Source organism: Sciurus vulgaris, assembly GCF_902686455.1.
Source record: "Sciurus vulgaris genome assembly, chromosome: 6".
NCBI classification, from domain to species: domain Eukaryota; kingdom Metazoa; phylum Chordata; class Mammalia; order Rodentia; family Sciuridae; genus Sciurus; species Sciurus vulgaris.
In genome coordinates, this window is record NC_136466.1 from 90,675,525 (window position 1) to 90,793,000 (window position 117,476).

Here is a 117,476-nt window from a genome sequence, read left to right on the forward strand (position 1 = left end):
GATGAAACTTTTCCTACATCCAGATCACAATATTTTAAAAGAACCCACTGTCCTAGAAGGAGAAAGAAATGTAATTCCCTAAGTCAGAGGAATTAAGCTGCTTGTCTCAACAAAGTTCCCAGATGAGCTATCCCTTTCAGAAAATTGTGTGGACTTGAACCATGATCATATAAATGAACAGGAAAGCTTCAAACTCCCTTCTGATAATCTCCATCAATGTCCTCTTAATCTTACCCCCAATAAATACACAATTTAAGTAAAAACCCAGCTTCAATTCAGGTCCTCTGGTTCCATCCATCTATATTGTACTCTATCCTAAACCCTCCTAAAGACAAATTATTGAGCCTCTAATGGATTATACTAGCAGTGATGTACATAGACCAGAAAGCCTCCCGCTATTATTCTGAGACATTTGTATGACCTATGAATATATTGTTCTATCCCTTAGTGAGTTGAGGGGGGACTCAGATCCAGATTTAGAAATAATAATAACAACAACAAATAATACAATGTGACATTTCTTATACTTACACAGTAAAAAAATATTCACACATGATACAATAATAATTATTTAGCTTGTAACTTGTATTTACATGGCAAATATTTATACTCTTCCTGTAGGTATTTCATTTTTATTCTCTATAAACAGTGAAATTCTTTTAAACCCTACTTTAAACATGTCCAAGGAAAAGAGAAGAGTTTTGCACAGTGTGAGGCAAAGACTTGAAAGAAGAGCAGTGTAATGGTACAAGTCAAACACAAAGGGGGACAGGAGGTATCAGAGAATTCCGGGGAAAGAATTTCCACCTGGAAATTCTCCATTCAGAAACTTTTTCTGCTATAATTAAAAAATTTTCTGTGTTCTCTTTGCACAATGGAAGCCACTATTAGTGACATTAGTAGGCATTAGTAGGCATTGGCTTTTTGTATGGGTGGGATTAAGAAATAACTCATAAAACTGCTAAGACAGGTACAAGACAGACTGTCTTCTGCAATGAAAATCACTAAAGTAGACAATGAAAACTAGAAATGTGTGTGCTAACTCTGGTTCAAAGACTTTCTATTGTTGTTTGTTTGTTTTTACAGTAATGAAGATTGAACCCAGGGCCTCCATCATGCTAGGAAAGTGTTTTACCTGAGCTCCATTTCCATTCCTTACCCCTTTTTAATCTTATTTTGAGACAGGGTCTCACTAAATTGCCTAGGCTGGCCTCCAACTTGTGATCCTCCTGCCTCAGCCTTCCAAGTAGCTGAGATTATAGGCATGCACCACCGTACCCAGCTCAAAGACATATTTAGTGTCCAGAAAATATATATTAACATCTTTTATTAAGATGATAAATAAAAACAAGGAGGTTCATATAAAAATCTCTGTTTTCAATCTCTTCTTGAAAAATTAGATCTAGTGCCAGACACATACATGCCTGTAATCCCAGCAGCTCTGGAGGCTAGGTCAGCAGGATCACAAACCCAAAGTCAATCTCAGCAAAAGTGAGGCACTAAGCAACTCAGTGAGACCCTGTCTCCAAATAAAATATAAAATAGGTCTGGGGATATGGCTCAGTGGTCCAGTGGCCCTGAGTTCAATTCCTGGTATCCCAAAGAAAAGAAAAGAAAAATTAGATATAGCAATGGTGAGCCCCTGCATGTTTGCTCAACAACAATCAACTGAACCAAGAAACCACTGAATTCTTTTTTTAAAATTTTATGGTAAAACATCCTGATGAAACCACTGAATTCTTTAAACACCCCCAGCTTACCACAGTCCAGCACCTTCAGTGCCTATGACATTTTATCTGTATTGTTTCACACACTTGGGACCCACTGGTCCCTAAAGGTGTCTAAATTAGTGACCTCAGCATTGAAGATGTCAGAAATGGTCATTAAATATGCAGCAGTCAGGAATATCGAGTATTCCCTTATCTGAAGACCAGAGAAGGCCTTAATGTTCAGACATCCTCTGCTTACACTGTATATTAGACGTCAGAAAGAGAGTGGGCCATGCGTCACGTTACTTCACTTTTGCCTTTGCCTACTCTTAACTATCTTATAAGGCATATTTCTTCTCAGTTAAATCCAAACAATAGCTACATGGTATATATAGGTACTAGAAGCACACTTAGGGAGTTAATTCAGATCCTGCCTCTTCTGATTATAATAGGGTAGGCAGGATACTTTTAAATTAGCAGGGTCTCTACTTTCTCATTTACAAAGTGAATTGGTTCTACTATAATGATCATAAAGATAATTTTCATTTGGCCTCTTTCCATCTATAACACCTCCACTTATTTAGAATCTACTCTGTCCTCAAGAGATATTAAAGTTTTACCACCACCACAAAACCTCTTCAGATGTTTCATGTCTTTGAATTTTTTAGCTTATTATCAATACCATCTAAATTAGCATTTATTAATTATCTAATTGGTTTGTTTTGAGTATGTTGCTTCAAAACAGAAAACTCCTTTAGAGACTATAAAGTTTACTTTTTTTTTGAAGAAAAATATTTTTCTCTATAGTATGCTCCACTTAGGAACTTAATGACTAATTATTTAAACTAAATAAAAATATAGAAAACATGCATGCAATGAAAACTTTCTCAAACAGCAACTTTCATCAGCCCTCTCAAAAGTAATTATCCTTATGAACAGCACAAGTTGATCATCTGACTCAGGCAAGCATAATGCATGCTATGCCTGTGAGATGTCAATTAAGAGACACTACTAGATTACCATATTACTTTGTACATGATCATTGCTTCCTTCTACAGTTGAAAAGCTTAAAGGGGGGAATGTAAACATTAACCAATACAATGATATATTGTCCACTGAAAGATCTGTTACCCACTAAAATAGGGCATAAGGAAAATTTTCCTACCACAATTAAGAAAAAAATAGATTACTAATGAGGCCACATTTTAGACCTTCAAAAACTACACTGAAAATTATCCTTGTTTCCTGCCCATCTTGGATGTCATCAGAAGTTCTGAGTAAGAGGAGACCAAGTTAGGATGTTACGTGGGTGGGGATTTACCCATCATCACAGAAAAAGCAAGTTTTACTTCTTCTAATCAAACCTCCCCTCACCTCAATAAATAAGGCTTTAGATACATGGCCAGTCCTTTCCTAGGAAAGTAAAACAAACAAGAGAAAAAAATAATTTTATAGCGCATGTAGATATGAACTGGTTGGGTAGGGTTTTTGTTTCTGGAAAGCTAAGAAAACCAGGTAATAAAGCCTCTACTTGCCTTCTAAAAGTAGAATTTTTAATCCATTTTTTATTGTCTTAATTTCCCTCTGATGAATTTAATGTAACTGACACTCTGTGTTAACACTAAGGTAAACTAAATTAGCAAGTGATAATCATGACTTAATAGCCAGCCAATTCTAGTGGATTTAAGTTAAGTCAGTTTACAAACTGCTCTTTTGTGATAAAACAACACCTAACACAAGCACTTGCACTTAATTCAAATCCTACAGAAAAAGAATTTGTTCTGAAATTCACATTATATTCATACAAGGCAAGGGTCTGAATCAAAAGAGAGTGTACCTGTAGGGTGGGGAAGGGATATATTCAGGTGTGTGAGTGGTGTAGGGTGTGGAATCATGGAAAATAGTAGCCCTAATCCTATTTAGCAGGAAAAGAAATACTGATTAAATATCTGTAAATTTTCCTAGGGAATTCCAGCAAAATGCATCTAAGTTTTAACAATCATAAAGATAAGCATCTCAAAAATTTTAAAAATATATTTTTAAACTGCCTCTTAATGTTTTCAATGGTTTGTTTTTATCTAGTGTTTCTGATGACCCAATTAATTCATCATCTAGGGAAGCCTATCTGTCAGTCTATCTACACACTGCCTGAAGAGGAGTCTAGATTATGTTCCCTACTTTAGCCACACCCACACACAGCATCAGCTGGAATTTCAAGTATGCCAGGCCTCTGCATCCTTATGGCCCCATTTCCTCCATATAGCCTCAATGGCCCATCTCCTAGTCTTATAGTGTGTTTTCTCAAAAGCCCTATCAAATAAGATGGACGGAACTCCAGAGAAAGAGATGTCAATGTTTCTTTTAATTTAGGTCAAGGTCAGTTCTACCCTTCCAGGGTCCTCTGAAAGGAGATAGCACTCGAACCAGGGTTGCTCCTCTCTACTCCATTAAAAGGCATTAAAAGGCATGATCCTGACTATATATGGCAAGCTCCAGATGAACATTTTCATAGGAACGACCTTGAAGTTCAATTCTCTATTATGCTAAGGCAACCAACTCGAAAGAAATTTAAATCTTCGACATGACCTTCTATTTAAGATACTTCGCACAATTTAAAACAACCCCTAAAGCCTAGGGTCAACTCACTAAACTCAAGTTTAGAGAAAAGTGACTAAGGGCGTCCTCCCTGTCACATCTGCTCAACTATAGTACTGAACTTAGTTTGGAGAAACTTTTCAACGACTGTCTTCACCTGCACAAACCATGCTCTACAAACTTCCGCAGCCGTCGAGGGACAAAGTGTTTACATGGTCACTTGTCATGCCCTCACACCTTTTGGGTGGGGATCCTCCTCTCCAAGGACTATCAGCGCAGTGAGACTCCACTACTACCATTACTTTCCACTATCACCCCCGAGGGGCGGGGCTCCGACTTAGGTAGGTAACCAAACAGCCTGGACACCCAATTAGCAGGCGATCCCCAAATTAACCCGGCCAATGGCAATCGGCAAGCCAAGACAACCAGACGTGACGTCAGGTGTGATTAAGTTGGAGCGTCACCCCGACGTCAGCCTCTCATTTCTCGGACGTCCCGTCCCGGGAACCAAACTCCAGCGACTTTGGGCCCCGCCCCCTTAAGGGTGGAGAGCGGCCAATGAGGGCAGCTCTGAAGGGAACAAGGCCAATGAGACGAGTCTGGGGCGGGGCGCGGGGCCAGAGGGTGGGGCGGGTGGCGGCGGTGGCAGCCCGAGGTCTGGCTGCGCGCAGTATATGACAGTACGTCAGCAGCGGGATGGCCGTAGCTGTGGCGGCGGCTGCAGAAGCCCGAGCAGCCGCGGCCGCAGTGGAGGCTAGAGCCCAAGCGGCGTCGGCGGTGGCACCCCGGGGAGTTTAAGATGGCGGCAGGGGGGGCGGCGGGCCTGCGGGAGGAGCAGCGATACGGACTGTCGTGCGGGCGGCTAGGGCAGGACAACATCACCGTACTGCATGTGAAGCTCACCGAGACAGCGATCCGGGCGCTCGAGACTTACCAGAGCCACAAGGTGAGCCGGCCGGCCGACCCGCTCGGGGAGGAAAAGGGCACCTCTCACCGCCCGGCCGCGCCTCCCCTTGTCCCGGCACCCCGCGCGGGTACCCCGGGAACGGTGGCTCGCCGCTGCTGCCGTCAGCGCCCGTGGCGGTAGGACGGGGCAGGGCTAGGCAGGGTCGCTGACGCCGCGGTCCCGGGCCAGCGGAGCGCCGGGGCGTGGGGAGGCGGCAGGCGGGCGGGCGGCCCCTGGCGGCGGGGCCAAGGCAGCCGCAGCCCTGACTTGGCTGCGCCGCCGCTGCGGGACTTTCCGACGGCGCCCGCGGGCTTCCTGGCTGGTTGGGTCTCAAGAAGGGAGAGAGGCCCCAGGGCAAGAAGTGAAATGACCATGCTGCCCATGGCGGGGGAGGGGGCGCATATGCAGCGTACCGGTAAAGAATCAGGGGTACCCGTGGCACAGGCTGTCCGCTTTTTCGGGATAACGCCGTGGCACCGTAGACCCGAGAGAACAGCACACAGGCGCTCCTCGTATAGGGATAGGACACAACTTGTACTCCCAGAGACTCGGGGACACAGGCGCTTTACGTATGCGGGGGTTGAGGGGTGGACACACCGTGTGCTCGAAAAGGCTAGGACACAGTCGCTCAGAGTACTGGGGAAGGGGGACACACCTTGCACTCGCAGGGACTCCGGAATACAGACATTATGTTCGCGGAGACGCACCACGTCCGGGGATCACAACCCGACACCGCGTCCCAGGGAGACTCACGAGGACTCACATATATCTAGCTCCGGGAACATGACTTTGGGTTCTGGGAAAAGAAGGGCGAGGAGGCTCAACATACCAGAAAGACGCCCAGTGCCCGGGGCTGACTCGCGGACTTAGACAAGGGGCGATCCTGACTGTGGGAGGATACACTGCATCCCGGGCAGAGATTTCTGACTCTTACCCTGCGTCCGGGAGAGAAAACCAGGGGCACAAATCTCCAGTACAGGGAGAGGCTCAGACGCACATACACCGCAATTGGGGCACAAATCCAGGAACGTTTTCTCGTTGAAAGGAGTGGAACTCTTGAGAGGGGCACCAAGAAGAGACACTGGCAACCAGGGGCCATGGGAAGTTGTTCATGGACATGCAGTAAGGAGTGTGGAATGAGGGAGGCAGGAATGGACGCATTGCTTGAGGGAAAGATAGTACCATATGTGGGACCGGTAACATTTTACTTGGCAAGGAGACAGAGGGAGATATAACTCACAGGGCATCCTGACAGATAGCTCATTTCATTCCAAGGAACACACTCTAACTGGTCTCATAAAACGCACAGAGGAACAGAGGGACACCCAGACAGACTCTCATACTTATTCAGATTAAAGTGGAAAAAAGAATTAACATCTGTTGAGCTCCCACTAGTGCCAGGCACTTTAAATACAGAGAAGACACAGAGTCCTAAGCAGAATGGCAGGGGAGGTGTGAACCTGAGCCAGTTTAGAGTCTCCTCACATTAACATGGACATAGGAGGAGCACACAGTTATGTACACCTTGGGAAGTATATGAACTCACATGATAGGATATATGACAACACAGCAGGAAAGATTCAGAGATGAACATTATCTAAGAAAGGCTCTCAATTGGGTGGACACATGGACCTACCCACCAGGATGCATATGTAACCACTAGAGAAGCATATGTTGAAAAACACAGGATGAGGAGGGGGCTGAGGGAAGAGTGACAGAGCGGAGGAGTGCACATACAGAGAAAGAGATACCTTCCTACACACCAAGAAATCCCAGGGAGAAAGAGTCTCAAGTATGGCTTCAGTGTATACTAACAATTAAGATGTAGAGAGATAAAAGAAATACAAAACTGCATGTGCCAGTAGCTACTCCCAGACAGGTGAACCTGCATGGAGAGACCAGCACCAACATGGAGTGGGAGGCCCACATGGGGAAAGTCAGCTACACAGGCAGAGGGACTAAGGCAGACAGTGGAGAGAAACAGCCCTGAAAGACGTAGAGATAAGCTTGCCTATTCCAAGAGAAGGTCGTGGGAAGGAATGACAGCGGGAAGAAGGTAGATCAGGGGATGTAAGGAGAAAAACATACAGGGGTCTGGAGAGAAGAAACCAGCAAGAGGAGACCAGCCCCCAGATAGAAACAGACCTAGGGTGCAGAGAAAGCCTGACACAGCTGATGGGGAGAGGCTCTCTAGAGACAGGAGTACAGCCAACCACCTTGGGAAATAACAGGCAAACTGTACAGTTGAACAATGAGATTGACACTGTATTTGGTGAGGAAGAGGCCCACACTAGGGGAGGGGAATGGTGAACACAGGGTGAGTGAAGTAGCAGAAATGTCCCTAGTGCCCACTAATCTGCATGACCGCTGGAAGCCCAGGAGGGGGAGTACAATTTTTTTTCTACCTTTGTGTGGCCTTTATTTCTTCTGCCTATAACCTTGTGTTTTCATGCTTGTGGCAAAGGTGAGAGTGGTCCAAAAGCCTCTACATTTATATACCAGTTTCTTCTAGAAGACAGGAGATCAAAAATTCTTTCTCTCCCACCACTTCTTGATTTTCCCCCCTAATTCTACTGTAGTCAAAATTCAGTGAAATGAACTTGATGATTGTTTGCTCTTGACTGCTTCTACTGCCTATTGATGTCATTACTATCTTTTTCAAGTAATCTTAGGATTCTTTTTCTCCTGAAAAACTGGTGATCGAAGCAGTGGCATGCTGGAGGGTGGGAGGGGAAACTGAATAAGCTGACTTGGGCTTTCCAGTTGGACACTGTCTTCTTCCTGACTTAACCAGTTCCTTCCTCAGGCCTATCACTTCAGCTCTAGAAACTCTTTTTAAGGTGGGGTGAATAAAGCAGGCAGGAGTTGGGGGAAAATGTCAAGCCATGTTGAATGAAAAGTGGGAAGAAGCTGAAGAAATGAGGGACCTTTGGGGTGACCGTATACACTGTCAGTATTTCAGGATCCTCTGGAGTGTTCACACAGGCCTCCCACAAATGTGCCCTCAGTACCTCTCCTGGCTCAGCCAGACCAGGGCTCCCCCATGGCATGGTAGCAGTTGCCAACAGAAGGCATGTGGCTGAGCTTTTTATCCTCCAGTGGAAGAATATTTATTTGGTCTTTTTTACTTTCCATGTTTATCAGAAATACGGTTCATGACTCTAAATTATAGCTTCTGTCTGGGAATATGTTGGCATGTGTCAGATAATTAGAAAAATGTTTCTGATGGTTAATCTTGTTCTCTCAGGGAGAAGAAATGATTTTTATTTCTCACATAAAATTCCTCCCACCATTGCTTATATAGAAAGGTACTTGATTCTTGAAGACAAATGGCCTCCACGTGACTGTGGCCAATGCAAAGTGATTAAGGTTACCTCTTCAAATGACTTTCTAAGGACCGTAAATTTCAACAGTTTAATTCAATAAAATTAAGCAGCAGAGAGTTCTTTTTTTGCCCACATTATGTTGTTCATTTGATTTAACTCTGCTAAATAATCCACTTGACCTAAGTCTTCAGACAGTGAATTTAGGAATTTTAGCAAACTTATTTAAGCAGAATAAACAAGTTCTTTAGATACAATTGAGTAAATATACCAGGTTATTAGGGTTCATGGAAACAGTCTTTGAAAACATCAATATCTTGGTTTTCTCAAATGACAATTCCTAACTGTTTCAAAAGATAAACCTGATTTACCACTAGTATTCAAGTACTCTATTTTTAGAGAAGAAATCTTGGAATCTTTTCATTTTAAATGGGCAGGGGGACATTGTGAGTACAGGAATAGGAGTTGGAGTTGGCATAAATATCTCCTGAAAGTTGTTTTCAACTCACTTTGAATATTTCAAAACCATTTCAAATTGATTATACATAAAGTGTTCACTAGAAAGTTACTTTCATGATTTGCATAAAAATTCAGATATACTAATACAGATATCCAGGATATCAAACTTTTTAAAATGTAGATAAAGTTGTTTGAATGGGAGGACAAGTTGCTAAATAAATAAAATCACAAATTACAACTTTATAATCATTTAAATTGGTATTTGTGATCATGTGGTCTGCATAAGCTCTACATATTTTAAATATGCATGTGTTACTGTAATTACATATTTCTCCCTAAACATCTATATTTAAAATAAAAATAATTTATTTTAGCTAATTTCTCCAGTAACATATAACTGGCTTTCTTTTAACACTTGAGTAATAGATTTGTATAACAAAAATTTTATCAAAATGGTTTTTGGATTTTGTCATTGCTGAGCCTGTCAATTTAATTTTTTAAACTGTTTGCTTAAAGTTTCAAAGGTAGTGGTTCAAATACAATCATGCTTACCCAACTATTACATAAAAAGTCTTGCATGGTTGTGTTTGGGGGTAGGGGCTACTCATTCTGCATCTCTGAAGGCCAGAAAGTAAGTCCCTTTAAGTAGAATTCTGTTAAAAATTCTCTTGTTAACTCTAATGGCTTAAAATAAATTTCCTGCCTGGATTCATGTCATTTAGGAAAAATCTTACTGTTTTGGAAAATTTGTACAGATATGCTTTCGTTTAATTTTGCATGAAGAACTCAGTCTCTGTATTAACAAATGTTATTATTTTCAATCAAAGCATTGGGTCTTATTTAAACCTTCCAAGTTATTGTTCTTTATAGTAGCACCCTTCAATGTGTTACTTGATCTTTTTATTTTTTTAGTCCCTGCTTCTATAGCTTATAGGGTAGGTAATTTCCTCTCCTTGGCCTTTCTTTCAACCAGGTGAATTTTTCAGCTTTTGATTCATTTTGGCTTAAGATCCTGAAAAGATTCATCTCCTGCTTATTCTCTTTCTGTTCTTCCTGCCCCAGTTGTGTGCATGTGTGTGTTTTCAGTAACATGCCTTATAAATACAGAAGTCTGTGTGCCCCATAAGCCTCCACTTCAGTATCCCAATCTGCTAACACATCGCTGCCATCACTGTCAGACATGTTTATTAAGTAGAACAATGAGGTTTGTTGTAGCAGATTCCATTTGTTCCACTTCAAAAATGTAGCCAGGCTTAGGTAATTTAACCTTGCTTCTTATTTATTCCCACCTTCAGTCAGCACTTGCTCTTAACACTTTTTAAGGAAAGTCAAATTTGTGCCCCATGCTGCAGTGTTTGAAAAGTTTATTCAAATGCTCAGTTAATTACTCAATGCAAAGGAAGGTGCTCCTCCCTGAGAAAAGTAGTAGCCAGATTGCCTAAAAAGATAGACAGGGAACCTTGGCACCAGAATTAGGAGGAGAGAGAAAGAACATATGTGAAGGACTGGAACATGTTCAAGAAAAGAATTTAAAAGGAAAGGAGTGTAGAATTCTTGGAATGATTTCCAGGGAAGCTTACCAAGGACAATCACCAGATTCAGCCTTTCCATTTGCCCCATTTGCACTTGTAAAAAATTACAGAAGCTTTGCTCCTAGAGCTTTTTGGTAATTGGCGATAAAGCCAGCAAAGGGAAGAAAAATGAGAATTTCAGCTGAACCAATGCTGGGTCATTTTTAACAATTTGCAGTGACCCTTTTCTCTGTCACAGAGAGGCTCAGGAGCTGGCACCAGATTCCAGCCAGTTTGGACCCAAGTATATTTGGAGCGTTTGAGAAGCTATCCCTAAATGTGATATTATAGTCATTTCTGCATTTAAAAAGAGCTAAGTTTTACATCAAAGAACAGAGGAAGTAATATACCCTACATTTGACTCTCCTGCATATCACAGCTTCATACAACATTTTCCATGACTTGTGAAAAATCTAGAAAAGTCTGGAGTAGAAGGCAATAAATTAATGGTCAGGTCTCCACAAACTAAAACTGAAAAACATGGCATAATTCAGGTCAGATGAGAATTGTTTTCTTTGTCTTTGTTTTACATTTTTTCCCCTCCCTTCCTTATTTCCTTCCTTCTCTCCCTCCCTTTTTCCTTCCTTATTTCCTAAATTTCTACCTATCTATAATTTCTGTTGTGGCACTAGGGCTCTTAAGAGTCATGTTAAATCATCAGGAAGAACTGGTTTAAGGAGCTCCACTAATACTTTGCCAGCAAAGGTCAAACCTACCTAGCATTTCCATGCCTGGCGATTTAATATAGGACATAAGAAGAGAGAATCTTGTTAAGGTATAAGCTCCTTAAAGATTCATGAGACAAATTAGTACCTTGAATTGACCTCTACAGTCAAGCAATTTAGCTTGTAGGTTCATAGTAACTACATTGTTAGACAATGGCATGAGCTTCTTTTCTTCTTGGAGTTTCTATGTGATTGGTCTAGAAAAGATCCTTGGTTCTTAAAGGATTTTAGTATTACGATTTTAGCAAATAAGACTGGATAGAGGACCACATCTCCAGCAGAGAATGTCATAGGTAAAGAACAGTAATAGAAAACTTCAGGGCAGGCTCTAAGAATTGTCAGAAACACCTTCTTCCACTTAACCTGGAGTGCAGGAGAAAGAAAAAAATTATTGTGTTTAAGAAAATCATAGCAGGTCCAAGCAGGGTGATTACCTTATGAAGTAATTTGGACTTTATTCTGTCATCACTGTGGACACACTGAGTAGAAATTTGAGTGATCTGAGCTACACTTTTAAATTATTCTGGTCTTGAGGTGCAGAATCACTATGAAGTGAATCTGGAAGGAAGTAGACAGGTTATGAAAAAGTTTATGGTCCAGGCCAGAAATTATTGGAGTCTATACTAGGATTCTGGTGGTATATATTACAGATGAATCAATCTACAGAATTTAACAGTACTTTAAGAGTTTGAGTTGAGATTTCTAGCTACTCACTGGCACTGGGAGGAGATCCTTAGGGAAGGAAAAGTCAGAAACAGATGGGAGAATGGGGTGGGGTGGGGAGAAAAAGATGATAAGTATGATCTGGTGAACATTCATTCAGTCTTTTGTATAGTCATCAAGAATCTTAAGTATATTTTATATTTAGATGATTAGATGTTGTGGATTTAGGCATATTTGGGAGTCTGAGGCAAACATAGAACAGTGCTACATGACTTATATGTCTTATATTAACTTTCCATTCAATGGAGATTTTGGAAATTGTTAATGTTTGGGGAGAGATTTAAATTGGAGAAATTTTGGTTTGAGTGGGGCTTTTTAAATTTTGCTTTTATTTTTATAGATTTGCTTGATTGAACAATCTCTATGGGTTGTACTTAAAATCATCATTGACCATAGATAATATGAAATTAAAAGAGTTAATGTTTTTCCTTCTACCAGATTATCTCCATATCTGTTTTGTGGAGTTTTTGTTGTTGTCGTTTTGCTTTTTGTTTTTTTAGTTTCGTTTTTATTTGTTTTTTGCTTTTTGTTTTGGTACTGCAGATTGAATCTAACCTTACACTCTACCACTGAGTTATACTCCCAGTCCCTGTTTGGTACCTTTTTGTTTTGTTTTTTGTACCAGGGATTGAACCCAAGGGTGCTTAATCACTGAGCCACATCCCCAACCCTTTTTTATATTTTACTTAGAGACTGGTCTCACTAAGTTGCTTAGGGCCTTGCTGAGTTGCTGAGGCTGGCTTTGAACTTGTGATCCTCCTGCCTCAGCCTCTCAAGCTGCTGGGATTACAGGCATGCAACATGGTGCCCCCGGGGGCCAATTTTTTTTTTTTTTTTTTTTCACAGTTCCTTATGGAAAACAAAGCAAAATAGTCATGAGTACATAAAATTTTTGGTATATATACACAGTGTAGTGAACTAATATGGGGCTGTATTCATGATCTATGGAGGTTATTTTGGCTAGAAGACTTTTCCACTGAACAGTGAGCTTATTCAACAGTGAAACCAGGCTTGAACTTGTGAAATTCACTGAGAGACTTAAGGATCTAAATATGCTTATTTGGAAATCTGAGTGTTAGCATATTTTATGATAACATTTATTTAATTAGTATCATTGCTTTTGACTCTATTATTGAAAACCATAATAGCTCAGAGGACCAGAAAAGGCGTCCATGTAGTAAAAATTCAGTTGAATATTTTAAGATGTTTCTTCTTTAATAAGTGATTAAGAGATAGCAGTCGAGAGTTACAAACTACCAAGTATTTGTTCTTTTAGCAAATATTTTTATTCATCTTCTGACATCTGCCAGACATAGAACTAGGCATTGGTCATATAAAGCCAAATAGGTCATAGATGGTTCCTGCCATCAAGAAAGTGCATATCATTAAGCAGAAGCCAGTAAACATGTAAAAAAAAATAAATAAATAAACACAATGAAGTTTGTATTCAAGGGGAAAATCAACAGAGAGAAAAGTTGTATTTGAGGATATATCTGTGTATTCTTCACCCGCCATCCTCCACTGAGCCCACTCTCTTCCGCCCCAGAGACTGCACCTGACCAGGTACTGTTGCCAGTCATCTTCCTAGTCCTATCCTATTGACCTGGCATCCCATCGTACTGACCATTTCTTCCTAATAGAAACGTTTTCCTGATTTTCTTCTTACCCCTCTTTGTCCTTTGCTAAGTATCCTTTGTTTGCCTGGCTCCTGAATATTAGAGATCTCAGTTCCCTTCTCTCTATCTGTTTACTTTCTCTAAGCCAATTCATCTAATTCTTTCGATTTAAGTGCCATTTATATGTTAATGGCTTCCAAATATTTTTCTCCAGATCAGAATTTTTCTTTTTAACTCCAGGCACTTATTTTCAACTAGTATCTCCTCATCAAAGTCTAATAGGCATCTCACACTTAATATATAAGAATATAACTCTTAATTTCACTTCTTAAACCTACACCCACCTGAATGTTCACCATCTCAGTCAGTGCCTAGAAATTAACCAGTTGCCTAGAAATTGACCAATAACCTTTGATTTCGCTCCTCTTTTCTTGACATGCATAGCAAGTCCGGTCAATCTTTAAAATGTGTAGAATCCAACCCCAGCTCTTAACACTGTCCCATTCCCAGCCACCGTCATTCCTCTTCAGGATCACTACCATGCATCTCCCAGCTATCCTCCAAATTTCTATTCTTCCAAAGAGCATCCAAAGTGATCTTTTAAAACACTGAGTATAATCATGTAGTTTCCCAGAGTCAAGCTCCTTAGTGATTAACTTTGTAAAAAGTGATTTAGTTGCTCCATTTTATCAATTTATGGTTTAAAAAAAAAAAAAATCTCTTTTAATCCAATCGTATTTTACTTCTTCTCTTTATACTTCTGCTCCAGAGATCAAGATCCCCAGGAGCAAAGCTTTATTTCCTTTTACAAGTTAGCTTTGACATGTAAGTTTATTATACAATTATAAGGCCAACATTAAGCTCTTGTGGGGGAAAAATGGAGGGATGTTGTGCTTCAAGCATTATTGGTTTAAAGCTAACTAATATTTGACTGGTTTTTCAGCTAGGATTTTTGCCTTTTATGTTCATTTAAAAGTTGTATGAAATCCTAAGATTTAAGACAAAAATTTTAAAAAAAAAATTTTGGTTTTTTTAATTTGACCTGCATCAGGTATCTTTTTCTCAGAGGCTATCTTTCAAAACAAGGATTATACTAAATAGATTAGTGTTTTTCCCTCTTCCTCCTACTCTTTTGGTAGTTCCTTTTGTATGTCACTCATCTGTGTTGTAATGGCTAGAAAGAAATTATTCTTTACTACATATGCTCTTTGATCTTGTTATCCAAAGTCCACAGAAAAGGAGTTTCTTCTACAGCTAAGGTTGGATTGATTCACAAGGCAAAAATATTAGATTGGTTCTGTGAACCTTAATGACTCTTCTTTTGGCATCTAATAAAAGGTTTGAGACAATGAAGATGCTGTTTATTAAAGCAGTTTTGCATTATCTCTAAACTTCATATCATATATCATTCTATGTGTATTGCTGGCGTTTGACAACTGCTGGTATATTTGATTTTTCGGAATCAACTGTCTGATTTCCTATGCTATTTCCTGCTTTAACTCCTATTTTCTTTCTTCTTCCTCTCTCTCTGCCTAAATATTTCTTTATTACAGTAGTCAAGATATAATTATGGGATAGTCTTTGGATTCTCTATCAGGTGATATTATAAAGAACAAAGACTAAAATGGCTCATAAAACTAAAAAAATCACAACCACATGTTTTTAAATGGTATAGTGCCTCTTTTAGGAAAGAAAAATGATCTATTTTATATGTTATATCTCAAGGAAAATCATATCTATTTTTTACTGTTTACTTGCACAACTGAGAACAAGTTCTTCAGCTGCCTGATACTCTCCTTAAGCCACAGTACAAAACCAAAAATGTGACTCTGTTCTGAGTCCTCTCCATTTTAGATTTTTCACATTTTAAACACCTACTTGTTGGAGAAGAGCAGGAAAAAGCTAGCTATGTAAAATGGTGGGTTAAAGCACAGTTTTTAGAGTGAGACATTAATAAAAAAACCATAGTTCTTAAAGTGTTACTAGGCTTGAGTCCCAGGTCACTCAGTTGTCTAACCTTAAATAATTCATAAGACTTACCTGAGAAATAAGAACTCAAGTATCTACCACACAAGGGCATTTGTGAGAATCCATGGAGGTAGTGGTAAAAATAATTAGCAGGCCTGATACATTTCAAGCACTCAATAAATGATAACAGGCTACCTATAATTCTTTCTTTTTTTTTCTTCTTCTTTCTTTCCTTCTTTCTCTTTCTCTCTCTCTTTTTTTTTTTTTTTTTTTTAGTATTTTATAATTATTTCTTAAAATGATCTCACTTAAATAATTTACCTGTACCATCACTATTTATAGAAAGTGACTTGTTTGGGGCAATTTTTCAAAATTATACTTGACTTTGAAATTTTCTGAAATATCTTTGTCATGACAATTTAGATACATAGGTAAATACCAGCAAGTATTTTATAAATGTTTATTTCTAACAGTTCGAGAACAATTCAGGGTAATTTTGAGTTAAGAGTTCCGTGATAGGCTCAGCTGGAAGCTAAGGATATCTCAAATACAACTCTTTAGAGACAGGTATAAACTACCCATATAGGTAAATGATCACTCTCAAGGAATTAGGAATTAATATTACATGATAAAATTAATATAACTTAGTAAAACTGCTTAGTAAATTATATATTAGATTTTTATAGCCCTCATATGTTGAGGAATAATTCGTAGAAATAAGTGAACATAGACCTCTTTGGTCATAGAGCAAGTTTTGTTGCAGTAGTACTGGTTCGTAATGGCAAAAATCAACAGTATAATAAACTTACGAGCATTTTAATACTGTCTATACTTTATTCAATACTTGAAAATACCCTGCCTATATAGTGGGTTACATGATTTTCAAAAGAGCTACTTGGTACAAATATTTATTAAAGCTAAAAAACAAAGGTTGAAGCCCTTCCAAAACTCATTTCTTATGGGATGTAATTAGTCAGTTATGGTTTATTTTTAAAGCATGCCAGATCCTATTTGGCCACCTATAATTACTTCAACTTTTAAAATTAGCTGGCTTAAAAAACATTTTTTTAAAGATACAGTGAATTGAGGTCATTGTTTTGCTGTTAAACTAGGCTAAAAACATTTGGATGAAAAACTAACATGCTTGTGACAGTAGCTTTCCTATTAATGCGGTTTTCTGATGCATCAGTGGTATAGAGTTCTGTGGAGGGGTTAGCTATGCTTTGGTAGATGGTGGGAGGACCATCTGTGGCTGTATGATGTGCTGAGAGTGGTGTCTGAGAGAGGTTATGTTGGCTACATGAAGGATTTGACTACTTTAAGGAAGGGAGGAAGGCCTTTATCTAGGTGCCAGGTGATAATGGCTTGAAATGGGCCAGGGGCTTTCAAAGTACAGACGAAGCTTACTTTGAGGAAGTCTGGGGCAGACTGGCTGGACTTAATGACTGGTAGCCCTGGAGCCACCTTGACATCATTTTTGGTGCCTGATATTCAACCTGTCAGCACATCTTATCAGTCTTCCTTGGGAATGTCTGCACTGTCCACCATGTCCTGTGGGCTCCAGATATAGTTATACTAATTTAGGCCTTTATCACTACTTCCAGAGTATTTCTAAAGCATCCCTAGAGCTGTTTTCAAAGCCATGTCCCCAGCCCTCCCTTACCTCAGTTCATCTGTTTTACACATGACTGAAAGAGTTGCCTTCCCTTAAAACACTTCTTTCAGCAACTCACTTTCTTATCCAGAAAATTGGAAAAGCCCCCAATTATTTATCCCATGGAAGGAAAGACTTAAAAATCATCAGTGAGAGGGTGTGGAGGAGATTAAGGCAGAGTTCTTTCATCGGGTGATAAATCTTTGGGGCAGATATCCTGAAATGTGAAATTTAAATTACTGTCCTATTTATTCTGTAGCAGACAGAATCTAAAAGCAAAGGCAAATTTTGAGAACAGCAAATGTTTAGGCAGGAATGCTGTGTCCAGTTCCCAGCCTTTATGTTGTATCTCAAGTGTGAAAGAATTCTGTACACACATAAACCTGCCCTCTACCTACACAGTGCCCATTTCTGTCTCCTTGCTATTTTCCTCAGGACACTCTCTCCTTCGAGTTTATTTTTTTCTAGTCTGTTACTCAAGATCTACCTTTTCCATAAATCTTTTAGCTTTTCTGATATCTATTCAAATTCATACTCTCCTTTCCTTTTTGAGAATTCTTATTGTACTTCCCAGTAGTACTTAGCCTGCTACTTAATTATCCTCAAGTATCTCCCCATTAAAATATGAACCCTGGCTTGAGGAACCGGGCACAGATATTCTCGTATCTTCCAAAGGAGATGTGTAGAATACAAGATAGTATAAGAAAAATAGCAAGATGTGGAGTGCAGTGGCACACACCTATAATCCAGCCACTCAGGTGGCTGAGGCAACCTCAGCAACATAGCGAGATCATAAGCAATTTAGAGAGACCCTGTCTCAAAATTTTAAAAAGGGCTGCCTGAGTTCAATCTCCAGGGGAGAGAAGCAGTGGGGCAGGGGTAGAAACGGAAAGAAAATTAGCAAGGCCCAGCTTAGTTGTTAATGAACCACAAGGCCTCGGAATGACCGGGGATGATAGAAGGGTGGGTATCAACTATATTATTTCCAATTCCTCTTCTGAATTTAGAATTCTGATTCTAATGGCATGTAATTGACTAATAGAATATGGGGGCCAGGAGATGAAAAGAAACTATAAATTAATTCTAAAGTTGTAAGCCTAGAAAACCAAAAATAGAGAAATGTCATTGCCAGTACAGTAGGAAAGAGGTAGGGAAGAGGTGCCAGTTTAGTTAGAGACGCTGGAGATGGATCAGTAAGAGTTTGCTGTATTGAGGGTTTCTAATGTAAACATGCGATAGGCAGTAGTAAACAGCCAACTATAGAGAAATGCCAGTTGAAGACTGGAGAAGAGATTCGGTCATCACCAAAGTATGGTGAGCCTCCAGGAAGGAGTGGTTTTAGCAAGAGGAAAAGAAGGTAACTTTTGAAATGAAATGTGCAATCAAACAGCTGGGAATATTGGTGTCTCTAAGTACAAGGAAAAGGTAATATACAGTGGAGAAGTCAGCAATTTGAAAATTGAGAAAAAAGTTCTTATTTATTTGACAAAGAAGAAATGATAAGCTTGATGGAGAATTTCAAGTTCCAGTGAGGTGAAGGCAGCATGTGAATTAAAAGGAGTCAAGTAGAGAAGTATAACCAGCCTCCAAGGAGATGGTCAGATTCAGGAGGCAAGGTTGATGGACGCATTGTAAAAGCTGGAACCTGAATCTGTGTTACCTAAATTGTAGGGCCACCTACTTCCACACAAAGAGGGGCTTCCAGCCTCCTGGGGGCAACTTTTATTACTTCAGGAAGAGTAAGTTAGCCATGGAAGGTAGTTTGGATGGGGGTTTCCCCCTAAAGAATAGTATCTGTATTTTCTATTTAAAAAAAAAAAAAACAAAACCATGAATTAGAATGATTCACTACTCAAAATTGGGTTTTAAGAATTCAAGCACTATCTTTACTTTTTCCTCACCAGAAATTAATATCACCCCCTGTAGTACTTTGATTCTGTTAATAAATCTAAAGTTAAATTATCTCTTTCTGGTGGTCAGACAGTGGCAATAGCATGCATTATAATGTTTTCCCCAAGATGTTATCCATTTTCATAAATAATAATAATATTCTGCTTTATATTTTATATTGAGGTTTTCTGTCTTTTAAAGAAGCACTATCCTCCCCCACCCAGTTTATTATAATCCTGATTAGTAAACTTTTAATTCTGCAGATAAGTTTTAGGAAGTAATTAAAAGTAGTAGGTGATGTGCTACAGCTTAGGGGAAGGACACACAGCCACATTCATATTTTTATTTGGGGTAGAGATTAAACCAGAAACCTCTGTTTCTATTTGTGTACATTGGATTTGGATATAAGGATGTGAAAAATAATTTACAGACTGCTGTCACTACTACTCAAACTTGATTTTCCTATAAATGTCTTCTAACAATTTAGAAAAATATTTCCATAGAAAACATTTTGGTAACTTTGGATGTAGAAAATCATTCACTGGGAACAATAACTGATACTTACATTTACAGCATAACTCTATGATACAATACTGAAGTTATAAAGAAGACAAAACTCATAATAATAAAACAAAAGCATTGTTCTAGGAATTATGTTCTCCTAGAAAGATCATGTGAGAAAATTGGTAATCTGTGTGACCTTCAAGTAAAAACTAATCTGTGGTAAAATGTGTGAAAATGGAAAGCTTGAGTCAATTTCTGAATATTTTAATTTTAGGTTTATTTCTATTAAGAGTTTTTCAAAATCCTTCCAATTATCTCTTCCTTTTCCTCATCCATATTAAAAGTATGTCAGGAAACTTAGCAAGAATTTTTAATGTTCAATTGAATTAGTATACTAATTATTTTTGCAAATCATGTAAGCTAATTTCAAAAACACAATTAGCTGCACTGTCAAAAAATACCTTTTAGTTTGTATGGTTTTGAGAAATGTAAACAGTTCATCAAAGCATCGTAATATAATGACATGTGAAAGTAATCCCATAGTGAAAAGACATTTTCACACACTATGGCACTGACTAAATGCATCAATTTAAAGTTTACATGTTTAGTTCTATATCACTGTAACCAAGATTTACATTTTTGTTCTTATGTTTCTTTTAATAGAATTTAATTCCTTTTCGACCTTCGATTCAGTTCCAAGGGCTTCAAGGGGTGAGTACTCTTATTGATTGAGCAAAAAAAAATTAATATTCTTCTTACATGCCACAGAAGTTTAAATTTTACTTTCACCTGGCCCTCTTAATATCATTGGTCACTCATATTTGATGAACTTTATGACTACACAAAAGTTTCTGCTATCTTTGATTAAGACACTTGAGTTAACTTCTTAATTTGTTTAAAAAATAATTCAGATATAGCTATGAGAATTTTTTCCCTAAATCATGGATTGCATATTTGAACCTTTTTGTTGAAGGTTCAAACATCAGTTTTGTGTGAATGTTTTATTTACCACAACTAAATCTCCATAAAGAATTACTTATTTCAAGCAAGTTATGATTGTGATTTTTATTACAATTAATAAAATTATGCTGTCTGTACACTTAATTTTTAAAATTATATATGCTAAGAAACTAAATGTATGAATAGAAATTAAGCTTTTTCAGTGTATTAAATAAAATTTTCTGTGTCTATTTTATTTCTATAATAAAAAGCAAAATATGCTGGGGTGTAGCTCAGTGGTAAGGGCATGCTTAGCATGTGAGAGGCCCTGGGAATCCATCCCCATCAGCAAAAAACAGCATAATATGTGATAACTTTTAATATAATTGACCAATGAGTTGTGTTTACAGTAGATGATCAATTTTACAATAGTATCAGTATTATTTTAAATTATTACTATTAGTATTTGATATTAATAAAATAAACTTATTTGCTTCCTCATTGAAGTTAATATGCTTTTCTGTCCTTATGAACTATCTATGGTATGGGTATTTGGAAGATTGTAAATGAATTTTAGAACTATGAAAAAGGCAAGCTAAGGGAGGACAATTATACTCTTGATTATTCTAAATCTATGTACTTGTGAATTTTTTTATGTCACAAAATGAAAAAATGTCCATGTAAATAAATACAATAACTTGAACACATTTTGAGAGTCAGATTAATTATATCATTCAACTAAAAGTACGCTACTTCTAAATCTGTTGCGTAATGCTAACTTCAAGGAAATGTTTGTGTGGATTTCAGAGCTTTGCTTCTAGTGACAACTTTACAATGAAGTCCTTTTTCTCCCCTCAGAAACTGAGTCTTCATGAATGGGATCCTAACTGGAACAAGCATTCTTCTGAATTTTGTTATATAGCTTTTTAGGTAGTCTTTAATGCATTTTGATTCTATATTTGAGGAGTTAGTTCAGCCCTTTATATATAAGGCTTCTTGAATTTTTCAGCAGGTTTTAATAGCATCAGTGATATTTGAAGGAATGTTCCAGAGTCAGACCTAAGTCCTTGAGTCCCAGAGGGCTCCATGAATTTTCAGAAAAGGGTTATCTGGAAAGGGAGAGCTAAGGGAGAAAGTAAAGTTGGAGCTTCGTTTCTCTCATTAGGGGTTATAAAGCCATCCTTGTGGGACTGCTGTTCTCCTCAATTCTCTTTCACCAAGTTGGAACATTGAGGTTAGGGAAATCCAAGTAAAAGCTTGTTCTTAGGAGGCACTGAATTAGACTGAAAGACTAAATGATAGTGAACAATATATATAGGTTTCCAAACTTTCCATTCTGACACTTGCAGGTTTTAGCAATTTTGGAAGGATCGTTTGTTTTCTCTGACATACTAATTGCCCCAGGACCGAAGCACCATTGCAAAACAAGTAGATTATATTTGAGACCTTGGGCCTTCTTTTCCAAATTCTCTACCTACCTTTCCCATAGTGTTCCTGTCCCTGTATGTCCAAGCTTCCCTAGCTTATTTTTGCCTACAATACTCTTCTTCCCACTCTATCCCTTGCCTGAATATAGATTGCTGATAAAAAATAATTTAGTTATAAATAGCTGGTAGGTTTAATTCCTAATGGGTGTTTGAATTTTAGCAGATAAGTTTTTTAACCCAAATGAATGGTGGCTAGATTTGGTATAGTAGAAGAGGGGTAAAGAGGCAGCAAACTGAAAGCTATAGGATGCTTGCTCCTACCTTGCTTATTCTGGGTCTGTCTCCTCAACCCCCCTCCCTTTTTATTATTCTAACTGAGAACAAAATATATGGACTCAGCATTGTTTTAGAGCCTGCAGCTGCATTCCATCTGCCCTTCCCCCCTTCTCTTTGCAGAGCTCTCCCCAGCCCTTTGGGACTTCGTAAAAACAAAGAGTCATTACAGGGAAGAGAGTGGGTTGGCACAGCCCACAGAGAATATGCAGAGCCATAAATGTGAGGGTCTTCTGTACAGTGCTCCTCTGTTTTTCTTGAGAGCCATGATAAGTTAGCTTTGCCCATGCTGATTGCTTAAAAGCCTTGAAGTGTGCTTAAAGAGTTTTCCTATGTGAAAAATGCTTAGGACTTTAAATTGCAAGGTTTAAATTTAGATTTCCTACAAATCTACATTCCCTTAGTGAGAAATTTTGTCTTCTTATATCAAACGTGATTGAAAAGTACCTTAACTATCAAGATAGTGTCATGCAGACATATTTGAAGCATAACTGAAGCACTGCTAAAATACCCTTTTAAAAGTGAGCATGGTATGTTAAAATTATCTCCTGTTTCCCTGAGGAGACTTATTCTAAGCACCACATGGTTATGCTGTTCCTTGTTACTAATTATAGGATTTTTCCCCCTCAGTAATGCCTTTAGAAGGCCAGAATTTGAGTCTTGGCAGGTTAACTTTTAAGTATATTTACTTTTCTGCTTGAACATGTTCTCCTAGGTTGAGGTTAGCTTCTAAATAAATTCAGACCAAAACACTGAAGTATAGGAATATGCTGTTTAGAGTGAAAATTCTAAGAATCATTAATAAAGTGGATTTTTACCATCACAATTGAGCAGCAGCTTTTATAGCTTAAAAAATAAAGAAAGTGTGTCTTTCACAGTTCATCACACCACTTTAGTGGAAGAGGGCATTCAGGAAATTGAATGGTCACTGAAAGCATTTTCTGGATTCAGAAAGATAAAAATATCTATGGGAGCTGTTGATTCTGATAACTAAACTCATGAATGTCAGGAACTGGATGCATCATCTAAATGCCTTGTTGATTCTGAAGGGTGGGGTCATCCAATTTTCTTAACAGTTCTAATGCATACCTAGGATACTTATGCATAACTAAAGGTTTACTAGGATTATAAATATCTATAGAGAAGCGTATTTGTACAAAAAAGAGAACTGGTAAGATCCATGTGGGCTATTGCATTGAGATGTTCAAGTTACAGATTCAGACAGATATGTTGGCATAATCTGCCCAGTTTCCAAAGGCTCTATCTTTATTGTCAAGTGAGGTTTATAAAAGTCAGGGTAGTTCTATCTCTACTTTTGAACCAGATACTAAAATTGTGGCAGGTAAACATTTTCCAAGATGTGCATTCTAGTGGATTTTTGAAAACTGAACTTCATATTTTTTAGGCTTATTAAAAGTTTTCTTGTCTAAAGACACATGCATAATTAATAGAGGCAGAGCTATAGCTAGCTACAGTGACTGTTCTTTATACTGTATAGCTTTGGAAGAATTGTTGGAAGCAGGTTTATTCAGTATTTTCTCATAATGGTAGTTGTTACTAATAAAGTTATGAGCATAATTATTCCAAACTATAAACAGGTGCCTAATCAATGAACACGCTAACAGTTTAGTTTATTATTCTGCTTATTTTTTAATTTATTGCACACCCTTATTGAAGGCTAGTGCTTTGTTAAGTGCCTTAGAATAAAAAGACACAGGATGTATAAGACATGGATTTTCTCTCAGGGAGCTCACAGTCTGACAAACACAAGAGACTAATCAGGAAAGAATTAAAAATAAAGAAGACTGGGGATATAGCTTAGTTGGTAGAATGCTTGCCTCGCAAGCACAAGGCCCAGGGTTCAATCCCCAGGACTGCAAAAAAAAAAAAAGGAAAAATAAAGGATTTAGCCAGAATCATCCACTCAACTTCTATAGGAACAGGAGACTATCAGGAACAAGTTGTAGTGTGCATTGGTGATTGGTGTGAATTAACTTTTTAAACAAAGGATGTAAAATGTTACATCCTGGCAGTAGGAATATAAAATTCCAAGCCTATTAAGAACTGTGTGTATACACAAACACACACACAAAGGTAGATCTGTGGTATAATTGAGATAAAATCTGAAATGGCAAGGTTTTCAACAGCAAACGATGGCCACATCTGCTGGCAAGGGGTGCTATTGCATAGTTGATTTGCCTGTGGCTTCAGGGACTCATGTCCAGGGATGATTGCTCAGTGCAATGAGAAATAATGTTAACTTTGTCACAGCATGAGATTCCAGGCCCCAAATTAACTCAGTATTTGTCATGAGAATGCTGCTCTACAATTCTAATTTAATTGCTTATTTCAGACTCAGCAATCTCAGAAACTTTAGAAATTGGAAGTTAATTTTATATATATAATTTTTAGAAATTGTTAAGGGTTGAAAATAGAAAATATTTTCTTATAAATACTGTGCATTTTCTACACTGAGTGAAACACTGCATTGCATACACTTTTCCAAGAATGAACAAGGAATAGCCAGCCAAACAAGTTCTAAATGTATGCCTCCCAAAAAGGCATGGTGACCTTCTGAAGATTAAATCGGCATTTAACTGGTAACTTTAAAGACTTGAATGGTGCTATAAAACTCATGGAAGAGAGTCGTTAACTCCAAAGAACATAAGGTTGAATTTTCTTTTTCTTTTTTTAGTTAAATCTTCAAATTTAGCACAGCATTCAGAAATACTTTATTAATTATTCAATTTTCTTTGTGGGGGCTGGTGAGAAGATTGAGTCTGAAAAACTAAATTACACAGTATTTGAAATTAGTAGGCAGTTTCAACCGCCCTTGAAAATGCTCTCCGCAGACTGCCCTTCCCTACCTGACTTGATACTTGGGAAGCAAAGTAACTATCAGCTTGAAACAAGCAGCAAAGACAAAAATAAATCCCCAACACTGCCATTCTTTCTTAGATGATATGCCTTCCTTCTGACTGCTTTCCCCTGCTGCTTTTGGTTTGGCTAGCACCCTGGTTTTGCCAATGGCTGTGTTTAGTAAGTCTGCTCAGAAGGTTGCTGACTAACAGTTACCTTCATAATCTTGGCCCTGAATGCAATTAATACTAGAAGGATGTTAAAATTATATCCATTTATAATGGCAGCTCTGTTTTAACTTTTTAAAATATTTTAGTGGTTGATGTGTAGGTAGCATTTATTTTAATGTTTATATTAAATGACAGCTCTAACCATGTTAATTTACTGAAATTAATAAAGTAAAGTATTGCCTAATTTTTAAAAATGTTTAAATTTGATACACACACACATACACACACACACAAACACACACACACAAACACACACTTTTTTAAAATCTAAGCTAAGGTAAGGGTCTGAACTGCCCCTGGAAATTCATTATCTCAAACAATAAAGGAATCATAGCTTGAAACTACTGTAAATTGACCATCTTCTCTATTTTATGTTAACACCTCTGCCCTCCTTCTCTTTCTGGATAAGGACCAGCCTTTGCATTTCCTACATAAGCAGAAACAGTGAACTAAATTCACCATCCTTGTCTTCATAATATGACCAGGCACCACTACAGGCCTCAAGCAAGATGAGTCCAGGCCAGCCCTGCCTTCAAAGAGTTCAGAATAGCAGAAGATGGGAGGGCAATTGACTATGCTTTGGGTGCCTGAAGAAACTATCTGAGAGTACTTACCACAGCTTTGCACAGGCTTCAGAAAGGGTTATAGCAAGACAGGCCCCCAAAACAGGAGCACAGACAAGGGTGCTCCTCTGTCTGTCCTTCACCAAACCTCATCAACTTGAAAGCAGGGATTGGAACTATGACTGACATCTGAGGATATCACAAACACCATTAAGTACTTAGCAATGAGTTGATTACTGGTTTTATTTATCAAACATTCAGGCACCGTGGTGGACAGTGTAGACAAAGTAAATACAACCTTAAAATGCTAGCTCTTATTTCTACCCAACATTATCTGTTTGTTAAACTCTGCCACTGATGACTGTGTCTTTTTTTTTTTTTCCTCCTCACTAAAAACTAAAACTTGTGAAACCAAGTCATCTCCATTGCAGACAGTATCACTTTAGTAGCACTCATTTATTTAAGCTTGGAAAATAATTTTACCCTTCTAGGTTACCCATGGTTCTTATAGTTAAAATGTCCCTTAAATTGGAAACTTAAGCAATATTTAAATACCTATTAACCTTTTACTAGGCACAGGCCCTGTTCCAGGCATACAAGACTATCTTGCAGGGGCTGGGGATGTGGCTCAGTTGGTAGAGTGCCTGCCTTGCAAGCACAAGGTCCTGGGTTCAATCCCCAGCATTGCAAAAAAAAAAAAAAAAAGACTATCTTGCAAGAGACTTACTTTTAAAAAATTCAAAATTGAAAGCCAGGGAAAAAAATCTTTGTAGAATATGTCCAAGTTCCAAATCTTATTCCAAATAATATTTAATACACACTTAAACCAAAAAAAATTCTGTGTCATTGATTCCAAGGTATCATTTCATTTTTTATTTATTTATTTTTTAACATGTAAGCTCTTTGAACTTAAAAGTAACTCATTATCAGTGACATCTTGGTATTATTTCACAATGTGTCAGTATTTTATATAGTAACACATAAAATTAAATACTTAAAAATAAATTTTCTCACAATTGCTGGTACCTTAGATTCAATGAACAACAGCAATTCAGTATAGTTCCTGTTTGCTGTAGAAAGGTTTTACCTAGAATCTTTTCAGAAGCTTTGTTTGCTGAGCCCAGCCTTGACTGACTTGCTTATTACTAAATAGCTTGATATGTTAGACAATCTGGAGAATTTAAGGGAAAGTATATATATAGTTTAAAAAAAAAAAACTTTATTTGTTTGTTTGTATGTGGTAATGAGGGTTGAACTCAGTGTCTCACATGTGCTAGGCAAGCACTCTCTACCACTGAACTACAACCACAGCCTGGGAAGATATATTTTTATAACTATTCTTGAATTGTGATTTAAACTGGGAAGCACAGACTATGAAACAAAAATGTTCTCAACTTTGTCTTTGAGTCAAAAATGTTTACTTATCAAAGTAACGTGTTTGCAAACAAGTTCAGAGGAAGAGTTTTATTGACTTGCGACTTTGAGAACCCACAGACATGCTTTGAATTTGCCATATCAGGCTAAGAATTTTCAAATTCCTCCATGGTCTTATAATTTGTTCTGTATATAAAATAAATGGAACAAGCACCCATACTATTATTTCATTTATAGATTCCAATTATTGTTCAACAATGACCTTAAAATTCCTTGAATGTTACTACCAAGAACTATGCTAAGCACTTTGCGAATATTATTCTCATTTAATCCTCACAGCAATGCTGTGAAGCAGATACTTCCATTGTGCTGATATGTAAACTATGCTTTCGAAGCTACATTACTTGCTAAAGTTTCTGCAGTATTACTTTTTGGAGTTACATTACGTGTTGAAGGAGACTGCACTCAGATCTAGGCATCTGTTCCCACTGCTGCACTAGTCTACCTTTCCACAATGAGTGTTCAATGAGCATTTTTATTCATTGTCACATTCACATAAACATTTGACTAGCACAGGAAAGAGAGATGGTCATCAAGGCCTCAGAAAAGTAACATTTGAGCTGAGGTTTGGACTACCAGGAGTTGATTGACAAGAAGCAGTATGTGCTTTTCAGGCCTGAGATTCACCATGAGCAAGTAAAGTGACAAAGTGATGTGGGAAATGCCCCTACCTTCTTAAGGAGTTAAAATTTGACCTTGGAGATCAGTGCTTCTTACCTATTTAAGTCTCTCTGGAGGTGTGATGAGATCTGGAAATCTAGAATTTAAAAATTTTCCTGGGCTGGGGAGATAGCTCAGCTGGTAGAGTGCTTGCCTCGCAAGCACAAGGCCCTGAGTTCGATTCCCCAGTACCACAAAAAAAAAAAAAAAATTTCCCCACAGGCTTCCTTATAATATCTGTACTCACTGTCATGAGAATATAAGTGTATATGTGTGTACAAACACGTATACCTCTTCTCAGGAGAAGTTTTGTGACATAAGTTTCTGAGTGAGATCTTTGACCTTTCTAATGAAATAAAACAACTTCTGTAGATGAATGTCTTTCAAACACAATTATAGACAATTTTCATTAAAACAGTTTACTTTGTGATCCTTTACACCTGTAGGTTTGCACGTTCACACTATTATGTTGTCTTTTATTTAAAAGAATCCTGATCAAAATCCACTAAATTAATGTCATGACCTTCCAATAGGTTGCAGTCTATATCTTAGGAAACACTGCAGGAGATCATCATCTATTTTAAAAGTTTTTAATCAGGGAGTGATGTGGCCAGATAGGTAATATAACATGCTTCTCCTATAGCTACCTTTACTTGGTTATTCCTTATATATGGGAAGGATGAAGAAAGAAGAGTTAAGATTAGCTCAGTATTTATTACTTGAGCATTTGGGTGGTTGGTGAGGCCATTATTCATGATTTGAAATAGATGAAAGCAGGTAGAGATAGGAGACATGGGTGTGTTTGGGACATGCTGTGCATGTTCAGGTAACATTCCAAACTTTATTATATCAATATGGAGGTATCCAGGAGGCATTAACCCTGGAGATTTGGAGCAAACGGACTTTTAAGAAGCAACGTCATAGGATATTTTCTAGGGTTTAGTTATTCCTGAATATCCAGTAGTAAGGAAAAAAAAAAAAAAAAAGGTAGATTTACAGATGGATTTTTGATATGAAGCTATATTTAAGAATTTTTTCAACTGTGAAGAATGCTGATTTATGTATAGTATTACTTTTAATTACTAAGAAGCTCCTTTGGCCAAATTTTGTTCACACTAATTAAGAACAATGTTAGGTTAACAGAGACGAACTATGGTATATTCATTCAATGGAAGAGTATACAACAGTAAAAAGCAGTAACATAATTATAGCTCTGCTACATGGCTGTGAAAACTACATATGGTATAACATCGTTTTTATAAAATTTAAGGACAGACAGAACCAAACAGCATATTGTGTAGGTGTTGTATGTGATAAAATCATTAAAATCAAAAACAAATGATAATCAAATAAGTTATAACAGTGGTTACCTCTGGTAGGGAAAGGCAGGCCGAGGAGAAGGGAGAGCAAATGGGTATATATAATGTTACTGCTGACATTCTAGTTATGGAGCCATCAGTTTACAGGTGTTCATTATGTCATCAGTCTTTGTAACTCAAACTATATTTATTTGTGGAATCAAATAATTAAAGCTTGTTCTCATTATTACTAATTTTAAATATAATTTGTCCTCTTCATGAATTAAATGAGAAAAATTTAAATGAGAACATATTTTAATAGGTGTCCAAAAGGTATTTGTTATCTGTATTTCCTAATTGTTCTGTGAACATAAAAGAAATTTTTGGAGATGCCAAATTCAAATATGATGAGAATCTAGAAGAAAGAATGAATATTAAAAGGTTTTTTAAAAAACAGGTTAAAAGAAAGAGTAAAGAAGGCAGGTCTTGAGAATTTATCTATAGCTAGACACCAGCTAAATATCTTACTAGTCAACTACTTGATAGAGGTGCTTTGTCATCTATCAGTGGAGAAAGAAGTTTTCTCCCTGTCTGTAATCTCTCTCCTCAGTGGAAAGAAGGTAAAGGCAGAGTTGCTGCTGTTATCAAGGACATAGGAGGAGAGGCCATTTTCCTGAGTTAACACTTGACAACTTTTAGGAGTGGCATTGTAAAGTGTCGTGAGGAGGAAAATATTCAGCCTGGAAAGGACAGATTAGGGGAATAGAAAAGTTACATTTTAAAAGATGAGGTTCTTAGGGGGTTTGGGGTAACAAAACTCAGAATTCAATAGAGAAACATTGAGAACCAAATTGGAGCCACACCAGTAAGAAGTTGGTAAATAAGCAGCCATAGGAAAAGGGCAGTCTTTTATAATACTTAAAAAGCTTGGAGTCTCTAATAATCACTCAATAAGTTTATGTCAAGGATTATCTTATTTTAGAATGAGACTATAAGGCAGAGCCATATTTATTAATGTAATACCCTACCAATCTAAGAACTTCTTTCTTATGACTGAACTGAATGCTTTTTAGTTTCTTCAGTCTAGTCCTGTTGGTATTCATTCAACTCAGCCTTCATAGATTAGGAAGAAGGTATTTGGGAGTGTTCCATTTCCACTGAATAGTACGATGATGCTGACTTACATTTCCGTAGCTGTCTGGTAGTTATGCACTTGGCCATAAAGGGAAACTTTGTGCTAGGAATGCTTGGTGTTTTGTGTGTGGTTTTTGTTTGTTTGTTTGTTTGTTTTTTAAGGAAGATACTGTTCTGTTCCTTACATAGAGAACTTGAAGAACAGGATAACTATGAATCCATGATTAGTTTTGGTTAAAGTATTACATGTCACAATTTCTGACTCTGTAAGAAAACAGTCTCTTAAGTTCTTTCAAAAATATTGAAGGCAATTAAGTCATGAAGGACCAGTGTCATAGTGATAACCTAAAATATAATTTTTATGCAGCCATTATTGTTTCTGATTGAAGAACAAAGTGAATGAACATTTTAGGAGTATACAAAGTACATATCCATGAATTATGGTGAATAATAGAAATGTCTCCAACAGTGAAAGACAGTTTTTGGATTTCTCCTAGTCTTTTTTTTCATGCTCTCATCTACACTTTAAAATTATAATGGTAGCCTACTGGTTTTTCATTTAGCATAAACCATGAATATTTTCCTACAGTAAAAGTTTCTTTTAAGTAGTTACCTAACATTTCATTGTGCAGATACCCTATAATAACTAAACCCTATTTAGTTTCTATATAATAATAATAGTACTAAGAACATCCTTGTGGATGAATCTTTATTTCCACCTCTAATTATTTCCTTGCAATAAATTCCTAGATGTAGAATTTACTAAATCAAAAAGTATTAATGCTTTTCAAGTTTTCAGTAACTGCCACCAAATTGCCTAGCCATCCCCAGAAAGTTACTGCTACTTTGTTTCCACAGCTCTTTGAAAGTGCTGTCTTTCACGATGCATGTTTTTTAAATTTCAAAGTTAATCATTTGATGTTTACAAACTGACAATATGATACTCTTGATAATATGTGGCATGGGTATAACATTGTGATGTTTTTCAGGATATCGTGAAGTATTGTCAAATGTTTTATTGTTTGCATCTGATATTGCCAGAAGTGGCTTTGATTTTTTTTTTTTCATTTCCTTATATAATTCATGTTTGTCCCAACATAGTGGGGAGAGTTTTTATTTTAGCAATCATAGATACTCTTTGAGATAATTACTTTTCTCTTTTTTTTTTTTTTTTTTGCGGGGGGGGTGGGCAGGTACCAGGGATTGAACTCTGAGCCATCCTCAGCCCTATTTTTTTATTTTATTTAGAGACAGGGGTCTCACTGAGTTGCTTAGCACCTCCCTTTTGCTTAGGCTGGCTTTGAACTCACCATCTTCCTGTCTCAGCCTTCCAAGCTGCTGTGTTTACTTCTCTAATTTTTAAAAATAAGTATGCTACTTATATAACATTTTACATATTTTTGCTGTTTTGACATTTCTCTGTACCAATGTTTATGGTCCTAATAATTTTGTGCTTTTGAATTTCCACCCTCATCTTTACATGCCTGTCTTCTATAAAAGAACACTGCAAACTTCTCAGGAAGCCTGCTGATGTGGATCTCTTTCTTTTTATGGGGCAATGCAGTGAGTTATTGACAAGGGGATAAACTGGTTTACTACCTAATATAGTTCTTTTGTCCTAGAGGGACCTGTGGTATGTGTGCTACCTCTTAGCAGAATTAAATAACTAAATAGAAGATAATCAAGCAGAAGTTCTATGATATGGATTTCCCAAATATAATAATTGCATTAACTGTCCATATGTAAATATTTGTCTCTTCTTCAATAGCATCTTTTTCTCTTATGTGAAGGCATAGATTTGATGGCTTTGCCAACAACCCTGCTATACCGTCCCTAGAAATCTTTTTAGTCTTATATTTCTTACACTCATAAATCAATTTTTCTAAGAGGATTAACAGGCCTTCTTATTTACATCAGACATGCCAAGTGTCTTAGAAGTCAGAGGTATAATCTCTAATTTAGTTCTTGATGTGGTGTGCATGTTGATACCTGTGAAGTCAGAAATGGTTTTACTTTATAGGCCAGAAGAAAATTAGCAAATGAATTGGACTTATAAATAGAATTTTTTTTTTTTTTTTTTTTTTTTTTTTTTTTTAGAATAGACCCTACCACAGGAATGTATTGTCAGAGCAGATATTTGGGAAAAAAAGATCTATGAAAATTAAAATACTGCAGACTTTATTCATTTTTAGGGGTACCTATAGCTTTGGCACAAGCAAAAAAACCCATAAATCTTTTAAAAATTGTTTGTATTTATGAAGATTGAATGCTTTAAAGTCACAAAGTTGTGGTTCCCATGAGAACCCTTAATTCTATTTTCTTTGTTTCTTTGTTTTGTGCCATAGCTAGTATCTGGGGTTCTCTGGAGCTCTGAAGGCAGTGTATTTTTTGTGAATAGGACACTTGGGAAGCAGTGTTTGCTGCCCTGCTAGAGTAGCAGAGCATCTGTGATTTTTGTACAATACCTATTGTTCGTGATTTGGTCTTGTACCTTTTTTCTCTGTACTTTTGAGTTCAGTATGATTAGAAATATTGCTAAATCTTTTTAATTGTTTTTCTAGATAGCTTCTTTTGCTTTCATTGACACTAATACTGAAGCTCAGACCTGGAAGGCTTGTAGCCCCTTATGTAAATGAAAAGGATTCAGAAAAAGTGAAGTCACTTATGATTATCTATAGGGTGCTTGTTACCAGTCTTTGATGATTTGAAAATTTAAAACTCAAACATCACTATGCTTAAGGAAGACATATGTGCTTGTATCAAAGAGATCAGATGGTAGCAGGAGCTCCCCAATGTTGTCCCTGAATCACCAGAGCAAACATGTTTTGGCATAACTATATGCTGAGCCTTATGCCAAGCACCTTAGATAGTTTATCTCTGAACTTCACAACAGTCATATGAGATGGGTAATATCATTATCTACATTTTACTGGGAGGACACTGAGGATTGCTAAGGTTAGTTACTTGCCCAAGTTAATGCAGATGATAGGCTCTGGAACCAGAATGGCAAATGGGGCAGTTCATTCCAGAGTCCATGATCTGGCACACTAGATGTGTTTAGTTTGGGCTGTTCCCTTTCCATCTGTGTGTAAAAGAGAATTTACACTTTTTCTTCTCAAGCCATTAAGGGAGGGTCAACTCAGAAATGAAAATGGCAGGGGATTCAGTTTTAAAGAAAGTATTCTTAAAAGAGAGAGAACAAGTCAGCAGAATGTCATTTCCTATTTTTAGTGTCAGCACTGATTCCCATTAAAAGGTTGCACATGAAGGTATGTGTTTCTGAACATAGTCTTTGGTAATTTTCATTTTAGGTGTGATTGAATATTGCATTTCTTGTTATTGATTCTCCATCTATAATGTAAACCATGGCTTTGTGCCTTTGGTCCCACGGGCTTCTGTGGTGTTACTATAGTGGCTGCCTCAGCAGTCCCAGTCCCTCATCATCCATTCCCTCAACCAGAGCAACTCTGATTCTTTGTAATCCATGGTAGGTTTCCCCATAAGATTTATTTTGAGAATAAAACCAAAATTCTGTATAGTTTAAGTGAGGGAGGGGGAAGTTGAAAATAATTGATGTTGAAAGAATTAAAAGCTAAATGTAATTTCAAATCTACGTGGGAATATTTTTCAGATTTTGTCTATTGTTTTTATAAATTTTTTTATTTGTAGATGGACACAATACCTTTATTTTATTTGTTTTTATATGATCCTAAGGATCAAACCTAGTACCCCACACATGCTACACAAACACTCCACCACTAAGCTACAACCCCAGCCCAGATTTTATCTATTGTTTTTCTTAGTGAATTCATAAGTTATCATGGTAATGTTGATGGGGTTTGGGTGAAACCATGTGTTTTGCAAAATCTGAGGCCTGGGCCACTTTTCAAAACCTCTGTTGATATTAAGAATTCTCACCTGTCAAGTTCTAGTCTCTACCCACAACTGCTACAGGCTGCAGGCACAGATTCTAGACCTGCCTGTGTTTGCTAGTATCATGCAAGACAGGTTTCCTAAAGAATTGAACTCATTATATCATCCTTACACAATTCTTTTGTTCACTATTTACAAAGTTTCTTTTTAAAAAAATAGAGCCCAAGATACCAAAAGTTGCTTCTCTGAAAGAATCTCCTTGTGACAGCTTTCCTCAGGATTCCAGGAGAACAAGAAGAGAAAACAAAATGAAAGTTGCCAGTCATATTTATTTTTTCCTGTAGAACACAGGTTTGAGCTTTATTTCTGAGAAACAAACCTTTGAAAAAATAATTCTGCTTCCTAGCTGACCAGAATTACTAAATTTAGAATTGTTTAGTGTGGTCTCCCCAAGTTCTTTAAAATACGAAGTGGCTTTAAAGAGGCTGAGTCATATTTTCAAATGGAATTTGGTAAAGCCAGAGTTTCTGTTAATATTTTAATAAAGATGAGATACACTTTAAAAAAAAAAAGCATATGATATAAATTTAAGTTCCACAAACCCAGGAATCCACTTGGCCTGGCTTTGGTGACTAAACATAGCACAAGAGAGGTCAGAAACTTTCTCATCCTGATGTTTGTGCCACACAGCAGCAGCTGTGTGGGCTTTCTTCCTCCTTTCATTTTATTTATATTTGCCTCTTCTGGGGAGTCCAGTTTTCCACGACTCTTAAGTAATCTATTTCATTCTTATATTCATTTTTATAAATTCATTTTTGTGAATCACTGGCATAAGGCACATTCTCAATGAATTTAATCTAGTTCCAAGTTTCATCAGATAAGTTCAAAGAATATTTATCAGATGTCTCTTATGCCCCAAATATATATAAAAGTAAGACCGTGGTTCTAACCTCCAAAATAAGTCTAATGGGAGAGACTCATAAATAAGTACTTAGTGTACTGTCTAGTGAAGACAGTAATAAAGGTGAGGGGACTATGGGGGCCCAGAAAAGAGACCTCTAAACCCACCTCACTGGGAAACAAAAAGTTCCCTGAAGGAGGAAAAGGATTCCTGATCAGAATTTTAAATGAAGGATGAGTTAGCAAGAGCTAAAACAAGACATAGGGACCTATACTAGTGTTTTCTGGTACTACTGGCACAGTATTCCTTCTGAAACAAAATACAAGATAGAGAATGAGACCCAGTTAAACTGGTTTAGTAGCAAGTGTGCTAGTCTATTGGGAAAGAACCTTAGATATCCTATTAAAGAACATGAATAATGAAGAGGGAACCATGAAAAAGTAAATGATATTTGGGATTCACATGGTCAAATTGGCATTTTATGAGAACAGTTTTGATCAAAATTGAGTATTAGGGTGTAACAGCTGAATGATTTAGAGGATGGGATTGAAAAGGGTCCAAAATGGAGGCTGAGGGCAAGTTGTTCAAGGCAAGAAGAGGTAATACTGAGCCTAAGCAGAAAATATGGATGAAAACATACACTTAAGGAATAACTTAGGAGGAAAAAGCATCCGGGCTTATGATGATTTAGATGTTGAAGGGGCTGGGTGGTGTGAGAGAGAGGAGTCAAAGTCAACTCCTCAGGTTGTCAGTAACCTCAGTCACTGAATGAATGGTGGTTTATTAACTAGTAGGTAGACTATGAAGGTCAGGAGTGGTTTTAAGGATCAGATGATAGTTTAGTTCATTTTTATACCAGCATTGATTCTGTGTGGGGAAGCATGGGTTTACATTTTTGGAAGTATCTGGTTAATAAAACAAAATGAAATGCAATTTTATGATAAGAGACACTTAATTCCAATGGCCACCAAAGAGACCCTTGTGCTTAGCCCAGTGATGACTACATTTTGAACAAACTACTGGCTCTCTTCTTCCAAAAGCTACTTTTGCATTTGCCTCACTTTTGCATTCATTTTTAAACAGAAGATTTCATTTTCTCCTGCTCCATGGGCCATACAATTTTTCCCCAATACAGTATCTCTAGTATCTGTTATTTGCATCTTTCCCCTGCCAAAAACTGTCATCCCCCTTTTTTCCTGGAAATACTCAACTACCAACCAACTCACACCCAGCCACCTGGTTTCTTCTAAATAATTTTTAGCCATGAAGCTATAAAATGAGTCATAACAAAACTCACTTTGAAGCTCCCTTTTAGCTGGTGAAACCAACATTGGTCAATTGTTTTTTAAAAATAAAAAGTGTGTTCAGCTAACTAATAGATTCAGTTACATTAAGGGACTCATCATCACATCCAAGATCTATTCATTCATTCTATCTCATATGTTTATGTAAAAAATGCATGTCTGTTTACACACACAAACAATTGGCAAAACACCTTGCAGTCCTCTTTTACTTCTCTCCTTTATACTTCATATTTAATATGTCTAGGAATTCTGCTGTCTCTAACTGAAAAATATATCCATTTCTGCCTATTTCTGGACCTAACCATTATCTTATGTCTGGATTTCTATTACACATGCGTGACAATGGCAGGGATTTTCATTATTTTTATTCATTTATATATCACAGAAATTTAAATGTTGCCCAGCACAGTAGCACTTGGTTAGTATTTGTAGAATAAGTAAATTAATTGAATCAATCAGTTAATCAACATCACCTCATCTGACACACCAGAAGGCTGGCTTCATGTTAATTGAGTAATTATATTCAGAGAACCAACAAGTACTCGGCAGTTTCTTCAGTTTCAGATATATAGCAATTTGGGTGTGTTTGATTTTTAAAAATGAGTACTTGACTTCCAGAGATGCTATTGCTTACTTGTAATTTCAATTAAAATTAGTTTTGAAATATTGCCACCCATGTTTTCTCCAAAAGGTTCATAAATTTCAGAGAATACATTAGAATGAGTATACTGTTCTAAGGAATCATTTTTCCAATAAGTCTGGATTCTACCAAAAACAGTAGCTCAGTATTGGGCTGTTCTACTCCCCAATCCAAAACTACTTAAGAAATTCTAATATTGGATTTTGCAGAGCTATACGAAGAACAACAAGGAAAGCTATTTTGTTTTACTTTTTTTTTTTTTCTTGCTTTATAAATCTTACTACAGGGGAAGAACGCAAAGAAATAAATGGACTTATTTTGTCCTGAATTATTTATGTTAATTGCTACATGAACTGAATTTTTTGGGATAACTGCCAATATTTCTCTTTGTGTTAGATGAAGTTGGCATTTTGGACTACTCTCATCCAAGTGTCTTTCATATGAAATTTCAGATGCCGAAACACATGCTAGGAAGTATGTGTTGGAATCTCTCTACCTCCCACCCTTCTTATCACCAGAAATACTTCGCCCTTACTGATGTCTCTAATACTTAACTTTTTCTATTGCTGGTGAAGGATGCCCTCTCCTTCCTACTCCTCCCCCAGCATTTGTTTGCACATCTGGGCTGATCTGAGAGGTTTTTATTTTCCTTCCCTAAACCTATAATGTTGGTTGGGCCTTAAATATTATAACTGCAGCTCTAGTTTAAAAAATAGGACTTGTGGCTTTCAGGTTGAGGTTTCTATTTTCTGTTCTGATTCTAGATTATCTATTCTGGACCTACCGTGTACAGTCTGAATAGTACATGCAAATATACTTTTCTAGCTAAACTGTATTTTCTATATTGTTAGGAAATTAGAATCATCAAGAATCTGGAAAGAATTTGAGTACAACAGAGAATTCTAGTGTTTAAATGTTTGTAGAAAACTATATATATATGTATGTATATATGTGTATATATATGTGTATGTATATGTATGATATGTATATATGTATGTATATATGATATGTATATAGTCAAATGATAGATAAATAAGCCAAACAATTTTAAGAGACAAGCTGACTTCCTAAGATACTGGAGGGTTGTAGGAGATGGGGTTTATACAAATTGGGAAAAACTTCTCAGTTGAAAGGACCTACAGCAAAGAAAGTCATTTTGTTTAACCTGGCATTTCCCAAATTTATTTGAGGGTAGAATTCTCTTTTTACATAGGAAACTTTTCAGCTTGCTTTGGAAATGTTGGTGGAAAGAAAGCATACACTTCAGTTCTAGTCTTGGCTTAAGACATTAATCCACATTTCATTCATTCAACAAATATGTATTGAGTGACTACTTTGTGCCATGTACTATTGGAGATGCTGGCAACATATTCAGGGAACACAATAGACAAAGGCCTCTGTCTTTGCAGAGCTTATATTCAGAGAGGGAAGAAAGACCATAAACATAATATGTGGTTATTACAGTAATGAGTGTTTTGGGCAACCATGGAGCAAGGTAAGGGGACTAAGAGAGAGTCTAGGGATTGCAATTTAAAATATGGACATAACCTCTAGCAAAGTCACTGAGCCTCTTTGTCCCCAACTTATAAAATGAAGAAGTTAAACTAGATGAATTTGGCTCTCCTGTTCCTATAGGTCTGCTTTAAGACCAGGAATTATCATATCAAACCATGAATGGTATGGCTGGTTCATGAGTATGTTATTGAAAACATTTATTTTGTTATTAAAGCTCATAGAATTGCTGCTGGAAGAACTCTGTCATTTCATTCATTTGTAATATTCACTAAATAACAAAAAAAAATGGGAGAAGAAATACTGCTGACCCTATTTTTAATCTAGAGTATACCTCCAATCCAATATTGAGTATTATTTGATTTAAGGGTAGGAAACCTCTACAGGAAAGGAACCGACTGCTTTTAAGCAGATATTAGTGTATACCTATGCAAAAGTTGCAGCAGCTTGCACATTGCACTTCTGCCCTGGATCCTTATGTAAATAGCAGGTCTGTGACTTGATGTTGAAATGACCTTTCAGACAGTATTCCATTGCCACATGCCTGAGCTTGTATCTAAGAATAATTAGAAGCTTTGACTTATACATCTTGGTATACGGTATACAGTGTTTATGTTAATTATAAATGTCTGAAAGTTTCCTGAAACTTTTTCTTTGTAGCTTTTTATCGAAGACAGACTAGTGTTTGGGAGGAAGATTGTGGATTGTGGTCCTAAGCCTTTGATTTTCAGTCTCTCATTTTTGGAACAAACATTAAAATCTGCTCTTTCAGTTACCCAGACAGGGAGATATGGTTTTATATTCTTCAGCTTGAATAAGAAACTGTTTGTAATCAGGCTATCTTTAATACTTTCTAAATAATATTTTCTTCTTAAGGTACCCATTAGATACAAAGTTTATTTATACCAAATCTAAGTATGTCTTCGAGAGCAAAATGGATATACAAAATAAAACTGTGTTTACAGCTAATAAGACTGCATAACACTTTGGCCCACTCAGGAGAGCAAGCCACTCAACCTATGGGAAAAGCAGGTGATAGGGCAGGTGAGGGAGAGGAGTCTTCAAAACTAAACTAGGGGGATGTCAGAGTAGATCAGAGCCTGTGAGACTGTTGAAGGGTACACTAGGTATCTTGAGACATCTAATCCAGAGCATTTTGGATACCTACAATGTTCAGAGGAACTTGTGGATATGCATCTGTGATGTCCTCTGAGATATATGGGAGCCTGTTCCACAGCTTGTGTAGATAGTTCTTTCTTCCAAATGATCATAAAGCACGTTCTAAAGAACTGCCCTTCGAACTTATGGACTACAGGGATGGGAAAGTGAAAATGTACTGTTAGGGTGGACCTAGGATCAGCTTTTGGGAAATGGGCTAAATACCATGGGAAATCAATTTCAAGGTCTGATTTAGAAATAGTCTTGGAAGAACATCCCTTGGTGAAATATAGGAACGTCTCAATTTTAGGTATTTTAGGCTTTTCCAATGGGTCAGTGGGAGTGTCTTTAGATTTAAGGACTCGTGATTTACTTGAAACTTTTAGGTAACTTTTAAGTCTTATAACTTCCAGTAAGAAGAAAATGAAAAATACATGAGCCATATTTAAAGAATATTTAGCCATTCTATGGCTCATGTGTGCTTCGTATTTGCTTTTCAATTTCCTCTGATTGGAAGTTATAGAACTGGAATAAATATCTCAAGTTAAACTGGCCTCTTTCATTTGAAGTAAAATGGGCATTTTCAGAAGTCAATGAAGTCAGAATTTTTACTTTTCTAAGGGACTGATGTCTAATCCTTTATGTCTAATTCAAAATCTCCTAGCCTCAGCCTTTCTGACATTCGTACTGGATAACTATGTGTTATTGGGGCTGTGCTGTGCACTGTAAGGTGTTGGGAGTACTCTGACCTCCTACTAAATGCCAATAACATCCTCTCAGACCAAATATCCAAATTGCCCCTTCTGAAGAGCTGCTGTTCGAACCTATGTATATCAAAAACTTCAGAACACTTAAATGGTTACATAGCATGGGCTGTATATATCCCCCAAAATGTTTCTTTTTAGTCTGACTTTTTCCTTTTCTGGTCATGATAACATTTTTAGATGTATGTAGCTCTTTCCTATTCAAGAGGCTTTTTAAAAATGAGAATATAAAAATTCCTTGTGTCTACCATCAGGCCAGATCTTAATATGTTGAGAAATGTACTTCATACAAGATATGTTTGTGATAGAACTCTCCACATTTACAAAAGACTCTAATTGCCTGTGTGTTAGTTAAAAACAAAAATAAAATGAAAAATGTTTAGTAAGATCATTCACCATAAAAAATATAAATGTGACTTAAGTTTGGAAGATTGGGCTGTTTGGAGGATAAAAAAGGAAAAATCTAAATTGCTTAATGTAAAGATTTGTTAAGAACTTTTCTGTAACTGGTCAATAGACATCTGAGCTAAAAGACTCTAGTAATTAAAAGTTTTCAGTGAAAGAATAATGCAAGTTTGTAGAATTTTAGCACAGATTTCAGTCATTCTTTAAAAAAATAGAAAAAAAATTAAGGTTCTACTTTTTAAATTTTTTTTCTTTTAGTTGTAAATGGACACAATACCTTTATTTTATTTTTTCTTCCTTCCTTCCTTCCTTCCTTCCTTCCTTCCTTCCTTTCTTTCTTTCTTTATTTATTTATTTATTTTTATGTGATGCTGAGGATTGAATCCACTGCCTAACACTTGCTAGGCAAGTGCTCCGCCACTGAGCTATAACCCTAGCCCCTTTAAGGTTCTACTCTTTAAAAATGCAGCTTAGAATTTCCCAAATGGGGTGACCTTCCTTACTTTGATGGATAAAGTGTTGCTGTATTCCCCCAACCTGAGCTTCACAAAAGAAAAAACCTTCCACCTAAACTGAGTCCAAAGTCTGACATGGAGATGAGACCTCAACCACTGTGAAAATTTCCCCAATTAGATTCTGCAGATTGAGGCAGATCATTGTGGGGAAGATAGATGAAGTTCAGGGAGTCAGGGTGTGTAGGGGATTTCAACTGTCCACACCTTTCCTACCTGTCTGCCCCTCTCCAGGTCTTAGGAGGCTCTAGGGATATAGAGCATATCCCTTCTTGACCAATGGTATTTCCCTGTTCTCAGGAAAACCCAAACATGTATCATTGAGAGCTGTTACGTCAGCATAGAGATGGACTTCAAGTTCTCTTTTGTTTGACACAGTATTCCTTTGGCTCCCACTTTTCCGCTGCTGTAGGATCAAGATGTTGCCAGTGTGGGTGCAGACTAGATGTGGAGTTTGCACACCCAGTAAGACAGCCAAATGAGTACCTACAGACAGTACATTAAGACTTATTCACAAAGTTACAGCGTTTTAGAACTGGGGGAAATTGGAGGAATTAAATAGTGATTGTAGGGCCCCCAAACATATTATAGACTAGATAATAAATGTAGAGACTTATTACTCAGGAATTTGGTTAATTTAAAATAGGGAGAGAAAGATAGTTTTAAGTCCTAGATAATGGAGATGCTATGGATTATTACCTTATTCTCAGCATCTTCAATAAAACTTGACCTTTTAAACTCTATGTGAGTCTTTGAATTTCCTTTGGAAAGATTGGTTTCTTGGTCTTACTTCATCCTCTTCCTCACTCATTCCTTCAACAAATATTTCTTGCCTGTCTAGTATGTGCCACATAGTACACACTGTCTCCCTTCTTACCTTTCTTTACTTTTTTCTGGAAGGTTAGAGATGGTAGCTCCATGACTTTCTTGTAGGTCAAAGTTTGTGACTTTTTAGATGGGTTAAGTCAGAGATTACAGGGAGTTCTCTATAAGGGCAGGGACCATACATGTTTGTGCTCACTAGCACATTCATAAGTTGTCATATACCTGGTAGCCAGTTGTTAGCTCTTCTTCTTTATCTTCCAATTATGGAAAGTACAGATTTTGAGATTCTTCTGAGTATTAATCTGAGTATTATAAAACACTTAAACCCTCACTACTTATCGCCTAAATTACTAAGACTCTTTGTGTTTGGGGGCTGGAGAGTGGGAAGTATACTTTACATACTTGCCAGTGAACCCTCTTTTTAAGAATCAGCTAACACCAGGGAAGCCTCTGCAGATGCTTGAAATGGGTGAAGCAGTTGAAAGATAGGAAGAATATTCTAACTTGTTCACACAGGTTTTTTTGTTTTGTTTTGTTTTGTTTTATCTCTTACCATATTACAAAAAATGTACAGGGCCTTGATGATATAGAGAAATACTGTTCCTTTGCTTATGGGTTTTCCCATCTAGTAGGAAAACCAACCTTGAGCACGACCACAGAAAACACATCTGCAGGTTCCACATAGTTGCCTGGGGCCCAGCCAGGGAGTGGCCTGCAGAATCTTCTCTGTAGACTGCTGACCCTGTTGTGTAAACATGGTGATGAATCAGGGAGTCGTGGGGCAGGGAGAAACGCCCTAGCTGCATTTTTGACTTTAAATGTAATTATGATATGAACCTTGTGCTGCTAGTTATTCTTCTTCAAGTAGCAAGTATTAAAATGAGGGGCTGGGGAGGTAGCTCAGTTGGTAGAGTGCTTGCTTTGTAAGCCCATGGCCCTGGGTTCAATCCCCAGCACCACAAAAAAAAAAAAAAAAAATGAAAAAGAAAAAAGAATTAAAATGAAGCATGTTTTTATTAAGAAAGCAAAATATCGGGTATGGACTATATGTCAGAGACTATTTAAATATCTAGAACTCATTCATGGGAGCACATAGCAAAGACAAAACTTGTGAGGCTCAAAGGAGGAAGAGCTTTTTAGCAAACTCACTAATATAGCTTCCATATGAACTATAATCATTTGCTAATTTGAAATGAAGAGTTCCTCTTATAAGCTAATTACTAAGCAGATGTGATTACAGATATGTAAGAGTAGAAAATGGAAATAAGAATGTGGTGAATTATAGCCATGCCTATCAGACTCCTTGAATTAATTATTTGATCATTTAAATGCTATAAAGATATATATCAGGGGGATTATAAATGATTCATTTGAAAAACCCAGTAAGTCAATTATACACTCTTCTCTGGCAAATTTATAATTTGAGGTGTTTTTCTCCCCCTCCTCCCCCTTTTAGCTTGTCAAAATTCCCAAAAGTGATCCCCTCAATGAAGTACATAACTTTAACTTCTATTTGTCAAATGTGGGCAAAGACAACCCTCAGGGCAGCTTTGACTGCATCCAGCAAACATTCTCCAGGTAAGTACTTTTCAAAGTATATTGATGGGAAAATTTTTATTTAAGAGAGTTTTAAAAAACTAAATATATATTAGTCTTCCATAAATATTTATAGAATTGAATTGCAGAGCTCATTTATTTAAAGTATTAAGCACCTACTATACACTTAAAATTATATTAGTCACTGGAATATAATCACAAAAATTCTTAGATTCTTGCCTTGGGGAAGGGTGGCTTTTAAGGTGAAAAAAGATGTTACCTTATAAAATAAGGGGGTTTTAAATAAAAGATAATTTTGAAGATTTTTTTTATAAAGGTTTTATTCATTACATTTAAGTAAGAGACTGTATTCAGTGTTTATACTCAGTACAACAGGCTCTTTTCCTAATTAAAAAAATAAATTAAAAATGGAGAGAGGAAGACAGGAATGCATACCCATCTCAGGATACCATGAAGCCCTTATCTGCTTAGATCTTCTGGAAACAATAAGCTACTTGTTTCACTTTGCTTTGCTTTGGTTGTTCCTGATTCAAGAATGGGTCTTTGGGCAGGGGGAAGTTTTCCTGCTCCTCCACAGAGACAAGGATGTTTGGGGTACTGTCCTTTCCTTGGGATGTGAGGCTTTAACAATGACCCACATGGCCAGTGTCAGTCCATACTTGTGGCTCATCTGTGCAGTACTTGAACGTGTGTAAGTGCTTGCTGTCCATGCAGAAATGAAGAAAAGTTGTGACTGAAGCAGGAACAGGAGGCAGAGATACAAAATAAGGCATGTTACTAAAAGAGTTCTAAATTTCTCTTCTCATTTAAGGTGACTAAATCTTTTTTTTTTTAAACTTTAATCTTCTGCTTTCCCTGAATATATATTAATTTTTTACTTTCTGAAAATTACTTCACCCTAAACATATTTTTGGTATCAATTGCATGAATTATAGATCATTTTAGCCTTTTCTGCACTGTTCAATTCAGCGGCTACATGTAGCTATTTGCATTTCAATTGGTAAAAATGAGGGTGAGGTAAAATTTACATTTTCATTGTTCATTCTTACTGAATGCATTTTACCAGCTCAAAAACCACATGTGACTATCCTAGAGGACAGCATAGATACAGAACATTTCTACCACTGCACAAAGTTCTGTGTGACAGCAAAATGACAGTATAGTATCACCAAGTACAAGGGTCCTGTCACAGTGGGATCATGTAAGTCAGCCCCTTCACTTAATAGGTAGCTATCCAAGGCACATAGCTCATTAGTAAGTGACTAGACAAAAGGGAAACGAAGTCCTAACTTCCAGTGCAGTATTCTTTAGACACCACAGGTCACACTAGATTCATTGTGGTGCCATCACCTGTGATGCTTGTATTTTATTAAAATAGGACATTTTGACATCAGATTGAACTGTGTCCCCTTAGAATTATGATTAAGGAATTTAATCCCCTCTTCAAAACCAGTCATACATAAAAAGTAATATGGTGTCACCCTTAGATCATAAATAACCCTTCATGTTTACTCCTTCTTGTTTGGAGAAGGATTTAAGGTCACTTATAACTAACCATGATGCAGCAAAAGAACAGAAACAGTTGTAAGAAAATTGGAGCATATTAGTATCCCTTCAGTGATTCAAGGTACATTATAAAATGATGTGCTATGAAAATAAATTGAAATCCCACTGTGAAAATAAATACCCAAACTCACTTCTCAGACTAGAACCAAACTTATCCATAATATGGCTCCATCCTTTCTATTTAATTTTTTCCCATGCATCTTCTCTCTCCCACAATAGTGCAAGCTCTTCATGTGTCCTTTTTCTAGTTTCTTAGTGCCAGCCAGGTTCAAAATAAATGCCCAGCAAGTTGATGTTCAACAAATATATATTAACTATTCTCTTTCCTGTACTATTTGTTAAGCCTTCCAAACCTCACTTTTCTCATACACAAAATGGAGATCTCATAGTCTAAATTACCTTTCAAAAACTCCTTAAATCTTCCTATTCACAAACTTAGTGAAAATACATAGTTTGGAGCAGGAAGCAGTGAACTAAACCAAAGAATGACGAACAGAACATTTATACACATATGTTTAAGTGTCTAAATTTTCAAGGTATCTCAGTTAAGAAGGGACCAGTGAAGAATTCTATCTAGAAGACCCCCTGGCCTGCAGGGATTGGCACCTTTTTGTTTTCACATAAAAATCTGTTTGACATTGAACGGTTTAAGCAGTAATTTAATTATGATTGTCAATAGGTTCAGCTTACTTTATGTGAATTACTTAGCATGTAACGGGGAGAGATGTTAAAATACAAATTTCCTGCCACCAGATCTTCAGTTTCCACTCTCTCTTCCCCCTCCATCCTGCTTCCCTTGAGGGTTTTACCTCCTTGTCCTCTTTCACTGGTTTTTCTGCAAACACACTCAAGTCTGTCCTACTAAAAGAGGAAATGAAAAGCAAAAACAACCTCCCTATATTTACTTCTTGACCCAAATTCTGGCTTCAGTCCCTACTATTCTGCTAAAACATCCCCCAAGAGGGCTGTGACCTCCTTGGCCCTAAAGCCAATAGATACTTCCAGGTTCCTTATTATTCTGACTTATGGCTAGCATTTCATTTCACACTGTTGACTACTGCTGTTTGAAGTACTGTGTTACAGTGGCTTCCACAATATAGTACTCTTCTGATTTCCCTCTCCATCTATGCTTTTTCAGTCTCATGTACTCTTTTTTTTCCCTTGTTGCTTAAATATTAATGTTCTTCACAGTTGGTTCTCTCCTGAAACCTCTTCTCTCATTCCTTCTAAGTCACTATCTTCAACACTGAATTCATTTCTCTTCCAGTGCTATCCCTAACCTGTCCTTCTTTTTGTAATCAGTTTCTCAGTAAAGAGAAGCTCTATATACCAAGTAATCTGGCATGATCTGTAATGTCTCCCTCTCTTGAATCGCTGACCAAGTCCTGTCCATCCTGTCTTCTCACTATCTCGGGACACTTGCTACCCTTCTGCATTTTCCCTGCCCTACTCTGATTCAGGCCATCACCTCCTACCCGTAACCAGTTCTTCAGTAGCCTCTAAATGGTCTCAGCTTTCACTCTTGCATCCTCCTTGCTCCCCATCTATTCTCCATCCACATTGATCTTCCTATAATACAAATGAGACATTTTCTGTTTTCAGCTTCTGTTGTTCTTAGGATAAGTCCAAAATCCATAAATGACCCCCAAAGCCCTAAGTGACCTATTTCTCATTCTCTCTTCAGTGTCATCTCTAATTGTCCTTTCTAGCTCTCTGTGGTCAAACTGAAAGCCTTCATGTTTGCCTTGGCACTGGTTGGTTTATTCTCCTAGAACACTTTTGTCCTTCGTCCCCCTTGTCCAGTCATCTTTGTAATCTCCCCTAGGCAGTCCAAGTGAAATGCCTACTCCCTGGAATTTTTCACACTGTGTTGTAATTTCCAGTTTGCTTATCCTTGTCATCCATTAGAGAGCTTCTTGAATGAAGGACCATATTTGTCGAGTCCTTGTCACAGACTCTGTGCCTCTAGTGTTGCCTGGCAATAAATATTTACGAGATGAATGAACTAATTTTTTTAAATAGCATTTGTAAAGAGTTGTTAGCAATTTGTAAAATTTTTATCAACCCTTATTTCTTAGCATCATAGCAAAGTTTTTTCCAATTCACTTTGGAAACAAAGGATCAGAGTTAGAGTGTTATTTTTATTACTTTTATAGTCCAATTTGTAGTATTTTCTTTTAAAACACTAGTTATAACTATTCCCAAGATTCCCCTAGTATTAGCATATTACTTTGAAACAAATCCATCTTGGTCAATGTTAATATTTGTGATTGTTCCAATAAGTATTTTTTTAATATTTCTACCAAAAATAATTTTCCCTGTATTTTCCTTAATATTTGTTATATAGAGATTTAACAAAGTGGCAAATGCAAATTCTACAAATTTGGGGGAACTTTAGACTAATAATGCAAAAGTAAGCTCTAATGTTAGCCTTAAAACTAATACTGTATTAAGAATAAAAAGAATTATAGTATGTTTCATCCAATCAACTCTAAAGCATGCGCATTATAGTTCAAATAAAAGTAAATTTTAAACCTTTCTCATGTTGGTGGTAGGTAATTTTAAAAATAGTTGATTATTAAATGAAAGTAGAACTTTAGGACTCTGGTCTTTAGTCCAAATAGTTTTTGTTTTAAAAAATTCATGGATTTGGTCTGTGAGAGCTCATTTTACTCATTCTGTATAGAACATGGGGGAAAAATGTGATATAAATGAAAAAGAGGAACGAATATTTTAAATAATTTTTACATTTAAAATCAATATTAGTTATTTTAGAATTGCAAATTTATTTGGACTGCTGTTGTTGGGATAATACAAATCTTGCTTGTCTTTATTGTGTAAAATGAGGGTCATCTCTAACAAAGCCACTGTCTTACTTGACAGCTCTGGAGCCTCCCAGCTCAATTGCCTGGGATTTATACAAGATAAAATTACAGTGTGTGCAACAAACGACTCATATCAGATGACACGAGAAAGAATGACCCAGGCAGAGGAGGAATCCCGCAACCGAAGCACAAAAGTTATCAAACCCGGTGGACCATATGTAGGTTTGTATAGATATCTTTCTTCTTCTTGCTGATTGATTGGAGTAATTCAAGATCACTGTAGGTAAATGTGGGTAATATTAACTTAATGAAAACACAAACTGGTTTTCAGAACACTTTGTATAACATGGTCCAAAAAAAGGTCATATTTTTTTTGTTTTTTTCAGACTGCTGGCAAGTTGAATAACATTTTAAAGTTTTTATGACTTTACTAAATCTGGAATCCTCTGTTGCCTATTTATTATTATTTTACAATACTGGGATCTGGTCATGAGGTTGTTACAGTGGTACCGTTGTATTTTCTTTGTCATTGGGTGATGTAATTTCTATTATGGACAGTATAGTTCTTGTTTTGCACTTTTGTAGTGTTTTGTTTTTGGTTTTGTTTTTGTTTTTACAGTAAAACTATTTTGAACTTCTGAGTTGATAACCTCACTGTTGCAGATTTTTCTTGTATTTCCAGAGGATCTTTACACAACAAGGAATTTTTATTACAAGACTATATGATGTGCTCATGGCAAAGCGTTATAGCAAAGCATTAGGGTGATGACTCTTTGGTACCACAATTATGATCCTCATCCTCATCTACCCATTAATTAAGGGACTGTCCCATGCCTATCGTCTTTATCATTAGCTCACTCAAATGTGCATCAGATTGAAGGGAAGTAAGACCAGATCAGCAAGATGAGTCTTCTTTATGAGCAGTGCCCTGAACAACTAAGGAGTCGATTCACAGTGACTATTAACAGTAATAGAATGATCAAGAGTGACAATGAGCTTTTTGAGTCCTTAGTCGGTTCATAACACAAGTCACCATAGTAAATGATGAAAGGATATTAATTTAGAAACTTAAAGGCTAACAAAAATAGACTCTTAAAGAGTCAATTTCTTAATCAACATCTTTCCAGGTTTGATATAATTCTACTTCTGTACGTTCCCATAGCTGATCCAGCTACAATATATTCAACCTTGAGAAACTCCACCAGTGATTCTAATAAGTATTTCTTTGGAACAAGGCCAATGCTCCTGGGACTTGGTACTTAGCTTAGATACATTTAGTTTGGTTTAACAACAATTCATGGCTTCCCCAGGTATCTGTACCCACGGGGCCCAGTTCCCTACCTAGTAAGTTACCAACAATGAGACTTTTTATCTTCCTTTACCTTCTGCATGAGGTAACAACTTCTAGCCTCCTTTCACTCTCCTTTCTTCTTATAAGTGACTTAATTAGCTTTCTATGCTAGTAGGCTAAATCTCAAGGTATTTTTAAAATGCACAGTCTCTCCCATTACATTTAAGTACCAACTATGATTTATATGCCTCCTTAAAAGTATTTTTTGATTCTGTCCCATACCAACATTTTATAAACAGTGAGGCAAATTGATGTGCATGACAAAAGAATAGAAGACTCAAACCATGAAAATGATTTTTCCCTTCCTAATGTAACTAGCTGAAAACTCTTATCTTGATTTATTCCAAAACTTGAAAATGAGCAATGATTACATGGATTGGGAATTATAAAACTCACAGAATTTCTTGCAAGCATTGCAAATAATTTATATACATATGGGGTAACTATAGGAAATTTGAGGTTATCAAGATATATATCTGAAGCATTCCATCTCCCCCTTCTAAGAAGGTCTGTCCTCCCCTCTGAGCCCTGCAGTGATCTCTGCCAGCCCAAGTGTCCTATTCAGCCTTATCCTGTTTTCTTTGTCCTCAGTGCCCTGGCACTGACTGTCATAGCACAGTGTTCTTCCCTGGCCTTAATATTGTCATTAACCTCTGCATCCTTTTATTCTCTAGATCATATAATCCTATATCCTTTTAACTTTTCTTAATATGACCTGTATCCCCACCCTTTAATTATTTTTAGTGTTCCCCCTCTGGGCTGCCTCAGAGTTCAAAACTGTACATACTGCTTTTAATAAAAGTCTGATCAATGAAGACTCTCGTATCCTAATTGGATTGTCTGTTGTTTGTTTTTATTTTTTTACTGTACTTTGTTATGTCTTTGATCTTTTGCATTTAACCTTATCCATTGCCAGTCCTTTGTCATACTTTTCTTTCTACTAGGCAGCTTAGTTTCTATCTTCCTGCTTTTTTCAGAATCTCAAAAGTACCCGATTAATTTTGTTCTTCAAAAAATTTTACCCAGTACTTACTGAGTGCTTGTTGTACACAAGGCATATCAGCTAGTGCTTTGCCTGTGGTTACTCATGTGAGTCTCATGATCACTCTAGGAAGTAGGTTATGATTCTCTCTCCATTTTACCCATCTAGTTGTTGGGCAAATAGCAAATGATACAAGCATGGCCTCATGAACAAGTTGTGTTCTTTTCTTAAAACAGCAGGACATGCTGCTTTAGTTCATAATTGACTGTACCATATAAAATGACACCAAAAGCTCACCTGTGCTCTCTCTGTACCTGTATAACCAGGTTTCCTTCAGCAGTGTCAGGCTGGGTGGAGGCAAATGAGAACAATGCTGGTCCCCACTGTGGTACAGTAGTAACATGATGCCACACCAGACCTCTCACAGCTGAACTAGGGCACAAACCCACCTTAAGGGAGAGAGACTGTGCTCCTAGAGGCCTGAGGTCACCTGGCCTAATCACCGGAATATGAGCTTCTGCAGCTCTTTTGTGAGCAGAACAAAGCAAAACCTATTTGCCTTGAGAGGAGCTAGAACAACTTTAACCTGGGAAACAATACTTTTGTTTGTTAAGTAATATTTCCACTTCTAGTCATGACATTTATGTCAGGGTGAACATTATTGTATTTTTATAATCCCTCCCCTTTGTTTAAGAAAAAAAAATCTCTAGTCACCATGGGTTCTGGTTTACCAGTATCTTAAGTCTACTCATAAATTCCTACCTAAATTCTGGAGTTTTATTGAATTGCAAATATTTATATGTACTAATATTTATTTAGGAATTTAAAATAACAACCAATATTATTTCTAGGATTCTATTTGAAATTTTTTCCTCACCCTCCTTAATTTCAATGAGTTAGCACATATTTGAATGACTAGGCAAATCATTTAGCATCTTAATTTTCTCAAATATTAAGGAAGGGGTATTTGAACCAGATAATATCTAAGGTCTTTTGTAGTTCTAACATTTTGTGCCTATTGGAGAAATATCTATATATGGTTAATAAACCTTTTGAAAAAGTGATCACAAATGCCAAATGGTGGCGATGAATTCCATTGCAGTGGATCATATATTTAACCATGACACAAACCGTGTCATCAGCGCAGCCCTGCTAATGTTTTTCAGCTCTCAGGTCTGCGTTGCCAGGGTTTCTGGTCAGGTTCCTTGGACCAGAAAAGCAGCTTGGGAAGACGGCTGCAGTTGCTACTCTATTTCTGATGGACTGCTTTAACCTCTCCCTTTCAGATTGTTTACTCAGAGCCACTAGACTGAGGGAGAAACACTTTTAACATCTCATATGAAAGGGAAGAGCTAGAAGTGGACTCCTTGTTATGAAACAACGACTCAGATATAGTCCCAGATTACCCAGCCCTGTTGGTACCACTGCTGCTGTTTATAAAGGAGCCCAGGGAATTGATTAGCAGTTGGGTCTGGAAAGAGAATTAGATTTTTCCCATAGGCTTTATTAGAAGGACTTTTCTGAGGCAAATATTAAAAATAAAAATAAAGCCATTCTGCCCACTCTAAACCTGACATTTTCCTGCTTTTCTCTAATTTTTCTTTAGCATCTCAGTTCTCTAAGTATTTCTATCATCAGTGTTTTCCTCATATGTAACCTGTCTTTTCTTAAACCTGCGGTCTTCTCCCTAGTTGAATAGCACAGAAGGAATGAGGAGGTAGCAAGCACAAGTGATCAGTGTAGTTCAGTGACCCAGTGTATCTGGGTTGTTCTTTCAAGCATGTGAAAGAAATGGGTTATTTCATGAATGTCTAAAAGAAAAATGAGGTAAAAAGTGAAGTGCTTGTATTGGGAGTGAGAGATCCAGAGGGAGATGACAGCTGTCACTAGGCCAAGGTAAGACACCAGCTCTGTCCTTTCCCTGACCAGATTCTAATTTCTTATCAAACAATACCTATTCTCTCCTTAGGGGCAAGGTTAGCCTCCCTTACTTAGTTCTGCCTGATTCTGGGAAGATGAGGGTAAACCCACCAACCTTGGAGCCTCTCTGAGGCCAAGGAGCAGAAACCGAGAGGTTCAGAGGAGGTAGGGAAGTGGAGCACAGCAGCAGTGCTCTCACTTTGTTTTAATTTTTATTTGCCTTGCTGGCTTGAATTCATTCCCAATGACCCATCAGCCAGCTGGGTTTGGAAAGGAGTGAAACAGGTTTCTTTCTTTTGCAAGACTTGGCAAGTGTGGAATTTATAGCATTTCCTATATTTTTATGACCCTGACCCTATTTTTTTTCTCACAAATTCCTGTTAAATTTTTAAAGAATAGTAATGTTAACAGTGTAACAACTGAGAAATTGTAGATTGCAAAGTTTGAGTTTAAAATTTCATTTTAGAAATTTCATTGTGTCCATAGACTCTGAATATGGGAAAATATAGACTATTGATTCCTGCTATTTATTTTCTGTCTTCCTCTCATTTATTTTGTCATCAAACACTGATTCATAATCTGTGGTAGAGAAGGCAACCATAACCCTGCCCTCATGGAGCTAACAATCTAACATGAACCAACAGCAAAAGAAGTATAAGTGAGAAAATTTGGGTGTTAATCATAGAACATCCCTTATGCTAAGTGAGCACTTCACCATTTGAGCATATCCCACTGAAAGCCTCAAATACCTCATCTGTGAAATGAGCACAGTGTTCACCTTTTCAGATTACTGAAAGATCTAATGACATAATGTGTATGAAGCTGTTAGCACAGTGTCCTCATACAACTGATGATTGGTAAATATTAGGTCCCTTTGCATCTGACATTGATTGATCCAGCTGTCTCTAAATTATGAAAAATACAAAAACCAGATCTATCTCCAAAACTCCAAGTAATTTAATAGTTTTTCATATCATTGGACACTGTCTCTTTAGTGGTGAGTTCTTTTGTTGTGCAGTACTTTGATCTGATATTTGCAGTCAGTTATACTGAATGGTAAAGAAACACCCTAGCTTCTTGCTGGTAGAAGTTTCCTGAGAATATTCCTCCTTTTCCTCTTACTTGAGATAGGATGGTGTCAAAAAACTGCCAAGCATGGGGAAGCCAATATGGACAGAATTACTATTCAATAAAGCTGATTTACCCCAGGCCACAGCTCAAGAAAACTGTGGTAATTATCCATTGTTTCTAGTTGTTAGTCCTGTTCCTAATGTAATTGCCCCACATAGTACATCATTACCAGTTCTTCCCCCTCTTTTAACCAGAGGGCATGGAGTTGGGCTTAGTGTGAACTAAATGAGCTAAAAGAGTCTACCTCAGAAATCATAAAATGAGGGTCTTATACATCTCATGCTACTTTCTGTCCCTTTAACAATGAATAGTTACCGGGGCATCAGTGACCAGCCATCTATGAATAGCTTCGCACATACACATAGTATCCTAGTCGTGTAAGCTCACACATTCTCTACAAGTAGCCATTTGCCAAAAGTCAGTGTTCAGTCCAAGCAAAAAATGGGTTACCCACATGAACGGCACTGGCCCATGAGGCAATTGCATGAAGGCCTCCTTTGTACCATATTCCGTACTTCCAACCACCATCCGTTCCTCTAGTCCCAGCTCACAGAGGGCAGATCTGTTTATTTGCCTCTCTGAGATTGTTTAGTTTGTGGGTTGGTTGATTTTGTTAGTTGGTGTTTTTTGTTTGAGGGTTGTTTTTGTTCGTGTTTTTTTTTTTTTTTTTTTTTTTTTTTTTTTGGAGTGGGGGTTTACTCCTAAAATTTATTATGGCTTTTTGAAAAGGAATATCACTACTAGATCCTGGATCCTGGATGCTGACTCCCCTCTTGAAGCTTCTGAATCTGTGAAATTATTAGTCACCCAAGTTAGCCAAGAATGTGCTCTTAGTGAGGTTGAACAGGTTTTTCTCCTATTACCATGTTCACTGAATTTGTGTCTGCTTTTCAGAAATGTCATATAATATGCAAATTTAAGTTCTGTAAATAGCACAAGTGAGCATCGGAATTAATTATTTCCATTTAACATGAAATAACCTATGATCTAAAAATTTCTAGTCTGTTACATTTGTATCTATAATTATTTTTCATGTGTAGCCAAGTGGCCAAATAATCTATAATACATGTTTATTTCAAGAAATAATTTCATCAAAAGAAGTCCTAATTTTAGGCCATTTATTTAGAATCCTTTCTGTTTTCAGGTCTCTATAAAGTAAAAATTGAAAAAAAGTGACCTTTATTTCCTCCAGAAATGAAATAGTACCTAAATCCGAGTTGTGGAAACCGAGATGCTCATTGTAATATAACCCACAAACATGTAACATTGTCATTTCCACTGGACTTTAGGGAAAAGAGTGCAAATTCGGAAAGCACCTCAAGCCATCTCAGACGCAGTGCCGGAGAGGAAAAGGTCAACCCCCATGAACCCTGCAAATACAATTCGAAAGACTCATGGCGGCAGCAGTGTTTCTCAGCGGCCATATAGAGACAGGGTGATTCACTTACTGGCACTAAAGACCTACAAGAAACCCGAGCTCCTGGCTCGACTACAGAAAGATGGAGTCAATCAAAAGGACAAGAACTCCCTGGGAGCAATTCTGCAACAGGTGAGGGCAACTGGGGAGAGGTCCTTCTTGTTTACCTTCTTGTTGAGAAGTTCACTAAGAGGGTTTGTTGTCATTTATTATTGTTCTTATTGTGACAGAGAAATTCAGAGTAATTTGATCAATGGTGTATGAAATATTTAATTGCCAAATATTAAGTTAAAATCATCTTTTTAAGCACTTAGTTAAAAACTAGTTGAAATGTGGGCTTATCTTCATGTGTATCAAATTTTACCATAAAATTCAAATTCCATTAAAAGTAGGCAAGAAGTTCTCTTCTGCTTTTAGTCTTGAATCACCTAAACTATTGCCCTAATTTTCATTGGTTTATATATAGGTAAAGTTGTATAGTGTATTCTATTGGTCTTTAGTAAAAACCAGGATATTTTTGCTACCTCATAATTTAGAATGTCTCCTGCCTTACATACTCCTTGCTGCCCTTGCTACTGTGCCTTTTTTTGCCACCAAGTGTGCTAATATCAGTCCCTTGTCTGCATTAAATGATATTAACGTGTTAAGTATTACCTGTGATCAGTTCCCTCACACTTACAACCTTAAGTATAATAATAAGCCATTCTTTTCATTAAGTCAATAGTTTTTCAGACTGTAAATTTCCTGCATTTTTCGTATCAGCTTCAGGTCATGACTGTCATTTAGCTTTCAGATCCACCATAAATTGTGATCCATCTCTTTGTTTTTTCTAAAGCAATAACATTTCCAAATTTAAGCTGTTCTTAAATTTCATCATAAAAAAAAACTATAGACTTTCATCTATTTTTCAAAGAATAACACTTTTAAGTCTGTTTTTCATTAATACTTTTTTACTTTTAAAATATAATAATTCATGTTATAAAAGAGTAAAACCATCAACTCCAGTTTAGGATTAGCCAATCCCCTAGACACCTCTATCAGTCTCAAGGATTTTTATTAAATTCATTGAACACCTTTTAGAAACAATTTAAATTCATATGTCCCACAGCAGTTTTGAGAGCTCCAAAGAAAGGATGAAAGAAAAAATGAGGATGAGAGGATATGTATTCAGTCTTATGTTTGAGGAAGTGAGAGGTTACATTTGACAAAATATTTGCTACTTGCATCTCCAGAAAGGTTATGAATTACCTTCCAGATTAATGGATGGAAAGGGAAAAATAATGGCAGAGGGAGTTCTCCTTGAGGCCAGTAATAGTTGTATGGTTATGTGTGTGTGTGTGTGTGTGTGTGTGTGTGTGTGTGTGTGTATAGATAGACATATCTAAAAATGTAGATATACTGGACCTCTAAGCAATTGGGACATGAGAGTTATTAGGGTTGGTTGGTAGAATCTAACATAAAGACTCATCCTTGCTGTATATTAGAATACCCCAGAAAGCTTTTTTTAAAATGCCAGTGCCAGAATTTCACCCCATAGCAGTGAATCCAAGTGTCTGAAAATAGGGCCTGGGTACCAATATTGTATAAAGCTCTTGAGACATTCTAATGTATGATATGGGCTGAAAATTGCTAGCTTTGTGAAAACATAGATACAAGAACTACTTATGTCTACCATTTTGGAAGCATCTGCCATGTCCTAGGCACTTCACTTGTGCAATCTCATTTAATCCTCAGAAGGAAGATATCAGAAGCATATTCAGAATTTTTACTTAAGACAGTTACCCCCATGTTTTCCTGAACATCCCTGATAGCTAACATAAAATGACTTGTGCTCCAATAAAACCAGTAAAAGTAGGCATGAAAGAGCATGGAAAAAAATAGCTAAGTACTTAAATCATTCAAAAATTTGTTAGTCTGTCCCAGAGAAACCAGCTGGCAAACAAGTTGCCTAAAATGATCAGTCCTATTTTTTCTTTGTCAATAAAGCTATCTGCTGATATGTTGCTTATATAGTAGTTTTTTGTACCCTGTAAACATGATTAATTCATCAAAGTAATAGATTTTTAAGGAAAACTAAGCTGCTAACTCCTAGTGAAATTTGAAAAATTGTACCTAAATTTTTAAATGCTTGATATCCACCAGGGAATCTGAATTATTACTAAAATGGTATATATTTATAAAACTTTTTCTTAGGATGATGGTTTTCCTGGAAAAAAATAAATATTAGAAATCAGAAAAGCAACTAGATAAATCTGAATAATATTCTTAAGCTTAACATTTGGCTATTTGGCTACAGTTTAACATTCATTTATTCTACTCAGTTTAAGTATAGTTGGCCCTCCATATCTACTGGTTCCACATCTACAAATTCAACCAACTATGTATCAAAAATATTCAAAATAAAGTTACATCTGTACTGAACATATACATACTTTTTCCTTGCCTTTATTTGCTAAACAATACAGTATAACAACTATTTACATAGCCTATACATTATATTAGATATAATAGGTAACTTAGAGATTATTTACAGTATATTGGAGAATATTTCAAATCTATACCACTTTATATAAAGGACTTGAGCACCAGAGGATTTTGATATCTATGGGGGACCTAGAACCAATCCCCTGTAGATAGCTAGGCATGACTCTACCTGGAATGTACCAGGTACTGTTCTAAATGTTGGAATCCCAAAGTGACCCTGACAGATAATCCCTGCCCTTCTGGAGCATATTTGGACAATTTCAGGAAGAATGGGGAGTTGGGAGGACCTATTAGAGAGACCCACTACTTCCAGAAGAGAGTTCAGGGAACCTATTTGAGCAAAAGGTAAGAACAAGAGTTGGTACTCCTGGAAGTCTGGAGGAGGAGAAGGTTTGGTGTGTTCAGGGTAGAGCAAGGAAAAGAAGGCAAAGACCAAATTTCAGAGGACTTTTTCTGGTCATAGGTGAGAAGCTCAGATTTTATTTTGAGTGAGAAAGGAAATCACTATAGAATTTAAAGCAAGAATATGCTGTAATCTGATTTATAATAAGACCACTCAGACTTCTGTGGCAAGAATGGCTTGGATCAAGGAGGGGTGAAGGCAGAGGGTAGGGGTGAAGGTGGGATTTCAGACAAAAGCAGAAGAGAAAGACTACTTACATGAGCCTGCTACAGAAATCCAGATATGAAGTGTGTTAGTGGCTTGGTCTGGTGGGAATGGTAAAAGATAGCTTATCCTATTAGCTATATTTTGTGATAAGACTTGCTAAGAGTTTCCCTGGGTGTTGGGAAAGAGTGAGGGAAAGATTGGAGTCTGTGATTATGACTAGGCTTTTGGCCAGAGTAGCTGAATGGATATTGAGCTGGTGACTGAGATGGGAAGAGATGGAAAAGGAACAGGTATAAAGTGGTGTGAAAGGCTAGGGATATATCTCGGTTGGTAGAGTGCTTGCCTTGCAAGTACAAGGTTCTGGGTTCAGTCACCAGCATCACAAAGTAAATAAATAAATAAAGTGGTGAGAAGTAATGGTTAGTAATTCTATCTTACATCAATTCTCTTTGAAATTTCACATGAATAGGTAATTACACACAAGGGTCTGGATTCAGAGGTCATTTAGGTCTGGAGCCATGAATTTAGGAATTAGCAGCATATAAAGAGGGCATTGAAAGTCAGTTGAATAAAGTCAACTTAGAAGGAAATAACATCCAAAATAAAGATAGAATTTTAAAGGCTGCGAGAGAAAAGCATCAGATTACATATAGGGGGAAACCAATACACGAATATTAACAGATTTCTCAGCCCAGACCCTAAAAGCTAGAAGGGCCTGGAACAACATATTTCAAGCTCTGAAAGAACATGGTTGTCAACCAAGAATCTATACCCAACAAAACTAACCTTCAGATTTGAAGATAAAATAAAATTCTTCCATGATAAATAAAAGTTAAAAGAGTTTACAAATAGAAAGCCTGCAATACAGAACATTCTCAGCAAAATATTCCATGAGGAGGAAGTGAAAAACAACTAGTAGGTCAACGAAAGGAGGAACTACCCTAAAAGAAAAGCCAATCAAAGGAGAAACCAAGTCGAGTTAAAAACCAAAAATAAGCCAACATGACTAGGAATACAAATCATATCTCAATAATAACCCTCAATGTTAATGGCCTAAACTCATCACTCAAAAGACATAGACTGGCAGATTGGATTAAAAAGAAAGCCCCAACAATATGCTGCCTTCAAGAGACTCATCTCATAGAAAAAGACATCCACAGACTAAAGGTGAAAGGATGGAAAAAAACATACCATGCACATGGACTCAGTAGGATAATGAAGACAACTGGGCAGAAGGCAGACACTGAGTACTCCACCCTATAGAACAGTGAGCAAAGGGGACTTAAGAAGGAAAGATGCTGAGAGAGGAGGAAGAAAAAGGAAGAATGTCATAGTATAAAAACCTAGAGAAGGTATTGCCATAGGGTGGGTGTTGGCATGTGTAGTGCCAAGGGTAGTAGAAAATCAAAGGATTATTATATTTTTTCCACTTATAAAACTTTTGATAGTTTGTGTCCTATGTTAATTTATTTGCAAATTTGAATTTTCACATAAGTCCACTATGTTCTAGTTTATAACAACTTTAATATTAGATTACTATTCAGCTAAGCTGTGAAAGAAGCATAAAATATACTCAATAGTATTTTTTTTTTTTTTTTTTTTTTTTTTTTTTTGTAGTTGAAGATGGACAGCATGCCTTTATTTTATTTGCTTATTTTATGTGGTGGTAAGGATTGAACCCAGTGCCTCACACGTGCTAGGCAAGCACTCTGCTACTGAGCCCCAGCCCCAGCCCCTTGATAGTACTTTTAAAAGACACAATAAAAAGTCAAGTTATTTTAAAAGATCATACCCAAAGTAAGTGACAGGCAGGAATATCTTGTTCCTAGCCTTAAAAGTTACTTTTGGTTTGGTACCTAAACCCATGCATTTGTGTACTTAATGGATTATAGGCCTTGACACTCTAGGAAATACAGTTAACGAATAGGAAAAGATTACATTTGGGAATAAACCATCTGGCTAACAACAGTTATTTGGGTTTTTATGTTTCCATTTATCGGTTTGGGGGAATTTCAAGGACTGGGTTCTTTAGGGGGCCTGGCAGATATAAGGAACAAGCTTCGTTATCAAAAAGAAAGAAAAGAAAAAAGAAAAGAAAAGACATGGTTATCAGAATTGATACAATTTATAAAGGCAGTTTCCATTGCTAGCTGAAAGGACCATTTGTAACCCATTTGGGCACTATTTTCTACTTAATACAAGTAGTGGAGGACTTTTTTTTCTTCTGGTGCTGGGGACTGAACCAGGGCCTCACACATGCTAGGTCAGCATTTTACCACTGAGCTACATCCCCAGTCCTGGTCAAAGATTTTTATTGCAATTCAAAGTTAATGGAGTTACAACAGGAAGTAAATGATGATGATGATAATATAACTAGAAAACTTTATTTAAAATTTGTTCCTCCTGTTTTTTCCCCTAATGTGTGCTTACTACTTGATTAGAAATTTGACAGTTCAGTAGCAATCCAGGAAAAAAACATTCAGTTCTGCATATAAAGTTTTAATTCCTTTTTTTTTTTTTTAACTTTCCCAAAATGAAGTTTTGAAATAAGGAAAATGAAGCAAGAACAGCATTTTTTAAGATTTGGCATGTACAAACTAGCAATTCCTTTGTGGCCAATTGGTTTAATTATTTTCCATATAAATCCTAAAGATAATTTTTTTTAGCAAAAATATCTAATGATCTGTCTTTATATCACATACCAGGTAGCCAATCTGAATCCAAAAGACCTCTCCTACACTTTAAAGGATTATGTGTTTAAGGAGCTGCAGCGAGACTGGCCAGGATACAATGAAACAGACAGACGGTTATTGGAGTCAGTGCTCTCTAGGTAAGCTTTTTCCCTTTTTTTTTTTTTTTTTTTTAATAATACAAATAATTATTTTGGTCACTGTTATTTTAGTGTTGAGGTGGGAAAGAAAAAGTACAGGTGAACTTTCTATCATGAACATTTTAAGTTCTCTTTAATTACCTGGAACTTGTATGTCCTTTACAGAAAACTAAATCCATCTCAGAATTCTGCTGGCCCCAGTCATTCAGAATCTCCTGTATGTTCTAGCAGAGATGCTGCATCCTCTCCTCAGGTATGTCATAAAATTTTAAAACCACAGAATTGACATGAACCTCAGGGGCAAGCTAGTCAGTTCCTGATTTATAAGAGGGAAATGAGGCCCAGAGACACTGCACAGGTTGCCTGCATAAGCTACCCAGCTAGTTCATGGCCAAGCTTAGCCTAGAACTCAAGTATTGGCTCCCAGCCCAGAACTGTCCCCACTGTGCAGCACTTTTGGTCAGATTACTTAATGCATACCTTGCTTTCCATTTTTAAAGTTTACATTTTGTTGTAACATTATCTACTTTCTAATTTGGTCACTAACTAGAAGACTTATCTAGTTACATTTAATTCTTAGATTATATGGAAAATTGAAGATATTTAATTTTGTCTGAAACATTTTCTAGAAAAATATTCTTGGGGAAAATGTATTTGTAATAAGCAAATAATTTTTAAAAATATGGCATTTTCATATATGTGTTTTCTTTTTTTTTATTTTATTTTTTTTTAGTTGTTGATGGACCTTTATTTTATTGATTGATTCATGTATATGCAGTGCTGAGAATCGAACCCAATGCCTCACACATGCTAGGCAAGCACTCTACCACTGTGCCACAACCCCCACTCCTACATATGTGTTTTCTTAACACCCTTTTCAGTAGATTTTAATCAGAATACTCTATTCCAGTTTAGAATTCCCCTAAGAGTTACAGCCCATCCTAGAAAAGGTTGGGCAAGCCCTGGGTAGTACTGGAGTTCCAGCTTTCAGATTCTCAGCTCACCAGCCAGCCCTGAAACTTTCCTGAGAGAGTGAGTTCTCAAGGAGAGTTTCAGTGTCTGGACACTTTGGACAGACAGTGGGAGAGACCTCCCCACCCCATACTGCTGACACCGGGCTCGGGCTCGAGAGCATCCTCTCTCCCCTCTCCCCTCTCTCCTCTTTCCTCTCTCTCTCTCCTCACCTCTCTTCCCACCCGCTAAGACCCTGCTCCTAAGAATTAGGGAGAAACAGACAGATGTGTAGAAAAAAGTAAGCTTGCCTTGGGCAAAAGGCTGTTCACACCACAGAAAATGTTAGAAACCTATTGTGAGGGATGCAAGGAGAGAAAAAAAGATCATTTCCATCCTTGCACATACAATGTTTGTGGAAAACTCACTTTTAATGGCAACTGCTAAGAAGTTACTTCTGCTCTAATTGAATTACATACTAGGTGCCAAGTAAATAGTACTAAACTGAAAACAATAAATTAGTGGGTTTATTAATTATTTTCTTTCGAGCTAAAATACAAGCTGTAACATTACATTTAAACATAAAAATAGACTTCGAGCTTCATTTTAACTTCAATACTATTATTGCTACTGCTAGATTGAACTAATAGCATGATTTTTAAAGTACTTCATAATTTTAATGGATCAGTTATGAATTTGCAGTTACCAATTTAGAATATGATGAAGAGACATGTAAAATTTTAAAAGTTAAATAGCTCTTAACAATGATAGAGATATTACGCTGAAAGTGCCAGCTGTCCCCACTGTAAAACAGATGAAATGATAAATGATAGCTGAAATATTCATAACTGGAGCATTTTAGCACATTAGAGATTAAATGGATGTACATATCTTGCCCTTTACCTGGACTTATTAGTTCTCAGTCAAATGGTAAAAAATGCTTCCTCTTCTTATTTACTAGTACTGGGCTAACGTGGAGGGTGGCTGTCTCTGTTTTATAGTGGTCTAGTCCACATAAATCAGCATAATCTCTTAGGATCTTAGTGTAAAGATGTATAGTCAGAAATAATTGAATATCTCCACAAAATATTTATTTGCCAAGTTCTGCTTTTGACATTAGACATTAAAATTTATTTTCCTTTTGGTTTTGTTTTGTGGCATAGTTTGGTTTGGGGTTGTTGTTGGGTTTGTTTTGTTTTTGCTTAAGTTTGGAGAAAGGTTAGTATGAATAAGAGTAGTCAGTCGTTTAACCAATTATATATGTATTGAATTTATTGAATTTTATTGCAAACCAGCTCACTTTTTTCCTTCCCTCTACTCCCAGAAACGGCCTTTGGATTCCGATTTTATTGATCCTTTAGTGAATAAAAAAGCTCGAATATCTCACCTGACAAATAGAGTACAGCCAACATTAAATGGTCATTTGAATCCCACCAGTGACAAATCTGCTGCAGGCCTCCTGCCACCCCCTGCAGCTGCTGCCATCCCCACCCCTCCACCGCTGCCTTCAACTCACCTGCCTGTCTCAAATCCTCCTCAGACTGTAAATTCAAACTCCAATTCCCCTAGCACTCCAGAAGGCCGGGGGACTCAAGACCTACCTGTTGACAGTTTTAGTCAAAACGGTAGTATCTATGAGGACCAGCAAGACAAATATACCTCTAGGACTTCTCTGGAAACCTTACCCCCTGGTTCAGTTCTGCTAAAGTGTCCAAAGCCTATGGAAGAAAACCATTCGATGTCTCACAAAAAGTCCAAAAAGAAGTCTAAGAAACACAAGGAAAAGGACCAAATAAAAAAGCACGACATTGAAACTATTGAAGAAAAGGAGGAAGATGTTCAAAGAGAAGAAACTGCCAAGCTGAGTAACTCCAGTCCAAATTCCAATGAAGGTATTTTACATTTGTTAAAAAAAAAAAATACTGACTACATGTGTTAAATGAACTGAATAACATATTATCCACAGGTTCAAAATTATACTATTTATAATTAATAATGCTCTAAGCAAATCATCTTCTATATATTAATATTAACATTACACTTTTTTCTGTGTGTGTGGTACCTGGAATTGAACTCAGGAGCACTTAACCACTGAGCCCCATCCCCAGCCCTCTTTATTTTTATTTTGAGACAGGTTCTCAGTAAATTTCTTAGAGCCTTGCTAAGTTGCTGAGGCTGGCATTGAACTCATAATCCTCCTGCCTCAGCCTCCTGAGTCACTGGGATTATAGGTTTGCACCACCATACCCAGCTAATATTACGCTTTTAAGCAGGTTTTCTTTCTTTTATTTTACAACTGTCTCTTCTTAGCCAACTATTAAACATAATTTCCATATTTGTTAGTAAGATAATGGCATTTGAAAATGACCCTGTCGTCCTCCAGAGCATCCTTTTAGAAGGTAGACTTTGATGCTCTTCTCCATGTCTGTCAGGACATTGTACAACCTCATCATGACTGTTACGTGCCATTCTTGAACTGATTTATCCAGACACACAATTAGCAATAGAAATATTCGTTTCTTTCTTTCTCGGAGAAATGGGGTTACCCCTGCTTTAATTAATTTTAGCACAGGGGAAATTTAATTCTTTATACAACAGGCAAGGTAAAATTATATTTGTGAGTCTATAACATCATCTTCATTTGCAGTAAAGGCTATTGGCTATTTAGCTAGATAGGGAATAAGTTTTTGTTTTTGATGGGGGGGGTTGTTTTTTACCTTTGATGTCCTGTTTTAGTAAACTAGCATCTATCGTTATTCATACAATTAACCCATTCAGACTTTAGCAAACTTACAAACCAATATCTAGAGACCTGAGCAGCTTAAAATAATGCTTTACCTCTAAAGAAAGCTAAGCAGTAGACAGACTGCTTATGTAAGGCATGCTAATTTTTTTTAAAAACTAATGACAAATTTAGGTTTTTCTTACTTAAAAAAATTATTTAATAAATTTAATGTCTTGCATACTAGGACATAGAAGATCCAAATCTGTCATTTAGCGTCACTGCCTGTTTTAAAATCAGATTTAACTGACCATTTTACCATATGAGAGAAGCCTCAATTGTTTCCTTTTAGTGGTACTTCCAAAGGAGTTGTTGAATACAATTGTATAGTGTCTGGTTTACCTGGATTGAGTATACTGAATGGCAGAACATATCTGTTGAAATATTTAGATCAAGTCATACTATAGAATGGCCTGAGAGATAGGCATAAGCTTTTTTTTCCCCCTCCAACACTCTTGTCATTAAATTTGTCAGGTAAGGAAGAGCCATGGAGAAGTAAAACTACATGCTCGAAAATGAGCCAGATTCCCAGGCATACTTCACTCTCCACATTCCCCACCCCCAGCAGGTGATCCTGAGGCAGAGCCGAGTGCCAATTGGACTGGATTCCAGTGTGCTGAGACCTACAGCAGAGTTTTGAGTATTCTCAGAGTTAGAAACCTGGAAAGGCAGACCTGGTCTCTTTGAGTCCTTCCCTAATGGTATGCAGAAATGCCTTTCAGAGCAAGTGGGATCCTCATAAACCAAGGACAGATCTGACCCACATCCTCTGTATCTGTTGGGATTTCTCTGGTGTCTGTGGCAAGGGAAAGTGTCCTTTACTTGATGCTTTCCCTTGAAGCCTCAGGCTGTTGTACAGCATGCTTCTGTACTCGAGCTTGAATCAAATGTGTGTAGGTGAACAATGAGTATAAATCTATGCAATATATTTAGCGTACTTTGCCCTTCAAGATATATGTGTTTATTTTATAGTGAACATACATGTTTTGCCAACAGACAGATTAGGGTTTGAGTTATTAGCTTGGCTATACTTTAAATGATTTAAAAGAAAATTACCCAAATAAGAAGTCCAAGAATACGTAACTCCTAGAAATTATACATTTAAACAAATGGGATACTAAGCACTTGTATACTTTAACTGCATAGACATGAGAGCCTAGGACTTTTTTTTTTTTTTTGGTCTCAATAATGATCTGTTTAGTATTATGAGGATCAGAGATAGAATATAAATCAACATTCAATAATACCTTCTTTTAAACTGATGGGAAAACTTCCTACCCGGTTGTACTGTTTGCATACAAGAAAGGGCAGCAATAAAAATACAGTGACCAAAGCAGTCTGCTACCTGACTTTATTGTCTCATCTGCCTTGTTTGAATCCTATGAAAAGTAGATGTTGATGTAAAATTTGTATCTCCCATTGTCTGGCTGCATCTGCCACCACAATCTTTGAATTGCTGGGCAGATGCCACAACTGTTGTTGAAAGAATAGAAGAGTGACCTTGGGTTAAGATGGAATTCCTTTATTGTGCAGACACTGCAGTAGCCAGGGTGCTTTAAATGCCTGGCGTGGGTTCTGCTGGCGCTGGTCATAGGGCCTCTATTGTTCGTGTTCAATTGTATTCCTTGCTCACTGTTGCTTATTGAGATGGAAGAATAGAATTTGAGGAAAAGTGTTCCAGATGTTTCTAATCTATTTTAGAATTACAGGCATTTGATAACCATGCTGGTTGATGAACGCTCTGATTTTTTTTTCTTTCATAGGAGTTAGAGCGGGTTGCACTGCCTCCATGGAGCCTTCTTCAACAATTGAACTCCCAGATTATTTGATGTAAGTTCATCTGTCTGCCAATGGAGAGAGCTGTTTAATTTTAGAAAGTTTGCAAATTCTTTTTCCCATAATTTGCAAATCAAAAAAGTAAGAAATTCTAGAAATAGAGTCCTGGAGCCACCCCTGCAATTGAAAGGCTGCCATTAAGCCTGCTTGTCCCAAATCCACCCTTGTCTGCATGAGCCGGTTGTGCCTCCCCCTGCTCTGAACTGTGTTCATTGGTCTTAAGTATAGAGAAGCCTGTCCTTTGTTCCAGGGCCAGGCCAAGCTTTTGATTATGGAAGATTTCAGGGATCTGACTCTTCAAGCTGACAGTCTATCAATGCATAGCTATTCACTCCGGCCCCCCAAAGGGAAGCTATATTATTGACAAAGTGCTTGAACCTCTGCACTTAATAATACAAAGTAGAGATAAGTTGATTTTTGTTTAAACAATGTTCTGCCCTCAAATTAAGAAGGGGAAGACAGTAAAATTTGATCATTTCACTTTAGTATCAGTTATGTTTCTCTTGTTATGACAACAAGTTGCAAAACACTGAGCTGGGGACATTTTTGTAACAGGTTATCACAGAAATTATAACATGGGCACATAATTCTAGCTTTTTTACAGAATAAAAGGCTCTGTAAAAAGAAAATAATTAAGTTGCAAGAGCCTAGAATAATGGGGAGTGAAAGAGCAGAGAGATCTGACTGCAGATAGCTTTGAAAATGAACAAATGTATAAAATAGCTTGACTGTGGAATGGAGAAAATAGAATCTAGGCTGTATGAATATTTTTTTCCCTATTAGTGGCATCTCATGGTGGATAATGTTAAACTATGCTGGTTAGCCTTGCTCATTTCCAGATGAGAGAACATTTTAGATTTAAAATGTGTTGTTTCTGCTTAACGGTAGTATGAAAGCTATACTTATTGGGGAGTGAGACCTCATGGAACCATAATGCTATGCTGGTCATCATCTCTTAACTAACAGGAGCCTAAGAAGCTGTGCTGAGCACTCTGTCATCTGTGGCAGTGTGTGGTTTCCAAGTTCTGTAAGGGAACCTTGAAAAGCAACCACCTCTGAGTGACCCAGGAAGGGTCAGTGGTCTGCAGCCAGGCTTCCCCGATGGCTCAGGGCTCCTCTGCTGAGGGGGTTCACCTCTCCAGCTACAAACCCACTCTACCTTAAAAGTCTTCTGAAAGTTGGCCCCTCCATGATGCTGTTTGCATTCTCTTGTGATGAATTTTGAATCCCTCTTTTATCATAGAAAAAAATCCTTGTTATGTATGACGAAATCATGTGGGGAAACTCAAAAATATTCTAAACTTTCCCCATGGATTCAAGGCTGTTGCTGTGTTTTGCCAACCTAATTAGCTAATTCTATATTTAAAAAACTTTTTTAGGTTACTGGTCTAAGGATGGTTGCTGCTTCTACCTCAGTGCATCTCTATGTGTTAGTCATGTTTCCATTGCTCTGATTGTATGCTTATTTAGATAAAAGCAACTTATTTTAACAAAAAAAATTAAGTTTTATATAAATATAGCAAATTATCTAAAAATGATGAGGAAATTACCAAAAACACAGAACTTAAGATGCCTCTTAAGAAAACCAAAAGAACTTAGTGTAAAAACTAAATGATCAAACTTTGAATAATTCATACTTAACCACAGTATTACTAATTTTTACATAATAAGAATACTTTTGTTACTTGTGGTTGTGAATTATCCAGACTGTTTAAATTTTTATTTTATCACTGCTTCAAGAATCAACTGTAGAACTAATAATTTTGTTAAAAATAGTGAAATGGTTTTTGTTTAAATGCCAGTATAAGCAAATAAGCAACATGATTTGGGGCCAGCTTGGTATTTTTCCCTAAGGAAATTATTAAGTGAAATACTGAGGGTGTGATTTTGAGAAAGTGGAAAAATACATATATTTGTTGTTATACAACTTAAATGTGAGTTTCCAGATTGGTTCAGCCATTTTGCTTATATATGCTTATCCCCAGGAACCGCTTTCCCTAGGGGCTCCCTCTGGTGTGCAGTCAAGGCAGCCCATGTCTAAGGGGGACTGCTTCCCAGCTTGGCTGCCTGGGCTCCTTTTACAGCTAAAGCAGCAGCAGGGCAGCTCTAAATCAGCATACCACTGCTGTCTCAATTACACTTAGAAAATTAAACCTCCACACTGTCTAACTCAGCATGAATAAAAATATTAATGAGGACACTAAGTTTGCTCACTGCATCACTTTTCTCACATTTCCAGCTAGGCATCTGTGATAGAGCAATTTAAATAAAATGGCTAAGATTATATAAAACCATGTGGAGAGAACTGAACTCCAGGATATTACACAGTGAAAAATAAATGTGAACCCCCCAGGGTGCAACCCAAAGCCCCTACCACCTGCCTGAAAACCTCAATTTTTTTGTCCAATTGTCAGGGGAATTTTGCATTTCATGACAGGAGTACAGAGTACAAAGAACCAGGTCAGATGTGATCCCAGTCCCCAGATCCACAACTAATAGTTGTAATATTAAAATGTCCTTAATTTAAGAATTATAAATAATTCCACTTTTGTATTTCATATATTTGCCTAATCAGAAATATGAGGAAAGGGGTAAAGAGAGCTAGCTGGAGACCCTTTGTTAAGGAGTTCTGCATGCTACAGGTATGAAAGGCTAAGAGACAGGCTCCCTCATAAAGCAGTGGGTCCAGGGACAGCTTTGACCCCAGCACTCTGACTGCAAGACATTTTTCTGATGTCTCATTACCCATCAAGTCTTTCTGTCTCTGTGCAACTTGTAGCAAATGAGCTGGCCTCTACCACTAGTGTGATAGTGAATTGTTTTGGGTAAAGAAGAGTTCAGGAAGCCAAATCTGTGTAAATACTTTTTTTTTAAATGTAGGTACACTTTAATTCTGTGACCACTACATCTTTTCACATTTTTTCTCTTTCATTGAAGCTTTTAAACCCTCCTATGTGATCATTTCACCTGGAAGCTCCTTTGAGTGACCTGGCAGCAAAACAATGGCAGAGTAGCATTAAATACTAACAATGCATGCACGGATGTAGTTGCTAAATATTTGGTTTAAATCTCAGATTTGTACAATCATGTTGGTTCTGTAGCTACTCTCCATTTATAGTTTTCTTTTCTTCTCATTAGAAAATATATTGCTATTGTCTCCTATGAGCAACGCCAGAATTACAAGGATGACTTCAATGCTGAGTACGACGAATACAGGGCTTTGCATGCCAGGATGGAGACGGTAGCTAGAAGATTTATCAAACTGGATGCGCAACGAAAACGCCTTTCTCCAGGCTCAAAAGAGTATCAGGTATGGTTTCGTTCCTTGACGGACAAACTTTCACATTTTACCTCCTTTCTCTTTTCCTAGTGTACCCAACCCCAGCCATCCCATTGGCCTTTAGATCAAGTCCTCTTACAGACCAGCATCTCTGCTGCTTTAAGAAACTAAATATTTTAAGTACTTCTTGAAAGTAAATAACCAGAGCAGAAAATCTTTGTGCCACTACAATAAATATATAAATATATAGTGTATGTCTTAAAAAACAAACCAAATACAATTTAAAAAGTAGGAAAAAGTGGATCTTGGGATTCATTTAAATATTTGATTACACTTCCCACTCAACTTGATGCTTCCTTCCAAAACTATGCTATTTCAAATAAATTTTTTAGTTATTATTTTTTAAAAACCTTTTCTGAGCCAGGCATGGTGGTGCATACCTGTAATCCCAGCAACTAAGGAGCCTGAGGCAAGAGGATTGTAAATTCAAGCCAGCCTGGGCTATTTAAGGAACCCTGTCTCAAAATAAAAAGAAAAAGGACTGGGGAATAGCTCAGTTGTAGAACACCCCTGGACTCAATCCCAATGCAGGATATAAAGGAGGTGAAAACTCAGAGGTTGGGGTTTGAATGAAGACAAGTTTGCTAGTTCAACCATTCCAGAGCCTGATGTTTGTTAACCAGTGTTAATCTGGTTTTGCTTCTCTACCTTACATAGTAAATTACTCTAGCTAACAAAAAAAGCAGTAGACTCCTGACCTGTCTCCTGATTTTTTTTTTTCTTAGTTCTTAGCAAAAAGATTGATAGAAATGAATACTTCCATCCTCGTGTAGGCCAGACCACTTTTTCTCACTCACAGCCATAGAGGATATGGTGCCTCTCTCCCAACCTGTTTTGACTGCAACCTATGTGAGAGAATGGTTGTTTCCCCACAACAGGTAAAATAGCCTAAGAGTATTTGTGTTCCAGAGATTGCTTATGTCTTATAATAGTGGACATTAATCTCTTCAATAAGCTGGTGAGAGGAATCTCTTCTTATAAGACTTTGGGAGAGGAATCAGTGTTTGTGGGTATGAGAGGTTAGTGATATAAGTTTTCCCTATGTAGTTATTTTTCAGAGCACATTATTTTCCTTAAACTAAAATTTAAGTAATTCCAAGGACTGCTTAGTGGTTTACTCTGCATTTAATACTTGTATGACCTTGGACAGGTTACTTAATGCCTCTTTGGCTCAAATCCCTCCACAAAATAGGCTAAGCATAGAGTTGTTATGAGTAATAAATGTAATTAAATACTTATAAACTTCTCAGATCCAAGTGTGGTATCAGGTACATAAGGACTAGCTAGCTATTTTTGCCCAGCTACCTGTCCCCTCCACCCCCTACCCCCAGTGGATGTCTCCACTACTGGTTTCCAGTATATTCTTTTCAGAAGTGTGTATTATATGTGTATGTGTGTGAAATACATGTGTGTATGTATATACCCAAGTAAATTTGCATATCTAATATATTTAATTGAATCTATGATTTCTTCAATTATAGGTTGCATCATTTTACTATGTTCAAGTAATTTAGAGCATGATACATTATTGTTTATCCTGGTTTCATTAAAATGGAAAGAAATGCAAGTCTTAAAAATAATGAAATTCTTAGAATATATTAGTCATTCTGTTTCTCTTTTTAAGTAAAAGCATTCAAACTGCTCTTATTATTTTGTACTAAACAATATAATTCATCTAAGAATATTTTTATATCACTACATAAAGTACTTCCTTATTTCTTGTCCACCTCACATGCTTTGTATAGATTGATGGACATTTTGATATTGTTTACCATCTTCTGCTTTATAGACAGTACTGCAGTGAATAACCTTGCATATACATCATTTCACTCAGAAACAAGTAAATCTGTAGTATAAGTAGAATTGCTGAGTCAGTTTTGCATTGGCTGTTTTGACAGCTGTTGCCAAATTGCTATCCATAAAGATTGTACCAAGTTACATTCTGTTCATCTATATTTCCTACACCCTCACTGAATGCATGTTAGCTATTATGTTGCAAAAAAAATTGTTCTTTTCTGATTATGATTTTTAATTTTGTAGAATGTTCATGAAGAAGTTTTACAAGAATATCAGAAGATCAAGCAGGTAGGTATCATCACTATTGGTTTTCTGATTTGTGGTTGAGAATTGTTACAAATTTTGCAATCTAATTCCTCACTTTTTTTTTCATCTGCAGTCTAGTCCCAATTACCATGAAGAAAAATACAGATGCGAGTATCTTCATAACAAGCTGGCTCACATCAAAAGACTAATAGGTGAATTTGACCAACAGCAAGCAGAGTCATGGCACTAGAACTCTGCTTGGACCAGAAGATGTGAATAAACTTAAACTTATTTATTTAAAATTCCAAATGAGTTGCTCTAGATTCTAAAAAGATGAAACTTTGCCTGTTGAAAGTTTCAGTATTAGTAAACTTGAGTTACTTTTTTTCCCCCCATTTTACTTTGCTTCCCTGCATTTTGAAGCTGCTTTTTCTGGTCCTTTTTCCCCCGTTTCAAGACTTGTGTTTGTTAATAGAAATAATTTTTTAGATTTTGGGGATCCAGTGTCTATACTTCAAATCAGTTTTTTTTCCTTGAAAACTTGTGTTTGTCATTAGAAATGATTTTTAGTAGATTTTGGGGCTCCAATGTCCACACTTAAAAGTTGTGTGTGTGTTTAAAAAACAAAACAACAGTAATGTGCAAGGTGAAATGCTTTTGGATAAACATAAGCCTATTTTCTGATCTTTCTTAATGCAAACTCTTTGCCTTAAATGGTAGAATATTTAGAAATTTGCACAAAATACAAAAAAAAATGAAAACATTGTTTTGGAGGGTTAAAAACAAAGTTGTATGAATATGTTTATGTGTATAATTTTATACACAGGTATACAGGCTGACTTGATCTGAAATATTAAATCCGCCCTGTTAGTTAACCCCCCATTACAATGGTTGCCTTAAGGTGTTTGCTAGTTGTGTACCTAGTGTGGTTAATCATTAGCTACACTGCTTCCCAGTGATTAGAGCAATGGGAAGCACACTGTGGCCTACCAGCGTCTGGAAGCATGTGCCCAACCTGTATGTGTGCAGAGGTGATGTGGATGTGAGCGTGCATGAAGGAAAAAAGCTGCTACTCTCAGTAGGCCAAACGCTCAGGTTAAACAACTGACGAGTGTTACTGTAGGGTTTTTTGTTTGTTTTTGTTTTTTTTCTCCTGTCAAATTGCTACTTCTATTGTTGAAGACAAAAGCATTTCCATTTCAACAGTTTGTCAGCTTTATTAATGTTGGGCAAAAATTGATATGTTATAAAAATGAAACAGATCTATAGTTTTGGGGCAAAATGATAAAATTAAATGTGTAGGTAAACTATTTATATACTGCTATAAAGTATTTTTTGAAGAGAGATATGCAAAGAAGCTATTACCTACATGAGATGTATATTTAAAGATTTTTTTCATCCTGGATGCCAGGAATATAAAAAAAAAGCAGATATATTTAACCATAACATACTGTGATTCATCAAACAGCACAAACTTTCATTTCATGGAGTTTATCTGTTAACTTTGATTTAAACTATCACTTGTTTTATCATGTGGGAACATAAGTTATGTGGTCAAAAATATAAGGATTTTGAACTAATGTTGATTCAGGTTGTGTTGTCTTATTGTATTGTCTTTTCAAAGTGCTGCCAGTTGAAAAGGGAAGCATTATGTTTACAAATCTGTTTTGAAATGTTTGCCAAAATTTTTGGTAGTATCTTTAATAAAGATGTTTGTCTCCAGCATCCAAGAAAACAAATAACTTTGTCGTGTATCACTGTAAACGAGAACATGATGGCATCTAGGAAACAAGAGAAAATATGTATATTTTTTCTCTTTGAAGTTCTTTCCTAAACATTGACTAGAAAGATTAGATAATATACTTAAGGTATACAGACTATACAAAGAATGAACAAGACTCTCTTGCAACTGTAGAACACTGTGGCAGAAATTTGATTTCTATGTATCATGTACTTCCTAGAGAATTCTGTTCTTTTAGCACTGAGATCCCTGGTGCTCTTGCTTTTACCTCAGAATTGGTACAATCATTATTAAATATTATTTCTAACTTTCAGTTGAAAAAAATGAAAAGAAGTTTATGTGGGAATACATTCGATCTTTATATTTTTATGATAGGATCTCTTGAGAGGTTTGGCTACAGGTAACGACCTTGATGGTGTTATTTCTTGTGAATCTTGACCTTTTTTTTATTCAAGGATTGTGTGCTGGGGCTGGGGATACAGCTCAGTTGGTAGAGTGCTTGCCTCCCATGCACAAGGCCCTGGGTTCAATCCCCAGCACCACCAAGAAAAAAAAAAAAAAAGGATTGTGTGCTGCTATTTGTTGTGAGTAAAATTTCTCAAAAGCAAGGTTCTTGGACCACTTGCATTACCAGCAGTAGAATCTCTGGAAAGAGCCCAGGTATCTGCATTTCACATGTTTCCTATCCATAACTTTTATAAGCTAAAGTATGACACACCATTGACTTGGTTGCAGCTTTAAACTTTCAAGCTTCTAGATCTTGAAATCTTAAACTAAAGGCCAACTATTGACTTTTTTTTTTTTTAAGTCCATTCCTGTCTGCAGGTACAAATCACTTTTTCCCTCTGCATGATCTGAGGTAGCGCCTCACTTGTTTCACTGCCAACTCTTACTTCAGAACCTGTTTACAAATAAAATTTCCAGTTGGTTAAGCATTACCAGTTGGAGCTCCTCCCCACCTTCATCAGCACATCTTCTGGTTCACAAGTTGGGTAACAATGGAAGCTGGAGTTGCTTTATGGAAATCCAGCATTGCACATAGACTTAACTCTACACCAATAAAAGCCTTAATTCAGATGTTTCCTGTATACACTGGACAGATACTTGCAAAAAGTGTTGCATATTTGAGAGCTATAAATCTCTGAATCTATTACTCCAGATTGCATCCCTTTTGAAGATGGGCATGAGCCCACTAAAATATTTATAATCACTTTTCATCCCCTACTGCCAGATTTTTAGATTTGTGCAAATGAGTGGCCACTCAATATCACTTATTCTAGTGGAAGAATTTTGAGGAACACTTAAATGTAAAACAGCATTGTTAAAATTAGAGAATTAGCTGGGTGTGGTGCATGCCTGTAATCACAGTGCTCAGGAGGCTGAGACAGGATGATCAAAAGTTCAAAGCCAGCCTCAGCAAAAGCAAAGCACTAAACAACTCAGTGAGAACCTGTCTCTAAATAAAAATACAAAATAGGGCTGGGAATATGTCTCAGTAGCAGAGTGCCCCCAAATTCAACCCCTGGTACCCACCCCCCAAAAAAAGAAAAAAAAATTAGAGAATGAGTTATGCTGGGGGCGGGGGAGTTGGTCACATTTCATCTAAAATAATTTGAACTCAAATATTTTTACCAACACACTGATAAATCAACTTCATATTGAATGAGCAGCTAATTGGAAACAAACTGAAAGAACATTAACTACATGAGTTGTTTTAATGTGCAAATTTCATCACCTGTCTTATTTATTCCCTTTGAGATATTTTAGAGGGACTAACTTTGAACACTTTTAAATAGTTAAGAGATATTCAGTAGTTGCTCTCACCGAAGTTACTGGTGTGGTCAGTTTTATCATTGCTCCATGCTTTGATGAAAAATTGAGTATTACTTTTATTTCCTCTCTGATCTTACAGCCTTTGTGAGTGTTTTCTTGAAGTATTTCACCTTATTTTGTTAAACAAACGCACAGTTGGATGTTGGTTGCAAAAAGATGAAATAAGGATTAGACAAAAATAGTCCTTCCATTCTCCCTGGGTGCCTCACCCTTTCCTTCAGGTGTATTCTTTGCTTCTGGAACATGGCTAAAACTCCGTAGCCACTTCAGCAGTGTAAGTGTTCAGTTGGTGTGTTTGGTACATGCCTCTACTACTTTGAAGTGTAATTTCTCATTTTTCTGGTTTTACATGATGTAGAATACCACCAGTCATATAATTATATATGTACATGGGGTAATAATGTCTGATTCCTTCTATCTTTCCTACTCCCTTTCCCCCTCCCCTCCCTTCTACTTCTTTTGAAATTCTTACAGTTTATTACTTGCCCAAATGTTACTAAATCTTTTTCTTATGTGTACTGGATGGAGAAAAAAATCATAACCAGCACTTTCTGAGAAACGTTTTAGAAAGTGATATTAACTGACACTACTGAATGAAGGCCACAAAAGATGTCATCTCTGTAACATGAAAATTGAGACTCAGCCCCTGAGGCTCATGTAAAACTATTTCAAAGTGTTAAAACACACACACACACACACACACACACACACACACACACACACACACATGCTGTTTCTCAGTTGTTCCACCCAAACCATGTTAGGCCTCTCAAAAGTAAAATGTCACAGGGGCTTTTCAGTTGTTACTGAGCTCAGCAGCTGTGATGGCCCCTGTTGTTCACGCGGATTTCAATTCAATAAAAATGTTAACTTTGCAGTTCTGGTACTTGTTTTCTTTTATCTCATTTCAAGGCTCTTCACTTTATCTTTAATAAAATAAATAAATAAAGCACATGACAAAACGTTCTCTGATGCCCTCATGTAAATGATGGTTCTGGGACAGAGATTATTTGTCAGTGACTCTAGGAAATGGGAACAGGGTCTTTGCTCCAGGACCCCACCTGTTTTATAGAGGTAGTACATGCCTCCAGAGTCACCATCAAAAAAGAGAGATAATAACCCTGTTTACCATGGAGGGTTCTGATTTGTTGCAGTTTTGCATGTGTCATTCCATTCCTCGTCACCACCTGTTATCTCCATTTTACGGATGAGTAAACTGAGGCTTAGAGGAGAAACCAGCTTGCCCATCACACAGCTAGTAAATGGCAGCAGGTGGGAAGCATGACCCCAGTATCTGCTCTGCAGCACTTCTTCATATTTCTCTTCTGTCTTGATCTATAGAGCAAGATTAATCTTTGCAAAGTGACAATTTCAGTCACCAAGGCTAGATAACCCCTTGATTCCAAAGAGGTAGCAAAAGGGGTTTGGATTGCTGTGTCAAAAGGATTATTCTTGGTGAGTTAGTGTGTCTGAAATGACAGGAAAATTGGAAGGGTGGTGCAAATATTTTTTAAGAACTGGTTATTTCCTCTAGGTTCCCTTTACATTTGAATGTGTTCAGTCTTAGTGTGGTATTTGAAAGTAGAGCAGTGCTTGGTAGAGGTAGGGCAAGATGCAGTTTTATAATATCATTTCCACTCCATATTAAGAGACTATCCCAGCTTATGGTGCATCCAGTTTAAATTAGACATAAGGACATTCTAGCTGAATCCTTAACTCCAGTTTGTAAAAGTTTTATGAGGGAATAATGTAGGAGAAAAAGAAGAAAGTCTCAGTTAAGCACTGGAATTAAAAACCTGGGAGGATGGATGCCAGCAGTGACTCTGGTTAGGTTTACAAGGAGCCTCAAGGATGAATGAGGTTCCAAAAGCTGTCATTGTGTCAGCAGCCTCATCAGCCCCTCCTCCCATGGGTCATCTGACATTGTATTTGCCTTTGAGCCCGGCTTATCCTCAGCTCTAAAGTGAAACTATGCCTCCTTACTAAGCTGTGGAAAAGGCTTCATTAGGTAGAACACTTGAGAGTTCCCTGAAAAATCGTCATCTAAATTATGGATTCATCATTCACCCAATGTAATAAGGAATGTTTGAAGCATTGTTTTCCAGGTGAGAATGATTGAGAAGGGGGAAGGTAGAGAGGCTTGAGGTTTCAAGGTGGAGTGTTTGGGGTTTGTTTTATTGAATACTAAACATACATGTAGCTGCTCTTCTGGTTTTACCTTTCTAAGATTGGGCTGGGAGGCTGGCAGTGGCAGCAGGTGGTTCTGATGTTTTGTGATTGCTTAATTCTCATCGGGGGTCAGATGATTCTACTGTGTGTGAAGGTGGAGCTGTGTCATTTTCAAACCCTGACTGCCCAATTCAACTGACTAGCCAGGCTGGTTTTTCTTACTGTAATTAGATAGTTGGTATAACGTGGGCATTTGTAGATGGACAATAAGAACTCCATATCTAGGTCTATAAAATGCAGGAGAGTGCTTCCTAAAGATAAATCCACACAGTGTGGAGCACTTGCCCAGCATTTATGAGACCCTGAGTTCATTCCCTAGTATCACAAAAAAATTAATTAATTAATTAAAAAGGATGAGCCCACATAATTAGCCAGGATGTTAGAAATAGGGGCTTCCAAAGGAAAGGCTGGCTGCTCTTCATACTTCATGAATTCTGACTGGGCTTTCAAACTCTGTTGTGGGGTTATGTGGGCAGCCCAATCTACTGTCCCAGTCCCATTTCCTGCTACTTCCACTCTCTGCACCCAGTCACACAGGCCCTGCTTCAGGTTCTCAGCCACACTTGCTCCTATACCAAGGCCTTACATGCTATGGCTTTACCCTCTTCCCTTCCTCATTTAGCCAAGTCCTCCTCATCCTAAAGATCACCACTGCAGCATTCCTTAACCATCCAGACTAACTCAGGTCATCCTGGAATGTGCTCTTTCATCTTATGCTTCTCCTCTGTGGCACTTACCATAGTTATAACTGGATACTAATTGCATTATTAAGTTTCATGAGAGTAGAAACTGTTTTGTTCACCAGGGTATCCCCAGCCCCCAGCTTAGTGCCTGGCCTATAAATGGTGCTTGATAATGATTTATTGAAAAAATGCATAATGCAGACTGTTCATAAAGGTCATATTTAAAATTCGTGTGGCTAGGGATTTGGATTACTCTGAGAATCCACTGTATCATTCAGGTTTCTGTACATTGCCACTATATTGTCCCAAAGTCATTATTTAGGGATTGGTTAATGAAGGCAGGTTGGTGTCTATGGCAGACTCACTACTTTGAGAATCCTTTTGCACGATTAACTAACCAAACATTTCAAGGGGGACAGCGCCTTCCGATATTGGCATTGAGACCTCCAGTTACCTCTTAATCTGAGTGCCTAAACAGTCTCAAGATTTGGAGTATGAGATAAAAAGTTGTAAAAGTTACTGTTGTTATTTGTCACAATTTACAGATAGGTTCTGATTTCATTTCCTAATACATTTTTTCAATAGCTTTCTCTCACTTGGTAGATTGCAGTCTAAAATGGGTGCAGTTTTCCATTTTCGTTAAAGCATCTTAGCTTATATTTCCTTAAGTTTTATGCCTAGCACTCATGCAAACTTCCAAGCAGACATTCTGGGGATAATCAAAGGATGTTGAGATTACTGTAACAGTAGGGACTATCACCGACATCCAGAGCTACTGCCTCCATTTTGTAGATGATGAAATGACAATGTCTAAGTGACAGCACATGGCAGAGCAGGATGAGACTCCAGCAGCTTACATACTCTTCCAGGTAGGGCTAAATACAGCCCAGAAGCCACTACTGGAAAATGACACAGACAGGTTGTGCTGAAGTGCCAGACAAGCTGTACCACAGCCTGGGCAGTGAGCCCCGTGGCTCAGAGGAGAGCTGAGCAGACAGCCTGGCTTAGAGCCTTGGCTCTGCCACTCACAAGCCACAGTCTCAAGTTTATAAAGCCCTCCACCCTGGATTTCCCATCTGCCAATGAGATGGTAGCTGCCTCAGAGGTTGTTACCATAATGAATATGCAGAGAGGTACTGACATCGAGTAAACTTGCTATATGCATTGCATATTTTTAAGTTATTTCTCTCCATCTTTTGGATTGGAAAGCCAGCCAGAACTGAACTGGGGTAATTAAGATTTGGCATAACAGTGGCAGACCTCCTATGGTAGAGAGACACAACTCAGACTTTTCAAGGCTCTTCCCCTGATTGCTCTGTGAAATAAGTTTGTGAATCTTCAAGTACCACATTAGCTTCTCTTAGCATCATGGTACCAGTAACCTACACAGAGTGTGATGCCTCTGTTCCAAACTTGAGCTTGATTTTGAATATTTTTCCTATTGTCTTTTCCAGTTGGTCTATATAGAGGACAGTTTTTAAAAGATCCTTTGTGACTAGAAGCCAAAGTGCATCTTGCCACCTAGTTAGTAGAAATGATTGGCACTGTTAATTAAAAAGAAGAAACTTTAGAGGAAAGGTTGCTGTGAAAACAACTCCCTCTTATACCTGTAAGCGTTTCCTCGTCCTCCCAAGGATAGAGTGCATTTAAATAAGCCTTGTCTAAGGAGTGCCAAGAGGGTCTCCAGGGGTCTCGTGGCCACCTGAGCTACAGAACTCTGCAGCTGAGAACAGCTGTAAGGGGACACTGGGGACTGTTGGCAAAACTACCTTTCTATCTACCCTCATTCTTACTGCCTCCCTTTCTGCCCCGTTGACAAGTCTGTGTTGCTATTGTAGCCAATTATCACCACCCCACCTGCTCCTCCTCCTCACTCACTTTTCTTGCCTGAATCCTGCTTCTCCCATCTGTTGACATGCACTTCTTGCCATTTTTCCCTGTCTTTGGTTAAAGATGAATTGACTTAGTGAACAGGCCAATTCAGAGGCAGAGACTTAAAAACAAGATATGAAAAGAATGGGAAGTAAGATTGAAAGTGTTTTATAGTGTTGAGGGGGGAATAATGATGGAACAGAGAGTCCTACACCCTGGGTCTCAGTGCTAGTCCTGGGATTTACCAACCTGTGACACAGGGAAGTTTGTGTAGGTTTCTGGATCTCCCTTCCATCATTTCTGATAAGTAATACCATGGTTATATGAGGATTAAACCAGAGCGACTGTGTAGGGCAATCATAAAGCAACTCTCTTTGTTCTCATGCGTGTTCCTACAAACCCCCTTTGGGGCTATTTGCCTTCAGAGGTGAAATTTCTGACAGATCCAATAATTTCTTTAAAACAGCTACTCTTAGGTAAATCTCATTGTCTGTTTTAGCATGGCTCTCAATTCAGTAACACCCAACTCAAGAACTCTGAAATGCATTTAAAATTAGAGCTGTTCACCCCTTCCAGCTTAGTCCTCGTTTAGGATAGAAGCCAAGTGCTTCTTGACATCCTCCTGCCTCCTCCCACCACTTGGCTACGCCCAGCATTGAAGGAACAAAGAGTGAGCGGTGAGAGGCAGGAAAGGTCTTGGACACTACCGTGGAAGCTGCCTTGGTTTCCTCTGGACAGTGTCAGAGCCCATCCTTGGCACTCTGAACCTCCTCTGGCCTCTCCAGATGTTGGCAGAGCCTTTCATTTGGCTGGCCCTTGCAAGACCCCTTCAACATCTGCCTCTGATAGCATACCCCCAGCCTCTTCACACGGAAAGCTCAGGGGCTTTGTAAATAGCCAGGAGAATGTGCCTACTGGAGGTGTTACATCTGGGCTCTCACCACCTGCCTACTCCAGCCAGAAACAAACGCGCACTTTTGGCCTATGCCAGTCTCAACTCTGCTGTGAACTTATTTTCAGGCACAGACCACACACCAGCCCTCTGAGTTCCCAAGCTTGAGGAGTCACAAGTCACTCTAAGTATCTTCATGAAACTGCTTTCATCAGCCCTGTGGTAACAGGGAAGCACACTGCCAGCTCTCTGCCGAAACCCTCTACTTTCCAAATCGCTGATTTTTCAACTTCTACTCCTTATGCCAGTGAAAGGTGCTTGATTCTAAGGGGAGAAAACTAGGATTCTTTACCACCCTCTCTGTAGGGCCTGCATGTGTGGTTCAGAATCTGATTTTCTGTTGTGAAGGCGGTCAGGGGTAGAGGGCACCAACCATCTTGTGAGTTCCTGAGTCATGGCCTTCACACATTCATTCAACAAATCCTTCAGTGGACCCAAGCTTTGTGTTGGTGGTAGGAAAACGCCATCAAACAAGACACACATGAATTATCCAAATTGATCCCAATTGTGGTAAATGCTGCAGAATAAGTGTAGCTGTGAGAATGAATAATAAGGGGACATAATGCAGTGAGAGAGTAGGGTAAGGCTTCCCTGGGGAAGCAGCATGAAGCTACCTGTCAGATGAGAGGACCAGAGGGACATGTTGGAAAGGCCTGCAGCACTCACAGAATACATGTTTATCCAAATCACCTCTCATTAACAAAAGCCATTTAGGGTCTTGCTTGCTCCTTGTAGAACTTGTTCCATCAATGGCTGCTTTGCCTTTATTGAGGCATTTCTGGGGAGCTGAAGCCCAGACATGATTCCTTCATGGGGGTTGTTGCTTTATCAGAGGTATCTTGGCACTGGAGGTTCTTATCTGGTAGTTTTCTCATGTTACTAATTCCTTCTGAGAAAAACTTCCAAAATAGATAGATGTCATTGTAGTGGGCTAGTGGGCCTCAGGCTGGTCCATGAGATTTCACATGGGAAGATTTGAGCTGGGGAATAACAGTGACTGCCCTTCCCAGAAACTGCTCCATCCTCGCAGAGGTCAGAGGCTGGTGTAGAATGCGTGCACAGAGAGCCAAGCCGGCTGTCACTCCCTCCTGTTGGAGGGGTGGCTCCTGGGATCATAGCAGACAGTCTAGGCCAAGTGGGGAGAGCACTATCATCTAGAGGTGGTTTCTCCCAGAAAAAGAGAAGTGAGTCTGTACTATTAAAATTGCTGACAAACTCTCTCTCTCAGCAGCCAGGCAGGTCATCTATGTGGTGAGACTACCGAGGTTATTGAGGGGCAAGCAAGAAACTGAAACAGCGGGGCTGAGAGGCTGATCCCAAAGAGTGAGAGAAGCTATAGAGGCACTCTTCTGGGAGTGGAAATGAGCAATGGTGCAAGAGTGCAGAGGCTATTTTCTTTTCCACTTGACAATATTCGACATTCATGCCTTTTTTATAATTTTTATTTGTTTTAATTAGCTACACATGACAGTAGAATGCGCTTCAACACATCAGATATAATGGAGTATGATTTCTCATTCTTCTGGTTGTACATGATGTAGAATCCCACCGTCATATAGTTGCATAATGTACACAGGGTAATAATGTCTGATTCGTTCTACTATCATACCTTTTCCAGACATTTTTGCAGATATTCTCAATTGGTTCTCCCTTTAAATTGTGTTTAGCATGAGATGGGACAACCCACCAAGAAACAGGCCTGAAAGGGTCACCCAGGATTAGCCCTAGACGCCAGACCATGCAGGTCTTATCTCACCACTACATCATAATTCCTGTCAGCCTGCTTCAAGAACTTGTTCCCCAACTCTGTACTGATCCCCAAGATGTACCCAGACCAAGGGGACCAGCATGGTCTCCTCACAGCCCACTCACCTTCTCTCTCTGTGAAGCTTAGTTTTCCCCAAAGAGTATTGCAAGTCAAGCTGTTTTTACAGGAGGTAAACTTGACATTGTCCTACCTGTGATCTGAGCCAGGTATTCCTCGTTCCTGCAGATAAACACTTTCATCTACTATGAAAATGCCTCCCTTTCTGCCCTTGAGTTGAGATCTTTCCACAGACCACATCTGGCCCTCCTGGGCTCCCATTTCTTCATGTAAGGATCTCCTCTTGTGTTCAGCCCGGAGGAGTGACGCCATCCACCATGGCCAGACTAAGTTTCTTCTACCTGGCATCTGCAGCATCTGGATCTCCCTTCAGCCTAGAACAAGGGGAAATCTGCACTGTTTTCACACCTTTGTCCTGATTTTATTCTGAATTATCAGTTACAGGATAACAGACACTGATGTTCCATAAGGAGAACCTGACAGCCTTGTTAACCCACTGTTCCCCAGAGCAGTGTTTTTCAGGTGTGTCCTCTGACCAGCAGTAGCAGCAACAGCAGCAGCAGCACCTGGAAACTTGTTAGAAATACAAATTCTCACAACCTGTCCCACCTTACTCAGTCTGAGGCCCATGGAGTGGAACCTAGCAGTCAGTGATTTCAACAGCTCTCTAAGTGATTCTAACTTGAAGCCAAATTTATGCCCTTAAACCCTCTCCATTCATTAGAATTACCTGGGGATTTTTTTTTTTTTTTTTTTTAAATCACACCACTGCTCAGGCCCTGTTCAGACAAAGCAAAAGAACCAGAATTTCTTGGATAGGGACCCACACAGAGGATCAAGTAATGGAAATGAGTGAAAATTGAAGACCACCATCCTGGGTAAGACTTTGGTATCTCCCATGGAATGTCAAGGAATGTTTGTAAGCCTTTCCCAAAAAAGTTGTGTACCCTAAGAAATTTGGAAAATGCTAGATTTAACAGAAGTGGCACTTTTCATTTTATGAAGAACTTTTTGTGACCTTTAATATGTTGATATTTTCTCCAAGAGGGAGTAGAGACCATAGTGTACCCATTTATCAGTCCCTAAGAATCAATATTCCAAGGAACACACATTTTAGAAATGCTATCTTAGAGTTTCTGTTAAAAAGTATTCCTGCAGCAGCTGGTGCCATGCCCCACGCCTGAAATTTCAGTGACTCAAGAAGCTGAGTGAGAAGGATTGCAAGTCCAAGGCCAGCCTCAGCAACTTGGTGAAACCCAGCCTCAAACTAAAAAACAAAAAAGGGTGGGGGTGGGGCGCTCAGTGGGAGAGCACCTCTGGGTTCAATTCCCAGTACTGCCAGAGAAAGAAAGAATTCCTTCAGCAAATAAATTCAGAATGCCATGTACCCATCTCTCAAACCATCTCTTTAACAGAGCTAGGGTCACTGTAAGAAATAGCCATATTCTAAAAATGCCTGTTTTTTGTTTGTACACTCACTCTCGGCAGCTCTTTATTACCCACCACCCTTAACAGGTCCATGTAATTAAATTGTCTTAGAGATTTGTGTTGGGGGAAAAGTCTCTCTCTCCCGGTGAACTGGTACATTTCCTTAAATTAGATAATGAGAGCTCTGGTGCTCACCATGTTGTCTTGTTTGGTCGTCAGTCTGGAAAGCTGAGAACTCAAGTCTTGTGCTCAATTGTAATTGATGGCTTTAGTTTGGGTTTTCTGGAATATTGTTATCTTCCCATAACTGTAGTCAGCAAAGTCTTTTCATCTATGTTTTAATGATTTATGACCTGGTACTATTTATCATCACTTTTTTTTTTTTTTGGTGGTGCTGGGGATGGAACCCAGGGCAGGGCATTGTGCTTACAAGGCAAGCACTCTACCGACTGAGCTATCTCCCCAGCCCAATTATTAGCACCTATTTTCTAACCCCTTCTAGGAGGAGATTAAAGATATATAGCTTTGGGATAGTTCGTAAAAGGAAAAAAGCAATAGAGTTTGTACCTCTATGGGTTTTCTTTCTCTAAAAATTCCTTATGCTATCTGTGCTCAGAAAAGTGAGTCATAAGAACTGCAAAGAAAAATTCCAAAACTGTCCATTGTCCCAGTTCCTATCTCCTATAAAATTTAACATGATAAAATTTTGAAGTTTTAATAGCTACATATTTTAAAGATAATATTTTTGAAAATATGATTGTTTCCTGTTCGATCTCATTATGAGTGTTCTCCACAAATACCTCATCATCCAAGAAATTCTGAATACCTATGCAGCACTTTTTAAGCACATGTCTATTGGTATGTAACAAATCACCCCAGAATTTAACAACTTAAAACACCAAACATAATCTCATCCAGTTTCTGAGGATCAGGACTCTAGAAGCAGCTTAGTTGTATAGTTGTAGTCTGGGATGCCTTACAGAGTTAGAAGCAAGCTATCAACTGGGGCTGCAGTCATCTCAAGGTTTGGCTGGGCTAGAGACTTGCTTCCTGGCTTACTCCCGTGGTTGTTAATTGAAACCCTCTGTTCCTCACCACAGGAAACTGTCCCTAGGCTGCCTGAAAGTCCTCACTAATGAAGGTAGCTTCTCCCAGAGTGAGTGATAAAACAGAAAAAGAATGGAAGTGACTGAACCCAAGATGAAAGTCACTGCCTTCTAAACCTAATTTCAGAAGTGCAGACCCTGATGTTAAATAAAATTTCTATTTTGGGTTCACAACCCCCCTTCAGTCATCCTTCTTTAGGAAGGATGTGTTTTTGTAAAAATAAAAATGAAATTAGGATTCTTCCTGTTTCTTAAAAGCTTTCTCTTTGTCAACCCTTGAGTTGTTACTTAGCTGATTTCCACCAAAAAAAATTCTGACACAGTAGACTGAATGGCTATACAACCCCAAAGAGATTCAGCAAACTACACTACTAGCCAAGGTTTCACTTCTGACAGCCTGCCCCAAGCAGAGGCATCTAACACAAAAACATAAGAGAGAGGCAAAAACAGGAGAAAAGAAAGGTTAAATAAGTAATCACTTATTTAATTCGGAAATAAGGAATCACTTATTTAGCTCGAAAATAACTTTCCAAGCATGATGGTTTGCCTCCAGAACCTTAGTGGAATGAATCATTTATTCATTAACACAGACAGTGGTGGCATGTTTGTCACATAGTAGCTCCATTCTAGGCATTGAAGGTTACACCACTAGCTGCCCTCAAGAGGTTTGCAATCTGAAAGTCAGAGCCAAGCATTCCCAGGGGAATAACAGAGGAAACAAACTCCTAAAAATCCGAATACTTAATTTAACAAACATTTACATAGCTTTCCCTGTATGTCTGGCACTTTTTAAATGCTTGGAAAATAATCATCTACTTCTCAGAACTACCCAGGACAACTATTCCCATTTTATGTATGAGCCACAGAGAGATCGAGTAAGTTTCTCAGGGCCATACAGCTAGGTAGTATGTGACAAAGCTGGATGTTGAACTCAGGCAATCTAATTGTAGTCTATTCTGATCATCATTATATGCTTAAAAAATTATTTGATTTTTGAGTAATCTGGTGTTGATTAAACACTACTCCACAAATAATAAATTTTATCACTCAGTGCCAGCCTAGAAGTTGACCAGTGACCTAAGGTTGAAAGTTTCTCTTTCAAGAAATGTTTCCTTTGTCTGTGTCTATTGGGTGGGAAGTGAACCAAGGTCTACAGAAGACCATACCAGAAGTGGCCTTAGACCAATAAGAGTGGAAAATCAAAAGACGTCACCTTTCTGCTCCTTTCTGGAATTCGAGATGTCAAAGCATGGGCATGGTGGGTCCTCTGGTACAAAACTTCAGATTTCCCTGGGTCTTCCAGTAGGAGCCATGATCAGCTGAGCTATAACACCAGAGTCAAAAATCAGTAGATCATTTCTGCAAAGGAGACCATGGGATGACTGAACAGCCTTCCTACCACTGGTGTGGTGACATAGTAATGGCCAGACAAGAAGGGCAAACCAGAGCTCAGAAAGGAGGCTCTGATGGGAATTCAACAGCAAAAGTTATACTGGAAAAAAAATAACTTTACTTTTAAGTTAATACAGAGATCATAGTAAATAATAAAGGTAAGATGAAGGGTTCTGCCATACTAGGACCAGTTGCAAAGAAGCATGCAGACTCGTGGCCAATGCTGGCAACAGTGCATGATTCTCCATTGTCTCTGTATTAAAAGAAAGAAAGAAAAGAAAAAGAAAACAACGAATACCCTCTAAAAAGTATTGCTTCCCTCCCTTCCCCCCCCCCAAAAAAAAGCCTGCCAGGCATCAAGTCCAGATGCTGAGGTGAATATAACTGGAAATTAAGTGGTAAGGTTGCAGGCCCAGAGAGTGACAGAATAGGCACCAGGCACAAGCCATGGCAAGGGGTGTGGTTTGTATGGTAGGCCCTGAGTGTACCCCCAGAGTGATGCCAAAATGGGAATAGACTCTAAAGAACACCCTGAGCAAAGCAGTTTCACCTGATTATCTTCCTAACTCACTAAAGGAGAAAGTACTGGTGATCAAGGACATCAAATTAAAACAAATTTTAAAAATTTTTAAATGCATCCTTGTGTTTTTCCTAATCAGTTCTAAAAACTCATTTCTGCTTTTTACAAATATTTCAAATAGTATATAATGAATACAGTAAAAAGTATAAGGTCCTTACTCTGACTCACCAATCCCAGACTTGAGAGACAACTGTGAAGAGACTATATCCATGCAGTTTTTAATTTTAGTCAAAAAGGATATCAAAGTATAGACTTGCAACATAAATCTTGACTTAACATTGCTTGAGCATTATTTCATGATAGTCCCTCTTGACCAATTTCATTCTTATTAATAGTTGCAGGTTATTCCATCATTTATATCATAGTGCTTATATTAATCACTGTCAAATGAGATTCAGATTACACCTAATTGTGAAAATTAGAATCATCACCAATAACAGCCAGAGATATTCTTTTTTATCTGAATGGTTTAACATTTCAGTCACTGACTCCTGCCCATAGTTTCTACATTACCTTGCCTCACTCATCAACCTCTCAAAGTCTAAAAAAAAATCCATAAAAGACAAAGATTATATACAGGATTTCAGAAATCATTCATAATACAAAACTTTGAAATACTGTACATCATTGTTTTCTAGAAGTGAGAATGTAAATTGTTTCTTGAATTCATTAACTTTCAGTGGTAGCTATGACTCCATCAGGAGAGAAAAATAAAAGCTGATTTCCTCATTTCCCTACCAATAGTTTTGGACTATTGTTTGTTATTTGGCATGTTTACACTATGTGTTTAGGACTTACAGTAGGTGCATTCTGTTCTCTAACCAGGATGTTGTCTGCATTCCATTAGCCCTAAGTTTTAGTGAATTCAAAGCCCTCAGACCTTCACCTGTGATCTTAGTTTTCCCCTTTCCTGAGACTGTTTCAATTTCTCTCCTAGTCAACTACATTTTATTTCCCCCTTTTTTTTTACATATAAATATTTCTTTTGAAAAATCTGAGGTCTGCTCTGTTCCCATTTGTAAGAAACTTGCTTTTTAGGCCTAGATATTCATGGAATTCTTACAATGTCTCTGTAGTTCAGTAACTTAACCTCCTAGGTCTCCTCATGTTGAATGTTCTATGAACAGGTGCTTTCCTACCTGAAATCTCTCTTAATCTGCACATTTGTATCATCCTTTACTTTAGTGGAGTTTTATTTAATATTATTTGGGGGCATTTTTTTCTGGCTTCATTTGTTCTGTTCTTTACTGCAGGGACATCATTATCCCATATGACTGACTGATGGCTGTCTCTCATAGCTATCATCTTTTCTCTACTTAATTTTATTTATGTTCTTCCCCATCCTTTAAATACTCTTGTCTGACTAAATTTTTAACAATATGTGTTCTAATGGGGTTTTCATTTCTTGATAGTTCCATTATTTTCAATTTCTTTCACCACTCTTTTAGCTGACTTTAACTTCTTTTCCCTGTTTTTCTTTGACCTCCTCTATCTCATCTTAAAATTCATTTCACAAAGAGTTTACATATTTTTATTTCTTTGAGAATGTAGATAAATCTGCATCTGGAACTCTGTTTCACTGGAATAATCTTTCTTAAGAGTTCAATCTTCATTAGTCTTTAGAGTATAGTTTCTCTTTGATGTTTTCAGTTTTTGTCTTTATTTGCTTTTGATTTTTTTGTATATATTTTATTGTATTTTTTAATTTTATTTTTACAGACTGCATTTTGATCCATTGTACACAAATGGGGTACGACTTTTCATTTCTATGGTTGTGCACGATATAGATTCACACCATTTGTGTGATCATATATAATCTGTCTCATTTCACTATCTTTCCTTCTCCCAGTACCTCCCACCTCATTTATCCATATGCCTACGTCTATATGAAAACACTAACTCTACTCTGAAGGAGCGCACTTCTCTCTTGTTTGGCTCTTCTTTTACAAATTGTGGAAAGGAGTTGGAGTAAGCAGAGTCAGCTGGAGAGCTCAAATTGATTCTGATTGCTCACAGGGTTTGTAGCCATATTTGCCATATTCTTTGACCTCAAGCAAGTGAGTTGTCCAGGCAGGATGTAAGGATCATGGTGGAGACTCCCATCTCCAATCATTCCCTAGGTTATTTTGTTTATTTGAAGCTGCTTGTCTGAATTTCTTCAACCAGTGCAAAACTGGTTGTCATTACTGCTTTTTCATACTCTTGCCTCACCTCCTAAATAGGAATTCTATTTGGGGGAAAATACACACATCTTGCCCAACAACTTCCTTCCATCTGTCTGACCATTCTTTCTCCTCTGCAAAATAGAACCAATCCCCTGGGTAATGTTCTGCCTTTTTCCTGTGTATCATCCATACCTTCAGTCCTTGTTCAAAATACAGGTATCCCTGGGACACTTCATATGGCTTTTAGAGACACCTGCATCCTAATTGGAACCTAGAAGGTGTGTTTCAACTCTCAATAGCCTCCCTTGACTTGATCCAGATTCACCATATTTGGCAGGTCATGTGATTTGAGATTTTAGTTACTTTTCAGTTTCATTGTAGATGAATTTTCATATCAAAAGTTCATACTTTTAAAAATCTTTTTTGATACACAACTCAGAGAGACCCTGTCTCATATAAAAAAAAAAAAACTTTAAGTGGACTGGGATGGGACTCAGTGGTTAAGTGATTCTGGGCTCAATCCCTGGTACCAAAAAAAAAAATCTTTTTGATAGGTTTCATGGAAGGGAGAAAACAAAACTTTACCTCCATCTTTTAACTATAACTATCCTTAAGTTTTTAACTCTCTAGTTTATGCACTCCCTGAGTAATCATTTGTTTTCACTTAGTTTCACTTTAAGACATTTATTGAGGATATAATAGATACAGAACAGTATGCAAAATGTTACTAAAGATATAAAAATGAGTAAGACTCAAGACCTACTTTCAAGGAACATATGGTGTAACAGGAACATGAAGAGAAACTCATAAATAACCATAATAAGATATATTAAAATGGGGTCAGTGAATAATCATTGTTATGACAGAGATGATGATGAAAGAAGCTATAGAATTAGACAAGAGTGTGATCAGATTCAGTTGGAGGGACATCAAAAGTCAAACAGAAAGAAAATGATGGGCAACATCCATCCTGTGCAACCTGAGGAAGGTGGCACAGTGGCAAGGCAATGATGGGCTTGGAATCAGATAGATTGGGAAATGACGGCCTGCCTGGGTAAAACCACTCATCTCTGAACATTGTTTTTCCTTTGTAAAATATCCAATATTACAAACCTGTTCTAAGGATCAAATGGGATAATGTATGTCAAGATCACTGAGCAATGCCTGGCTCACAGCAGGTACTTTTATTTGTTTGCAGCACTGGGGATTGAACATAGGGGTGCTCTACCAGTGAGCTACACCCCCAGCCCTTTTTATTTTGAGACAGGTCTCACTAAGTTGCCCAGGCTGACCTCAAACTTTTGATCTCCTGCCTCAGCCTCCAAAATAGCTAGGATTGCAGGTGTGTGCTGCCACTCTTAACTTCACAGTAGGTGTTTTACAAGTGTTTATTTTCTTTCTGAATGAAGTCTCTTTGTATAACATGAGTCATGCCTTAATTACCGTATGTTTTATTAACTATTTTTTAATTTTTTTAAATTTTTAGTTGTAGAGGGACATGATAGCCTTTATTTTTTTATGTGGTGCTTAGGATCAAACCCAATGCCTCACTCATGCGAGGCAAGCTCTTTACCACTGACCTACGACCCCAGCCCTTATTAACTGTTTAACACAAAGTTTTTTAAAAAAACAACCGATCTTTCCCATTGTTAATTGTATGTTATGTAATTGTGTGCCTCTTAACTAAATCATTGCTATAGTAGCCTTCTGTCTGAAAAATCAAATGAGATAATTGCTGTGAAAGGACTCCTCAAGCTATCACTCAATAACCAGTGTAAGGAAATAACTAGTGTGCATGCCGCGGACATTATCAAGCATGGCTGGAGAGTTTCCACTAAACCCAGTGACTCCCAGCTGGGAACAAACAAGACTTGACTGCTTCTCAGCAGACTCAGACATGTGGTATACAACCAGTGTAACATGTCTTACGTTCCCTCCTTTAGAAGAAATCTCAACACCCACCCACTTTGAATAGGGGACACCCTTAGCAGATTTGAACTGGGTTTTACCCAGGTGTGCATTCAAACAAGTCTTGTACTCATGGAAGGCCAGTTTGCTGAGAATTATTAGGGTCTGCCTGTGGCTGACTTGGGACTTGGCCAGTGTTTTCCATGGAGGTGCAACATGATACACGTGAAAGGAAAATAGGTCAGAATCTCCTGTAGATGTGCTGCCTCGCTTCTCAGCTAAAGGTCATTCTTAATCCTCCTACAGCTCCCAGAACATTGTGTACAGTGGTTTTTCAAATGTTCCAGGAAGGAAATGACTCCTATAAAGCAAAACAGGGAACAAATTCTTCATGAGAGCAAGAGACCCCAAATGTTTCACAATTCCATTGAAAGCACTGCAAAGATGAGTTCTAGGGAAATTTCATGGTGGTGTTTTTCCCCATCGTTAGAATTTGAAACCACGTCCCTGGAAAGAACCATGGCTGGGACTTTAACCATCAACCTTCTGTGAAAGAGGACTCTGTGGGCCAGCCTCACCTCACAGGAGTGCAGAAGATGGTATCAAGCATGGCTGGAGGGTTTCCACTGAACCCAGTACTCCCCAGCTGCGAACAAATGAGACTCCACTGCTTCTCAGAGACAGAGACATCAAAAGAAATAGCAAGAATGTCACTCGGACTGCTAAAAACACACATGAGAACAGCTGGGCCTAACCTGGAAGCTGGCTGCTTGCTCCCTCAGGGTCCCCACTTCTCAGGAGGGGTCAGCAGCTGCCCCCAGCCTCCATCTCCCACAGAAGCCATCCCAGTCCCCTTCTAGAACCACGGGCAGGCCCCTGGTCACCCTAAGTGATTTCCAACAGCTAGACTCATATTCTTTATCGGGTTAAAGGAGTTACTTTCAAAAGTAAAAGTACATGCACTGCTCTCTGGATATGATCTCATTTCCACATTTCCTAAATCCATCACCAGCTTACATTCCCTTTTTTCTATCCATAGCACTTCTCTCATCTAGTTTTGACTCAGCCCTTATCAAAGTATGTGTGTGTAGCTCCCTCAGACATTTATCTGGAAATACTGTGTAAGTGACTCAGAAACAAGTAAGAAGGAAGTATGAGCACTCCAGTATTGTGCCTTTGGTTCACTAATTTATTTTCTAGCAGTGAGGCTTTACTTAGCTTTTTGGTACATATTAACAAATAAAAATAAGAATGCTCAAAGGCAAAATATATACATACTTACATATATAAATGCAAATACAAATATGTATATATAAAATTTAGCCAATGTCAAAATAATTTATTGCAAAAGCAATATACATTTAAAGAAAAACATCAGTAGCAACATTTCCTTAATGACAAAACATATTAATAACTATGCCACTGAAAAGGTTAAAGAGTATGATTTCTAAGGTCTACTAAATCCTTTCACTTTCTTAAATGTCTTCTCTACAGAGGTTGCTAATTGTGGAAATCAGTACATTCTTTGCCTCCTTTTAATCCCTAAATTAAAGTCAGTTCTCCTAAGCTTAAAAAAAAAAAAAAAAAAGTTTTATTTTTATAATTATCACATGACATAATCTCAGTTCATAATGGGGAAATGTTTGCAAACGTGCCCAGGTCTAGCCCATTTTTGTGTCAGCCTTCTCAGCTTCCCCCAAGAGGCCTAGATGCCCTCAAAATCAAGATGACTCTAAAACTTTATTTTGATAAGTAGTCTCAAACCTTGAATGTTGTAGGGATATCTGGTCACCTTAGCAAAACACAAAGCAAGTACAGCATTTATTGACTCTAGATTTCAAATTAATTTTACCATTTCTTGCCATTAAACTCATACTACAGAAGCCTGCTTGTTGGGGATGAATTGAGAAAGCTGGGTTTTTTAAATAGATACACCAAGAAAATATGACTAATACTGCTCTTAGTGCACCCAATTCTGGATTAAACCAGCAGCAAAGAAGCATAGGTGCTTACCTTGGGGCCCGCAGACATCCAGGGAGCTCTGAGATTGAACTCTGCTAGTCTATAACACTGGCTGGGGAAAAGACCTATTTATTTATTTTTACTAGCTTTTCATGAAATTAAGCATTTCTTTTGATTACGAAGGTCAGTAACAAACTATTATCATTACTTGTGACTTTGTCACTAACAGTTGTCAAAAAACTTAAATATATAAAGATGTAAATTCATGATAATTTTGAAAGTACAATACTTATTAAGCCCACCAGTAGATCTCATTTACTATATGTTAATATATTAATATCCATGTAAAATAACTCATATTTTTGAAAGCTATTCAATATCTTCAGTACTTGATTTCCTTGTTATCCCATGTATTATACTTTTAGAAACATCATTCTGAGGAAATGCCACAGGCTCTATCATACTTCTAAATGAGACCAAGTTTCAAAATCAAAGATTGAGACTTCCAGTGCTAGGGTTCACAGATGAACTTGAATTATTAGTTTATAAATACATCAATCACGATGGAAGCATGGCAGGTGATAATGACCAATGCTGAAGGAATTTAATTTGGGCATATGCTTCTAACAGAGGTTCAACCCTCCTGGACCAAGAAACTTCAATGAAAGGGTGGAGAGAGAAAAAGAGCCTGTTGTCAGCAAGCTTCGGATCTGCAAGGCAGCCATTGCATAACCCAGGTTTGACTCACTGCTAGCCTCCTTTATTCAACTTGCTGAAATTATGATATTCTTGTCTTCAAGGATGATTACAGGTTACTAGTCCCACAGGTTCAAAACTGCCCTCTGCAGTTTTTGTAAGTTCCTCTGACTCTATATTTATTGTCCATGAGTTCTCTGATTCTTTGCCCTGCAAGTTCTAGCTTCTGACTTTGACATAGGGTTCACTAGAGAAGGAGGACCTTTGTGTCCTACAGAGACCATTACTACTGGACTTCCTCCCTGAGGTTCAGCTGATTCATATTCTCAATAGCTGACTCAGTCATGACTCAATAATGACAACATCATTTTATAAAATTTGAAGAGAACCATGGACAGAAATAGAAAGGGGAAACATGTAAAATGAATGATAAGAATAAGAAGAAAGCATACCAAATGAATGATTCCCAGTGTTTCCTTTGACTTGGTATAAAATAGAAACCTGACTAATAATAATACATAATTTATATTTGAATAGAGCTTTGATGGTCATTAACTTGTTTGATGTTCATAACGACTCTGTGAGGTAAGCAGTTGTAGAAGCTGAATCTCAGAGACCCTAAAGGACCAGCCAGAGGACATGGACCCGCAAATGGCGCAAGAGTTAGCATTAGGGTTAGGCCTCCTGCTCTGCAGATATGGTTGGTCTTTCCCTTAAATGAAAAGCCTGAAGATCCCCAAACCCTTAAGGTTGCTGTTCTAGTAAAACTTGACTCAAGAGGCTGAGGCAGGAGGATTACAAGTTGAGACCAGCCTCAGCAACTAAGCAAAACCCTAAGCAACTTAGGAGATCCTGTCCAAAATTTTTTACAAAATTTTAAGTGTGCTCAGAAATGGTTTAGTGGTTAAGTACTCCTGAGTTCAATCCTAGTACCAAAAAAAAAAAAAAGAACCTAAGTAAGGAAGACAAAATAGTAAACACAAGCAAATTTACTAGGCTTTCTGAGATAGTTTATGACACAGAAGATAGAAAAAGACCCAGATGCATCTTTGGTCATTTTGAGGGTAAGAAAGAAATGATAATATACATAGAAGGATGGACCCAGTCAAAGAAACTAGAGGGCAAAAACAACTGAGAATCTACTGTAAGTTGTATTTCAATTTTTAGCAAGTTTACTGCTAATCTATCATGTTTGATTCATTTTGATATATATACAAGACATTCCCCATGCTGCCACTAGGCTGTATGATCTATGATACAAACAAAAACATCTTGATTTTAAAATATATCTCTCATATATTTTGTTGAGTAACACCCAACAAAAAAATATTATCTAACATTTTTGGTCCTATCCACAAATAGGTAAATAACTTCAGCTTTGAGTTCTTTTGTATTGAAATTGGGAAAATGTTTTGTTTTTAGTGTGTGTGTGTGTGTGTGTGTGTGTGTGTGTGTGTGTGTGTTTAATGACTTCTTTAGTGCTCATAAAAAGAAAAGGGGGCAGGGAGTATGGAAAGCTCTGACTGATATCTAAGCAGAGAATGTACAGGTGGTTGCTCCACAAGTTTCCAGATCCTGATTTGAATCTCAGGGGCCAGAGCTCTGTATGCCTCACAAAAGGCCCTTTGAAACTCCCTTCCCTTCCTGGTTTGACAAAGCCTTAGATGACTGACCTTTGGGGGACAGATGCATTGGTTTGGCTTGGCCTGTGATCTTCTGTGAAGAACTGTGAGCTGAGCCACCTTTGCCAGTCCAGGAACTGCAGCCTACTTCCTCCATTATATTTAGCTCCTCAGTTATTTTCCTAATGAGCTTCTGTTTGCCTCCAGCCTTCCAGCCAGAAGACACACGTGTGCAAATCATAAACTAAATATCCAGTACTCAGGACCTGAAAGGAACTATCCTATAAGTTTTGAAATACATTCACTCTGGAGCTCTTGCTGGGGCTGCCCTTGATCCTGGCCCTGAACTGGACAGGCATGCTACTTATCCTCCAACTAGAGCTGTCCCCAGCCTCACACCTACATTCTCTCAAATGACCACCTCCATCACTGCCCTCACCTCCCCTTGCTACATGTGCTAAGGTAACTGACCGACCAACTGGCAGCAATATACAGAGAGATGGAAAAAATTGAAAATATTTTAATTAACCAGGTAGTCACCCTGGGAGAATTTTTTTTTATATTTATCTGTGACTTTGAATAATCTTTAGTTTTAATTTTATATAGCAGGGTGGTAAAAACCAAGTCTTAATATTTTTGATTCATGGGAACTCTAAATGTCTTTTTCAGGTGTTGCTTACTAGAATTCTACAAGTTGGCTTTTGCTCCTCCCTGCTACCCAAAATTAATGTGACTCAGAGAGTCAAATCCTGCTGGGAATCTAGAACTTGTCAAGCCTCAATCTGCCTTAACATGAATTGTTTAGCTCCTATCATCCCACTGTCATAAGGCCCCAATTAATTCAGGGAATTGCAGAACCCAGTGTTTTCAAAGTAGTTAAAGTCAAATGATGAAGCTTTATTCCTCAGTTTCATAGTAGTTTGGAATATTCATTTTCATAGAGTTAATGAACTAAATACATATGGTTATGTTTTTCACCTATGCAAAAAGCTTGCATGATCCCAATATCTCATGTCTCCTAAAAGACGTATTTATATATTTTAATTAGGTCCCACATAGACCCACTATATAAAATAAACATTGATGATTTTTTAAGACGTAAGAGGTGCTGAGTAGCAGAACTCTACCTAAACTATAAGAAGCAGTTTGCACAGGAAGGTGAACGAGCCTGTGGGTGAGTTGCCCTTGGGAGTTCCCTCGGGTGAGGACATGGTTGTTGAGCGAAAGCAATTGAACCATTTCTGCTCCAGGCAACACCAGATGGGTTTAAAAAATCTAGAGACCTGAGATTAATTTAGTAGCTTTAGGTATCAACAAATTCTGTATGAACTCATCCTGAGTACTGGGTACACAAAAAAAAATAAATAAACCAGGTAGAGAATGTACCTCTTTTAAAGGAATTACAACAGTATTTACAAAAACAACTAATGACAATGACACAAAACAAAAACAAAAAAACTTGCCAAGACTAAATATTTTTAAAAAACTTCATTTCCAAAAGCACTTAAATATAACATAGGTATTTTTAAAAATATGGCCTTGGGCTGGAGAGATAGCTCAGTCGGTAGAGTACTTGCCCTGCATAGCACAAGCCCCTGGGTTCGATCCCCAACACCTCCAAAAAAGAAAAATAAATAAAATATGGCCTTAAGAATAATTTTGGAGGACTAAGGTTATGGCTCAATGTTTGAGTGCTTGCCTAATACTTGAGGCAATGAGTTTGAGCCTCAGCACTACATAAAAATAAAATAAAGGTATTGTGTCCACCTAAAAAAATATTTTTTAAAAAAGAATAGTTTTGGAAATAATAAAACTATATACAGAAAATCTAATAATTAGATTTGCAGTGGAATTTTTTAAATTATGTTTTCAGAGTTCAAACAACCAATATGTCCCCTTACCTCCAGTATCCCACATGTCCTTGCTGGGTAAGAATGAAGGGACAGAAATTGCAAGATCTACTCAACATTCTGTACCAAGCCTCCTCCCTCTTCCCTGACAGGAAGAAATCATGGGGCCTGGAGATTTTTGTAAACATGAAGTCCTTGCTCAATGCTCTGGGGAAAGTAAACTCAAAGCCTTGGCAGAGGGGAAATCTCTTGGTTTCCAAAATGGAACAATCAGGCCTCCTTTCAGCCACAGAATCCAGCTACACCAGGGTACGCCTGGGTGGTCACCCTGTGGCCACATCAAATCAAAACACACAAGCAAGTTGTGTCCTTTTCTCCAGCAAGGTTTGGATGGAAATGAAAGTGGATGAAAAGTTCACAGGAACCCCAGCTCCTTGCCTCCAGGACTCTGCCATCTCCTTGAGACCTCCAGGATGAACTTTTCCCACTGTGGTTTGGGATTCGCTTGTTGAAACAAAGAGTTTGTTTAGCCTTGCACATGAATGAAGAGCACATGGAGGGATAAACCTCACTGACCACCACTTCCCCAAGTGATTTCTCTCCCACACTCCTCATGGAAAGTCCCACAAAGAAAAAAATCAATCTTCTGCCCTTTCAACCTGCTTTCTGTCCTACTCAGATGTTGCCAAACTTGAAGCATTAGGGGGCTCCTATCACAAAGCAAACAGAGCCGGAAGGAGAGAACTGCTCTTTAAAAGCTTTTAAATGCTATTATATTTTTAAAACCACTTACTGAAGAGGTGAGTTATTTTCTACTCCTCCTTCCCCAGAAGCACACAACCATTAAGGTTACCTGGAAACCTGATCAGGAAGCATGTGGCAAACAGCAACCATGCAATAGAAACATCCGGATTTGTCATCTAATAGAACATGATTTCAGCAAAGTCATATTTGGGTAGAGGTAGAATATGAAACTTAATTAGTTTGCATGTCCTGGCTATTTTGGGGGCCATTCACATGAACTTCAGGGGAAGGAGGTTTTGTTCTTAGCTTCTCCAGGAACTGTTTGGTCAGCAGTAGTTGGAAATAAGTGTATGGATGCTACATACACTGCAGATAGCCCATGAAAAGGAAGAAGCCGAAGGAAGAATAAAAAGACCTCTGAAGGCATTGCCTCTACTCTGAAAGTATTTCCAGTTAGTTGGAGATATCATGCACCCAGGGAATGACCCGAGAACCTTGTTTTTTTGTTTTTTTGGTTTTTTTCTTTCTTTCAACGTTTCAAAGTAAAACAACATACCATGAAGAACAAGATTTGGGGCAAGAAGACTTCATAGTGAAGATGATTTTGAATCAGGTATTGAGAGAGCAGCAAAGAAGATGGGGAATGAAGCAGGAATGGGGTACCTGGCATGGTACAGTAGCCCTTCACATGTGTTGAGGACATGAAGCACAACAGCTAGAAGATATGTTGCTACAATGAGAAATGTACAGTGCTGTGTACTTTGAAGTTTGAATTTTCATTAGAGTTGGGGTGGCAAAGGAAGAAGACTGCTTTGTGTCTTTGTGACGTTAGCGCCAGACGTTTTAAAAAGGCCTCACGTGAAAGCAATTTTGCTGCTTTCAACCAACACCCTCTCTGTGTCAGATGAAGTGATAACATTTTAATTGTAGAGAAGCAGCAAAGTTGGTTCGGCTGTTTCACCATGGTCTCAGTCACAGATGTGGGGCTTTGGGAAATCCAGAACAGAAGCAAGGAGCAAGGAGCCTCTAAAAACATGGTCTAGGAATACTCACCACACCAAGTTCCCTTTTAGCCTTACCCCAGAATATATCCTTTTTCCAATTCACCATGAGGAAGGGTAACCAGTAAAAAAAACTGTTAATTCTAAAAGTTATGCTATCTGCAACTTATTCTGAAGAACCAGTAGAAAACCACAGGGCAAGCTATGGGACAATTCCTGGGCTTTCCACGCTGACTTCTTTCCATTCAATAGTCATCAGTTCTATCAGGGGCATCAGGGCATGAGTCAGTAAAACATAGCTACAAATACTTGAGCAACCATGAAGAATTAGACACTAAAGATAGTGACAGGAAATCTCCATTGTATAAACAGTCCTCAGGAAGGGAAGAGGGGTGCGTAACAGAAGTCTGGCTGTCGTTCTGCACTCCTCACAATTTACATCAAATCAGTGCTTTAAAAACTGTACTCTGGCTATTCTTCCATTTGTCTTTCCTGATTGTGGGATTCATCAGGCAGAATCACCCAGGGATAGAACGCTCACCCAAGCACCAGTAAATGTAGTCAATGGCCTCACTGGCAAGACCTCCTTGACATATAGGAGGCACCTGACCTCAGCTCCCCTGACAAAGAATGAAGCATTTTTCAGACCTGAACCTGCTCTTCCCCAGTCAGCCATAAAAGTTGAGAGGCATGACTGGAACTTGAAAGACTTAATCACTCTTCTGACATAGATGTCTCAGGAAATTCATTCGAGCCCTCTGCAAATCTCAGTTTCCCCATCTTACTGGAATCTGCTGTACCCATTCTGCAAAGGTCAGATAATAAAAAGAGGCAGATGAAATTACAGGTCTATGTATAGAGGTATATGCATATTGCTAACAGTTATTTTCCTCTTTAGCCTTACTACTGTCCTAACATGCATGGATCAATCATAACCTACAAGCAAAGTGTCAGTTTACACTCGTTTCCTCTCACACATAAAAGACATACAAACATACACATTTTCTTCAACATCAATATATTTCTCTAAGTGAAAAAGAAAGGAAAAGAATTTACATCACAAACTGAAAACTACTCATGATTATTGCGTACATCCACAAAAATAGGGTATATGTAAGAGCATTTCTTTCCTATGTGCAGTGGTACAGGAAGGAGTTTAGTTGAACAAAGCTAAATTTGCTGAACTTGGTTTGAAAAATGTTTGTGTTTTTGTTGTTTTGTTTTTGTATTTGCTTGCTCGACAGAGATATTCATATCCTGTGTCTGAAAGGTGCCCAAGGTGTGCTTCATGCTCCTCCCTTCAGCTTCTGAGTTGTGTTGTTAGTTTCTTTCCTCCTTCAAAGTCACCTGCCTGCTCACTCCTGTGACTGGTCCAGTCATCATTATCTCCATGGACAAATTCCCTTAGGGCTTCTTGCCAGAAAAACATTCTGCAAGTTTCACCTGAATTTCTACACAATGTACTTTTGAACACGTAAATGATATACAATTAACCCCTTACCAGTCATGTTTATTTCCATGGTTTCAGTAAGCCTTGTAGTTAACATTCCAAAAATATTGAATGGCAAATTCCAGATATAAAAGATTTGCTAATTTTAAATTGTGCGGTATTCTGGGTAGTTTGGTGAAATCTTTCCCCATTCTGTGCTGTCCAGCCCATGACAAAAATTATCCCTCTGTCCAGAATATGCACACCATATACACTACCCATCCCTTAGTCACTTGGTAGCACCTTGGTTATTAGAATGTCTGTCATAGTACTGTAGTTATTCATTTCAAGTCTCCCTTATCTTGTTTAACAATGGCCCCAAACCATAAGAGTAGTAGAACCAACAATTCAGATATGCCAAATACCGCTATAAAGTGTTTCCTTTAAGTGACAAGATGAAAGTTCTCCACTTAATAATAATTTTTTTAAAAACTTGTTGAAGTAGCTAAGCTCTACTGTAAGAATGAATCTTCTATCCATAAAATTATGAAGAAGGAAAAAGATTCATGCTGGTTTTGCTGTCATGCATCCAACTGTAAAAGATACTGCCACGGTACACAATAAAATAAGTATGCACAAAAATGTTGTTTGTATACACATGTGTATATATACATATATGTGGGTGTGTGTATGTATGCATATGTATGTATACATAGAGAGAAATATATATGTATATATATATATACACATACACACACACACACATATATATATATATATATATATATATTTCTTTTTTTTTTTTTTTTCAGTAGTACCCAAGGTTTCCAACATCCCATAGAGGTATTCCCCGAGGATAAGGAAAGATGAGGGTATAAGGCCACCTATTTTTGGAGATACGAGTGACAAAGTCTCATACTATAGGTCTGACCCAAGCTGGTATTGACTTTAAAAAAAAAGAAAAGTGCTCGTGAAATAATCAAAATACCCCTGCAGTTAGCAGGAGAACGATCAGCGACTTAAAAGTTCAAATAATGGCCCAAAGTGAGGGAAAGTGTAATGTAAACTCTAGTTTACAAAAAGTGAATCCTAGTCTGGGAAAGGTCCTGAAATTTCACATGAACTCATTCTGCCTGTAAATGCTAGACATCCATGGTGAGCAAACGTGAACTCCAGCCAGCCAGGCAGAAGCACTTTGTTTTCCATTGGGCGGTGATGCCAGATCCCCATTGCTTCTGACAAAGGACCTCGTCAAGCCTGTGTGTCATCGTTTGCGTAAGCCACAGCAGCTCGGGTGCACGCAGACCCACTTCCCGACTGCACAGTAACTCTTTGGCCTCCTGGGCAGCCAAGGCAGGCTGGCCGGTCTGCACAGGGTGCAGCTCCACCTGCTGGACTTCCTGAGATGAAGCAGCAGGCTAGAGAGGATGGCAGGAACAGTGTTTAGGGACTCCGTTTGCTTTGAGCAAACAGTTTGGAGATATCCTCAAATGTCACGATTAATAATCAGCTTTTGCTGCCTAAGTTTTCTGATCTGAACCCACAGACATTTGTAGAAAAAGAAGATCTGAAAGATAAGCATGAAGGTGCTCAGGGAAGGGCCCTGCTGTGCTGGCAATGTGGAAGCATCTGCTGATAGTTCTGGGAACACCAGTGACCCAACAGACTGATTGTTCTGTGTTTTCCTGGCTACTAAATGATATTTTGAGGGCTTACTATAGCCAGGCAGCAGACTTAGTGCTTTTCCTTTATAATCCTTGCAACTGCTCTATAAGCTATATACTATAACCAGTGCTGCTTCACAGATGAGGAAACTGAGGTCCAGAGGATGAAGTCACCTGCCTAACATTATGCAGCCCAGGAGTAAAGCGGACTCACACAGGTCTCTGTAGCCTACTCCTAACTAATATTTGTTCTACTGCTGTCTGTGCCCTGCCAGATCCTAAACTGCAGTATACTTTACTGTTTGTTTCAGGGCCAAACTGACTTATCACCAGATAACCACACCACTCACTCCTACTGACACCTCATGTGACAGCAGGACTGGAGGAGAGAACACTCCTTCATTTTGTTTTTAGCCAGGATGTCACACTTCAAAACGACTGGAACAAATAGTTCTGGGTCAGAGGTCAGGGGACAGACCAGACTACACGAAGGGCAAAAACAAACAAGGCCTCCACAGTGGCTCTTGGGAGTGCTGGGACCTGCAGGCTGGGGCTCTCAAACCTGCCCCCAAATGAAACAGCCTGCAGAGGACAGCCTGGCCCATCTCACCATCCTCTTGGGGCAGGTAAGGAAAGCAGTTCAGCTTCCAGTCCTGCTGCATACCAGCTGCAGAACTGTGGGTGGACTTGACAAGACATATATGGCAGAGTCATCTCTGGAGAACTCCAGAGATCCCAAGGCTTCTCACCCTAATGTGGCAATAGTGACACCCACTTCACACAATTGTAGAGTGCTGAACAACAGCTGCTGCATGAGATAGCGACATACCAGGTTCTACAGATACTGAGCTTTATGCTTATCAGTTCCATAGCTAAACAAATAAATAAATAAAATGACTGTTCTTGTTAATTCTGGTTTACAATTGAATGAGAAGCAGCAAAGGGATATTGTTTGTGGTCCTTTGCCCTCTGGTGAAACCTTCTGGACGGAGTGACACAGTTTGAAGTTTCCATGAGGCAGGTTGACCTTGCTGGGTAATCAGAGTGACATGTTTTATCAAAATTTTCCTACACAGTCTCAATTCACTTCTACCACACCAGAGCTGTTTTCTAAACTGAGCCAACCAGTTCTAAAACAGGAAAACAACAACAAAAATTGTACCATAATATAGTCTAAAGGCTGGGCAGCGCTGGACGGATGGGAGTGAGAGGGGAGTGAATGCTTCTAGTCCTTCCTGTAGGAGCAGGGAAGGAAGACTGAGGCCAGCCCAGTGCCCTGGCCAGACTCCACAGGCTGCCTCCAGCCCGCCTCCTGGAAGAACCATCCCCCAGGAGTAGGCAGCCATGCGGAAACTGGCACTCAAGCACAGGCCTCCAGCCTACACACAAAAACCTTTTGTCTAGGAGGTGCTGGAGACGCCACCCGGCACTGTTTCTGAGTTGATTTTTTTTCCCTTGATCTACAGATCCTGGAAAGCTGTTTCTATGAACTAATTTTTAAATATCCTATAAGTGAAAATTTATCAGTAATGTGAATGTCTAACATTAGGGGAACGGTTAAGTGTGGAATGGTATATCCCATAAGGTTTATGGGAGTTTGTAAAACTGCAGAAAGCATGCAATGGCATAAAGGAAGGCTCCTGCTAGGCTCCTATGTGAAAATAAACAGCAGCAACAAACTGCATACAAAAGTGCACTGAGTAGGATTCGACAATATTAAAGTGATCCAACTATTAGCATGATGCCGAAATGGCCGCTAGTGATCTTAAACATATCACAACCCATAGAGCTGAATAACACAGAGTGAACCTTAATATAAATGGTAGACTTTAGTTAATAATGATGTATTAATATTGGTTTATTAACTCTAACAAATGTACCACCTACAATCTGTTCAATTTTACTATAAATCTAAAACTGTTGTAAAAAATGAAGTCTATTAATACAGTTTACCTAAAAATAACCAGAAATAAATCAATGTTAATATATTGCTTTTAAATAATAAAATTATGCTAATTTCCTTTTTTTTCACTTTTCTAATTCTCTACATTCTACTTTTATTTACGTATCTCTTCTTCAATCAGATAAAATCAATAGAAAGTTTTAGCAATTTTGTCTGGGTGACCATTCTCTGAGGTAGGAACTGTGTTGGCTCAAGTCTATCATCTACATTTCTAAATGCAATAGAAATTTAATAATTTTCACAAATAAAGTGTAAGCACCTTTAAATATGTCTTCAGTCCCGTCTACTTTATAGCCTGCAAATGTGTTGTCCATGACCCAATAGAAGGCAGCAGATTCAAGTAATGATTGTGGCTGGGTCAGTGCAGCAGGCCTGTCATCCCAGCCTCTTGGGATGCTGTGGCAGGAGGATGGTGAGTTTGAGGCCAGCATCAGTAATTTATCAAGACCCTGTTTCAAAATAAAAAATAAAAAGGGTTGGGGATGAATCTCAGTGGTAGAGTGCCCTTCTGTTCAATCCCCAATACCAAAAAAATAAAAAGTAATGATTATGAGAACAGATCACAGTACCTAATGAGAGGATGGTTGGGTCATTATAACTTGAAAATCTCTCCTTAGGTCCCTTTGGACCTGTGTGGGCATTTCAAGAAGCATCTACTGAGTGGTATCCGTTAGTAGAGAGTGATGGGTGCTGACACAAGACAGATGGCAAGATGACGTGTAATCAAATATAAAGCCAGAGAAGGTTCTGGTGTGTAGCTATCACTACTATGGAGTTGGTTTGAGAATTGGAATCATGCAAACAGAGCTCTTAACTGAAACCTGATTCTTGGCAAATCAGTCAATAGATGGTAATTAATATAGGAGAGCATTGGAGGGGTTTGTTAGATACAGTTTTAGAACTAATCTAGTTTTAGAGCCTCCTGTTAAAATTGTTTTGCAATATATAATGCTTCTTTACATTGATATCATTTTCTGCTTTTTTTTTTTTTTTTTTTTTTTTTTCTTTTTTGGGTGCTGGGGAATCGAACCCAAGGCCTTGTGCTTGCAAGGCAAGCACTCTACCGACTGAGCTATCTCCTCAGCCCCCATATTTTGCTTTCATTTATTTGCTTGTCTTGTAACCTTGAGCTCCTTGAAGACAGGGCCATGTCCTATTTGGTTTTGCATCCCCTGCTTCCAACACCTTGCCTGGCACATAGTTGGTTCTTGCAGTGAACTAAAGAGAACTGACAATTCTGTGACACCTCCTTTCTCCTGCTTTGAATCTGGGTTGGCCAGCTCCAAACCTAACCACGAAGGGTGCTTGGTCCCTTGGAGCCCTGAACTTTCACATAGGAAATCCAGCTGCACTGCTAGACCAAGAAGAGAGGTCTGTGACCACACAGGGAGAGAAGGGCCCCTCTTGAGTCCAGGCTTCCAGCCTCTCCACCAAGGAATTGGGCAAGTGGGTAAAGCCATCCTTTCCCCTCCAGATCAAATTGGCCACTGCCTGAATATCCCAGAGCATTCTGGTTGACTCCACAGGGAGCAGAATCACCCACCTAAGCCTTGCCTGCATTCCTTACCCTCAAAAATCGTGAGATAAAATGAAATGGTTGTCTCAGCCAATGAGCTTTGGGGTAGTTAAACAGCAATAAATAACTAGAACAGTTCCCACAAAATGTTTGCTATGGATGGAGGACTTAGAAGGGCCTTGGTCTTACCTAGAGGAATGATACTCAGAAGATAGAGCAAACTGTCAAAGTTACCCTACTGGGCATCTTCCATCCCTTATCTTCCCCCAGCATCTGAATTTCCTTTTCCTCTTTAGAGAATTCTCTGCTTGTAATATAGAGCCACCTCCCCTTAGGGATGGTGAGATGCCATGCACTCACTTTTCCAGTCTTCCCTGCAGCGAAGGTACAGGCACAGGATGCAAGATTGTCCAGGCAGACACTCCGGACACACACTGAATGAGAACTGGTGAAGTAAAGAAGCAAGCACTGGGCAAGCTCCATTCCTAGGTGAGGGTCAGCAGCAACAGGAGCCGTGCAGTACATTCCCTCCAGAGGGCCCATGGCCTCGGCTCCAGCAGCAGGCTCCTGTGTCCAGGCTCACTGGGGAATACCACTGAACACAGTTTTTGTGCCCAGCAGTCACAGCAGCGTCTTCACAGCATTATAATTTGGGGCCACCATTCCTACCTGCAGGTCTGTGCTCTCTTCCTCCCAGGACTATGGTAAGCTTTACAATGCTTTTAAATTCATTTTCTGCTTACAGCCAGGAACCCTGACCAGTAGTCACACTTCAGTTTTCTCATTCTGGAGTCCATGCTCTGTGATGTCCTTAAAGTCCAAGTCTGCAGAGCAGAAGCAGGAGGATAAAAGTGAAACTCAGGACCCTCATCCCCACATATCGGCCAAAACAATTCCAATTTTATATTTTTTAAATTTGTATTTATTCTAATTAGTTGTACATGATAGTAGAATGCATTTATACATTTTAATAAATCATATATAAATGAAATACTATGATCCTTTCTAAAAATTCCTTTGGAAAGCCAGGCATTGTGACACAAACCTGTAATCCTTATGACATAGGAAACTGAGGCAGGAGGATTACAAGTTCAAGGCCAGCCTCAGTAACTTAGCAAGACCCTCATCAACTAGTGAGACCCTGTCTCAAAATGAAAAATAAAACAGGCTGGGGATGTCGCTCAGTGGTTAAGTACCCCTGGGTTAAGCCCCAGCACAAGAAAAAAAAAAGAGGAAAGAAAGAAAAGGAAGGAAGGAAGGAAGGAAGGAAGGAAGGAAGGAAGGAAGGAAGGAAGGAAGGAAGGAAGGAAGGAAAAAATTAAATTCGTTTGGAAATTCTTTTGGAAAAACAATTATTTACAAAAAGTACATCTGAAAATGACCACTTACACAGATAAAATGATAATATAAATCTATATAGTGAATTATTTGGTGAAGAAAAAGATTGAACAAGAAAAATAGTCACAGAAATGTCACAATGAGCCCTTGAGATGAATACTCTTTGTTCCGAAGTGGGTATTTCCAAATGTTCCTGCTAGTTAAGGTTTGTTTTGATAGAGGAGTAAATCAAGACATGGGCGAGCAGTGAATACTAAGGCTGTCCACCCACACAACCTGGATCGGGTTGTCTGGCAGGAACAGAGATGGAGCCTGACCCCACTCCTTCAAAAGTTCAATATCTCAGAGGGTGGCAGCAGCCCCATGGGAGGCCAGCAGACTGGCAGCCACACCAGGGAAACCGTCAGGGGGATGATGAAGCCTGGACCCGTGTCCAGGACCAACCCTACAGACAGGTGCTTCTCCAGATGGGTTCATCCCAGCATGTGTCAGGGCTCGGTATATCTTCTGAGGCAGTCTCTTGAACTATGGAGATGCCTTGGGGACAATGGCTGGTGTGTGTTTGCATGTCTGTGTGTGTGCATGCACATATGTCCCATGTCTGAAAGTGTTGTTTTCTGGATTTGAAGTGTAAACTCTTGTTTGAAGGGTTACTGATGAGCAGGGGCACTGTGTGATCATATTCATGAAATGACATGAGGTAAGAAGAAATGAAACTGCTTACTCAAAGCTCAAGCATATGACAATGATAGGAAAAAGAAACTGTGGTGACACACACCACTCGGAATCCTTGCTTTTTCTGCTAATTTGTATAAATTCCCAAATTCCCACTGCCTCCATACCAAATGGACTGACTTTGCCTTTTATGGCTTTGCCAGAAAAAAACTAACCAGCCCAACCATGGGTCACATATACAAGAGGAGACTGAATAACTTTTAACAATACTAATGTTACCAAGATAGTTCATGACTCTTGTTCACCCCCTCTCTCTTTCTTCATCCTGCATTTGTTTATTTGAATGTGAGAACACTCCCCAAAGTATTTTCAGTGTGGGTTTTTTGTGGCAAGTCTTCCCTGAGGGGAAACCCTCCCATTTGAATGTGGGTGGAATACAAGATCAGGCAGTCAGTGGAAGTGTGTTACTGCGTTTGTTATTTACAGCCAGGAATTCTGTGGGAAGACTTCTGCCATCTGACTTTCATGTTCTTTTTCAAGATGATTGCTTTTTCTCTAGGAGTTTTTAAGACTTGTTGTTTGTGAAACATGTCTACGACATGTCTAGGTGAGACTGTTTATCTCTCTGTGGAGTTTGCTACAGGTCCATCCAACCAAATATTCCCCAAGTCTCTTCTAGGAAAATCTCCTCCATCACTTCCTCAAATATTTCCAGTTCTCGGGTTTTCATTCTCTTCTTCAGAGACTCCTATTATGTGGAGGTTGGCATTTTTTTACTTCTTCCTCTTTTATATCTCAGCTTTTTTTAAAAAAATACTTTATCTCTTTATCCTTTTCTGCTCTCTTGTGGGAAAATTCTCAAGCTTATCTTTAACTCACCAATTCACTCACTTCATTTACACTATCCCTCTTATATACTGTGCTCTTCTTTCCAAATACTTTTTTTTTTTTTATATTTTACTTTTAGTTGTCAATGGACCTTTATTTTATTTGTTTATCTCTACATGTGCTGAGAATGGAACCCAGTGCCTCACACATACCAGGCAAGCACTCTACCACTGAGCCACAACTCCAGCCCTCAAATACTTTGATGGCTATTATTTCACTTACTGGGTTTTTTTTTTATGATTTCTTATTCTTAATTCAAATTGCTAGTATATTCTCTTAAGATGTTCTTCTCTGCTTTTGCTTTGGAGTATGTAATTTGTAGTTTTGATCTTTCCTTTTATGTAATTTTATGAATTCATGTTACAAGGGGGACTCGGCTACTCTGGTATTCTGCATCAGGAAAGGAGTTTAAGGAGGGAGGTGATGAGCCCTGAACATGAGAATCCTTGTCCCTGTTCCCATTTGCACTCCCACCTACAGCTCCTCCTGTTGGGATTCACCTCTAACCTTAAGGAGAAGAGCAATGTCATCAATTCTAGAATCTATTTTCATCATCTTCTCTTCTTTTTGGGGGGCAATGGGGGGTGGTGATACTAGGAATTGAACTGAGTGACAGTCCTAGCTCTCTTTGTTAATTTTATTTTTTTAATTTTTTTATTTTTGAGGATGTCACTCAGTTGCCAAAGCTGGCCTCAAACACAGGATCCTACAGCCTCAGCCTCTGAGTAGCCAGAAGTACAGGTGTGTACCACCTTACCCAGCCATTGTTTCCTTCTTGCTTCTCTAGTTTCTTCTTTGTTGGTTTGAGGGCAAGAATTTCAACCCTGTCAGTTGAACTAGCAGCAGGAAGTGAAACTTCTGAATAAATGACCAATTACTTTCAATAAAAAGGACAATTAGAAGAGGACTAACTTGCATGTGAAGCAGAACTGGCCCCATCTTGTGATAGCCTTGACCATCAGCTCCTTTAAGTGCTCTACTATCATCTCCCTCATGTAATCCCTGATTGCTCTCTACCTAAGCTCCAAGAACAGGTCCTGTGGCCATGAGGCAGGAATCTCAAGTCCTTGAACTCAGTGACCCTATTCCATTTCTGTATATAAAGTTTCTGAAGAACTTGGAGGCTGACAAAATCACCTGAGACCCTTTTTGATTGGCCATTTCAAACATGTGCCACAATGGCCCAAGCAAGTAGGAAGGGAGGTGGAGGTCAGTGATGAGCTGAACTCCACTGAGGAAAGCCTGAATTTTCTGAAACCACCATAGCAATGACTGGCCAGATGAACAGGGACAGGACCCAAGCTTCAGGTTACATAGAACAGTAGGTCTGGGAAACAGTGTAGCCTTGTTCTGTATCACTTACTGAGAAGTGTTCTCAATAACCCTTTCCTCTGAGGAACAGTCATTTCTTCACCAACAAAAGCCCACACTTGTGTGCTGTGCTAGGAGTTTGCAGTGCAAGGCCAGGGCTGAGTACGCACGTACACACGCTGAGCTGTTGAAACAGGCCTTGCAAACACATATCTGCCAGAAAACTACCTTTAACCCTGTTTCCATAAAGAACTCAGAATTATAATTTGCTACAAGTTGTAAGTCAGAGAGAATCAGAATGAATAGTCTTCAGACTTCAAGGTCTCTGACCCTGAACTTAGACCTGAATATGTCAGTCTTTTCCTCACTGAAGAGGTTCCTGAACACCACATCATTACTTACAAACTTGGGTTAGAACATCCTATTACTGAGGTTTGATGTATTATCACTCATGTATACTTTTATAGATATGTAATTAAAATATTTCAATGATAGGTTGCTCTTATAATATAGACAAGATACCAGACAGTGAGCAAATAGATAATAATAGCTATCACATATCAGTGCTTACCGTCGCAAAGCACTATTTTAAGTGATTTAGATATATTAATTTATTTAGGCTTGTCAGCAGATAAAATTAAGACCATGAGGGCTAAGGAGTAAATAAAATAGTTGGGAGGGTAGATGGATGGATGAGTAGAGGATAATAAGAGCTGAGTCTAGAGTCTATAGACTTGCCAGACACAGGACCAGACTAGTGAAGAAATTCAGAGTTAAGGAATAGCTCACTGAGAAGGAAAAGTCAGAGTTGTTAAAGAGCTAGCCAGGGAGGTCCATGTGGCAACTGCTGAGAACTGACCTCCCCTAGTCTGCAAGAACAGAATGAGTTTGCAGTTCTAAATACAGTTAGTCAAAATAAATGCCATTGCTCACTATGTAGGAAAAAGTCTTCAGTTAGAGCCAGTTGTTAGTGCCTCATGGCCACAGCAGGTTCATGGACTTTTATCAGCATCTGCTGGTTAGAGCTGGCCTTGAGAAACACAATAGTCTGCAGTGATCTTTCCTTAGCAAATGCTGCCAAAAAAAAAAAAAAAAAAAAAAAAAAAAAAAGTTCCTTCCTCACAACATTCTTTTAAAGGGGTGCAATTCTAACCAATAAAATTCTTATTTTATAGACCTGGATACTACATCACAGAGATCTGCCCAACCTCAAACTAGAATTCAAACCTGGAGGGCCAGAGTCCACACTCTTAACTCCTTAGTCAGCAAGCACAGATCTAAAACCAATCAGTGATATATGTTGTTTACTTTAAATAATTTGAGGCATAAAATTATACTTACAAAATTATTTTTAAATTTCACTGAAATGAAATGAATAAATATTAAAATTCAAAGGATATTGTGATTAGTACTATTGTTAGGGGACAGACAGATGCAGATGGTAGGAACGTGAGGTTAAAGGAATCATTTTATAAAATGGGCCCACTGTGCTGACCTTCCACATGCTTTCTTTTCCAAGAAGACATATACCTGCAGCTCTGCCTGACCTAAGTGGACAAGATATGTCACATTCCTCAGCAAACTACCTGTTATCTGTGGGAGAAATGCAGGCCCAAAATAATGTGGATAAGAGGAACCCAAGTTACCCTGAAGGGAGAGACTTTTGTAACCCTTTCATAGACCAGATCCCAAAACCCAGAGAGATAAGGATAATGACTCTTAACCATAAACTCTAAGAATTTATGATTCCAAATAGAACCGGTCAGCATGGGCCCAGGTGAACTACAGTTATGCCAGTGGGGTACCTGAAAATCTGATGTCACCCTACTGTCAGTCAAAAGTCAGGAGGTGGGCTTAAGAGGGACTCTCTGGAAACTTCTCTGGGATCCCCAAGTAAAACTAGAGTGCAGGAAAATCTTGTTGTCCCTCTCCTCTCTGAGAGGACCCAAACTCACTCTCTCCCTCAAGAGTGTCCCCTTTCCTCTTCCAAACCCTTCAATAAACTCATTCCTATTACTCTGAGCAACATGTCTGAAGTCTTTCTGACTTGATCGCAAGAATCAGGTTTTAAAGATAGGTCCTCAGGTTGCCTCAGTTTCCAGGAAGGCCCCAGCTCCGCAACACTATGACTAGTTAACTTTATGTTTAACTTTAGCTCTGACCTTAACCCTTGCAAACTGCTTTGTATGTGCTAGATATTTTATGAAGAAATGAAAGGATATATTTTCCTTTGGCTTTCATATCTTCTGTTGTACTAGGATCCAAGTCCAGCTCTCCACAGTTATGCACCTTATACCAGAACCATCCTGAAGGAGAGGGCGTCCTCTTTTTAAAGTCTTTCTCATTCTTGTCACCTCCACTTCACCTAGTCTTACCTTCCACATCACCGAAAACTGTTCTAACTGGAAATTAAACTGAACCAAACTGATGTTCAATTTTCTAACTGAACATCAGTAGTACTTCTTTGCCCATCTGTCCCTCTCAGTGTAACTACAGAAAATGCAAGGGTAGTGCCTCAAGCCCCTCAAAAGTGAAACATTTAGAGTTCAAAAGAACATACTCAAGATCTCAGTATGTCACTCAAGAGATCCATGACCATTGTCTTCTCATATTTTAGGGAGAACTAAATTTGAAGAAGAAATAATGTCTGATAAACTTGATAACAGAATTGACTAAACAGTTTTTAATCCCAAAAGAGTGGGAAAAGCAATGTAATATGATTTTCACATGAACAGTATAAACTGATACAAAGACAATTCCAAAAGGGAAGTCCTCAACGGACTTAATCAATGGTAACACCTTTGTAATAAATGTACTGCCTCCCCTGATAATTTAGTTAATGATGATTATTTTTAATGTATGTTTTAGTATGTCTGTTGGAAATCTCAGGGTGACCACAGCAAGAGTTCTTCCTCAAATTCATACACTGGATTTGAATATAGAGACAACTTCATGGTCTCCTTTGTTGAAACTCTAAGGGTTGTTAGAGTTTAGGAATATAGGAAGAAAAAGCATATTGTATAAGAAAAAAGAGTTCCGTGGCTAAGAAAATATTAAGCCTAAGTTTAACATTTGAGACTTTTCACACTAACATTCTTAGGTTCATTATTTCAAAAGATACTCTGGCAACCTGAATTACTTTTCAGTAATGATTTCCACTGAATTGGCCACATTCCTTCTACTAATTTCTCTTGTAAATGATAGCAGTCATTCATAGGCTGTTGTTAACAAAACTTCTCACTGAGAACTCTAATAATTGGTGTTCATTTTAATAACACTGACATGTCTTTGGAATCATTAGTAAAAAAAAGTTAACAAAAATTATTTTCATTCTGATTTTCTTTAAAGCATATGTAAATGGAATTGTGTTTGTTGCTAGGAGACCCCTAAATGCTATTTATTGTATTATTTACCCATTCACTTAAAAAAAAATTGTAGCTGTAGATGAATAGAATGCCTTTATTTTATTTATTTTTATGTGGTGCTAAATAAGGATCAAACCCAGTGCCTCACACATAAGTGGGCAAGCACTCTGCCACTGAACTACAGCCCCAGCCCAGCCATTTACCTTTCATTGGAAAGTAATTCATTCATAACATGCACTGTTCTTCATAGCCACTAGGTGGTGCTCTCACCATAATGTCTCTACCTGAACCTTGGGAACCTGTTCACCACATGTCCCTATTGCAGGCTCCCATTGTAAAGGTCTGTCTTGGATACATCTACTGGTGTCAGACCCAGGCTTTTCTTCCGGGTGATGTTATCAACAGTCACTTAACCAGGGGCTAAACAATGAAGCCATGATCCAGCTCATGCCAACATCTTCCACAACCTTCCAACCACCATAGCCTGGCCAACATGTATACGAGGGAAGATTCTATGGGAAGGACCAGATTGGAGCCTTAGGTCTGTACTGGCCTGGCTGTGTCCTGCTTAGCTTCCACCCAGACTTCATTTGCACTGGGCTAGCAGCTCAGCATTTGCCAGCACAGGGGACTTGCCCCAGGAAGCTAAGATCCAGATTTACCTGGTCTGTGAACAAGTTCCTCTGCCTATTTCCGAGATTTCTTTCAGTTACATTCTATTTCCCAAGTAAGTTCTGAGCCATTTCCCACAAGAAACATGTGCATGTTTACAGCTTCAAAGGACAAATCTCCATATCTGAATCAGTTTGCAAACATAGGCCAGGGTATATGGATATCCTTACAAATGCTAAGTGGCACAAAAAAAGAGGCAGTTTGCAAGAACCAGTATATTAAAAAGGCTTCATGGAGAAATATTTAGAAACATTTCTAAACAATACAGTGTGTTGAACTGGAAAAGATCTTGGTCTGGAGCTCTCAAACAGTTTCTCCAAGTCCTAAAATTTCATGAAGGTACCTCAGGAATTTTCTGGGCTTCAACCAAGGAGGATGCCCAGCCCACCACCACTTCAACCAAACAGCTCTGGTTTGATTATTTGCTTTACTGGGGTTCTGGGTAAACTTTAATGGAACAAAGAATCCTACTTTGATTCCCCCAAAGATGGAACCATTAAGCTAGCCCAAACTACTCATTTTGCAGATGAGATAATAAAAGGAAGTTGGGGACTTTCCCAAGGTCATACACAGCTTGAACTGAATCTTAAAGGTAGGAACATTTTGAATATGCTGAAGAAGGGAAGACAGGATATCCATAACCACATCTCCATCTGGCCCACAGGGTAGAAAAGTATATCTGTCAAACCATGTGAACCTAAAAACAGTTTACTTTAGCCACCCAGTTCTACTGAAAGATAGTCTCTTATCAGAGACAGACACACAACACATAGCTCACACTTACTAAGCCCCAAACCCATAACCCACAGAATTTGAAAAGTAATACTCACTTCATTGCCCAAATGAATTTTTTTTTCTTTTCCATCTTTCAACTTAAAGTTATTTGCTAGTATTTCTCCAAAGGTCTCCACTACAAGAAAAAGACAGGACCCCTTCATGAAGACCTTAATCCAGACTTGACAGTGGATACGTGGGAAGAGAGTTGGTAAATAAAATATAAATCCTATTGTTGTAAAATGTTGACCCTTTCTTACCAACTTTTGTTTTCTTCTTATTTTAACAAATATGGAATTAATTTCACACCAGCTTTGAAAGCTTGAGTCAAACACATGAGTTGGGCAAACCAAGGGTTAGCAGAATAAACTAACTCTTACAAATAGTTGGAAAACAAGAAGGACCCTGTTACTTTTTTAGTCTGCTGGTGAAAAGAAAACAGAAGGTATTCCCTCAGTGTCCTGTTCTATCTTTAGTTAAAGAAACCCACCTCAAACCAACTTCAGCACACACACACACAAAAAGAATTTACAAGACCAGGAAATGCAAAAATGCAAGGGGGTGTGGGTTAATGCCCAGCCAAGTAGGGCCACAATGCAGTCAAGGGGAAACCCCCCCCCCCCCATCTCTGTGTTATTCTGTGTTGACTTGACCCTTGGAGGGAAGTTCTCTTGGAGGGAGGCAACACCCCAACAGTTACAAGCACACAAATTCAAAACCCTCAAGCAAGAGCACCTTCGGCTCAGGAGCTTCAGGTAGTAGGAATTGTATCTCACAGACTTGAACTGCCTCAGGTGCCCCTCCTTGGACATATTGCTTTGATTCTGATTTGTCAGCCTACATCACGTGGCTCCCCTGGCAGTGGGAATTGGGAACTTACCAGAGGTTATATTCTGGTAGAACTGAGTCTTAAAAGATGGAACAAGAGCCAAAGGAAGGGCTGGGGAGATAGTTCAGTTGCTAGAGTGCTTGCCTTGCAAGCACAAGGCCCTGGGTTTGATTCCCCGATTCCCCAACACTGCCCCCCCCCCACCAAAAAAAAAAAAAGAAGCCTAAAGGAAGAGCTGGGGAGGGATATTCCTCAAAAAAGAGAAATGAATCTGTTTTAGGAGGAAGGATATTGAGCAGGAAAACCACAAGTGTGCCCCCCCCCCCCCCCCCCCCCGCCTACCCAGCTCTGCTTCCCTCTGCTGGTGGCACAGGGCACACCTGATACCTTAAAGGGCTCTAAAGTAACTAAGTAACAGAAACCATTAGCCAAGCTAGACTGCCATTCAATTATGCGTTCGTTAAACAAACGCTTACTTAGAATGAGCCTCAGTCATGGACTGAGCACCTGCCAGGAGCCTTGGGCAAACTGGCTGCCCGCAACCACTGTCTCAGGAAGCACCACAGGCCAAGTCCCAGGCCACATTTGGAGTCTTGGCCTACTGTCCACTACTTTTTCTTCTTTTCTGCCAGCCCCAGGGCACCAGCTTTTGTTTTTCTTTCTCCTCTTTCATGGGTGTTTTCTCTTCTAACTTTGGCTAGGCATAAGACACATCTTTCAAGCTACCTCGGATACTCTTGAAAATAAGGAAGAAGGCTTTCTTCTTTATCAGGACTGGAGATACACTGGGCACTGAGAGAAGTTCATGATTCAGATGCCTCCCTGTGTTCTGAGGGTCATTTTTCCTGATCATGGCCCTTTTCAGGTTCCCACCCTTAGGGTTTCCTGATCTTTGTGGCATTTCTGTCTGCTTTCCTTCCACAGACCTTAGGGATCTCTCTCACTGCTGGGTATGGGCAGAACCAGCTGCCACTCTGGAGCACTTAACTCTGGTAAGTGGCAGAGCACCCCTGGGCTAAATCTCCAGTGAGACACAGAGAGAGAGAGAGAGAGAGAGAGAGAGAGAGAGAGAGAGAGAGAGAGACACAGAGAAAGACAGAGACAGAGAGACAGAGAGAGAGAAAAAAACTGGAGGACAGAGAGTTGCTTATCTGAGTTCACTCAGCCAGAGAGTGTCAGCCAAGGAATAGGACCTGGATCTGCCTGGTGTGGAAGCCAGGCTCTTGACTGCTACATGCTGCCTTCTGTGGGCCTCCCCTGATGGAAGCCCTCTTCTAGCATTGGAGCCTGAAGGCAGAGAATGACAACAGGGTGAGCTGGGACATCCAAGAGCCCCCAAAGACTCAGTAAGGCCTGGTGCTTATAAAGACCACAAGGCTGAGCA

General features: G+C 38.3%; 1 protein-coding gene and 1 long non-coding RNA gene across 2 annotated transcripts; both read left to right on the plus strand.

Annotated features, from left to right (window-relative positions):
- Positions 1-4,950: 4,950 nt before the first annotated feature.
- On the plus strand, positions 4,951-73,821 carry ELL2 (elongation factor for RNA polymerase II 2). The gene is made up of 12 exons (XM_079143460.1): positions 4,951-5,250; positions 20,347-20,394; positions 43,911-44,032; positions 48,461-48,624; positions 55,076-55,335; positions 61,003-61,127; positions 61,293-61,380; positions 63,403-63,970; positions 66,624-66,690; positions 69,835-70,006; positions 72,077-72,121; positions 72,213-73,821. The coding sequence occupies exons 1-12, from the start codon at positions 5,104-5,106 to the stop codon at positions 72,327-72,329; spliced, it is 1,923 nt and encodes a 640-aa protein (XP_078999586.1). The 5' UTR covers positions 4,951-5,103; the 3' UTR covers positions 72,330-73,821.
- A 3,627-nt stretch (positions 73,822-77,448) lies between these two features.
- On the plus strand, positions 77,449-97,832 carry LOC306663103. The gene is made up of 4 exons (XR_013764350.1): positions 77,449-77,758; positions 94,388-94,492; positions 96,281-97,178; positions 97,213-97,832. It is a non-coding gene; the product is annotated as an uncharacterized lncRNA (long non-coding RNA).
- The last annotated feature ends 19,644 nt before the right edge of the window (positions 97,833-117,476 follow it).

Coding starts and splice junctions, on each gene's coding strand:
- ELL2 (XM_079143460.1), top strand. CDS start 5,104: ATGGCGGCAGGGGGGGCGGCGGGCCTGCGGGAGGAGCAGCGATACGGA. Junction 63,971..66,623: donor CAGTCCAAATTCCAATGAAG/GTATTTTACATT, acceptor TTTCTTTCATAG/GAGTTAGAGCGGGTTGCACT. Junction 72,122..72,212: donor AATATCAGAAGATCAAGCAG/GTAGGTATCATC, acceptor TTTCATCTGCAG/TCTAGTCCCAATTACCATGA.